Below are 129616 nucleotides of genomic sequence, written 5' to 3' on the forward strand. Positions count from 1 at the left end.
GGGGAGCCTTGAGTGGGGTGGGCAGGAGCGTGGCAGGGGCTCACGGCGGGAGGAGCATAGAGGACACGTCTTCATGTCTCCCCCAGCTGCCCGCCACCCGGGAGCCAGGACAGCTCGAGGATGGCGAGTGCCATGCCACCCCCGGTTGACCGCACACCACACTGGCAGCTGCACACCAGGCAAGGAAGCTCCTCACCACCCAGGCCCCAGAACGGCCTCTGGCCACTGCCTCTTGTCCCTCCACAGGACCCAGCCTGTGACCCCAGAGGCCCGACCAGTCTCCCCTCCCCTCAGCCCCTAAGAAGGACCTTTCTGTACCCGAGCTGTCCCCTCTCACAGAGCCCAGCCCACCCCCTGCATGGTGTGGGCCCCAGGCCAGTGGGCAGCTGTCTGTGGGGCAAAGGTGAGGAGTGTGCCAAGGCCATGCAGGGTCCCTTGGAGAAGGCAGCCAAGATCCCCAAATCAGTGCAGGTGGCCCTGGGGTGCAGGCCTGGAGGTTCAGGGGGTAGACCCATTCTCTCCCTCTCTCTCCCTACCCCCGCTCCCTCTCAGAGCCCAGCTGCCAGGTGAAATAATCCAGACCACCCCGTTGAAGAAGCCACATGGCAGGGCACCCAGCTGACGATCAGCAGGATGAGGCCAGCGCTCGTGGACGTGGACCCTCCAGTGGGGGAACCCGGCGGATACCTTGACACCAGCCCCGCGGAGGGCCCGACCAAGCGGGACCACCCGGCCGAGCAGCTGCAGGCTCCTGACCCTCAGAGACAGACAGGTCTTAGAGCCTCTGAGTTTGGGTGACGCGTCACAGAGCAGGCCCTCAGCCCGTCCTCTGCTGCTCGGACACAGCCTCCCCTGCCGCCACCTGCCGCCACCTCACGTATCCATCCAGCCCTGCTGTGTACTGATCTGATTCCAACCAAACTGACAGCAATGAAGTGTCAACTCCAATTCTCATGAGACACTACCTGGGCTTCTGAGCGGCCTGGGGCAATGTCGTCAATTCAGTGTTAATGCCCATCAAGCCTTGCTTGATCCTGCCGCTGTGGTTAGTGACTCAGTCATGTCCAACTCTTTGTGACCCCGTGGATTATAGCCTGCCAGGCTCCTCTGTCCATGGGGATTCTCCAGGCAAGAATACTGGAGTAGGTTGCCATACCCTCCTCCAGGGGATCTTCCAGACACAGGAATCGAACCAGGGTCTCCTGCATTGCAGGCGGATTCTTTACCAACTGAGCTACCAGGGAAGCAAATAACTGAAGCACAGAAAAACCCGGACACCCATCTGAGCAAGAGATGCATTCTCAAAACAAACAAAAAAAAAGCCTATTGTGGTTTTACATATTTTTCAAAAATATAATTATAATATTGCAGGTTTGTGCATTTTGTACTAAGATCAACTTAAGGGAAAATCCAGAAAAATCTAAAGGAAACTATTGAACACTGAGGGCCTGATGTTCACAGAACTCCCTAGATGTTAGTTTCAATTGGCATTTGTTGCAGAGAAGTGTGATAGGATGGCCCACAGGAGCCTTTCTCAATAAAACTATGGGACCTCGGTTCATCATAAGCATGGGCAGTGGAGCCTGCCTTCGAGAAACCGGGTCCCCGCCCCGTGCTGTCCTCTGGGTGTCGGGCAGACAAGCCTGCTCTCGGCTGTGCCTCACGCAGGCCCCGCTCTGCCAGGGCCTGGCCAGACCTGAGTTAGAGGCGGGCAGCACCTGCAGGTGAGGTTCCCGGTGCCCAGGGCGGGAGAGCAGCCCCAGGGGCATCACCTGGGTACTCGTTAGAAAGGCAAATTCTCGGGCCTCACCCAGGCTCCGGGGCCCAGTCCTGATTCAACAAGCCCTCTGGGTGGTGCTGATGCTGGGAGCAGCTGTGGGGAGGGGGAAGGAGGGGCCTGAGGCTGGAGGAGGAAGGCTGGGGCCTGAGCACCTGCAGCAGGAAGGCCGAGGAACCTCAGTGTGGGAGGCGTGGACCCGGGGCGCTGCTCGGCAGTAGGCGTCAGGGTGCCAGAACGTCGGCGGGGAGGACAGAAATGAGGCAGAGCCCTGGGTTCCCCAACGGCCACCCAGAGGCCCTGCTGGGCACTGCCTTCCCCCTAGACAGCTGCACTGTGGCAGGACCTCAAAGCCCCATGCTCCACGGAGGCAGCCAGCCCCCAGAACGGCGGCAAAGAGCGGATCCCTGGGTGCTAGCAGAGGGCGGGAAGGCGGTGACGGCTGATGGGTGCGGGGTCATCTGTGGGGTCATGGATATGTTCTGGAACTGGGCAGAGGGGGTGGCAGCATGATGATGTGAATGTGTTACATGCCGCTGGACGGTCACTTTAAAACCAGTGATTTTATGTCATGTGAATTTTATCTAAAAAGAACAAAAAACCCACTCGGGACCATAGCCTGATTCCATCTGTCTGTCTCCCACCCACCCTTTCCTGTCACTTAGGCCATGAGCTGTTCGAGGTCCTTCTCAGTCAGCATAGCTGTCCCATGCGAGTGCCCAAAGACCTTGCTGGTGAGCGGGCCGAGCGCCCGGGCCAGCCCCAGAGCCGAGCGCTGACAGCAGTGTGCTGCTGCTGGGCTGCACCTGACCCTGCGGCCCCCGGAGTGTCCTGGACACAGAGACCCTCTTAAGGCTTTGTGTGGGGTGGAGGGCTGCCTGCTCCTGGGACAGGGCACGCGTGCAGAGTCCCCATCAGGTTGCCCTGAGACCAGGGGCACTCGGCGTGCACTTAGCTTGGAAGCCTGGGCGTCGGGCGCCCTCACCCACTGAACGCTGTCACCCATGTCTCGTATCGACCACCGCCTGCCACCCTCAATGGGGAGCAGGAAAGGCAAACGCCAGTGCTCAGTTGTTAGCCAGGTTTTGGGGATCAGGGTGCCTGGGTCCCCTTCAAGTTGGGTGAACCTGGCCAGGGGTCTCCAGACACAGGACACTCACCACTGACCCAGCCGACCCCTGACTCCTCCCTGGTGGGTCCCAGGAGCCCCCACGAGAAGCATGGCCGCCCTCCCAGTCTCCACGTGATGGCCCTGCCGGCTCCATCCTGCAGGGTCCATGCTTACCTGGCTCTTCCACCAATCAGCGCCCACATGACCCTTGGGTGAAATGGTCCTGAGGTGTGGGGTCTGGGCCTTCGGAGCCTGTGTCCAGGGATAACATGGGCCGTCCAGCCCCTGCCCATGGTGTGAAACACTTGGCCACATCGTTCTAAGATGTGTGCAGTGGCCTTACAGTTAGTTATTCTCAGCACCACCAGACTGAGCAGCACACAGGTTCATACCAAGTGAATGAATCAGTGAACCGAGTCCCGGCCCCACTGATGGCTCATTGAGGTCCTGGCGGGCGCCTGGGGTGGACGGCCTACCTGCAGTGGGGGTAGGCCTCCCCTAAGCCCCAGAAGACCTGGCTGCAGCCTGCCAAACCCCTGCACCACCCCCCATCCAGGACTCAGACCCCAGACTGGAGCACTAGCCAGCCCTCACCACCTCTGAGCAGCAGAGGGCCCCCATCAGAGCTCTGACATTTCCGGCTGTGGACGCGGACACTGACTGTGCCCTCTCCACGCTCTGCACCCTACCCATCCATCAGGTGGTGAGCATCTGCTCTTGCTCACAAACCAACACAAGCGGCTGGTTTCCTGCTGCGAAGGAGTGGGTTTTGGCAGGGTTAACCCCTCCTCCTCGGGGCTGGTGTGTGTGTGCAACAGGCAGAATTAAACACCAGGCATGTGTGTGCCAGACAGTCGAGCTGCGTCCACCAAGCAGGAGGGGTGAGGGCATGGGTGAGGGGGTACAGTGCCCCTACAGAATTCAGCAGGACACACAGACCAATCACAGGCAAGCAGCACAGGCTAGAACGTCCCCTTGGAAGCCCAGCCCTTTCCGACCTCAGCCGTTTCACTCCTGGGATTTGTGCTTCCAACCTGCTATCGACCCCAGAGCTTTGGATAGGACGTGTGTGTCTCAGGGTGAATGTTTCAGAGGCCCTGGTGGTGGGCTCCTGGGGGACGGAAGTGGGTGGGGGCTCCAGGGTCACAAGACCACAGGACGTCCACACAGAGAGGACCTGTTTGCTCAGGATGTGTCTGTCCCAGGACTCTTGGTTCAGGCTCCCACCACCGAGGCACAGTCCCAGTGGCTGAAGAGTGGGTCACGGGCTCCCGGTCCCAACCATTGCACTCAGTGGAGGGAAGCAAATCCCAAAGGTAACTGGGGCGTGTGTGTGCTCAGTTGTTAAGTTGTATCTGACTCTGTGACCCCATGGATTGTAGCCCATCAGGCTCCTCTGTCCGCGGGATTCTCCAGGCAAGAACACTGGACTGGGTTGCCTTGCCCTCCTCCAGGGATGAGACCCAGAGATGGAACCTGGGTCTCCTATGTCTCCTGCATCACAGTCCAATTCTTTTCTGCTGAACAACCAGGAACTGGGGTGGGGGTATTACCAAATTAGGGGAGAAGGGCCCAGGCCCCAAACAAACATCTCTCAGTTTACACTGCCCCAGCACTCCCATCTCTTGGCCACCCGACTTCAGCCAGCGGCCTTAGTCCCTCGCCTCTGCTTCTCCTCAGACCCACAGCAAATCCCGTTGGTTCTTCTCTGAAATCAACCTCGAGTGCATCCAGTCACCATCTTCAGGGCTGCCCTCAGCACGGCTTCCAGCTGACCGGCCTCCTTATCTCCCCCCTACCTGCTCCCCACCAGTAGGAGTGGCCTGTGAAGATGCCACTCCACATGGGCGGCTCCTGGAACCTCGATGGCCCACTGCCTGCGGAGGCAGGGTCATGCTGGACACACTGCCCAGAGGGCCACATCTGGGCTGCTCCATCCAGCCTCATGAGGAAGTCTGTTCCCAGCTGTCTCTGTGCATGTCTGCATGTGTGCACATATGTATGCAATTGCCTGTGTGGGTATGTGCACACGCGTGTGTGGCCGTCTAACCAGTAGGGACAACAGCCCCACGAGATTCCGAGGTTTGTGCGTCACCTTCCGCTGCAGGTGATGCGTGCCGGGGGCAGGCCTGCGGCTTCAATAGGATCTGGGCCGACCAGGTGAGTGACTGTATCTCCAGGTGGCTGAAGGGAGGAGACTGGACAGGTTCCGAGCGGGACTGTCGCCCGCTGCCATCGCTAATGAGGGGCTGGCAACTCGTCTGGACACGTGGTGCACGTGCAGACGAGGAGGGTGAGGTTCCCGTGCAGGCGATGCTCTGTCTGCAGTAGGGGCAGCGGCAGGCGGAGGGGGACGCTGGAAGGCAACCTACTAGAAGGTGCCTGTTACTCCAGACTCCGCCCTGGAGGACCCCAGGAGGTCAGTGGCAGCAATGGTGATAAGTGACACAACAGTCACTGGTCCTGTTTACCACGAGCCCCTGAGCACCAGGCTCTAGCTCCAGTGATAGGATCCAGGCCCAAACTCAGGTCTGACTGCTCCCTCAAGTCATCAGTCGGCCCCTGGACAAGGACACGGGGCCTGACCACTGGACGAGTCCTTCTGGGCCAGTGAACCTCAGCTTCCAGCCTGGCTGAGCCCTCACATCAGATGGTGGCGCCCAGGCTCCTGAAATGAGGTGGGAGCACCCCCAGGGGCTACACTCTCTGCGAGACCTCAGTCCTGACTGCGGAAGTCCAGGAAAGTAATTCTCGTCAGAGCTGAGTGGGGGAGCCCCATCCTAGAGGGGCGGAGACATGGCTGGTGTGCAGCCTCATCCCAGTGGCTGCTGGGCACTCAGAACCCAAATCCAGGCGGTGCAGGCAGTTAGAGGAGAAAGGCAGACCCTCGCCCGGGGAAACGCTGGGCTATAGTGCCGGGAGCACTGTGAGCTAGGGCCAGGCCGGCAGAGCAGAGGTGGGGGGCCGCAGACCCTAGGAGTGAACAGCAGCGGGCTGCATTAGAACTGCGCTGGCAGGTGGGAGGTCACTGTCACCTCCTGATGCCACCACAGAGGACCGGCAGGTCCCAGCTGAGGGCTCCTGGCTCCTCCACCCCAGACCTGGACACCCTTCCAGGGAGAGTCTGCCTGGCGTGCACTCCAGCTTCCTGGACAGACGTAGAGGTGGCTGGCGCAGTCACACTTACTCGTGCATTTACAAAACTTAAAAGGTAAAAAGTGGTTTGTTTTTTTTTTAATTAAACATACAGCTGAGGGAAATCTTGGCAGGTGGGCTCCTCCCCAGGCGACATCACAGGCCCCAGGTGAGTCCTTGGGGGGAGGGAGTGGTGCCCGGTGAGGGAGGTGAGAGGGGAGACCTGACCCGAGAGCTGTGCTGGGAAGCTGTGTGGAGCTGTGCTGGGAAGCTGTGTGAACACGGCCATCCCCCAGTATGTCCAGGCCTGGGAGGCCCTGGCCTTGTCCTGAGCCCTGTGTGTGACTGCTTCTGCCAGCAGGTGGCGAGCAAGGTGACTGCATCCCAGAAGGGTGGGTGGCGGGGGTGGCCCTGGGCGGCTGCAGCCCACACATCAGATGCCTGCAGGTCACACACAGAACAACACACTCGCTGAAGACTAAAGACAGGGAGGTGACACCCACGAGGAAACCGGCCCTGCCCAGCGCAGCCTGCCCACCCAGGTCCCAGGCTCAGGACCACTACCCGGGAAGGGCTGGACCTGCAGGTAGTGAGGCTGCAGAGCTGGGCCTGGGCCCCCGTTGGATGGGAGGAAGAGACCAGGTGAGCTCATCTGTTCAGTCCTGGCTGCAGGGCAGAGCAGGCCAGCTCCCCTTCTGATGGACGGGTGGTCTCAGAGTCCTTGGGCTATGCGGGTTTGCAGCCCTTGTGGCTAGAATCCAGCCATGCGGATCCAGCGGGACCCCCTGGTGCCCCCTTCTACTCAGCACTCAGATGGTAAGCCACTCCTTCAAAGCACCGTCAGTAAGATCTAACTGCATTTCCTGAACAATTAGAGTTTCAAAAGCTTAATTTTAATAATTTTTATTTCCATGTTATACTCATTATTTTGTTTTTTGTAAATTATCAGTCATAATTTGCAATTTTACTTGTAATATATACCTTTGAGTATCTTAGAACAACACTTCTTGAAAACACAGAAAAGTATTTTGTTTGTTTCTTATACTTTAAAAAATATTTATTTATTTGTTTGGCTACATCGGGTCTTCACTGCAGCGTGTAGGATCTTCCGCGTGGTGCACGGACTCTCGCTGTGGTTCAGGCTCAGTCAGTGCAGTCACTCAGTCGCGTCCAACTCTTTGAGACCCCCTGGACTGCAGCACGCCAGGCCTCCCTGTCCATCACCAACTCCTGGAGCTGCATGTGGGCTTAGTTATTCCAAGGCACGTGGGGTCTTAATTCCCTGACCAGGGATTGGACGCGTGTCTCCGGTATTCCAAGGGGGATTCTTAATCACTGGACCACCAGGGAAGTCCCTTGTTTTTTATTTAACTTTATTTTTTGATGGAAATGTATTCACGTTTTGTAAACTTTGAATGCAATTGCAGAGCAGCACTGTTAACAGACACCAATTTAATGAAAATTGAATATGATGTAAATAGTGATTCCTTGAAATAAGGGTAAGGAATATAAATTTTACCAGATAAATGTAAAACAATGAGTGACTAACACATCTGTCCTTGTTACACGTCTGACGCCACCGGGTCATCAACATAGGCCCAGACCCAAGTGGCCACAGCTGTTTCCATACTTTGCTGTTGGGTGTGGACCCACCAGAGATATCTTCGCCGAGACGGGGACAGACCTGTCATTTCAGCTTGTTGTTGTGTCTTTGTTCTTTCCAGGTACAGAGCCCCCTCCATAACATACTGGCTCTGAGCCCCTCCCCTCCTGGAGGGGCCCCTGCAGGTGAGAAGCCCACGGCCAAGGGATGGGGACAGGGACATCGCTCGAGGAGCAGGCACACCCCTCCTGGCCGTCCTGGAGCCCCACGGCCATCTGAGCACAGCATGAGCAGCCCCCAAAGCCAGATCTGCCGACCCCACTGGCTCCCCACCAGAGGACGACCCTGGCTGGAGTGCTGGACAGAGGGGCCAGCCAGTGCCCACGGGCTGCAGGCAGGAGCCCGTCTCGATCACTGAGGCTGCCTGGGGCATGACGACGGCAGCTCTCAGGGACCTCCTTTGCCACCTATGGTTGTCAAGGTGGCAGCAGGTGGGTAATGTGGGGCGGAGGTGGGGGGCCCAAGTCCTCCGACGAGGCTGGGGCTCCTCCCCTGCAGCGGGCAGCTGTCTGCCCCGCGGTGACGATCACCTGGAGCCAGGCATGTGCAGGCTGGCAAATCACAGGTGATTCATGTGGCTAATTTATTTATGACAATCAGGCTAAATTTAGGTTAATTACTTTTTAATCATTCTCTCGAGGGTACATGAAAATACTTGAAGCCAACCCACAAGCGCAGAGCGCTGCCGGGTAGAGGCGCTATCTGATGGAGAGGATGCCAGCCGGCGGGGACTCGGAGCAGGGCGGGCCTCTGCCCTGCCATGAGGGGCCTGGGGGACCCTCGCGGGGCGTCCAGGGACTTAGACGTGAATGCGTGCTCCAGCACTGTCTGCCTGCCCAGCCGTGCGGCCCCTCCCATGATAAGCCTGGACACCATCCCCATAGTGGGGCTCCCACCCCTGCTTCTAAGTCCTGGCCCCTCATCCCACCACCCTTTTCCACTTAGCCCCACAACAGAACTTTCCAGAAGGTCAACCTAAAAAACCCTGGGGTGCTGAGCCCTGCAGTCTCCCAGCATCCCCCACAGTGGGACTCAAAGCCCCGGTTTAGAACATGCTGACGCTTCCCTCACCCCATCCAGCCCCTTCTCCTGGCTCCCTCCCTTGAGACTTCAGCCTCCCCTGACCCTCACCCCTAGCCAGAGCCCCACTCTGGGCCACCTGCTGGCTCAGCCATCACTCTGGAATTTCTGGCCCCTCCAGCTGATCAGAAGTGGGGGTGGGGCGGGAGAGGCTGCCTCCTGCTGCAGAGGAGCTGGGGGAACACAGTCAGCCAGACAGCACCAGCCTCAGCTGGCTCTTTCCACCATCAACTCAAACCCTCCAGCAGCTGAGGTGCCCCTGCTGCCCCATAGCCACCCACCTTGCTCTCCACACCCTCCTCATTGTGGCAGGAAGCCCTGTCCTGCTCCCACAGCCACAACTCCTGGGGGGCTGCCCACAGACAGCGGACACCCTCATGCCCAGAGTCTGTTGCCCACCATGCCGATGGCCCACAGGCTTGTGCACAGCACCGTGGCCTTGCCGGGCCTGGGGTTCTTGCTCTTGCTGCTCTGCGTCTTCAGATGGGCCTGACACCAAGGTCCATGCGGGGCCCCCACACAGAGTGTGGGCTACACAGAGGATGCTAAAGCCACAAATAATGTGAAATATTTAAATATTAAAATAACCTCCTGGTGTCCAGGGGAGAGAGAAGTTAGCACAGAAAAGTGATGGGAGCAAGGATGGTGGACAACCACTCCACTCAGGAAAACACTCTAACATACACACTCATAAACTGCGACACCCAACAGGCTGAAAGGGGGCCCAGGCCGGACACATCCTGGTGTGAGAAACAAAGACGGAGGGCGGAGCCTGGAAGCCATCAGGAGGAGGAGAGTTCGGGGGACAGCAATTCCAGCCTTGATGGCTCCTCACTGGACACAGAGGCAACAGGCAGTGGGACGATGCATCTAGTGTTTCCCACGTGGAGCGCGATGTCTCCAGGAACACGGGCAAAACCAACAGGCATGGATGACAGAAAAGAGGATGTAGCGCCCACAGGAAGCTCTCAAGGCAACTGTCAACAGGGGACGAGGCCCCACAGGCAGGGGAAGAAAACAAACAGTGAGCAACTCCCCAAGCATGGTATACTGCTTGCCTCCTTCAAAAGCTGGCTTAAAACTCAACGTTCAGAAAACTAAGATCAGGGCATCTGGCCCCATCACTTCATGGCAAATAGATGGAGAGACAATGCAAACAGTGACAGCTGGTATTTTGGGGGGGCTCCAAAATCACTGCAGATGGTGACTGCAGCTATGAAATTAAAAGACGCTTTTTTATCATTTTAATTTTTAATTTTTTAAACCTATTATATTTCCCCTACATTTATTCCTGTTTCCCTTTCCTACTGTTCTTTTCCCCTTGCAGTTAATCTTTAATGTATATAAATCCTCTTCATCTACCTCTATTTAACTTTCCATATCTATTCTTTCTTTTTTTCCTCTGAACATATTTGTTAGTTCTGTTTCCACTGTTTTATTCCCCCGTTGGCACCTTGCTTTAGTTTTGCTTTCCAGTTTGTGCTTTAGTTAGTTTTGTTCTTAACTGGTAAATATAATTTTTGATTTCTTTTGTTTTCCAGGTCAATCTACTGTACTTTATTTCTGTTGGACTGTTTTGACTTTGCTCATGGGTGTATATGTATATGCGTATATTCCTTTAATTATTATTTGCCTAATTTTGTAACTGTCATTTGTCTGGGGTTCACCTTTGGTTTCTCGTTTGGGGATATTTGTTTTAATCTCACTTAATGCCATAACAAACCACTTGTGGAATCTTCGTTCCTGACCAGGGATCAAGCCCTGAGCCTTTGGGGTGGGAGCACTGACTCCAAGACCCTAGACTAGCAGAGAACTAACCCTAGGGGGTATCAAATAGTGAGAACTCACACAGAGGAAGCCACTTGAATACAAGACCCGGCATCACCCAACCACCAGTAGCACCCTGTGCAGGATGCCTCATCTAAACAACAAACAAAAAAAATACAAACCCAATCATCAGCAGACAGGATCACCACCTCACTCAGCCTTGCCCATCAGAGGAGAAACAAACTAACGAACAAACAAAAACTCAGCACAGATCTCACCCTATAAGAAGCTCACACAAACCACTGGACCAACCTTAGAGGGCAGAAACCAAAAGGAAGAAAGAATTCAACCTTGAAGCCTGGGAAAAGGAGACCTCAAACACAGTAAGTTTACAAAAAATAATGAAAAGGCAGAGAAACACTATAGAAATTAAGGAACAAACTAGAAACACAGAAGTTCAAATAAATGAAGAGGAAATAGGCAAACTTGCTGAAAAAGAATTCACATAATGATAATAAAGATGATCAAAATCCTTGAGAACAAAGTGGAGAAAATGCAAGAATCAATTAACAAAGACATAGAAGAATTAAAGAATAAACATACAGAGACAAACAACACAATTACTGAAATTAAAAATACTCTAGAAGGAATCAATAGCAGAATATCTGAAGCAGAAGAAGGAATCAGTGAGCTGGAAGATGAAATGGTGGAAATAACTTCCAAAGAGTAGAATAAAGTAAAAAGAATGAAAAGAACTGAGGAGAGTCCCCGAAGAAACATACTAGACACACACTAATCAAACTAACAAAGACTAATCACAAAGAAAGAATATTAAAAGCAGCAAGGGAGAAGCAACAAGTAAGATACAAGGGAAACCCCATACACTTAACAGCTGATCTTTCAGCAGAAACTCTCCAGGCCAGAAGGGAATGGCAGGATATATTTAAAGTACTGAAAAGGAAAAATCTACAACCAAGATTATTGTACTCGGCAATGACCTCATTCAAAATTGATGGAGAAATAAAAAGCTTTTCAGAAAAGCAAAAGTTAGGAGAATTCAGTACCACCAAAACAGCTTTACAACAAATGTTAGAGGGACTTATATAGTCAAGAAATACAACAGAAGAAAAAAGATCTACAAAATCAACCCTAAACAATTAAGAAAATGGCAACAGGAACATATATATCAATAAATACTTTAAATGTAAATGGATTAAATGCTCCAACCAAAAGACACAGACTGGCTGAATGGATACAAAAATAAGAGCCATATATATGCTGTCTACAGGAAACCCACTTCAGACCTAAAGACACATATAGACTGAAAGTAAGAGGATGGAAAAATATACTCCATGCAAATGGGAGGCAAAAGAAACCCAGAATAGCAATCCTCATATCAGACAAAATAGACCTTAAAATAAAGATTGCAAGAGTTAAGGAAGGACACTACATAATGATCAAGGGATCAAGCCAAGAAGAAGATGTAACAATTGTAAATATCTATGCACCCAACACAGGAGCACCTCAATACATAAGACAAACACTAACAGACATAAAAGGAGAAATTGACAGTAACACAATAATAGTAGGAGACTTTAACACCCCTCTCACACCAATGGACAGATTATCAAAACAGAAAATTAGTAAGGAAACACAAGTCTTAAATGACACATTAGATGAGATGGATCTCATTGATATCTTCAGGACATTCCATCCAAATCCAGGAGAATACAACTTCTTCTCAAGTGCACATGGAACATTCTCCAGGGTAGACCACATCTTGGGTCACAAATCAAACCTCAGTAAATTTAAGAAAATTGAAACCATATCAAGCATCTTCTCCAACCACAAAGCTATGAGACTAGATATCAATTACAGAAAAAAACTGTAAGAAACACAAACACATGGAGATGAAACAACACGTTTCTAAATAACCAACAGGTTACTAAAGAAATCAAAAGGGAAATCAAAAAATGTCTAGAAACAAATGACAATGAAAACACAACTCAAAACCTATGGGATGCAGTGAAAGCAGTTCTAAGAGGGAAGTTTACACAACACAATCCTGCCTCAAGAAACAAGAAAAACATCGAATAGACAACCTAACTTCACGCCTAAAACAACTGGAAAACGGAGAACAAAAAAAACAAAATTAGCAGAAGGAATGAAATCATAAAGATCCAAGCAGAAATAAATGAAAAATAATAGTAAAGATTAATAAAACTAAAAGCTAGTTCTTTCAGAAGATAAACAAAATTGACAAACCTTTAGCCAGACTCCTCAAGAAAAAAAGAGAGAAGAATCAAATCAACAAAATTTGAAATGAAAAAGAGGTTACAACAGACAATGCAGAAATATAAAGGATTATAAGTGACTATTATGAGCAACTATATGACAATAAAGTGGATAACCTGGAAGAAATGGAAACATTCTCCAAAAAGTTCAATCTTCCAAGACTGAACCAGGAAGAAAGAAATTATGAACAACCCAATTACAAGCACTGAAATTGAAGCTGTGATCAAACATCTCCCAAAAAACAAAAGCCCAGGACCAGATGGCTTCACAAGAGAATTTTATCAAACATTTAGAGAAGAGCTAATATCTATCCTTCTAAAACTCTTTCAAAAAAATTGCAAAGGAAGGAACACTTCCAAACTCACTCTACAAGGCCACATCACCCTGATACCAAAACCAGACAGAGATAACACAAAAAAAGAAAACTACAGGTTAATATCACTGATGAACATAGATGCAAAATTCCTCAACAAAATTTTAGCAAACAGAATTCAGCAACACTTCAAAAAGCTCATACACCATGATCAAGTTGGGTTTATTCCAGGAATGCAAGGATTCTTCAATATATGCAAATCAATCAATGTGATATACCATATTAACAAATTGAAAGATAAAAACCATATGATAGCTCTTTTTCTTGGCGCCTTGGAGGCTGTCGGCCGCTTCAGAATGAAGCTGAACATCTCTTTCCCGGCCACTGGCTGCCAGAAGCTATTGAAGTGGACGATGAACGAAAACTGTATCTTCTACGAGAAGCGAATGGCCACAGAAGTTGCTGCTGATGCTCTGGGTGAAGAATGGAAGGGTTATGTGGTCCGAATCGATGGCGGGAATGATAAGCAGGGTTTCCCCATGAAGCAGGGTGTCTTGACCCACGGCCGAGTTTGCCTGCTACTGAGTAAGGGGCGTTCCTGTTAATGACCAAGGAGGACTGCAGAGAGAAAGCGCAAATCTGTACGGGGTTGCACTGCGGATGCCAATCTGAGTGTTCTCAATTTGGTCATCGTGAAAAAGGGGGAGAAGGATATTCCTGGACTCACCGATACTACAGTGCCTCGTCGCCTGGGTCCCAAAAGAGCTGGCAGAATCTGCAAACTTTTCAGTCTCTCTAAAGATGATGTCCGCCAATATGCTGTGCAAAAGCCCCTAAACAAAGATGGTAAGAAACCTAGGACTAAAGCACCCAAGATTCAGCATCTCGTGACTCCACGAGTTCTACAACACAAACGCTGGCATATTGCTCTGAAGAAACAGCGTACTAAGAAAAATAAAGAAGTCTGTTCTATACATCTGTGTCTCTTTTGCTGTCTTGCATACAGGGTTATCATTACCATCTTTCTAAATTCCATATATATGTGTTAGTATACTGTATTGGTGTTTTTCTTTCTGGCTTATTTCACTCTGTATAATCAGCTCCAGTTTCATCCACCTCATTAGAACTGATTCAAATGTATTCTTTTTAATGGCTGAGTAATACTCCATTGTGTATATGTACCACAGCTTTCTTATCCATTCATCTGCTGATGGACATCTAGGTTGCTTCCATGTCCTGGCTATTATAAACAGTGCTGCAATGAACACTGGGGTACACGTGTCTCTTTCAATTCTGGTTTCCTCGGTGTGTATACCTGTGGTGGATTCATGTTGATGTATGGCAAAACCAATACAATATTGTAAAGTAATTAACCTCCAATTAAAATAAATAAATTTATATTTTAAAAAAGTCTACAAACAGTAAATGCTGGAGAGGGTGTGAAGAAAAGGGAATGCTCTTGCAGTGTTGATGGGAATGTAAATTGATACAGCCACTATGAGGATGGTATGGAGATTCCTTAAAAAACTAGGAATAAAACCACCATATGACCCAGCAATCCCACTCCTAGGCGTATACCCTGAGGAAACCAAAATTTAAAAAGACACATGTATCCCATTGTTCATTGTAGCACTATTTACAATAGCTAGAACATGGAAGCAACCTAGATGTCCATCAACAGATGAATGGATAAAGAAGCTGTGGTGCATATACACAATGGAATATTACTCAGCCATAAAAAGAAACACATTTGAGTCAGTTCTGAGGTGGATGAACCTAGAACCTATTATACAGAGTAAAGTGAGTCAGAAAGAGAAACATAAATATCGTATTCTAACACATATATACAGAATCTAGAAGAATGGTACCAAAGAACTTATTTACAGGGCGGCAATGGAGAAGAAAGCCATAGAGAATAGACTTACGGACATGGGGAGAGGGGAGGAGAGGGCAAGATGTATAGAAAGAGTAACATGGAAACTTACATTACCATATGTAAAATAGATAACCAACAGGAATTTGCTGTGTAGCTCAGGAAATTCAAACAGGGGCTTTGTATCAACCTAGAGGGGTGGGATGGGGCAGGAGATGGGAGGGAGGTTCAAAAGAGAGGGGATATATGTATACCTATGGCTGGTTCGTGTTGAAGTTTGACAGAAAACAACAAAATTCTGTAAAGCAATTATCCTTCAATTTAAAAAAAAATAGAAAAAAAGAAAAGAAAAAAAAAAAGACGCTTGCTTCTTGGAAGAAAAGCTATGACCAACCTAGACAGCATATTAAAAAGCAGAGACAGTACTTTGCCAACAAAGTCCATCCAGTCAAAGCTATGGTTTTTCCTGCGGTCATGTATGGATGTTAGAATTGGACTATGAAGAAAGCTGAGCACTGAAGAATTGATGCTTTTGAACTGTGGTGTTGGAGAAGACTCTTGAGAGTCCCTCGGACTGCAAGGAGATCCAACCAGTCCATCCTAAAGGAAATCAGTCCTGAATATTCATTGGAAGGACTGATGCTGAAGCTGAAACTCCCAATACTTTGGCCACTTGATGTGAAGAACTGACTTATTGGAAAAGACCCTGATGCTGGGAAGGGGGGTTGAAGGCAGGAGAAGGGGACAACAGAGGATAAGATGGTTGGATGGCATCACCGATGGATGGAAATGTGTAAGCTCCAGGAGTTGGTGATGGACAGGGAAGCCTGGCGTACTGCAATCCATGGGGTTTGGAGACAAACCTCAGTCAGACACAACTGAGCAACTGAATTGAACTGCCTCCTTCAAAGCCTTTAAATAACTGACTCCTGAAAGCAAAAGCTAGAACATCATCTGGGTGATCCCCGTGGGCATGTTACTCAGTGACAAATGGGGGGTCTTGAACGGGTATAGGATTCTGGGTGTCCCTTAAATATTAACTTTTGTTGTTGCTGTCCAGTCACCAAGTCGAGTCCAACTCTTTGCGACCCCAAGGACTTTAGCATACCAGGCTCCCCTGTCGTTCACTATCTCCTGGAGCTTTCTTGAACTCATGTCCATTGAATCTGTGATGCCATCCAACTATCTCATCCTCCGTCATCCCCTTCTCCTCTTGTCCCCAATCTTTCCCAGCATCAGGGTCTTTCGCATCTGGTGACCAAAATATTGACACTTCAGCTTCAGCAACAGTCCTTCCAATGAAGATTCACAAAGTCAGGTATATCTATTATAATCCCTAGAGCAATCACTAAAAGATAACACAATAAATCTTTACACATATCACACAATACATATATTTCAAAAGCTAATAAACTAAATGGAATACCGGAAAAAAGTTCAAATAACCCCAAACAAGGCGGGAAAACAGAAACAAATATCCCAGCCAGAGGAGCAGACAGAAAGCAGATAAAGCTGTAGACAGGTCCAAGCACCTCAATGATTGTATTAAATGGAAATATACTAATTATTAGAAGAGAGATAATTAGAAATAATAATTAGAAGAGAGATTGTCACACTGGATAAAGACAGTAAAACCATAAAAACAAGATCCCAGGATGTGCTATCTATAAGAAATCCACTTTTCAAAAATCATTTTGCGTCAACCTTACTTTCATTTAAAAAAATTTGGTTGGGCGGGGTGCTGTGCTGGGCTTTTTGGCTGTGGCACTCAGGCTTCTCCAGTTGCCGCGCGCTGCTCCAGACTGTGTGGGCTCAGTAGTTGTAGTTGCTCTAAGGCATATGGGATCTTAGTTCCCTGACCAGGGATCAAACCTGCGTCCCCTGCACTGGAATGCAGATTCTTAACCACTGGACTGCCAGGGAAGTCCCAAGAAATCCGTTTTACATACAACACTATATATAGCTTACATGTTAAAAACAACAACAAAAAAATCCCCAAAGAAAACAGCAGGTCCAAGTAGTTTAACAGGTGAGTTCTAACCAACTTCCAAGAAACAGGTGATCCAGTAAGGAAACAGAGTGGAGATTCTTCAAACGATCCTTGAGGCCTTGACTCTGGTGCCAAAACCAAGACACTGGGAGAAGCCCGCTCCACAGCCTCATGAGCGCTGCCAGGCTGGCGGAGCAGATAATTTCAGGAGGAACTGCACCACAGGCTGACGGGATTACCCACAAACACCGGATGGTGTAATTACAGAAAATCCGGAAATGCAACTGCCTTGAGGGATTAACATGGAAACGGTGCTCGTGGGTGCAGGCAGGTGGCAGGGCGGGGCAGGCATCCTCAGAGTGAGTGAAGTCTAAGCAGCGTCCTGAAGACGACCCAGAGTGGCGGGGGGCGGGGGGGGGGGGCGGGGAGGGGCGCAACTCAGCATGGGGTCGGGGGTGGTGGTGCCAGACTCTCCCGAGATGGCCTGTCCTCCACTGACCAGAAGCCCTTGGGCTTCACAGCACAGGAGCAGCAGGACTTGGCCTGTGCTTCAAAAGGCGAGGGATCTGGGGGCAATTATTATCTCCCGGCAATGACCGGCTGGCCCCGTTTGTGTGTCCCCTCGGCCCTGGGCAGCAGTGAACACCCAGCCAGCACCTCACTTGGCTCGCCCACACGGATTCCGCGTCCACAGCGGGCAGAGCTAATGTGATGGGGTGGCCTGGCTGAAGGCAGGAAGAGGAGACAGAGGTGAGGATGTGGGTGGGAAGGCAGGCCCTCTCCCAAGTGGTTCCAAAGACCCAGGGCCCTGGTTCGAGAACGTGTCCACTCTCTTGACCACCTGCAGGCCCCAGCGCAGAAGGCTGGCCCCGAAGGCTCCCTGCGGGCCCAGTGTTGAGGGTGCTCTAAGACTGAGGCCTGGTCCACCACCTCCTCCCTCCACTATCCTGGCTCAGGCCCTGCTTTCGGGGGCATCTGTGCTCTCCAGTTTGGGGCCTGGTTTGGCCGAGGGAAGACTCAGTGTTTCCCCACAGTCTGGGGAAGAGTGGACAGAAGGGGATTCACCCCATCCTCCCCCGAAGCGGGGCTCTGGTTGGCTGGGGCTGATCCGGGCTGGCAGCGATCACAACCCGGTGATCTCAGCTCCGTGCAGTAGGCCTGGGACTCCCTCCCTCCCTTGTCCCTGCAGCCCAGGCCCAATGGTCCTTGTCAGCCCTCTGGGCGCTGGGCAGTGCCCAGGGGGTGCAGGGGGTGGGGGACGTGAAGGCCGAGCTCCATGCCCACCATGTCCCACAGGGCAGGACCTCAGGTGGTCTCCTCCTCCCTGGATACTGGAGGGTCTGGTGGGTGGGGGCTGGCGCTCACCCTCCACCAGGCCTCAAGGCTTCTTGCCCCAAGGAGCCCATGTGTGCACACGTGTGTGTAGGGGGGCACCCGCCCTGAGCAGAAAGGGCCGGGCTGGGCGAGGTGGCGCCCGGGGTCTGCAGGTGGGACTCCCTCCCATGCTGGCACCCGCAAAGCTGCCCCAGGAGAACCCCGCGAGAATCCCCGAGACTGCTCTGCCCCAAAGCTTCAAGTGTTTCATGTGGTTCCAGCTCGTCGAGTACATCACCCAGCATTTCAAAGAGCCACCAGGAAGGCAGTTCTCCGTCTCTCCTCTCCCTCCAAGCTGGTTCCAATGTCAGGTCCTCTGCCAGGAGGGTAAGCCCACACCCGCACACACACGCTCACACCAACTTGAAAGGAATGTGTCACCACCGCTCCCTGGAGCCAGCCCAAGCCACAGGGTCGTCCAGTCGCTCACACACAGCTTGGCTGAGCCCCGTGGGGTGGGGACAGGCTGTGGGCACGCACCCCTGCAGCGTGTGGGGCTCACAATCTGGTCTGGCTGCCCCAGGGCACCCCTGCCTGGCAGCTCCCGGGCTGAGGTCCCCACTCCACAGGCCCGGGTGCCCCCACTGTGCTGCTGCCAGGGCCCCACGGGAGCTGCTCCAATAGGGCCTTCCCCAGCCACAATGGCAGCAACCTGTGCAGAGGGACGGAGGTGGTCAGGTCTCACCCCTGGCCTCTGCTCCTCTCGCCAAGCTGCGGCCCCCCATCCCCACCACCCCACCCACCCCGCTCCCTGCGCCCCTTGGAGGGTGGAGCTGAGCTGCCCTGATCTGGGATCCTGATCAGAGGTGCAAGTCTTGAGACCCCTGGGGACTCACGGGAGGAGAATGTTTAAGCAGGACCAACTGAAGCTGCTCAGTCACTTTGGAGCCCCTGCAAGATCCCCCCAGCATGGGATCCACCATGATGGACGGGTGCAGGGTGCCAGCCAGGGGGGCTGCACCCCTGCCACTCTGAGGGTCACTCAGCCCAGCGCCCCTCAGTGTCACACCAGACACTCCCGTCCGGGAATCTCCCGGCTCCGTGTGTTTCACACGTTGTTCCTTCACCCAACAAGTCCATTCAACAAAGAGGTGAGGCTGAGGACACCCTGGTGTTTTGTGTCTAGAGAATGACTGCCCCAGAGGAGCTGTGTCTGTGGGCAGAGGTGGAACCTGCCTGTCCTCACCCACGGGGGCCACATTAGCCTAGCCAGCCCCTGTTCAGTTGAGGAACCCAGGGTGCCGGGGCCTGACCGGCTCGCCCAGATGCTGAGAGCTGCCTACATGCAGCGGTGAGCCCCAGGGCCCCACCCCTGCCAGGAAGGAGGGGAGAAGCCAGAGCAGGACACGGCAGGGCTCCCCGAAGCAGGGGTGGAGCGGACTGCAGTGTGGAGTCGGTGCCCCAGGAGGGAAGGTGTTGGTGGAGAGGGAGCCTGGGGGTGACGGTGGGCCCAGGTAGATGGGCTTGACGGGACAAAGGCTGGAAGGGCTGCCTCGGAAGTTGGGCTTCACTCCAGGGGAGGGTGGGGGCCCCCAGGCAAGTCCACACCCAGGAACCCTGGCTCGTGGGTGGGGAAGGCAGACTGTCCTGTCCTCTACCGGGGCAGAACCAGGGGTCTGAGCCCCCCTCTACAAAAGCTGGTCCAGCGTCCTGCTGTGCTCTGAGGCGCTGGGAAGGCACCCAGGGCCCAGGCACAGCCTCCTGACCACGTCATCTGCGGTCAGGCCTTGGGGTGGGGGGAGCAGTAGCAGGGGAGCCTGGGGTTACCAGGGTGGGTTCCGTCCTCCACCCAGGGCCCCTGACTGACACACATGAGGGGTGCAGACACCAGCACGACCTCAGAGCAACCTGACTCTATAAAACCAGACAGGAAGTAGCCATGGCCACATATGGGAGGGAGTGGGGAACGGACCCTGTGAGCTCTTTTCTTCCAGTCACCCGGGCCAGAGCCCACAGAGACGCCCTTCCCAGGACACACCCAGGACAAGGCAGCGAGTAGGCTTCCACGCCCACAGCTCTGCTCACCATCCCTGGAACCAGGCAAATAGAAGAACGAGGGTGGGCACTCACCCCAAACATCCTAACACCTGCGGAAGCCCAGCGCCGTGGGAGAGGGGCACCAAACCAACAGAACCGTTCACAGAGCAACCAAACATCCTGAAACAACCTAACTAAAAGCCCCACCAGGAAAAGCTCAGGATATGTGCACAGCAGGCCCGGGATGCCATCCTCAGGCAGGAGGGAAAGTGTGGTGAGGCGTCTCACGTGGGGGCCTCAACCGTCTGCACAACCGTGAGGTGTGCGCTGCACATCTGCTCTTGCTCGGCGACTGGGGCCTTGGTGCCAGGCAGAGGGTGCCCACGTGAGCATCCCCTGATTAACTCCCTCAGCGCTTGTCTCCCAGGAAGCCTGTGTCTGGTACCCCCTTGACTTCTCCCCAGGCCATGTTTCTGGAAGTGCTGGAGCCCCTGGGCCTTTTGCTCTAAGAGCTGGCAGCTGTGAGGCCTCCTGAGCACCCCCTGAACCCAGGGTGGCATTAGGGACCCACCTCACTATCCTGCCAGAGATGAAAATAGTACAAAGTGGGACGGAAGCCCCTCAGCAAAGGGCAGAATGAGCGCTGCTGGGAGAGGGGCCGAGCCCCAACCGTACACACGTGGAGCCGGGGAGGAGGGGGCAGAAGGACGTCACGGGGCTACACGGGAACAGTATGGCGGGTCAGCAGCTGGCCTCTGCACCAACACAGCCCGAGACCAGACTCGTGTCAGCAGCCGTGCCGAGACCCGCAGCTGTGACGGGTGTGAGATTTGAGGGCAGAACAGTAGCACCGTCTCAGCGCCTGCTGGTCTCCCCTTGCCCAATGAGGTTGGTGAAAACATCCACAGACCCTGACACGGACACCGGGAATCAGGGGAGACCAGAGGGCGGGAGGAACAGGAAGCCAGTGGAACTCGCCGAAGCTCAGGCGTCTTGGGGAGATGGGGCAGTGGGGGTCCCAGTGCCCGTGCTCCCCGGGGGGCCGCTCCGCTGTTCCCATACAATTACATTACACCACGACAAAGGAAAACACTGTCAGAATAGGGGGAAAATAGAACTTTATTTTTACCGTAGGAATTAGACTCTGTCACAGAATAAGGACACTACGGGACTCTCTCGTCTCATTTAATACAAATGAATAAAGACATTCTGCAGAGGGACCGCCTCTACGCCGTCTCTGGGCTCGCTGCCCTGTGGCCAGCGTGCCCCGCAGTGCCCCGCAGTGCCCGCCCCTCACACCCAGCCCACGGCCACTTTCTCCTCTCCACGAAGGCGCTGCAGCCCCATGCAGGTCTGTGAGCACCACCAGGTGCGACACCTCCATTCCCACCCCTTTCCCAGGACCAGTCCTCGGACTGAACTTCAACCTGTAAATGACCCCTTTCTGAGGAGGAGGACTCGGGTTCCCACAGAAGCCTCTTAGGCAGAACTACTGAGCATCAAGCATCAGTGAGCTCGCAGGAAGCAGAGCCCTGCCCACAGCACGCCGAGCAGCGCAAAGGACAGCACGATGTCGAGCGCCCTGCGAGTCTTGTAGAGTGTCCCTTATTTCAAAAATAAAACTCCTTTTTAAATTGAACCTGTTTGCAACAGGCCAGATGTGTGATTCTGCACGCAATAGATCTGTTATTGCTTGAAACGTAACCCCAGGGCTGAGCTGCCCATGCCGGGGCACGCAGACCATCTCGAAATCACGAACCACAGCTGAGCGCCCGCCCACAACAGGGATCCGGGACCCGCACCACGCTTCTCGAAGGCGCCAATCAGGTCCAGGTAAGGCACGCTCTGTGCTCTGCGCTGAGTGGAGCCCTTCCCTTCCTTCCCCTCCCAAGCTGCAAAGAATGGTTTTGTCCCAACAGTCATAGTTGCTGCCACAGCCACTGTGTACACACGCTCAGAACCTCCTGGCCTTCAGACTGGGAAAGAAAACCTCCTGCACACCCAAAAGGTGCCTAGACTACAGCCTTGGCTTCACATGCTCGCACTCCAGGAAACGGACTAGTACCCGAGACTCAAGGGTGAGCTGCAGTGAACACCAGCAGGGAAGATGCTGGGCCTTACAGCCAGCACGGGACTTTTCCATGCACCCCCTTTCCATTAACCCACAATTTAAAAAAGTATTTCTTTCCTGACAGTACTTCTAAATGTGACTATGTGTAACATACAACAAATGAAAAATATGACTAGACTGCAAAAAAAATAACCTGCTTGCGAAACAAGGTACTGAAACAAAGTCGTGTGCTCCTTGCTGGGGACAAGGGGACCAAGAGGGACCCCGGAGACATCTGGCTGTAGCCCTCCGCCTGGGCAAAAAGGCCCCAGATCCTCAGGGGGAGAGTCAGCAGCTCTAGTCACGGGGCTGGCATGCCCCCTCAGCGCTCCCACTCCAGGCAGTGTGGGGTGCACAGGTGTGCCAGCGGGAGAGGCAGTGGTGACGGCGTGCCCGGCCCCCGAGTCCCTCGTAGGGAGCCCCAGCTGCACCTGGCTGCCATCCTACGGAAGCCCGCATTTCAGAGAGAAGCCTGCCTGGGGTGGAGAAGGTACAAAAAACACAGATGCTGTGGTTCTGCAAGCTCGCCTTTTTTGGTACCAGCACAGAGTGTCCCTGTCACTGAGTGTCCCAGAGGAAACCCCGCAAACCGCCTGGCAGTGCGTCTGCATGCGGCTGTGCACGGGCACGGGAGGCTCAGAGCCCCAGCGACTTCTGCACAATCTGCTTGGCGACCTTGTAGAACTGCTCCCGGTCGTCCCGCCACATCTTGGAGGCATCTACGTTGGCACCGCTCTCATCGTTGGGCTCTGAAAGAGGGAGAATCTCCAGGTGAAAGGAGCTTGGCCAGGAAGGGCCTGGCACAACCCCCCATGTCCCATAAGGGCATTGGGCATCTCCCCACGGAGGGAACCAGGCAGACCAGAAACTGTGGGAGGCTATCAGTTCTCTGGGGGGAAGAGCCCCTCCTGAGGGGCCAGGCAGAAGAGTGGTGCAAGCCACCCCCGGGCTTCTCCACCCAGAGCGACAGCTTCACTTTAACACCAGCTGGCAGGCCGAGCAGCCGAAGGGCCCAGCCTCTCCATTCCGTGGAGGCACTGCCCCCACGACCAGGGTTGCAGGCCACTCCTCCCTTGGTTCCTCTGAGCCCCCTGTGTCCCGCCTACGGGAGTCCCTCCAAGCTGCGTCCCCTCCTGCCTCCTCCAGAGACAGCCCCGCACCTCACCTCCATGGCCAGGCCTTGGAGAGCCCCCGTCAAGGGTGGACACCCAAACTCTGCTCTTCCCCAAATCCTGCTCCCTCTCAACTCCCATCCCAAAGACAACGCCCCTCCACCCACTGTCAGGGCAGGAGTAGGAGCCCCCTCACACCAGGCACTGAGCCTCCAGGGTCTTCCCAGCCTTGCCCTCCTCTCGGCTGGGACCTTCCCCACCTGCTTCAAGCACTTGGGCTGCAAGGACGATTCTTCTTCGGCACTGCCGTATGGTCTAACAGCCCCATGAGTGTCAGGCTCCGGGAGAGCACTTGTCCACAGGGCAACTCCCCAAGCTGGGCTCCAGCCACACCCAGTCCTGGCAGGGCCACCATGAGGCTCAGCGCTCACCGCAAATGCCCCACCCCCCTCACCTTGTAACTCCTCTGTGTTCTAAGCTGACCTCAGGGAGTGGCCCAAGCGCCCCATGTCCTCACCTCAGATCGACCACTGTGCTGCACCACTGGTGGGTGTCAAAGTGCCCTAGATTGTGGGGCCTCAGGCCTGGGGTCAGTGTCGCCTGAGCTTTACACCCAGCACACGGTGTCTGTAATACAGCAGGACTCCCAGGTCAGGGCACAGCTAACCACGGCCAGTGGCATGGCAGACACACACAAGACCATCTCCACATCCCCAGTTATGAAAAGTGAGCTTACGCTTGGAGAAGAGCATGCGACTAACGCTAAATAAAAAAGCAGAGAAGAATATACATCAACTACTCAGGGAGGAGGTTCATGACACTGTACAGGAAGCAGCGATCAAACCCACCCCCCAGAAGAAGGCAAAAAGGAGGCCTTACAAATAGCTGAGAAAAGAAGAGAAGTGAAAGGCAAAGGAGAAAAGGAAAGATATACCCATCTGAATGCAGAGTTCCAAAGAGTAACAAGGAGAGATAAGAAAGCCTTTCTAAGTGAATAATGCAAAGAAGTAGAGGAAAACAACAGAATGGGAAAGACTACAGATCTCTTCAAGAAAGTCAGATACCAAGGGAACATTTCATGCAAAGATGGGCTCGATAAAGGACAGAATGGTAGGGAAGCAGAAGATATTCAGAAGAGGTGGCAAGAACACACAAAAGAACTATACAAAAAATATCTTCATGACCCAGTTATCCACGATGGTGTGATCACTCACCTAGAGCCAGACATCTTGGCGTGCAAAGTCAAGTGGACCTTAGGATCACTATGAACAAAGCTAGTGGAGGTATTGGAATGTTGCCCTCAATATGCCTACAAATATGGAAAACTCAGCAGTAGCCACGGGATTGGAAAAGATCAGTTTTCATTCCAATCCCAAAGAAGGACAAAGCCAAAGAATGTTCAAACTACTGCACAACTGCACTCATTTCACACGCTAACAAAGTAATGCTCAAAATTCTCTAAGCCAGGCTTCAACAGTACATGAACCAAGAACTTCCAGATGTTCAAGCTGGATTTAGAAAGAGTAGAGGAATTGGAGATCAAATTGCCAATATCCACTGGATCATAGAAAAGGCAAGAGAATTCTAGAAACACTTCACTGACTATGCTAAAGCCTTTGATTATATGGATCACAACAAAGTGGAAAATTCTGAAAGAGACAGGAATACCAAACCACCTTACTTGCCTCCTAAGAAACTTGTATGCAGGTCAAGAAGCAACAGTTAGGACCGGACATGAAACAACGGACTGGTTCCAAATTGGGAAAGGAGTACGTCAAGGCTATATATTGTCACCCTGCTTATTTAACTTACATGCAGAGTACATCATGCAAAATGCCAGGCTTGATGAAGCACAAGCTGGAATCAAGACTGCCATGAGAAATATCAACAACCTCAGATATGCAGATGACACCACCCTTATGGCAGAAAGTGAAGAAAAACTAAAGAGCCTCTTGATGAAAGTGTAAGAGAATGAAAAAGCTGGCTTAAAACTCAACATTCAAAAAACTAAGATCATGGCATATGGTCCCATCACTTCATGGCAAATAGATGGGGAAAAATTGGAAACAGTGACAGACTTTATTTTCTTGGGCTCCAAAATCACTGCAGATGGTGATTGCATCCACGAAATTAAAAGACACTTGCTCCTTGGATGAAAAGCTATGACAAACCTAGACAGTGTATTAAAAAGTAGAGACATTACACTGCCAACAAAGGTCCGTACAGTCAAAGCTATGGTTTTTCCAGTACTCATGAATGGATATGAGAGTTGGACCATAAAGAAGGCTGAATGCCGAAGAATTGATGCTTTTGAACTGTGGTGTTGGAGAAGACTCTTGAGAGTCCCCTGAACCGCAAGGAGATGAAACCAGTCAATCCTAAAGGAAAGCAATCCTGAATATTCATTAGAAGGATTAATGCTGAAGCTGAAGCCCTAATACTTTGGCTACCTGATGCGAAGAGTTGACACATTAGAAAAGACCCTGATGCTGGGAAAGTTTGAGGGCAGAAGAAGGGGACGACAGAGGATGAGATGGTGGGATGGCATCATAGACTCAATGGACCTGAGTTTGAGCAAGCTCCGGGACCTGGTGATGGATAGGGCAGCCTGGCGTGCTGCAGTCCATGGGGTCGGAAAAGAGTTGGACACGACTGAGCGACTGAACACCACCACTCAGGAAGGACCAGCGAGCTGCAAGACAAGGGTTAGTGAAGAAAGAGAAGCAGGCCCCAGTGTCAAGTCTCTTCTCTGGACAGGAACTGCTACCGTCTTGGGGCGGCGGGGCGGCGTTACCTGCCAGCATGCTCACCACCGACAGGAGGATCTTCTCCACGCTCTGCACGGGGCTCCAGCGCTCGGCGCTGCTCTCGTAGCCCATGGGGTCGTCGCCAGGAGCGTGCAGGATGGAGATGCAGACTCTGCCATCTGGGTAGACTGCGGGGCAGGACACACACGGTTAGCCGAGGGAACGCTGGTGACAGGTCCGACAGGGACCGGTCGGACCATGGAGAAGAGGCACGAGCAGTGGCCACTGAAGGGAGCTGTCTGCACCACGACACAACCGTGGCCTGGGCGCCACACTAACATCCACACCCCGCCCACAGGCCCAGCGGGCTCCCAGGGCTGCGCGATCACGAACACGGTACTGGGCCGGCCTGCACAGCCCTAGTCCCCGTGGGGTGGCTGCATTTTCATATGGATTTTACAGGTATTACATCCAAGGGGATGAATGAAAGGCCATCTGGTCATCAGATATTCTACCCATGTGTCTCACGTAGTTAGGATCTTCACAACACTCTCATTATGAGCTTCTCAGATACTCCTCATTCTGCCATTAAACCTCTGAACTGGACTGTGTGAAACACAGGTCCCCGTGACTAGGAAAAATGCTACAGGAATTACTTAACTGTCCAGAAAAACACAGGTACTGAGATTCCTCCTGGTAACTTATTCTAACAGAAAATGACTGCCTGAATTCTCTGGAAATCAGCTGTGCTTGAATTGAAATCCATCTTCCATCAACAGCACCACCAACTAGACCCTCGAGATGCACCTGCCATTCTCCCTTCACAGCTCTCAGATGAATCGGTACACGCTCAGACACCCAGGGATCAACTCGTCAACCTGTAAGGCTATTCAGTGGTACCAGTAACAGGCAGTTTTAAATAAACTGGCTGACTTCACCTCCACCATCTTGTGACCCTCTAGCAGAGGGAGCAGCTCTAAACAGCCTTTCCTCCACACCTCGCCCCTGGACCCCAACATCCAGCTCCAGCGGCTGCTACGCACTCACTGAAGGGTTAGAAGACCAAGTGCCATCTGTCCTGGACACTGGGATGTCTGTCCGAGGTCCACACGCACGGGACCCAGGCACCCAGGACACTTTGAACAGCTCTCCCTGCCACGGACAGAGAGGACACATCCAGTTTTCAACTCCAGCATCACTTCCTCAGAGTGCGAGGACCATGCGATGGCACTGCTGCCCCAGAAACATCGGTAAGTAGCTGTGTCCCTGCCCCAGGCCCCTGCAGCCATTAGTGTGACCTCCTAAAGCCCACCCCCTCCCCACCCCGGGCCCACGCCCACCCCCACCCCCACCCCCACCCCCACCCACAGGGCTTCGTCCCCAGCACCCCCTCCGGTGCCAGGCTGGCAGTCTCTCTCCTCCAGCCACAGCAGAGCCCCAGCCTGTGTACTCACTCTGCCCTCTGCACTGCACACCGTGGCCCTTCTGAGACCACACTGGTCATGCCGGCCTCTCCACCCGCTCACACCCTCTCCCAGCCCCCCAGTGGACCTCCATTGCATCAGAATCCTTAATGTTGACTAAGAGGCCCACCGCCTCTTAGTTGGAGGTTTGCCCCCACACCCCCAACACGGGGCCTCTGCACAGGCCAGATTCCCTCTCTGCCCCACACAGACCCTGGCCACCCCTACTGCTCCTCCCACGGGAGGGGGGCTCCACACCCACCTCGCAGGTGCCCTCGTGGCCCCCATGGGGCTTCTCATCTGTACAACCCCGTGATCAGCGCCCATCGCTGCCCTCAGATGGGAGCTCCTGCCCATCAAGCCCCCACCTCTGACTATCTGCTCACTGCAGCACCCCAGCAACCCATGGTGAATCTGCTGGGTTGCCCTCCGTGTTTATGGACTGACCAACCTTCATGATATTGTCACACAGTTCTCTCAAAAACAACTAACAAAATAAAAGTGGCACGCATACTCACTGTAAGGCTAAATTTTAAAACTGTACTGATTATCTGAACATCAAATATGTTATCAGACTACTGGCACCCCCGTAACTCAGCAACTTATTGGCCACATCTGTCTTTAAACTACATCACAGGTGTCATTTTAAAGACTGTATTTATCTTCAATGTAATCTTATTTTTAATTACGCACAATCGTCTTCACAGTTGCATTTTACTGTTAATCACCTTGAACTTGCTGACTTCTTCAGTTGCCTCTACCAACCACAGTGAATGTTTAAACATTGTATTATGGGAAATTCCAAACACACAGCAGAACCGCGCCACGCGACGCACGCCCGCCTGTACGCACCTCCAGGCGTCCCTGGAGCCAGCACGCTACTTCAGAAGCACTTACTGTTGGGGTGAAACATCTCGCAGGTAAATCTCATCTTTGGGGGACTTAATGGGTAATCAAGTGGGAAACTCAGGATGGCAGGAAACACCCCAAACTCAAAACAGGTGTCTTCTGGGCCCCTGGAAGATACAGAAAGAGAAACAGAAACAGGTAGATTTTCTTCAAAGTCTATCACATTTTAGACATAAGTACAGGATACTTCTAGTGCTTTACAAATAAATGTAGGTGAAAAGATGATCTAAATAACATGATGAACTGGCTCTGGATGGGAAGCACTGTGTCGCTGTCCCCTTCCAATCTGGCTTAAACCATGAAGGGCGGGCCAGGCAGAGTCTCACATTAGCAAGGGTGAGAGGGAGGCCACAGCACCTGCCAGAGGAGCGGGTCAGAGGAGAGAGCTGGAGCCGGCATGCGGGCGCGCAGGGTCCTGTCTGCCTGCGCAGTACAACTACACGCTACGATAAAGACACGCACCAAGGCACGTGTTAGAGCAGGCTCCACTGTGCTGAACGAACAAGCAGCCGCCAGATATTATCTCGAAGACTAGCTGTAGCTTTTGAAAGTGCCTGAGAAGTGACTCTGTAACCTCCAAGGGGCAGACCCAGAGCACACAGGGATGGCTGGCTGATGAGGCTGGAGCGCACGTGTGTGAGCCGCGAGCCCTGACCTGCAGGCCTGGGCTCGCACATCCTAGGCCGACAGTCACCCGGGTCCTCGCTGTCACCAGGCACGTGCCTGCCTGCCTGGGTTCACATCCTCCTCGTGCGGAAAATGGCAGAAACGGGCCAAACCACTTTCAAAGTCCTGTCAAATTTTAAAAACGCTATTCTGAACAACAGACAAGATGGAAGGCCAGCAGAGAGAGCGGCGAGCCACCCCGCTCACAGTGTGTCAGGGAGAAACCTTCTCCCCTCACAGATACAAACGTCTCATAAAACAGGCCCGACACCTGGACCAGCTTTCCTAAGCAAACGTTTGTAAGGAGGCAGAACTGACGAATAACAGCTACACACAGTGACACAGGGCAACACTGTGGGAAGAGCAGTCAGTCCAACAAGGAGGAGGGATCCTGTTCTCTTCACAGGAGCGGAGAGGGCCTGAGGCCAAGGGAACACGCGGGCCCCGGAGACGGCAGGGGACAGAGAGCCTGCGCTACAGCAGAGGCTCCCTGTGCAAAGACACTTGACTTCTCCTGGTGGAGGTGCCCAGCACACAGAGCTGGCACCGCGCCACTGCTGGGGGTGCAGGTAGAAATGGTCAAAACGAGATCAAGGCGACAAGGTTTGGTGGAGCCATGTTTTCTCAACGGAAGACACACACGTGGATTCTGAAAGCTGTGTCCCTGCTACTCTGGGGGAGACCAGAGGGAAAAGCTGGTCAGTGTGGTGCCTGAGTGTCCAAGACAGCAGTGTCAGAGTCTGGGACAGGATGGCCACACGGGGGGCAAGGGTGAGGGGCTCCCCGATAGCTGTCCCAAGCCTTCCCCTCTGAACGGGTCTGCACCCCGCCCCCTTCTCCAGTTGACAGCTCACAGCAGAGGATGAACACCACTGCGGGGCTCCCCACGCATCCTCCCAGGGGAGGTGCCAAGAAGGAGGGCTGTGGCCTCGGCTAGGGTCCCCCCACCTCGGGCCGGGTCCCAGATTGGGTGCCTGAGGGGGCGCGGTGCAGAGCACACCCCAGGCTGCTGACCCAGGAGCCGGCAGAGCAGGCCACGGGCATGCCAGGAAGGCTCGCAGCGCCTCACTGTCCCTGGCAGCTCCGAGCCAGAACAGAAAAGAACGTCTAGGTAGGTCGTGTTTTTGGACTGAGCCAACTAGTATTTGCTCAAGACTTTGATAACAGGTCTTTGTTTCTCATAACAGGGCTTTCTTTAAAATAAAACAAAACCCACTGTGTCGTCCACAGCTTCAGAAGCAAGATCAAACATTTCCTAAAGTGCTCCCACATCTGAAATATCAAAGCTACTTTCAAATGCTCTGGTTCGCTACTGGTTGAAATGGGGGCTTCCTCTCTTCCAGGACACCCGGCGCCTTGGCCCAGCACGCGGGTGTGCCCACATGCACAGAGGCACGCTGGCTGACTTCACGGAAAATGCTATCGAGTAAATTCCTGAGCTAAGATGGGAGACATAATTAGTGTTGTTTTTGGACAGCTTTCTTGCCACACTTTAGGACAGCTTCGCTCCTCCTCCATTAAAGAGGGCCTCACCTCAAAACCATATTTATCTGAGGCAAACACAAATTCTTCAAAGCCTACAAGTTGTTTTCTACTGTAATTGATTAAAATGATGGCCTCAATTACTGCAGAGCTCTGAGAGATGTATTTCATTTCCTTTCTGAGACCAGCATTCAGAGCAGAGCAGAACGGCCTTGGTCTCCTCCGTAAAAGCAGCAGTCCACTCTGCTCTCCCGGCTACCAGGGAGCGAGAGGCTGGGGCCAGCACCGTAAGCGCAGCACCTACGTCCCCGCCCAACCAGGCCCAGCAAGGCTTGGTCCTCTTGTAGGACGGTGGTTGCGGTCACTTGTAGAGCCAGTAAACACAGGAGACACGCGGGGTTAATCTTCCAACATCACCCTCAAGGGAAGAACTGTGCTTTGCTTCTCATCTCTAAAACTGTAACATGAGATAACACAAGAAGCCCACGGCTGCATTCCGAAGGCGATGGGGAGGCCAGGGCACTCCACCGTGGAACCTGGGTGTGTCTGGGCTCGGTGAGCCATCTGCCCGCCAGGCATGTTCCAGGACCGCAGCCTGCCCGTCACTCCAGCTGCAACAGGTGTGGAAGAAGCTGTTTTTATGCTGTTCTCTTTTTCAAGTTTGTCACAGCACACAGACAAGATGTCTCAAATGTACATACAAGGCTTGAAGTAATGGAGAGACTGTAAACCCATTCACTAGCACGCCCTTGAACTGGATCACCTAGGGACAATTACTCTCCAAAGTCAGGACCATAAAAAGCATAAAAAAGCATATCAAAGCATAAAAAATAAGGGTACACGGCTTCACTGACACTCTCAGTCAGGGGAGCACACCGCCCCTGCCCACACAAGAACCTCAGGGAGTACCCAGCTGGCGGGCAGGCGGGCAGCTCCAAGGGGTGCCAGAGCAGGGGCACCACCTCCTTCCAGTACCCTTGGCTCTGCTCTCAGTCAAAGCTTCAAGCCAAAGCCCCTGCCTCCCCTGCCCACATGGGCTGCATACACAGCCCCCAGGAGGCAGGACTCCAGCTCTGGGGTGCCCTGCTGTGCTTCAAGGGCCCCAAGTCACTGAAGGCATGCTTGCTGCATGAGGGCCACCTGGCCAGCAACGGGGCTGCAGAAGCTGCCAGGAAGGTCTTGCTGACAGGACTTACATCTGTGGGACAGACAGGACAGGCCACAGGGAGCTGTCATCCCGGGGGCCAGTGGGAGCCTGGTGGTCTTGGCTGGACTGAGTGTCTACAAGCCCCTGGGACCAGCCCTCCTCAGCACTGTCTCTGGGATGGGCCCAGACAGCCGTGTGCCTCTGCTGTGTTCTCAGCACCCCAGGTCCTGACGTAGAGAACCAGCGCTGGTCGCTCTGAGGAAGAAAAGCACCAGGCTTCCATTTCAGGAAAGCACAGCAGTAGCACATACAGCCCCCTTCCATAGAATTATCTTCATGATTAAATCTCTCTAAAGGTAAGCATACACTTATCCCCTCACTTTTCCTGTAACAGAGATTTCTGAAAACTTTACATCAAATATATTTGAACTATAGTTAAAGCTCACAAAATAAGTCCATCAGTTACAAGAACGTCATAGAGAATGCTGACATTGACAATAGCATCGACAACATAAACTCTGACTCTAGAGAAAACCGGCCTGTTAGAAAACACGCCAACACAGCAGCACATAGAATAAATGCAGGTGCTCCGCATCCTGGCCCAGCTCTGAGGCAGCCACTGCGGAGTCCTGACCCTCCAGGGTTCTCTCCACACGCGTCCACGCACACCTTCACCCACAAAGCAGGGTCACTTTTCGTTAACAAGTACCATGGCACCACCGAGAGGAGTTTTTTAAGACCTGAATAAGTGGAGAGACACTCCACGTGCACAGACTGGAGCACTCAAGGTGGTTGAACAGTCAACATGCCTCCAACGGACCTAAAGACTGAGCACAATCCTGATCAAATCCCAACGGCTTCTTCACAGAAGCTGAAAAGCTGATCCCCAGATTCCAGTGGAAACACAAGGGGCCCAGAACAGGTAAAACATCTTGAAAAAGGAGAACAGAACACTCCCCAAAGTTCCAAACATACTATCAAACTGCAGTGACGGAGAACGTGTGGCACTCACGGAGGGTTAGACACAGGTCAAGGGGACAGAATTCAGAACCTTCGCACCAAGGATCAACTCATTCTGACAAAGGTCCAAAGTGATTCAATACAGGAAAGATTTTCTTTTCAACAAATGGTGCAAGACAAAGGGACAGCCACATGCAAAAGAATGAAGGGGCCCCTACCCAATGCTATACCCCCAAATTATCCAAAACAGGCCCAAAATCTAAATTTAATAACTTTAAATATAAAACTTCTAAAGGAAAACATAAGAGAAAATCTTTGTTACCTTGGATCTATGACACCAAAAGCATAACCTATACACCGAAAAACTGCTAAACTGCACTTTCAGTTCAGTTCAGTCGCTCAGTCGTGTGCGACCCCATGAAACTGCACTTTATCAGGAATAAAACCCTTTGCGTTTCAAAAGACTCTCTTAAGAAACTGAAAAGAAGGGACTTCCCTGGTGGTCCAGTGGTTAAGACTCCCAATGCAGGGGGCACAGGTTTGGCCCCTGGTTGGGGAACTAAGATCCCAAATCCCATATGCCACACAGCATGGCCTAAAAAATTAAAAAATGGAAAGAAAATATGCAGACTGGGAAAAAATACCTGAAAATTATACATCTGATAAAGGACTTGCATCCAATATATATAAAGAATTCTTAGGACTAAATGAAAGATAACCCAATTAAAACTGGGCAAAAGTTTCTAAGTTCACCAAGAAAGACATCTGAATGGCTCTTCAGTCCATGTAAAGATGCTCAACAGCCTCGGTCACCAGGGCAATGCAGACCAAACCCACACTGAGACCCACATCACACCCACCAGGACAGCTGGCATCAGACGACACAGAGAGGGTGAAGAAGTGAAGAAGCGCACACTCAGCACTCAGGTGGGAACGTGAAACGTTGGCTCTGCAAGTCTACTCCTAGGCATTCAGCCCAGGGGACGGGACACCTGTCTGCACACTCAGACCCAAAGTTCACAGCTGCATCGTCACAAGAGCCCAAGAGGGGAGCAGCCAGACAGCTGCCAGCGGGTGAGCAGATCCCTGCACAGTGGGTAAAGCTCACAGGCCGGAGCCGCTGCCCCAGGCTGCATGGAGGAACCTCGAAGGCACCACGCCCAGAGAAGGAGCCAGAGGCCCTATCCTGTGACTCCACTTGTGGAAAAGTTCAGAAAAGGCCAGTCAACAATCAGAGAGCAGATCGATGGTGCCGGCAGCTGAGGGCGGGAATGAGGACTGCGTGCACACGAGCATGAGCACTTTTCTGGAAATGCTCTAAAAATGACTGCAAAACTCTCCTTATTTAATGTACTAAAAAATCACTGACTTGGCACACTCAATCCAGGTAAAACTCTGTGTGTAGATCCTTTCTCAATAAAGCTGCTCAATGTACTTGGCCACACCAGGGTCTCTCAACCTCAACACCACTGCCACCTCGGGCATCCGGGGCACTGTGGGGCACTCAGCACTCTCCCACCCAGGACAGGGCAAGAGCTTCCCCTGCCACCCGGGGGTGTCAGCCACGGTGTCTCCAGACATGGCCCAACACCCCACAGGAGAGGCCCTACTCAGGGACAACACTGGTCTAGACCTGCCTTCCAACATCTGCCCGATCCGGGGCCGTGCCGTCGGCATCCTGCTGACTGGACGTCCATAACTTGGGCTGGACAATGACATTTCCACTTTTTTTTTATGACTGCAGTGAATGTTGCAATGAATGTCCTCACACACAGGTCTTCATAACACCTTTTATTTTTCAGGTTTTGTTTTCGGCTACGCTGGGTCTTCGACACTGTGTGGGCTTTCTCTAGCTGCAGAGAGGGGAGGCTCCTCTCTCGATGCAGTGCACGAGCTTCTTATCGTGTTGGCTTCTCTTGTTGAGGAGCGTGGGTGCTAGGCCCGTGGGCTTCAGTAGTTGTGGCTTGAGGGCCCTACAGCACGCGGTCTCCGATGGGTGTGGTGCAAGGGCTTAGCTGTCCTGCAGCCTATGGGATCCTTCTGGATCAGGGATGGAACCCATGCCCCCTGCACTGGCAGGCAGGTTCTCACCCACTGGACCACCAGTAAGTCCTTTCTAACGCTTCTGATGAAGGACCCCAGGCAGCGAACAGCTGGGCCAGAGGACATGCAGTACAAGTCATTCCATGTGCTGTAACAGCTCAGGTCCATCTCAGCAGCCACAGCACTAACGGGAGCCAGCTTCCGGACTTGTCATGAAAGCCTGGTATAGAGGGCGGCACCATGCCAGTGGCCTTGGCACTCAGCATGGGCCAAGCACAGCTTAGGAAGGGCCTCAGTCCAGGAACCCTAGCTGCGGCCTAGGAGGGGCCTCGATCGGGGAAGCCCAGCCACAGCGGGTGTGAACCAGCTGGGACCTGAGTGTGCCGGCAGTCACAGGGATGGAGTCAGCCAAGGGCCCAGCTATTCAGGAAGGGAGGTGGGCCTGCTCGTTTCACCACAGCCTCAGGGCCCTGACCTGGAGATGGGACAGCAGCTCGATTGCGGCAGCTGCTTTTAGAAGCCTGAGATAGGACAGAAATCAGGCAGCGAGACACCAAGGACTCCACGTCTTATCCTGACACGGAAGATAAACTACCACCCTGCATGGCAGGGCTCCTCCTGTCCTGCAAAAGCACGTGTCCACTCCCCAACCACAGAAACACAGTGGCCAAGGGCCACTGAGGATGCACAGGCCAGAGACCCTGGAGCTGGACAAGGTGGACGTGAAGCCATTTGTCAACAAAGGTTTTGATCCAGAGAGGCGCAAAGCGACTGTCCAAGACCATGAAGCCACTCAGACACACACAGCCCAGGGACCCACAGGCCTCAGCAGGACTGACCAGAAGCCCCAGTCCTTTCCCCCTGGGCCACAGGCTCAAATTCTACCTTAAGCTGAGCCAAGAGTCACTGGAGTTCCTGTCTCCAGGCTGTGGCAACTTTATTACTGTTTCTTAATTTGCTGGGTTTCCCATCCTAGGCCCTTAACCTTGTTTTTTCAGGGCAGAGCTGTGGGGTTACCCGGGACAGGTCTGTATCCTCAGACGAGGCCCCCATATGACTGGCTCTCGGTATCTGCTGCTGGGACATCTGAACAGACGTTTTCCTCGCTGCACAGCTGAGGCCTTGTAGGTAAGCACTACAGCAAAGCCCAACAGTACCGGGCTCCCAGAAACAGGCACGGTGCTTTTTAGAAGCACAAGGGGATGAAGGGAACTCTGGAAACAATCAAAGAATAAAAAGAGGAAAGAGAAAACCTATCACACCAAGGAGCAAAACTCAGCCGTCTGCCAGAACAGCGGAGTGAGACAAATCAATGGGAGGACAGTTAATTCCTTAATAGATGTTTTCAGCACATTTGTAAACGGCCTCTTGTTTGTGGAAGGATCTGGAACGGGACCAAAACCCACAATCTCAGCAGATCCCGGGGCCGGGGAATTCCACACTAACGCAAAAGCCTATTCAAACACAAAAGTGCTCTACCTAAAAGTAGTTCTAATCACTTTTTAAGATAAGTTTTCAAAATATTGGTTTAATTTTACACTATTTACCTATAATTAGTAATATTTACTCTAACAGATTCATAACAGTAAATCCTTTAAAAAACACACACACACTGGAAGGCTCGGGTGTCCCAGAAGGGCTTCTTATGTTCTGTTAAGTGCGCCTCAGCCACAGCCTGGGAAAGCTGAAGGGCCATCAGGGGCTCGCTGACCCCTGTGCACCCACAGACAGGCTGCCCTGGGCGGGAGAGAAAGAACGCACGTGACCTGACAGATGGAAAGGACGTATTACAGACCAAGTTCACGGGATTCAATCTCCTGTTTCCCCAAAGATAAAAAGCTACCACTGACCCGAGTGCCTCTAACGCAGACATGCTGACCAGGAGACGCACCCTGCAGTTTGGACCTGCTTTAGGGGGCGAAAGACAGTACCTGTTAGATACAAACACAGACGGTGAGGTCATCCTCCTGCCAAAAGCACTTCCCCACAGGAAAGAGATGGGCATCACAGGCCCAAGCCACTAGCTGTAACAAACGATGAGGCAATGCTAGCTGTGACTTATTTTCTTTGGATAGTGTTTATTGATGATTTTTAAAACAATTTGCTTATCAACAAACCTCACTTTCACACCAATTTTCATGTATTAATCTAAGCTCTACAGACAACACTCAGCAGCAGTTGGTCTCTCAGACTAAACCTGATACGAGCACTGAGCAAACGCAGAGCGTCTCCTGACCCTAAGTACACTGCAGACCCAGGCGCACACCTGCCCGGGCAAACCTCACACACCTCCCGGGCTGGCCCCGCCAGAGCGCGCCTCGACCCGGCAAACCCACCTGAAGAAGACCTGCTGGCTAACTGAAAGGTCTCATTTCACTAACAAGAACACCGAAACCGATTTTAATTTCAACTTCCTATATTCTACCTACCCACATTTTGTTTAAAATACCACCTAAGAATGGTCAAGAACCACACCTAAGGTCAATAGAAAACAAGGACCTGGGTCACAGGCCAAAGAACACTCTGGAGTCAGAAGACCACTGCTCTTTCCAAGAAGCGACACTTAACAGTGACGTATGACATCCAGGCAGGACCTTACTAGAATGAAGTCAGGAACCACACTGCTCACCTTAGAACTAAGCCATGCCTCTAAGTCAAGAACAAGGGAAGGCCAGACAAGGTACACAGCAAAGAAGCAGCAGCAGGGGACTGGAAGGACTGGGAAGGCGGGGAGAAGGGGACCAGGAGAAGGGGAGGGGGAGAAGGGGACCCGGAGAAGGGGACCAGGAGAAGGGGAGGGGGAGATGAATCCAGGCTGCACCCACAGACCTGGGGCCGCGCCTGCACCCTGGGGAGCCCTCCCCACCGCCAGGGCCCCAGGCTCACAGGGACTCCTCAAAGCCTGAGCCCATTCTGTTTGAGGCTAACCCAGAGTCCAAACGTCATTATTCTGAAACTCTACAAATACAAATATTTAACTAAGCCTTTCACTGGCTTTAAGAAAACACTCATTCCCTTTGGATGAATGTTCCTGCTGTTTGTGTTTTTTCTTTTTAAACTTTTTATTTTATATTTGGGTATAACTGATTAACAATATGACAGTTTCAAGTGGACAACAAGGGGACTCAGTCATACATATACATGCATCCTTGTCTCCCAAACTCCCGTCCCGTCCAGGTTGCCACATATCATTGAGCAGAGTTCCAGTGCTACAGAGCAGATCCCTGTTGGTTATCCATTTTAAATATAGCACTGTGTACACATCCATCCCAAACTCCCTAACTATCTCTTCCCCTATCCATCCCCCCAGGCAATCATAAATTTATTCTCTGAGTCTGTGCAACAGTTTCTGTTCTGTAAATTAGTTCAAATGTTCATGCCATTTCCTGCTTTCAGATCAGCAGACAGAGAAAAACTCAACAAAAGCGGTGCACTTGGCCTTTCTCTCTCCATTGACACCTCCGAGCAGTCACACTGCTGAACGTGATGCACAGTTCTAATTTCCAGTAAAGGCTTAAAACCAAATAACACATATGATGAACTCACATGATCAATGCCTCCCATTCAAAAAAATTCTCTTCATTCATGGGGCCTGCAGAGAAAGAAGAAATTCCAGAACTTTAATTTTGTAGGAAACTTTGGCAGTGAGGAGTAAATGATAAAGACTGAACTTCACAGAACCTTACCTGCCACAATTCCTTCTGGAGGATTCAGCGTTAATTCTGTAAGATAAAAGGTAAGGCCATTATGAAAAAGAATGCATATTACCTTGCATTTTAACAAAAAACTGTAAAACATATGTAAAGCTATTCATACATGACATAGCATACATAGTAGCGAATGGAAATTTTGCTTGTCCCAAGTGAATGCCGGCTGCACTGACACTTCAGATCAAGACTGTGAGTAGTTCTTTCTGCCAGCAAAAAGGAAACTTTCAGAACTGCCAACACTTTCACTTTACAATGAACAAACAAACAAACAAACAAACTGGCTTAACTTTCCAAAATACTCCTGCTGGTTATTCTGACTTAAGCTCACAAATCAAACATGATATATTATATCCCAACTGAATGGGAATTCCTGTCATGTTAACAGTGGTCGTCAAAATGATAATGCTACACTACGGACCTGCAGTCTCCTGAGTCCTCTCTGGGAGAGGACCCCACAGGGCCCCACCACGTCCAGCACCTGCCGGTGTGGTGACCCAACCACTCTGCTCCTACAGAGGAGCCAGTGACCATGAAGCCCCAAGAAACCCTGGCACCTTGCTGAACTCTGTGGGCCACTGAAGCCGGGCAGAGTCAGGGGTGCAACTGCACGGCAGACTTGAACCACAGGGAGGAAGCGTGCTGCTGAGCTGGAAAATCCCACCAGAGAAACAGGTTTCAGAAGGATGAAAACAGTCTAGTTCTGAAACATCAAGTTAAAGATGCTTGCAAGTCATCCAAGTACAGACTGTCAACGGGGAAACTGGGCCTGTGACTAGAGCCCTGAAGAGTAGTCCAGGCTGGACACGTAAATCGGGGGTCCTGAACACAGGATGGCGCCTAAAAACAGGAATGGAGTAAAATTAAATAAAATGTAAAACATATGTGCCCACAGACTCGTACGGAAATGTTCCTGGCATAGGAACATCATAACAGCCTCACGTAGGAAACAACCCAAATGTCTATCTATGGTAAATGAACACGGTACGATCCATCTACACCAGGGACACTGCTCAGCCACAGACACGTACTCTTGCCTGGGAAATCCCATGGACAGAGGAGCCTGGTGGGCTACAGTCCATGGGGTTGCAAAAGAAGTTAGACACGACTTAGCAACTGAACAACAATAAACATGACCCAGAAAGTCATCTCCAGAGTGTAAATTCAGGTATGTGTGCCAAGAGACACGCTGAAGAATTTTTTTTTTTTAACTGTTGATGTCATGACTTCGAAGACTAGCACCAGAATCTAGGTAGCAACAAAGATGCTTCTGTGCAGAGCAACTTGTAACAAATTATAACAACCACCACTATGAACCCACTTCTAGAAAAATATGAGGAAGTAGCAGGTGAGAAGTCACTGGATGTGACTAAGCAGTTTTAGACAGTAACACACAGCATGCTCCCAAAAGGGACAGAGAATGGACCCTGATCAAGCACAGTAACTAGGAGTAAGGAGACTCTCTGGAATCATTCCTTCCAATGAATATCCAGGGTTGATTTCCTTTAGGATTGACTGGTTTGATCTCTGTGCTGTCCAAGGGACTCTCAAGAGTCTTCTCTAGCATGACAATTTGAAAGCATCAATTCTTGGGTGCTCAGCCTTCTTTATGGTCCAACTCTCACATTCGTAGGTGACTACTGGGAAAACCATAGCTTTGACTAGATGGACCTTTGCCAGCAGAGTGATGTCTCTGCTTTTTAATATGCTAAGTTTCTCAAAGCTTTCCTTCCAAGGAGCAAGTGTCTTTGACTTTCATGGCTGCAGTCACTGTCCACAGTGATTTTGGAGCTCAAGAAAATAAAATCTGTCACTGCTTCAACTGATTAGCGTAGATGAACTACAAAGAGCTAAAGAGGGGTGGGGGATATACTGTCGGTAGGAAACGGAGTGAGGTGCCTGGGCCTGGGGAGGAACTTGCACCCAAAAGAGCTGGCCTTTTTCCTCCTGCATGGAGTTCCCCTGGGAACTACCCCCCCAACCCCCTCAATGACACCCTCCCTTCAGGGAGGGGCACGGTCTAAACTCTGCAGCTGGAGAACTGCTACCTCCAGCAGCCTGCCCACCCTCATCCTTGGTCAACAGCGGCATCTACTGGTCAGCAAAGAATTACAGCAACCCTAAGAACCCACCTGCCGATGCAGGAGATGCAGGTTCAATCCCTGGGTTGGGAAGATCCCCTGAGGAGGAAATGGCTACGCACTCCAGTATTCTCTTGCCTGGGAAATCCCATGGACAGAGGAGCCCGGCAAGCTACAGGCCGCGGGACTGAAAAGAGTTGGACACGACTGGGCCACTAAACAACAAACAACGCTCTGTTTACTTGTTCTGTTGTTTTGTTTTTAAAACACACACACACAACCATGTTGTTTCATGTTTAATGATAAAAACAACTTCAAAGAGAGAAACAAAATCTTAATATCAGAGAAATTTACAATGCCCATTCTTTGCCACTGATTCCTTGAGAATGATAACTGGTTAATAAAATCATTTTAAGTAGTGACTTAAGAAATAGATACCGCACAAAATAAAATATAAACTTTGACCAGCAGTTCTACTTCTTGGAATTTATCCCCTGGACACAAGCGTAAAAATAAGAAAAGACATGTGGGTAAAGTTAGTTATTTCAAGGCTTTTTGTAATAGCAAACAAACAAACAAAAAAGTTGGCAACAACCCAAATGTCTATCAACAGGGGACCAGTCATATTATGACACCCCTACTGACGGGACACCTCTGTGTCCTCATACAGGATGAACTCCAGGATGCACAGTAAGTGGCACAAAACGGAGAAAAGTGCATAACTGGGATCTTTAAAAAAGAATTAAAATTAAATGAGGTCATGGGGGTGGGCCCTAATCCAATCTAACAGGTGTCCTTTTAAGGAGATTAGGGCACAGGCATGCAGAGGGATGGACACGTGAGGACAAGGGAGGAGACGGCTGTTTCCATGCCCAGGAGACAGGCTTCGGGGACGAGTGCTGCCGCAACTGGATGTCTGATATAAGGAAGCGGTTTCCGTGGCTTAAGCACCTCATCCTGCGGCACTTTGTTACAGAGGCCCAGGCAAACTAATGCAGCACTCAAAAACTCAGAGAGCCATTTGGAAATCATCTGCAAATAAACCTTGATCTTTATCCCATACCACACACAAAACCTTGACATGAATCACAGATTGAAATGTAAGAGGTAACAGTATAAAGAAATCACAGGAGAAACCCTTAGTGAGCTTATGTTAGGCAATGATTTTTTAAACATAACACAGGAAGCAAAAAATGGTTTAAAAGTCAATTAACTGGATATCACTGAAAATTTTAAAACCTTTGCTCTTTTAAAGGCACTGTTATGAAAATTACAAGGCAAGCCGCAGGCGCCGTCATTCAAGGGACAGAGGGAAGCCAAGCGAAGGAGCTAGAGTCCTGCCAAACAGCCAGTGCGGACAGCTCACACCGCACGGTGCGCTCCAGACGCCAGCCGGGCAGCAGCACCCGCTTCACCGCAGGCTTAAAGAGGCAAGCCAGTCCAAGCGAAAACACTTTTAATATGTCCAACAAAAGACCTGCACCAGCATCATACAAAGAACTTTTAGGGTGTAATAAGGAAACAGTAAACTCAATTAAAACCTGAGCAAAAGACTCAGGACATATTATCGATAAAGATACAGGGATGGTGTATAAAAACAGGAACCAAAACCAGAATGAGACACCACTACACGCCCAGCAGAATGACTAAAGCTTAAACCTCATCACACCAAGGGTCAGCACGCCGGCGGGCCTCCCGACACCCTGCTGGTGGGGAGGAAATGGTACTGCTTGGGAAAACAGTTTGGCTATTTCTTTAAAAATCAAACACACATCTCACATGTGACCCAGGAATTTACTCAAAAGAAATGAAGGCGTATGTCAACAGAAAGAGAGGGAGCCAAATGTTCACAGCAGGTTTACCTGTAACAGCCAAGAAAACTAGAAACAACCCAAAGGTCCGCTGACAGGTGAATGCAGTGACAAGCCATGGCGGGTCTGCCCACACAGAGGAACGTCCCTCTGCAAGGACAGGGAGCGACAACTGGCCAAAGCAGCAACCTTGAGGAACTGCAACATGACTGCACAGTGAAAGACCTCTGACAAAGAAAGTACAAACAACTAGGAGAGTGATCAACGTGGACCAAAGGTGGATTAGTCATTGCCTGGGTGCTGGAGGTGCAGGAAAGATAGGGCCCAGAGGATTACAATGAGGCAGCAGGAGACTGGGGAGGTGGGATGGCTGCACATACACCAAAGTCATCAATGAACCGTTTATACACCAACTTACTGCAGGTCAATTATACCTCAATAAAACTGTTTACAAAAGGGTGGCTAGGAAAATAGACACCACAAAGGTTGAAAGACAAAGCACAAACAGGGATAAAACTCCTGTAACACATAACCACTACTCAGCAGTGAAAATGGACACAGCTCTAATAAATGAATCTCAGAAACAGTGCTGAGCAAAAACTCAATTTGCAGAATACATACTGTGCAATCCCATCTCCACTAAGTATAAAACCAGGCAAAAGTCAGTAAAACATGTAGGAGGATATTACAGGCTTCCCGGGTAGCACTAGTGTAAAGAGCCCACCTGCACAGAAGCTGCGTCTGGGGGGATACCTTCCCAAAGAATGCACCACCCTAAAATGCGGGAGGACAGCAAGCCGGGATGCTAAGGCACAAAAGACAAGAATCACTAAGTGGAATTTTGTCATGTTCCTGGGATACAGCATCAACAAGTAAGTAAGTGAAGCCACTCAGTCGTGTCCAACTCTTTGCAACCCCGTGGACTGTAGCCTACCAGGCTTCTCCGTCCATGGGATTCTCCAGGCAAGAATACTAGAGCGGGTTACCATTTCCTTCTCCAGGGGATCTTCCCGACCCAGGGATCGAACCCGGGTCTCCCACATTGGAGGCAGACACTTTAACCTCTGAGCCACCAGGATCAACAACACCCCCCCCCCCATAATACACTGTAGTCACTTTTTACAGCTGATGTGACAATGACCACAAACTCAGTGTCTGAAAACAACATCCACCGATGACCTCACAATTTTTGTGTTAGAGGCTGGGCACGCACAGGCCAGTTGGTTCTCTGATACTCTCACAAGGTTGCCACCCAAGTTCACTAAGGGGCCTGGCAGGATCCCACTCCCGGCGGCTGCAGGACCGAAGCTCCAGGTCCTCACCGCTGCCAGCCAGGGGTCGTCCTCAGGTTCCAGAGACCACTGTGTTCCTCTGGTCCTGGCCCAGCCCTGTCAGGGGGGTCCTTTTCCTGGGTTGCCGACCTCCCCTCCTGCCTCCTCATCTGTTTGGGGGCTTCGTGTGACGACTGGGTTCCACCCTAATAACCCAGGACACACTCCCCACCTGAACGTCAGCTCCTTAGTTACCAACATCTCCAAAGTCCCTCACAGCGGTGCCCAGGTCAGTGTCTGATGGGTAACCAGGGACTGGAGTCTTTGGGAGACACCTGTAGAGCTCTGTGCTACACACACTCCAAAATGTTGTGCATTTACACATTAAAACACACAAGATACATTTCTGTGATACAGCTTTGAAAATCAACTGCTATTTACATTTTATTACTACAAACTGACAATATGGTTGAAACAGTTAATGAGACTTTTGTAAGTATGGTAAAGGGACAACATGAGAAAATACAAGCTCAATGATGCAAAGACTAGACTGAAGCAGCCACCCAAATTCCCTGTGCACGGGTTTTATAGTGTCTTCTACAAAAATAACACCTGCTGGCAGTCTACAAACAGGGCCAAACACACAAACAGACACAGCAACACACACTAGGATGGCAGGAGACGGCATGTGTCCCCAGACACCTGACTCCAGCCAGGTGTCCCATAAGGAGACAGAGGCAATGGCCCCCCACCCCCAATCTGTTCAGGGGGAACCGTATCTCCCCACTCTGCCCCCAAAAGTCTTTCCTAAATATACATTCTTACCTTAGAGAACACTGGATGGTGCACTGTTTAAACATTTAATAAGCCTCCACTTGCACCACTGGTTCCCTCCAGCCAAACACCAATACTCTCTGTGCAGGGCCACCAAGACGGTTTAGGGTGCGCACAGGTTTACCAGTTCGCTTTATGACATTCATTACTATAGTTTATCTTTCAAGTTTCTTCTGAAAGTGTCCCCAGTATAACGACAACTGTCACAGCGCACGCTCTAGACATCCAGCTGTCAGGCACCTGCCTAGGCCCCATCCTCACAGATAGGGATGGGGGAAGGTGCAGGGCGAGGGCCAGGCCAAGGTCGGACTGCTGACCGGCAGGTCTGAACCGCAACGCAGGCTGCCACTGTGTCCCAGCAAACACAAGAGCATTCGTCTCCCACTTATCACCAAGACTCCAAGGGCGCCTCCGCGGTAGAAGGCAGAAGACGGTTCTCGTTTTCCCCTTTGCCTTCAGCAAACATCAGAAAATCCTGCGGACACTAAGCACTAAGGACGCTGTGTCAACACCACCCAGAAGAAAGGTAGGTGGCACCGCTCAAAAGCCCTTCGTTAAAGCGGAGCCCCGGGTCTGACTTTTCACCTCCAGCCCATCACAATGAGCCCCCCACTACCGCCAGGACGCTTCCTGGACTTCCCAGGAGGCCGGCGAGGCGCCCCTCCCCGACCCGCGGGCGTCCGCGAGGCTGGGGCAGCGGGCCCTCCGTTACCGCAGGGCCGGCGTCTCCAGACCAGCGCCACGCCGGCCTCTCCCAGCCGGACGTCGCGGGCGGCCCCGGGCGGTCGCACGAACCCGTCCCGACGGCGCACCGACGGAGTCCACGCCCCGCACCGGACGGCAGGCAAGGTGCAGTCTCGAACTCACGTTTGTACTCGGCCATCAGCCTCTTGAGCGCCGTCCCCGCCATCGTCCAGGCAACAGCTGCGCCGTCAGTCTCGCCTCAGCTCTCTACTCTCCCGCCCGAGGCCGGGGCCACTTCCGGGTCGCCGTGAGGGCACAGGAGCGCTTCCGGGGCGCGGGGCGCATGCGCGGTGTCCGGGCCCAGAGCCACTTTGTGCGGTTAGCTCCGCCTCCGCGGATCCAGGTTCCAATAGGAAAGTCAGCAGAAGATTTCGGAGCCCCGGGCTCCAGCAGAATGTGTGTGAACCGCCTGTTCCGTCCTCGAGGCCTCCGGGGTTTCGGCGGCGGGGAGGCGGACGGAGGGTGGAGACGCCGAGGAGGGCGGATGGAAGGGCGGGTGGGCAGGGAGGGCGGATGGAAGGGCGGATGGAAGGGCGGGTGGGCAGGGAGGGCGGATGGAAGGGCGGGTGGGCAGGGAGGGCGGATGGAAGGGCGAGTGGGTAGGGCGGCCTCTCGCGGGCCGTGTGAGCGGGTGTCGTTCAGATTGTTTATGGGGTGCACCTGGGACCGTGTTGGGGCTCCTGCGACGTCACCCGCGCAGTTCAGAGGCGGTGACTTTCAGGCGCAACTGCAATTAAGGCGAGAACATCCACGCGGAGAGCGGTTGGTGCTCGATGACGACTCTCACACGGTTTTAGGTTTGAAAAAGTTGGATTAGCGATTGTGGCCGTTTTATGCTCTGTCAGTCTGGGTTCAGCTTGGCCTGGAGAGGAGCTTTGGAGACCGAGGAGGGAGCAGAGCAGCAGCCAGACACCCCCCGACCCCAGGGTGGACGGGCTTCCCGCACAACCGCAGCCCACCGCCCCACGCCCCGCACGCCCCAGGCAGCGGCCACCTCGGTCTTCCCCTAGTCCTCTGCCTCAAGAAGCCAGCATCCACTCCCGCTGCTCTGACTTCTCCACTGACTAATGTGTATCAGGTCACTAGGATGAGTCCTTTTTTCATTATTATTCATGGTGGTTCTACAGCTGATTGGCCCATTGATCTATCTGTTCCTCTATTGTACTTCTTAGAACCCCATTCCTAAAAGTTTTTATCTTCACAACACTTATTCCAACATACTGTTGTGTAGAATTTTCTACATTATGCCCTGTGGAGTTTTCTAGTATAATATATATACAACTTATTATTTGTCTTCTTTACCCAGAAACATGTCCCATGAGGGCAGGGAGTTTTTGTCTCCTGTGTTCCTGGATGTGGTAAGCATCTATTGAGTTGAATAAAACCGTGCAAATAAACCTCACAATGATGCATGTATGGCAGTAGAGGCATCAACAAAAATTCAGCCTGACACTGTCTTCTCAAATGACCATTGTGATTTATATGAAAACACTACTTTTAAACAGTTCCAAAAAGTAATGGGTTTGCAAATACTCCTGAGGTTTCCATCTCGCATTCAAGTAGTTTCCTTCTCTGTGATCCAGCTTACACCCCATCCCCCCATGCAGGTCAGGGATCAGAGGGCAACTAAACAATTCTTGAAACGGGGCAGAAGTGCAGGTGATGAAAAGTACTATGATCAACATGTGGCTCAGACAACAGCACCCATTAGATGCTGGGTGTTTTCTGAACTGCACCCACGTCTGTCACTTGCTGTCTTTGAGGTCATTCTGTTGTAGCAGTGTGTGTTCACAGTTTGTTCAGCACTGTGTACCAGGATTAGTATCAAGTGACAAAAACCCAAAATATGAGGTGCTTCCATCTAGTCAAGGCTATGGTTTTTCCTGTGGTCATGTATGGATGTGAGAGTTGGACTGTGAAGGCTGAGCGCCAAAGAATTGATGCGTTTGAACTGTGGTGCTGGAGAAGACTCTGCAGAGTCCCTTGGACTGCAAGGAGATCCAACCAGTCCATTCTGAAGCAGATCAGCCCTGGGTGTTCTTTGGAAGGAATGATGCTAAAGCTGAAACTGCAGTATTTTGGCCACCTCATGCAAAAAGGTGACTCATTGGAAAAGACTGATGCTGGGAGGGATTGGGGGCAGGAGGAGAAAAGGACGACAGAGGATGAGATGGCTGGATGGCATCACTGACTCAATGGACGGGAGTCTGAGTGAACTCCGGGAGTTGGTGATGGACAGGGAGGCCTGGCATGCTGCGATTCATGGGGTCGCAAAGAGTCGGACACAACTGAGCGACTGAACTGAACTGAACTGAACTGAACATAATGGAAGTCTCACCTTCCTGTGGCTGGTGGGTCAGGCTCACTTCAAGGATACTTACACTCCCCTCCGTGCATCCTTGCTGAGATTCAAGTTGAGACTAGGCATCCTGTGTTTTATTCGCTATATCTGGCAATGCTCAGCTCAGGTCAGCTGGTCCTGGTGTCCGAAGGGTTCCGAGCACCTGGTATGTGATACTTGCAGGCTTTCACCCACTGGACAGACCAGCAAGTTCAGAATGAACTAGTTTCTTTGGGAATTGAAGTTCTGAGGTATAAAAAGGGTCTGCTTTTTGCAGATTCTTTCCATAAAAGCTGTGTCATGGAGCCGCTGAGATTAATGGGTGCACTCCCACCTGTGCACCCCAGCCAAGCCGGCACCACCCATGTGCCTGGGGCCAAGGGGTCCTGGGGTGTGGGGTTTTGGTACTGAAACTGGGAAAGTGCCAGCTGGGACCCAGGGCACCCATAGTAGAATCAGTAAAGACGAGCCTGTCTCCTACTGAAGCATTAGTTTAACCCAGTGATTCTAGGAGCTGATTTAACGTAACAATATTTTAATATATCAGCAGATCTGTTATTCTAAATACACCATCTGCACACATTTCTAAGATAAAAAGACAAACTCCAGGACACTGCCTGCTTGTCACGCAGATGCTGGGGGTAGGACTCAGGCAGCACTGCACTAGGGCTCCCCAGAAACCGACATGTGACCCTCCCCACGAGCACAGGGCCTGCTTTCCTGGGCTCCACAACCGCCCCCCCCACACACACCTTCTCTGGGCCATGCTGTCTGCTGCTGCCGTAAGCAAGTCACGTGCTCGCTGCCCCTGAGCTTTCAGCCTGTGCTTACCTCCCCAACCACCCTGATACAGTATCACAGTGCAACACAGACGTTTCCAAAACAGTGTCAACTCACTTCCATTTCAAAACAGATGAGGGAGCAAGTTGTCAGCTGCACCGCACAAAGGAAGACAGTCTCACATTCAAACACGAAAAATATCAAGAAGCCCAGAGTCATGGTAACCCCTCCAGGAGCCCAAGAGAGGGAGGAGGGCTCTGCAGGGGAGGGGGCGGCCTCGGCAGGGATGTCACAGCCTGCAGGAGTACGGGAGATGAGCCAGCCTTCAGATGGAAGTCGGAGTGGTCTTGCTGAAGAGTCACTGCAAATACTGAACGTGACAGGATGTCCAATCTCCAAATGCAGTATAGAATAGGAGCCGAGAGACAGAATACCAAACTATATTTACTGTTGACAGTAGTAAAGGACAACAAATAATGTACAAATTGGGGAATAAACACAACAGAGCCGCAGACACCCTGCCTGTGCCCAAACAGCAAGGTACAAAGGAAGTGCAGACTTCTCCAGCAAGGTCTCAGGCGAGCAGGAGATGATGGTGGTTGTCCTGCCCAGGCGACCAAAACAGGCAGCCAGGGGCCAGCAGACAGGAGTGAGTCCACATGGAAGGGCAACAGGACAATCATTAGAGGTTAACCAAAACAGACCCCAAAATGCACAGAACTGAAATCACACGTAACGTAAGCTCCATACCAACTTGGGGAGCAGAGCACGGTGCTCGGGGAGAACCCGGGGGCATCTCTCACTTGTAGCCACACTCTGAAGCAGCTCTTTTACACAAAAACATACCAGCAAAATCAGCAATATTCTATCTTCCTTGTTTACATACAGACCATTGTTACTCATCAGAAGCAAATACTGGAGGAAATCTGAGGCCCTGGCACTGTGACCACAGCAGACGTGTGGGACTTACTTTCTTCTCTGTTAAGAAATGGGGAAAAGCCCATTTTTGTTGTGTCCAAGCAGCGTCACCGGCAGTTGGTGGCAATGGGTCCAGGGCCCCAGACCCCACCCAGGGCTGTGTTACTGACAAACTTCTTACCTTATAAGAAACATTCCAGTATTTTCCCTTCAACTTTACTATGCTCTGGCAAAGCTTACGTTTTTAATATTTAGCATTAAAAAAACCTGTGCCCGCAAGAAATAGTAAGTGAAAGTGTATCTCCCATACCAACCATGACCCCAAAACTCGCCCCACAGAAGCACCCCCAGAGTAGTGACGTTCTCTCCATGATTGGAATGAGGAGGGTCAACACCTGGGGTGAGATCCCCATCTAGACAGAAAGCAGGCATTCAGGCCACAAGCTTGGAGAAAATGTCATAGGAGGGAGAAAAAACAAAAAAGTAAAAACAAAACCCAAGTCCCTCACCATGCATTTTACCCAAACACAGGTACCAGGTGATGGGCCTAGGGAGGCTAGGGACCATCACCACGGCAGCACTCAAGTGCATCAGAGCAAAGTCCTTCTGGGGAATGTCCTCGGTGTCCGAGCCTCCCTGCTGATGGGCTTGGCCACACGTCCACTGTTCAATAGCAAACACAGCACAGTGCCACGAGGGGATGGGGGCTCTAGAGGCCGCTCCCCGAGAGGCAGCTGGCCACCCTGGAGCCCCCCGTCTGCTGCTGGAACACGTCGATGGTGTCCTCGTCTTCCATCTCCAGCTGCAGGCACAGAAGGCGTGTCAGTGTTTTCTCGTGCTGGGGGGGGGGACCCGCCCCCACGCACCTGAGCCCTCCCTCAAGTCGGCACATGAGGACAGAGACTCAGCTATGGCTTTCCAGTTAGCCCGCTTCTTCCCCAAGTTCTCCTAACAGAATCCACAACACTAGGGCCTTGACTGACAGAGAAACTAAGTCCCGTTAAAAGCAAAGTGTCTCAAGCTTTACTGAGAAGTATACAAAATCAGATTTCAGCTAGGAGTGACCAGAAGCGCTGAATCCTGGGGACCTCAGAGGTGAGGGGTGGAGTCCACACAGGTGCTGCCAAAGCCAACTCCATCCCAAAGAAAGGGGTCCCTGCTGGCCTCCCCATCCCATCGAGTAGCATCCTGCTCAGAAATCAAGAGCAGTACCCCTGAGGGGGGTGGGAGGGCAGGGGGAGGACTCCTGTTGCAGACATGACCCAGCACGCACATCAGCGCAGAGGCTGGGGGAGCCCACGGCTGCCCCCTCCCTCTGTGTAAGGGGCATGCGGCTCCCCACAGGAGCAGAGATGAAACCTCTACAGAGCAGCCCTTTCACACTGAAGCCTGGCTGATTCTCCCCACGCTCAACCCCACAGTCGTCTGGCTGACAAGTGACAGGGGTGCAGCCTGGACCCCAGGCTCTCCCTCCACGAGGAGCGACGCGCGGACCTGACAGAGCTGCACGTGGTGGCTGATGCTGGAGGAAACGGAGCACGCTGCACCCCTCTCCACTCATGCCCCTTGGCGTCAGTGCTCAGAGGGCAGGAGATGGAGGCGGGAATGTAGCTGCAGACTAACGCTGCAGGGCCAGTGTCCCGACAACACGCGGTGGTGATCATATCTGCCCAGCTCACCTGGAGTAGGGGTGGGGGTGGGGTCGGGGGTGAGGACGCTGGGCCTCGGCTGTGACCCTGGACCACCTCAGCTAGAACCCAGCCCCTATGCTCCTTCTCCCAACACAGATGAGGCTGACAAAGTACATTTTTCTCATTTGAAAACTAAACCTCAAAATTACAAAATCTAATAATCTAAGCTGTTAAGAAAATGTAAGGGGAATTCACTGGCCATCCAGTGGTTAGGATTCTGTGCTTCCACTGCAGGGGCGTTAGTTCAATCCCTAGTCAGGAACTATAAGCCATGCAGCAGGCTACGAATAAAAAAAAAGGAAAGAAAATGTACAGTGTTCCATATGAACAGCGATCAGTAACTCTCAAACGTGAGCGTGCCTGCTGGCAGCTGCCACACACAGGTCGGAGTAGCCCTTGAGTGCCGACCTGCTGGGTTCCTACCTGTGCTGGGGTGTCTGTTTCATTAATTGGTTGTCCATCAAACCTGAATCGAATCTGTCTCATTGACAAGCCCTGAAAAGAAAAGCAGTTATCACTCTGTAAGTATTTCCTGCTAACACATTAGTTCAAAAAGAATCACACATTCATCAAAACACCAGACTTGTGAATACACAGGTTTATGACCCAGTTGACTACAAAGTCTCACCAGTGGGCCTGAAGCTCTGAAGCAACTAGAAAACAACAGAGTCCCCCCCAGAAAAGGGAGCCACAAAAAACAGTAAAGAACAAGGACTTTTGAAAATCAGAAATCATGACAGACACAAGACCACCCATAAAAAGTGGGAACACAAAGTCGAGAAAACCTCCCAGAAAGGAGACCAACAGCGACAAACCCCATGCACAGCTGGAGGAAATGACCCAGATGCACACACCTGGCACAGGTGACTAAATCGGATGGAATCCCACTGGAGAGGGACACAAACTGTCTCTGACTGACAGAAGGTCCAGTTCCTGAACTGAACTGAGCTTCTAGACCAAAAGGCCGAGAACATGCCCAGAAGAGTCTAAGACAAAACTGCCTGCGTAAAAGCCCAAGAATAAAGTCCTGAAAGCTAGCAGAGATAAACCACATTACAACAAAGGACCGAGAATCAGAGCGTCACTGAACTTTTCACACAAATGGGGGAAACTAGAAGAATATGATGCAGGAACTCCAAAAGAGGAAAATGAATTTCAACTTAGAAATTTACGTGCAGTCAAATTACTCAAGTGTGACGGTTTATAAAGCAAATCACGTTCAGAGCAGCAGTATTCTTCATATGCTTTCTGAGCAAGATACTGGAAGATATGCTTTATCAAGACAGGAAGATTAGTCCAGAAAGATTAGTCCAGGACGGGGGGCCGAGGACGTGGGCAGGATTCCCGGGAGGCTCTTGGAGGACCGCAGAGAAGCAGCCCAGGAGGGGCAGGAGGGAGGGGCCCGGGTGGGAGACAGTGCAGCACAGCAGGAAATGCAGGGCATAAAGTCACGACGGGACACCCTGAAATCGACACACACAGCCACCACCAGACCAAGAACAACAGGACTCAGACAAGAGCCAGCAATAAGCACAGCCTGCTATGCGGCTGGGGTGGCTGCCTGGTCACAAAAGCAGCAGATTCCAGAGCAGGCTGGGTGCAGGGAGGGGGCTGGGTACGGGGGCAGAGGCTGGCTGTGTGGACCACGGGTCAGAGCGGAAGTCCCACCTTTCACAGATAAAAATAGCCTCCAAGATCCAAAATTTACGAAACAGAAGCACAAGTATATTTACCAAGAAAAAGTGGAAAAAAAAAAAAAAAGCTGGAAATGACAGTGACCTCCTCTGAAGAGCAAAGCCTGAAAAGAGGGGAGAAAAAGAGGAAGGCATGGAGCTTTTTTAGGTGTTTTTAATAGTAACAACAAACAGGCCAAGGCAAGGGTTATCAAAGCTAAGGATGGAAACTAAGGTCAAGGATTTCCGAATCCCCCTCAGAGGACTGGCTCCTGTGGAGAGCACCAGGGGCCCCAGGGCACAGTCTGACACACACACCCCCCACACACAAACCCCTCCACACACACACCCACACCCACACACACCCCACCCCCCCACCCCCCACACACACACCCCCACACCCCACACCCCCCCCCACGCATGCGCGCTGGGCGTCACTGTCTCTGATCACCATGGGAGGGCGCCAGTGAGGCGGCTTTGTCTTGTAAAGCAGTAAATAAAGGGAAGTGATGGATGTGAGAATTGGACAATAAAGAAAGCTGAGCACCGAAGAACGATGCTTTTGAAGTGTGGTGTTGGAGAAGACTCTTGAGAGTCCCTTGGACTGCAAGGAGATCCAACCAGTCCATCCTAAAGGAAATCAGTCCTGGGTGTTCATTGGAAGGACTGACGTTGAATCTGAAGCTCCAGTATTTTGGCCACCTGATGCAAAGAGCTGACTCATTTGAAAAGACCCTGATGCTGGATAAGATTGAAGGTAGGAGGAGAAGGGGACAGAGGATGAGATGGTTGGATGGTATCACCGACTCAATGGACATGGGTTTGGGTGGACTCCGGGAATTAGTGATGGACAGGGAGGCCTGGCGTGCTGCGGTTCATGGGGTCACAAAGAGTCAGACACGACTGAGCGACTGAACTGAACTGAACCGATTAAGTGTGTCTGGAGCAAACTGCCAGGGCAGTGTCTCCACAGACACGGAGGAGGAGGGATGGAATCCGTGAGAACCCACTGCTCAGATTCCAACAGCACCAGACAGCTGCCCCGCCTGGGGAAGCCCGGCCAGCCTGGCCACACATGAGCACACACACAGGCCCCTGCACGCACATTCCACCACCCCTCCCCACACCTGGCGCTCGCAGTAGGCCTTCATCAGCTTGCTGAGCGGTGTGTGTCTCTTGATCTTGAACTGGACCACGGAGCCGTCCTGCCCGGCCACCTTCAGGTTGATGTGGTCGTTCTCCGTCTTCACTCCCTCCTGCAAAGAGACATGCATCTGAGCCTCCATCTGTCGGCCCACAACCACCACTGCTTCCTAAACGTCCCCAGCAATTCAGTCACTGGTGTGTCTGTCGTATTCCTATACCGAACTGACTTGTAACTTCTATTTGCTGAGTCAGGCAAATGCCCTGCCAACCTCGCGTTTGTCACAAACGTCGGCTTAAGGGGAAAAAAGTCTGCGTAACACCAGAAAACAAGAGAGAGAAGACCCGGCTTTGTTGTAAGGTTGCTCTTAGAGTGGAGCACAAGTGACTTATACTCAAGTGTGAGGGTGAGTCAGACACCAGAGACGTTTCTGGCCAGAACAGCAGGCTGCGCAGTGGCTCAGGGTCCAGACTGTCCACGGCTTCCCTGCTTGCCTCCCAGGGAGGGCCACCTTCAAGTGTGTCCTGGGTCGCCAGTCCCACCTGAATGGGGTCACCGCCCTATCCCATCCTGACATGACCCATGGGACGCTCCAAGCTGCTGAGCAATCAACAAGGTCTCTGGTCCTTGGAAACTACTGGAAGTTGGTGCAAGAAGCTGGTGTTTTGAGAGCACACTGCTGGGGAAAAGAGGAGTCTCTGCTTTTTCACAAAATGATGAAGCTGACCTAAGTCAATCTGCATCGTCTGGATGGAGCCCAAAGCGGGTTTGTGTGCTGTCCCGGCCAAGTTCTCCTCTTCCTGGGGCTCTCCTTCCCCACCGCTCCCCCGTCCAAGCCCTGGGACCTGCTCCCCGCCACGTGGAGGGAAAAGGAAAGGAGGCCCCTGGAGCCAGAGTAGGGGAGCTCAGACTGGCTCTGAGAAGTGGTCCCAGTAGGCGAGACTCTAGCAACGAGCCCCCATCTGATGAAGCTGGGGGGTCCCACAATCAGCACCTCACCACTCCCCAGAAACCAAGGATGCTTTTGCTTTTTCATCTTTTCAAATAAAGGTTTTATTTTTTAAAAATCCCACATTTCCAAAAAAGTTGCCATACAGAGGCAGAGCGCTCCTACACGCCCCACTGGGTCTCCTTGGTGTTAGCATCTCACGCGCTGCAGTGTGCCTCCTACCCAAGAACGCAACGCTAGCACACCGCTAGCGACAGAACTGCAAGCTTTTTCGTATTTTACCAGTTTTTCCACTAATACTCTTTCTCTGTTTTGTATTTCACAATTTTTCTCCACTAATACCATTTTTCTGTTCCAGAATCCAATCCAGGGTACCTCCTTGCATTTACAGATATGATTTCCTATCCATTTATTCTTTTATTTCTTTGCTGCTTATTCACTGTGTTAAAATACACATAAAGTTTACCACCTCAGCCATTTTTAAGTGTACAGTTTGTAGTATAAAATACAACCACCGCCACCATCCATCTCTACAACTCTTTTCATCTTATAAAACTGAAACTCTGTCCCCATGAAGCCCTCACTCGTCCTCCCCCCAGCGACTGGCAACCACCATTCTTCCGCTTCCATGAGTCTGACTCCTCTAGGGACCTCCTCTAAGTGGAATTTCGGTATATGTCCTCTTGTGACTGCCTTACATCCATCAGCATAATAATGTCTTCCAGGGTCATCCCTGATGTAGCAAGGGTCGAGATTTCCTTCTTTTTTAAGCCTGAATAGACCAGGCCTGCCTGGTGGCTCAGGTGGTAAAGAATCTGCCTGCAATGCAGGAGACCTGGGTTTGATTCCTGGGTTGGGAAGATCCCCTGGAAATGGAAATGGCTCCCACTCCAGTTATTCTTGCCTGGAGAATTCCATGGACGAGGGGCCTGGCAGGCTATAGTCTGTGGGTCCACAGAGCTGGACATCACTGAGCCAGTAACACTTTCACCCAGCAGTAGAGCTGCTGGATCATATGGAAATTCCGCTTTTAATTCTTTGAGGAACTTCCATTCTCTCTTCCATGGCAGCTGCATCATTTGACATTCCCACCAACAATTCCAACTTCTCCGCACCCTCTCCAGCACTTGCTGCTCTCTGCTTTGGTTTTTAAAGGAGCCATCCTAATGGGCGTCAGGCAGCATCTCGCCGTAGCTGTTTGCATTCCCCTGATGATCAGTGACGTCAAGCATCATTCCATGAGCTTCTTGGCTATTCGTATGTCTTCTCTGGAGAAATGTCTATTCAGGTTTTTTTGATCATTATTTTAATGAGGTCAGTTATTTTCTTGTTGAGTTTTAGGAGTTCTCTATATAGTCTAAATATTGATCCTTTATGATATGCCATGTAGAAGGAAAATCAAAAGGGAGTCGGTGTTGCTCAGAGAGCCCCTCAGACAGAACCCAGAGACCACTGAGGACGGGACTCACGCTCATCTCAACCAGGATGGAGTTTGACCTGTGACCACATCCTATCCTGACGAAGCATCCAGGATACCTGCCCAAAACTCGAGACGCCTGTGGGACCCTGACCCTGAAACAACACGTGACAGCCACCCCTTCGGGCCTTCGGGACACACATTTCTTTTATGTCAGAGTTCAACCTTGTGGCTCTTGCCTTTGTAGGCCCCTGATTCTTTCTCTTACCCAGAAAGCTCTTTGGTTTACCCAAATCTGTGTCTCCCAAATCACAATTCCTAACACCCCAAATTACTTTATTGGCAGTCTTCTGTAGGTTTCCTTGGGTTGATAGTGGTTTGAAGATATCATCTCCCTTTTCTGTGGTTGCATTTTTACCTTGTTCTTTTATCAGTGTCTTTTGATGTATAAAATATTTAAATTTTCATAAGTCATTTTTTTTTCATGACACCTGTGTCTTTGGTGTCATAATCAAGAAATCACCACCAAGTCCAATGTCGTGGAGTTTTTGTCCTATGCTTTCACCTAAAAGTTATATTGTCTTAATTCTTACATTTAGGTCTTTGATCCATCTTGACTTAATTTTCGCATTTAGTGTTGAGAAGGGTCCAACTTCATTCTTTTGCACACAGACAGATGATGCATTTACTTTAACGAAAAAATATGGGTGTGTTTAAAACAGAGAGATGCAGGGACCAGAACACAAACAGAAAGAGGGCGGTGGCTACAAACCAGGCAGAGGAAGGCCAGACCCGGGGTGAGTCCCTAATCATCAAAACTTGGGAAAAAGGAAAGGGAAGGAAGAAACCCTGAAAACCAGAGCAGGGTTCACCCGGTCAGTCCCCTACCTGGACTCTCCAGGGGAGGGAAACTGTCTTCCCAACTGGTCCACAAGGTTTTCTTTGCACCAAGATGGCCTGGGGTGTGCCTCCTACCCCTCCCCTCCAGGCCCGAAGGAGAGAGCATATCTGAGCCAGAGCAGCCCGGCAGGAACCGAGGCCACCGAAGACAAGGGTGGGGCGTGAGGCACAACCAGCTTGCTATCTTGGAAGCAGTTAAAACAAGTTAATTCTACTGAACTAGGCCTTGGACATTGAACACGGGGGAGTGTTACACCCAAAGGATCAGTATTGGGCGTATTTCACTATCTCACTGCATTTAAACTCGGGAAGAGGAGACCACCTAGAGGGCATAAGGAAAGGCAGTTACATCTGCTCCCACCCCCACCGGAAAAGCAAAGGCAGCTCCAAGGAGGCTCCAGGGCGGAAAGGGCAGCGTCCACCGGGGCCCCACCGTGGGATCCCGTCCAGGGGCTCCGTGCAGGCGCAACCAGCCCGGCTCTGCCTCCCGTACGCACTAGGGTGCGATCTCCAAGCAACAGCAGCGGGGTAAGAGAGAGGCTGCGCGCAGAGCAAGAGTGCAGACGAAAAGCTCCAGAAACCCATTTCCAAGACTAATGTTCACGACCGCGGACCTTCGCGAGGATTGCCGGCCAGGGCACCAGACTGCAGAGCGCACACCCGGCAGCGGCGACGCGGGATGGGCGCACACCCAAGGGGCCGCAGTGGATCCAGACAAGTCAGGCCTCTCGGAGCCCCTGCCCAGCCTGCGCCCTCTCGGCGCTCCGCAGCGAGGACTGAGGAGGGGACCACGCGCACGTGGGGCAGTAGAGCCCAGGCTGGCCGGTCCCCGTGAGGGGCATAGTTAGGGAGGGTCCTGGCGAAGGAAGAGGTCCTGGGGAGGGACGGCCCCAGACAGGGTTTGGGGACGCGGGCGATGTCGGCGGATGGAAAGGCTCCAGACTAGAAGCTCCGGCTCTCCCAGACTCGGGCCAACGGGGCGGGGCTCCCCGCACGGCGGGCCGGGTTGGAGCCGAGGGGTGGAGTTCGAACAGTGGACGCAGGAGCTGGGCGGAGTCGGAACGCGAGGGCGGAGTCTGGGTAGGGGCGGGGCCTGGAAGGGGCGGGGCCTGGAAGGAGGGCGGGGCGCGAGACCGGGCGGGGGGAGGGGAACAGAGCGGGGCACGGCGGCGTGGGGGAGGGGTGAAGGGAGAAGGGGGGAGGGGAGGCCCAGCGGCGCGGCTCGGCACAGGTCCCAGCGGCCGGCGGCGGAGGGCGGCGGGGCCCGGAGCGCGGGCGCGGGGGCGGCGCGGGCGTGGGGGCTGAGTCCGGCCCGACCCCCACCCGCCGGCCCTTACCTTGGGCTTCTCCTCGGACATGGCTGCGCTCGGAGGGCAGCGGGACGGCAGGCAGCCCCAGGCGAGCGACTCACGCTCTCGGCCCGCCGCTCTCCCGCCGCAACTGCTCGCGGGGCCGCGCTTTGCCCCCAAATCCCTGCGCGCAGGTTGGCCGGCGAGGGTCACGTGGCAGTCGCGCGTGCACGAGGCGCGCTCCCGGCCGTCGGGCGCGTGCCCGGTCGGCCAGGGTTCCTGGCTGTTGGAAATGCGTCACCGGGCGGGTCCTGCGCGGTCAGGCGTCTGGCCTTCGGGGGTGCTCCGGGCAGCGAGGCCTGGGGCCGCTGGAGGAGTAGGGGCGCGCTGCGACTCGGGGAGCGCACAGAGCAGCTAGGGTCGAGGTCAGGGGCGGTGCATAGGGCAGCTGGGGTGGCGAGGGGTAAGCGGTGGGGCAGGGGGCGCTGGGACTCAGAGGTGCCCGGAGCCGCGAGGGTCCGGGGAGCCGCTGGAAGGCGCGCGGGGACCCCGAGGGGGCGCACTGGGACCCCCAAGGGTGCACAGAGATCCAAGCCATGAGGCCTGACACCCGATCTTGTAGCCTGAGAATGGCCGGTTCACCTCTTCAGTCCCCGTCTCCCAAACTGGCCACTCGCCTACCGCAGCTCCACCAGCCAAACCCCATTGCACTCACTGACTCCCGTATAGTGCGTGCCTTCCTCAGAAGGAAACAAGGAAAATAAAGCCAGCCAGGAGAACCACCTCCACAGTGGCCCCAGGAGACCTGAGTGAAAGAGCTGCTCTGGAAGGGACCCAACGCTACTAGGAAAAGCCAGCTAACCTCCACTGAGGAGCCCGAAGGTCAGGTCATGAGGAAGTGGGAGTGAGGAAGAATGCCTACCAGGCCGACCCACCTGGCAGCTCCGTCCACAAAGGACATATGGTGTGTTCATTCAGCAAGGCCACGCAGGCTCCAAAGTCCGCTGCCTCCACCCTGAGCTTCGGCTGAACAGAGGCATCAAGAGGCCTTTCTAAGAGGGCCTCGGGGTGGTGGAAAGCCTCTAGTTCCATCCACTTTGCGATCTGTGCTCCCTGAATGTGTGTGGCTCCTTCCTCTCCCCTTGTCCAGCCCCCTTCAGGGTCCTTCTGAGCCTGGCCAGTGGAAGCTGAGCACCTGGGGAGACAGTGATCTAGCCCATTGGGTTTAGCGCATTTCCTGTCAATATCGAAAGGCCATAAAGCCAAGTTTTCATGGACCTTAATCTAACCCTTTTTGACTCTTAAAAATTCACTTCTTGGGACTTCCCTGGTGGTCCAGTGGTTAAGAATCTGCCTTGCAATGCAGGCAATGCTGATTGCTGGGTTGGGGAAACTTAAGATCCTATTGGATGTGAGCCTGCATGAGGTGCCAGGAAAGCTCCCGAGTGATGCAAAGAAGATGCGCCACAACTAAGACCTGAAGCAGCCGAAATAATATTTTTTAATTATTTGAGAAAAGAGAACGCTGACAAAACACTGTCAAAATCAATGGGAGAGGGGGAAAGAGCGCCCCAGAATGGAGCTGCCACATCACAGACTAAGTCTCTCAGTTGACAGGTGTGGTCAGACCTGAGCTCCCATCTCAGCCAGGTCCAAAAGTTGGGCCCCTGTCATCCTGGAATGTGACCAGCGGTGTTCCAGAGGATCTTGGCACAGTGGCCAGCTCAAGGGGTGCTTCCTGGAGAAGGGAGTCTCTCGATCCTGCCCCTTCCAGGACAGAGGTGGACATCTGGGACCAGAATCACCCCCTGCCCCCAGACGACTGGCTGTGGTGTAGTTTCAGATAGGCAGTGTTCGGACCCATCAGTGACTCTTAAGACACCAGCAGCTATAAAATATGACATTGTATCCTTTAACACAGACACATTAAACTATGCAGGTTACAGGTTAGAATTGATGAAATACAGTATCTAAATGTGTTACAAAAGGAATTAAACTACAGTTCATTCATATAATGAACAGCTATGCCACTATTAAATGTGTAAAAAAAAGGTTGATAACAGGAAAAATATGTTTATATGTTGAGTTTTTTATGAAGCAAATTATAAAACTATTATGGTTTTGAACAACCAGAAAATGTGTATAAAAATATTTTAAAAATCTGAAGACACCAGATAGCTGCCAAAACAGAAAAGACTTTTTCTGAGGGGTGAAGATCCCCGAAAGACAGGAAGTGGTTTTCCTTTTCAGGTATTTGATGATTGGTATGATGGGGTTGCAAACAGACACGACTGAAGCAACTTAATTCGCACGCACACACAATGTATCAGCTTCCCAGGTGACGCCAGTGGTAAAGAAACACCCTGCCCATGCAGGAAACAAGTGATGGGTTGGGAAAGATGCCCTGGATTAGGAAATGGCAATGCACTCCAGTACTCTTACCTGAAAAATTCTGTGGACAGAGGAGCCCGATGGGCTCAAGTCCATGAAGTTGCAAAGGGTCGGACATGACTGAGTGACTGAGCACCGTTTATATATTCTTACTATATTACATATTCTATTCTAGTTTCTCATTTTACAGCTAGTATAATTTCCTTTGCTTTCATCCTTGCTCTGCTGCTTTTACTAACCAGGTAACCTTGGATGCAAAACTTGTGCCTCAACTTCCCTGTGAAATGGCTCAATAATGGTACCCAACCCCCTGCAGTATCCTTGCCTAGAAAATCTCATGGACAGAGGAGTCTGGTGGGCTGCAGTCCATGGGGTCGCAGAGAGTCGGACACGACTGAGCAACTAACACTCACCTCATTCCATTAATCTATATGAAGGTAGGAGAGTGCAAGTCATGTAAGTGCTACGTAAATATCTTCCATTATTTTCTACTGTTTCCTTTTACCTGTTTTAATGACTATGTTAATTGGTTCCATTTTGTTGATGTGGTGTTCTTGCAGTGGTTTGAAAGTTATTTCTCATTTTCTTGGGAAAATCCAGTCCCTCTGCTTCTATTTTCTTCTAACCTAACTTCCAGTTCAGAATCATCTCTTCCACTGTGTCTAATCTGTTGTTAAACTCATCTAGTTTCAACAATTGCATTTTTGTTTACGAATTTCTATTTTTGTATAGATTTCACTTATCGGCTGAAGATTTCCATCTCATAAACTATTTCCTTGAACATATTATTTAAAGTTATTTTTAAACCTATCTAATAATGTCAGTGGATTCATTATTAATATATAATTGGTTTTGATCATTTGATTTCTGGTTTTCTCCATGAACGTTCTATTCTGAATATTGTATATGAAGATATTTTAGGGAACTTGAGGCCTCAAGTGATGGTGTTTTGTTAACGGCTATTGACCTGCTACCTCATGTGCTGTGTGTGTGCTTGGATGCTCAGACATGTCTGACTCCTTGCGACTCCTTGGACTGTAGCCCTCCAGGCTCCTCTGTCCATGGGGATGCTCCAGGCAAGAATACTGGAGTGGGTTGCCATTTCCTACTTTAGGGGATCTTCCCCAACCCAAGGATCGAACTCACATCTCTCGTGTCTCCTGCATTGACAGACAGATTCTTTACCACTAGCACTACCTGAGAAACCCAAGAATAAATAAATACCAGTAATCACACTAGATATTAGTGGATTAAGTTGTTCAATTTAAAAGACAGTTGCTTCCCAAATGTGTCAAAAAAGTACAACTATGTTTGTAAGAGATACAACTGAAGAGTAGAAGAAAAGGTAAAAATAAAAGGCAAATTCACTATAGCTTATAACAACTTTTATATCAGATAAAATACATTTCAAACCACAAAGCATCAAATGGACAATGAGAGATACATTCGGTTCAGTTCAGTTGCTCAGTTGTGTCCAACTCTTTGTGACCCCAGGGACTGCAGCATGCCAGGCTTCCCTGTCCAACACCATCTCCCAGAGCTTGCTCAAACTCATGTCCATTGAGTTGATGATGTCATCCAACCATCTCGTCCTCTGTTGTCCGGTTCTCCTCCTGCCTTCAGTCTTTCCCAGCATCAGGGTCTTTTCCAATGAGTCAGTTCTTTGCATCAGGTGGCAAAAGTATTGGAGCTTGAACCTCAGCATCAAAGAGATACATTATCAATACATTAGTAACAGGTCCATTCCACCAAGAGGCAGGTAGGAAACTGCAAATAGGAGTCTGACTCTGTTTTTCTTTTTGTTTTTTGCTTGCTTGTTCTAGGTTATTCACTTTATTGACCAGAAGATCATCACAAAGAAAAAATTGGAATCCCTTTTTATCCATTATTATTTTTAATTTTTATTTTATATTGGAGTATAGTTGATTTACAATGTTGTATTAGTTTCAGGTATAAAGCAACTTGATTCAGTTTTACATACCCATATATCCATTCTTTTTCAATTCTTCCCCATATAGGTTATTACAGAGTGCTGAGTAGAGTTCCCTGTGCGCTGCAGTAGGCTGTTGTTGATTATCTATTTTACTATTTTTAAATTTTTATTTATTATTGAAGTGTAATTCAGTTCAGTTCAGTCGCTCAGCCATGTCCGACTCTTTGCAACCCCATGGACTAAAGCACGCCAGGCCTCCCTGTCCATCACCAGCTCCTGGAGTCCACCCTAACTCATGTCCACTGAGTCAGTGATGCCATCCAACCATCTCATCCTCTGTCGTCCCCTTCTTCTCCTGCCCTCAATCCTTCCCAGCATCAGGGTCTTTTCCAATCAGTCAGCCCTTTACATCAGATGGCCAAACTATTGGAGTTTCAGCTTCAACATCAGTCCTTCCAGTGAACACCCAGGACTGATTTCCTTTAGGATGGACTGGTTGGATCTCCATGCAGCCCAAGGGACTCTCAAGAGTCTTCTCCAACACCACAGTTCAAAAGCATCAATTCTTCAGCACTCAGCTTTCTTTATAGTCCAACTCTCACATCCAAACATGACTACTGGAAAAACCACAGCCTTGACTAGATGGACCTTTGTTGACAAAGGAATGTCTCTGCTTTTTAATATGCTATCTAGGTTGGTCATAACTTTCCTTCTAAGGAGCAAGCATCTTTTAATTTCATGGCTGCAATGACCATCTGCAGTGATTTTGGAGCCCCCCAAAATAAAATCAGCCACTGTTTCCACTGTTTCCCCATCTATTTGCCATGAAGTGATGGAACCAGATGCCATGATCTTAGTTTTCTGAATGTTGAGCTTTAAGCCAACCTTTTCACTCTCCTTTCACTTTCATCAAGAGGCTCTTTAGTTCTTCACTTTCTGCCATAAGAGTGGTGTCATCTGCATATCTGTCATTGATATATTTCTGTATTAGTTTCTGCTGTACAATGAGAGGAATCAGCTGTATGTATAAATATATCCCCTCCCTCTAGGACCTCCCTCCCACCTCCTTGCATCCCACCCCTCTAGGTAACTGCTGACATCTTTGAAGCCTCATCCCTGAGTCTTTTCTTTCTCCGCACATCTTAGCGGACAGAAAAGAAAGCCTGGAAATTGGTACAAGTGGGAAGTTCAAACCATACAGGAGACACCTACCCGTGCCGGAACCCTCATCAAGGCCCCACCCCTAACACAACAGAAGCCCAGGTGCTCCTCCTTTCCTGGCTCTCAAGTCATGTTTAGACCAGCTTGAGGGGCCTGCACTGCTCACCCCAAAAAGCCTCCTTGTGTAAGGGATAAACATTTCCATACTTTCTTAGTGTGTATGTATTGTTATCAGTCTTGACGGCTGGACCAAAATTTGTGTGAAAGTCCATCTTCTTTCTGAAAGATGTCACAATGACAAAAACTAAGTAAGCATTTAGAAGATCTGAGTAACATAACAATCTTGCGATAAGCTTGCACCTTGTATTACAACATGGTGGAGTAGAAGGACATTCGCTTATCTTCTCCTGTGAGAACTCCAAAACTGCAACTAACCGCTGAACAACCATCGACAGGAGAATGTTGGATCCCACCAAAAAAAGATACTTCACGACTCAGTGCAAAGGATAAGCCCCAACAAGACACTGGGAGGGTTGAAATTGCATTTAGAATCAAACTTCATACCAGCCAGAGATACTTGGAGGGTTCAAGCAAAATGTTGTGCACAACAGGACTCAGGGAGCCCACAAGGGACTGAGCCAGACCGGTCTTTGAGTGTTTAGGCATCTCCTGAGGAGGTATGGGTCAGCAGTAGCCTGCTTCAGGGGCAAGGGCTTTGGCTGCAGCAGATCTGAGAGGCGTGTGAGCCCCACCATAGAGCCACCAAGCTGACAACCCATACACTGGAGAACAATTATACCAAAGAAGTTCTCGCACTGTTGCAAAAGTGCTGGGGCCCACAACAGATTTCTCAACCTGGATCCGGCAAAGGGACTTAGAACTCCCAGGGAAATTGACTTTGAAGGCCAGTGGGATTTGATTACTGAACTTCCACAGCACTGGGGAAACAGACTCTTGGAGGGCACAAACAAAACCTTGTGTGCACCAGGACCCAGGAGAAAGGAGCAGTGACCCCACAAGAGATTGAGCCACACTTGTCTGTGAGTGTCCAGGAGTCTCTGGCAGAGGCATGAGTCGACAGTGGCCTGCTGTGGGGTCGGGGCACTGAATACAACAGTCTTGGCATAAGTCCTTTTGAAGGAGGTCTCTATTTCCCCTACCATAGTTTGGCCTGAGGCGCCCCAACCACTAATGCCTCAGGCCAACCAGTCCATCCTAAAGAAAATCAGTCCTGAATATTCATTGGAAAAACTGATGGTGAAGCTGAAACTCTAATACTTTGGCCACCTGGATATGAAGAACTGACTCATTGGAAAAGACCCTGATGCTGGGAAAGATTGAAGGCAGGGGAAGAAGGGGACGACAAAGGATCAGATGATTGGATGGCATCACCGACTGGATGGATGTGAATTTGAGTAAGTTCTGGGAGTTGGTGATAGATGGGAGGCCTGGTGTGCTGCAGTCCATGGGGTTGCAAAGAGTCAGACACCATTGAGTGACTGAACTGAACAGAAACTACAGGGAGGGAACACAACCCCACCTGTCAACAGAAAATTGGATTAAAGATTTACTGAGCATGGCTCCACACATCAGGGCAAGACCCAGATTCCTCCACAGCCAGTATCTCCCATCCAGGAAGCTTCCATAAGCCTCTTACCCTTATCCATCAGAGGGCAGACAAACAAGATGGAAACCACAATTACAGGAAACTAACCAAACTGATCACTTGGATCACAGCCTTGTCTAACTCAATGAAACTATGAGCCATGCCGTGTGTAGGGCCACCCAAGATGGACAGGTCATGGTGGTGAGTTCTGACAAAACATGGTGCGCTGGAGAAGGGAATGGCAAACCACTTCAGTATTCTTGCCTTGAGAGCCCCATGAACAGTATGAAAAGGCAACAAGAGAGGACACTGAAAGATGAACTCCCCAGGTTGGTAGGTGCCCAATATGCGACTGGAAATCAGTGGAGAAGTAGCTCAGAGAAGAATGAAGAGGCTGAGCCAAAGAGAAAACAGTGCCCAGTTGTGGATGTGACTGGTGATGGAAGTAAAGTCCGATGCTATAAATGACAATATTGCATAGCAACCTGGAATGTTAGGTCCATGAATCAAGGTAAATTGGAAATAGTCACACAGGAGACGGCAAGAACGAACATTGACCATTTAGGAATCAGTGAACTAAAATGAACTGGAATGAGTAAATTTAATTCAGATGACCATTTTATCTACTACTGTGGGCAAGAATCCCTTAGAAGAAATGGAGTAGCCTTCACAGTCAACAAAAGAGTCCAAAATGCAGTACTTGGGTGCAATCTCAAAAACAACAGAATGATCTCTGTTTGTTTCCAAAGCAAACGATTCAATATCACAGTAAATCCAAGTCTAGGCCCCAACCACCAATGCTGAAGAAGCTGAACGCTTCTATGAAGACCTACAAGACATTCTAGAACTAACACCAAAAAAAAAAGATGTCCTTTTCATCATAGGGGACTGGAATGCAAAAGTCGGAAGTCAAGAGAAAACTGGAGTAATGGGCAAGTTTTGCCTTGGAGTACAAAATGAAGCAGGGCAAAGGTTAACAGAGTTTTGCCAAGAGAATGCACTGGTCATAGCAAACATCCTCTTCCAACAACACAAGAGACAACTCTACACATGGACATCACCAGATGGTCAATACTGAAACCAGATTGATTACATTCTTTGGAGCCAAGGATGGAGAAACTATATAGTCAGCAAAAACAGAACTGGGAGCACTGAAGAAAGTAGGGAGAACCACTAGGCCATTCAGGTATGACCTAAATCAAATCCCTTACAATTATACAGTGACAAATAGATTCAAGGGATTAGATCTGATAGAGTGCCTAAAGAACTATGGAGAGAGGTTTGTAACATTGTACAGGAGGTGGTGATCAAAACCATCCCCAAGAAGAACTGCAAAGAGGTAAAATGATTGCCTAAGGAGGCCTTACAAATAGCTGAGAAGAGAAGAGAAGTGAAAGGCAAAGGAGAAAAGGAAAGATATACCCATCTGAATGCAGAGTTTCAAAGAATAGCAAGGAGAGATAAGAAAGCCTTCCTAAATGATCAATGCAAAGAAACAGAGGAAAACAGTAGAATGGGAAATACTAGAGATCTCTTCAAGAAAATTAGAGATACCAAGGGAACATTTCATACAAAGATAGGCACAATAAGGAACAGAAATGGTACGGACCTAACAGAAGCAGAAGATAATAAGAGGTGGCAAGAATACACAAAATAATGGTACAAAAAAAAGATCTTAATGACCCAGATACTCACAATGGTATGATCACTCACCTAGAGCCAGACATCCTGGAATGTGAAGTCAAGGGGGCCTTAGGAAGCATCACTACAACAAAGCTACTGGAGGTGATGGAATTCCAGTTGAGCTATTTCAAATCCTAAAAGATGATGCTGTGAAAGTGCTGCACTCAATATGTCAGCAAATTTGGAAAACTCAGTAGTGGCCATAGGACTGGAAAAGGTGAGTTTTCATTCCAATCCCAAAGAAAGGCAATGCCAAAGAATGCTCAAACTACCGCACAATTGCACTTATCTCACATGCTAGCAAAATAATGCTCAAAATTCTCCAAGCTAGGCTTCAATAGTATGTGAACTGAGAAGTTCCAGATGTTCAAGCTGGATTTAGAAAAGGCAGAGGAACCAGAGATCTAATTGCCAACATCCATTGGATCATAGAAAAAGCAAGAGAATTCCAGGAAAAAACATCTACTTCTGCTTCATTGACTACACTAAAGCCTTTGACTGTGTGGATCATAGCAAATATAAAAAATTCTTAAAGATATCGGAATACCAGACCACCTGACCTGCCTCCTGAGAAATCTGTATACAGGTCAAGAAGCAACAGTTAGAACTGGACATGGAACAACAGACTGGTTCAAAACTGGGAAAGGAGTTCATGAAGGCTGTATTTTGTCATCTTGCTTATTTAACTTATATGCAGAATACATCATGCGAAATGCCAGGCTGGATGAATCACAAGTTGGAATCAAGACTGTCGAGAGAAATATCAATAACCTCAGATATGCAGATGACACCACCCTTATGGCAGAAAGCAAAGAGGAATTAAAGAGTCTCTTATGAAGGTGAAAGAGGAGAGTGAAAAAGCTGGCTTAAAACTCAACATTCAAGATCATGGCATCTGGTCCCATTACTTCATGGCAAATAGATGGGAAACAATGGAAACAGTGACAGACTTTATTTTCTTGGGCTCCAAAATCACTGCAGATGGTGACTGTAGCCATGCAATGACACTTGCTTCTCGGAAAGAAAGCTATGACCAACCTAGACAGCATATTAAAAAGCAGAGACATTACTTTGCTGACAAAGGTCTGTCTAGTTAAAGCTATGGTTTTTCTAATAGTCATGTATGGATGTGAGAGCTGGACTATAAAGATAGCTGACAGCTGAAGAATTGATGCTTTTGAACTGTGGTATTGGAGAAGACTCTTGTGAGTCCCTTGGACTGCAAAGAGATCAAACCAGTCAATCCTAAAGGAAATCAGTCCTAAATATTCATTGGAAGGACTGATGCTGAAGCTTAAGCTCCAACACTTTGGCCACATGATGCAAAGAACTGACTCACTGGAAAAGTCCCCAATGCTGGGAAAGATTGAAGGCTGGAAGAGAAGGGGACTACAGAGGATGAGACGCTTGCATGTTATCACTGACTCAATAGACATGAGTTTGAGCAAGCTCCAGGAGCTGGTGATGGACAGGGAAGCCTGTAGTGCTTTAGTCCATGGGGTCGCAAAGAGTCGGACACGACTGAGTGACCGAACTGAACTGAATGCATAGAGAGAGAACTTGGAAGCCAAAGAAAGCTGTATGTACTATTTTTCATCACCTTGGAATATTTACAAAGTTTGAGCACATATTAGGTCTCTAAGAAAACTCAAGAAGCAAAATCCTGTGGAGGGTGAGTTCTGCCTAGGATGTGGAAAGCTGGGATGATCATTATCCCGGTCTACAAATGAGAAAAGTTGGACAACCTAAAAATTACAACTTTTCTTAAACCCATCAGAAAACTGGGATTTTGACTTTCCAGTGTTTAAGTTTAGGGTCCTCTCCCCAATCGGTCTGCTCTTACTTTCAGACTGAAGCTTTCAGGCTCCTCAGATAGATGCTCACTTTGTCTTGTCCACACCAGAAGTCTCTCAATATTAGAAGGACAGCTTTCTGGGTATAGAAGTCTGAGCCTAAAGTCTTTAAAGGTATCACCTCACTGTCGTTATTGTCAGAGTACATCCAGGCCCAGCCCTTTGGTGGTCTTCTGTCTCTGGAGAGGAAACAGGGTCACTAAGTCCCACCCCAAAGTGCAAGGACATGAGATCTGCATCCATGTGAACCTGCATCACGGCAACAGTGAGCCCAACCTGCCACGCCCCATTCCAGAGCAGTCAGTGCCCAGAAGCAAGCTGGAGGGTCCATCACACTGAGGGGACTGAGCCTGGAGAGAGGCCCTCCCCATGGTGCAGGTGCACAGGGCAGGCCTGGAGTTCCAGGCGGAGTGGGGACACTGAGAAAAACCTTCCAGCAAACCATCCTCCACCCTCAGCACGGGTGATGCTGAGGAATATGAGGTCAGTGGGCACTAAAGGTAACCATGGCAACCACAAAACCCAGAGCCAGTCAGCCCCGTAGCTGCCTGACCCCTGCAATAGCAGCCAAACAGAAGAAAAATGTCCATTTCCAGATATAAATACTGTTAACCGCAGTCTCTATTGCCCTCCAGACAGTATCTTTCTCTCAGTTATTACAAGACACACAAAAAAGAAGGAAAAACTCCCACAATCAAGACACAAAATCACCAGAACCAGATTCAGATGTGACTCAAATGCTGGGGTTGTCAGACCGAATTTATATTAAGCCTCTAGAGGAAAGATAACATGAAGAAAAAAGTGGAGACTTTGAGCACAGAGATGGAGACAGAAGGGGCCCATGGAAATTCTGGAAATAAAAACAGGGGAACAGAGATGAAGGATCTTCAACAGTCTCATAAGGAGACTCAGTACAGACAAGGGGAAGAACCATGAGCTTTGAGATAAGACCATGGAAATAACCCAGACTAAACAGAGAGGAAAGATGGGCCCCACCCCCAACAGAACAGAGCAAACAAAAGCCTGCAATGATTTCAAATGGCCTAACATGGCAAGCCACTCCAGTATTCTTGCCTGGAGAATTCCATGGACAGAGGAGCCTGGGGAGCCACAGTCCATGGGATCAAAAAGCGTTGGAAACAACTGAGCCACTCACACCATACAACATACAATTGGCAACAACTGGAGTCACAGAAGGAGAAGCAAGAATGGGCATGAGATATATTTGAAAAAAATAATGGTTGGGAATTTTCTATAAGTAAAGATACCATGGCACAGATTCAAATTCAGAAGGATTTAAATGTATACAGAGAAGATTAGCAGGCTGCAGTCCACAGGGTCGCACGGAGTCAGAAACGACCGAAGTGACTAAGCAGCCGCGGCATAATAAACATACAAAAGTCACACCAAGACACATCATGTTCAAAGTGATGAAAGCCAAAGATAAGGAAGACTTCTTGAAGGCAGACAGAGGGAGAAAAGACACATGACATGCAGAAGAACAAGGACCAGAAGACCACACACCTAATGCAGAGACCACGCAAGCGGGAGACCAGGAAGAGGAAGGACAGATGCCTTTATACACCTGGAGCTCAGATCTCTACCCCCGGCACACCAGCCTCCTGAAGACTAGGAGAGACTTCCGGTGTGAGCAACCTGTGAAGACTCTGCAAGGCTAGAACGAGGCAGGTTAGAGAGCAGACCCAAGAGACTCGATGCGGTGACTTTCCAAGGTGCTCTTCCTCTTTCATCTCCCAGCTCCCACCAGAGGGCGCCCCCAGTGTGGGGGTGACAAGCCAGTGCAGGCGGCAAAACCCCAAGAGAAATCCCGTCTCTCTAGCCAGAGAAAAGGGGACCGTGAGGCCCGAAGGCCATGGTGAACCCAGGTTTTGTGCTCTTTTACTCCTGGACAGATCCCAACCCTGGAGCAGCACGATGAGGGCAGCGCACCCGCCCAAACCTTCGCAGAAAACCCCTCCTCCTGGCCACAGAACCCGGGAAATACCCCCGTGGTCCAGAAAAATCGTCAGCGATCCTTCATTTTATCCCTTTTCCCTCCCTGCTGGATCCCTGGGCAGCCTCCGGTGGCCTGACTCCACCTGGCCCTTCCTGCGGAGGTGGGGCCCCTCTGCCGACCACCTCCCGACCCCAAACGAGGGTCTGGGTCCTCCCCAGCTGTCCTGGCGGGGTCTGGGGAACATCCTAGAAACAGGCCTCGCGCCTGTCAGACCTGGGAGGTGCTGCACAAGCCTGGGGCTATTGGTGCAGCCGTGAGAGCAGGCCGGGGACACAGGGCTAACAGGACGTCGGGCTTCACCGGGGTCATCCTCTTGCATCCCTGGACGGGCAGCATCCTCGCCTTCTGGGAACAGGCTGCAAGTACACAGGCTAGATCAGAGACTCTGGGGCGGGGCCCAGCCATCCGGGTTTTAAGGGCCTTCCGGGGAATTCCGGGATTCCGACGAAGCTCCAGCTTGAGAGCCCTGGTGGGCGGTGCTCAGCCGGGACACTCCAAACTGTCAGGGCATCGGAGGAACACAGGCTCTGGTTTATCAGGCCCTGCGTGGGCACTGACGCTCTCCAAGCCAATCGAGCTCCCAGGTGACGCCAGGCTACTTAACCCGGACCACATCACGCGGAGCAAGCCTCTGGGGCTGTCGTTCTAAGCCTTGCTCCGCATTAGGATCACCTGGAGACCCTGGGGGAAAACCACCTCGTGCATCCCTCCCTCCCCAAACCCAGGAGACCGGTGCGCCTGGAGGCGGGGCCAGACTCGGAAGAGGGTAGTAGACGTGCTGGAGGCGGGGCCTGGCACGGGAGAGGGTAGTGGACGCGCTGGAGGCGGGGCCTGGCACAGGGGCGGGCAATGGACGTGCCTGGAGGCGGGGCCTGGCACAGGCGAGGGCAGTGGGCTGCCAAGGTAGGTTAGTTGCTGTGGAGCAAAGGTCTGGGCTCCTGGAAACGAGGCCGTTGGTGGGCCTAGCACGTGAGCCTGCGCCCTGCCCCTCCAGCCAAATTCAGGGCACTTCCTGCACCGAGTTATGGAGAAATGCACAGGCAAAGCGCCCTCAGCGGCTGACCTCTGCAGACTGGAGAGTCTGCCATGGATCACCAAGGGGTCCTGGTGGGGTGGATGCCAGGGGTCAGCACCAGAAGCTAGAGATAGATCAGGAGCAAATAATATGTCACCTGGAAGGAAGGAGAGGAATCGGAATTTTTTTGAGCCCCAGGAGCTGTTAGGGGAGGGAATGAATGAAACTGATGCACAGCTAAGGAAAATTCTAGGTCTTTTGGTCAAAGACTTCCTGAAGTCTGGCAAAGGCTTCCCCTGTGGCTCAGCTGGTGAAGAACCTGCCTACCAATGCAGGAGATGCAAGAGAAGTGAGTCTGATCCTGGGTCTAGAAGATCCCCTGGAGAAGGAAATGGCAACCTAGTCCAGTATTCTTGCCTGGGAAATTCCATGGACAAGGGAGCCTGGTGGGCTACAGTCCATGGAGTCACAGAGTCAGACATGACTGAGTGTGCATATACATTCAGGCAAAACCCAGCTCTGATGGTAATGGAGACACCTGGCTTTTCCCCAGTGGTCTCCAGGCTGGTGAGAAAGGACCCTGTCATTCAGCCACAGGTGAGACCATGGAGTGGTTCTCAGGGCTCCCCCAGATGGACCTGTAGCTATTTTCAAGGGCCACTGTCCTGGAGCAAAGGAAATCCCTGACCCTCGGGAGTTATTACCAGTTCTGCGGGGCTTCCCCAGTGGCTCAGATGATAAAGAAGTTGCCTCCTAATGCAAGAGATGGGGATTCAATCCCTGAGTCCTCTCCCCTGGAGGAGAGAATGGCAACCCACTCCAGTATTCTTGCCTGGAGAATGGCAAGGACAGAGGAGCCAGGCAGGCTACAGCCTGGGATTCGCAGTCAGGTATGACTGAACAGCTAACATTTTCTGTGGGGACCTGGCCAGCCACCGAGGTCTGCTGGCCAGAGTGGGGCCTGTGGAGGCCAGATGAGGATGGGTCCCACTCGAGTCTAGCTCACTGTGGGTCCTTGGGAACCAAGAGGCCCAGATATGTGTCAGGGATGAGACGTCACTTGGTGCCTCCCCACTGGTGCCTGGGACTGAAGGAAGACTTGCCCTATAGATAGGCCTGGGAAGCCGTGGAAGCCACCCCTGCCGCTGAGATGGCGAGCAGAGCCCTGCACCCCAGAGCGGGTGCCCCAGGCTACTGCACCCCAAGGGTCAAATGTGGGGCTCCCTGCTTGTGAAGAGCTGGGTCGTGTCCCCCAGATTCACAAGCCAAAGCCCTAATCCTAGCACTCCGAATGTCAAGCTCTGGAGAGGGGATGGTTAATGAGGAAATGAAGTTAGAACGAAGTTGCTGGGTGAGCCCTAATCCCGTCTGTCCGGGTCCTTCCAAGGAGAAGAGAGGACAGATATACACAGGGACGGCCGCACGCTCCCACAGGAGGGGCCGCCTGAGACGCCCGGGCCCAGACTTTGAGACAGGAAATGTCTGTTGTGCCCGCCTCGAGCCATTGGTCTTGTCACAGTGGCTGGAGCGGAGGCACTCCAAGATCCTCTGAGCCCCCCTCTGGCTGTTCCAGGGCAGGTGAGCCCCGAGGACCGGCTGGGGCCACAGGCCAAACCTCAAAGGTCACAGCTGCCGGGGCCCCGTGAGCAGGCAGCAGGGAGCCCAGATGCTCAGCCAGATCCTGTGCACCCCCAGACAGTGGGGGGAAGCAGACTGATCAGGGCAGGTGGCCCGCCAGCGATCTGGGTGTTGGGAACACACTACAATGTCCCCTGGAGGCCAGTTGCTGACTTGCTGATAACGACAGTGGGCGGCACACTTGGACAGCACAGTCACAGATCATGGAGCCCACGAGGCTGTGGTCAGAAGCATGTGAAGAGGCTTCTGCTCATTCTGGTGCCTGGACCCCTGGGATTCAGTCACTGAGCAGGCAGGGTCCCTGTGGGCTGGCACAACCTCAGTCCCTCAGCCAGCACTGGTGGGCAGCGAGTGCCTGGAGCCTTCCTGGGAGGTGGGCCAGTTTCCCCAAGCAGCCACCTAGCCTGGCCCCCACCATGGTTTCCCTTCCCGAGTTGCGTCCTGAGGGGAGGCAGCAGAGCCCAGTTCCAGGTGTGAATAGGTCCAACCTCCTCTCGCAGTGCTTTGCCTTTCCATCCCTTCCAGTTGCCCTCAGCAACCCTGTAATTGAGACTAACCTCGGAGTTTGGAGCAGCGAACGTTTATCGCAGGGCTGAGCAAAGAGACACGTGGCTTGTGCTCAAAAAACCCCAACTAAGCAGCAACTCAGAAGACGGAGGGGCCGGCCTCAGGGCAGGCAATGAGGCCCCAGGGTGGGGGCGGGGGATGAGGCAAGAGGTGTCTACGCTGGCCACAGGTCTGAAGTAGGGGAGCTGCGGGAGCAATGAATGCATGGCGAGGCAGGGCCCGGGGACCACTCACCTTATGCTGTGGAGGCTCCCTACCGGCCTGGCATTAGGAGCAGGCTGCACACTCGTGCCAATGGGTCCTGAAGCCCGTCTTACACTCCAGCAGCCCTGCTGCCCTTGCTCCTCAAGCACTCATTTCCACAGCCCCCAGAAATGAAACACAAGGAACGCAAGGCATAGTCAACAAAAGCATGTATTAATCAACTGATTGGTAACTGGTTAAAGATTAAGGCACTCAGACTCGTGGTTTCCTTGAGGTTACAATCTCTGGCTGCTCTTGGTGCTGCTTCAGAACGTGAAACTGCGGAGCCGCTCCCAGGAGGGCTCTGTGCTGTGTGGGAGGTGGCACAGTGCACCAGCATCCCTGCTCTAACAACCCTTTTTATCTTCAACCCGGCTCTGCTTTCAGCTCAGCAGCCTCAAGTCAAGAAAGAGTGATTCTACATCCATACTACCTACCATGTTAATACAAAGTTCATTAAAATCTACTACAAAGTTTATGAACAAACAGCATAAAGAAAATTTGCACACTGTTGTATTTAGGAATGTTTCATAATACTTTCATTGCTATCAAATGCCCAAGAAATCAGAGAAATAAGACAAAAGACTCTGTTAAAGGTTGTTTCTGGTCTGTGAAACGTGAGGGTGGAACTGTGAGGTCAAACACAGATCCGTGTGGCTAACCAGGCACATGTGACCGTGTGACAGTATGTCCTGCGACCCCTCGATCCGCACGAACGCCCCTACCTATTGTGCATGTTCACCTTCCTTCCCAAAGCTCAATGTTTTTCTCATTTAAAACAATCTGGAAACTAGGACTATTTTCAGATATTTTTTAAGAAAGGCTGTTCACAGTGACTTCACCATCTGCCGTCCCTGCCAGGAAGTGCAAGGGCTACTGACTGCAGGCACGCATCTTGACCTGGAAGAAAGGAACCCCAAGGGCGGCACCACGCGCACCCAGTGCCCCTCTGAGAAGCCGCCTCTGCGGGAGATTCCCAGGACAGGCTGAGACAGATGACGGATAGGGAGCTAGGGTCGGTGGACAAGCGGGACAGCCGCCAGTGCCAGTGTGTGCAGATCCCATCGGTGGCCGCCTCCTCTCGAGGGAGAGCCTGTGGTCATCTGCAAGCCCTGAGTGACCACCAGACACAGTAGGGAGGGTCTGACTCAGGAGACCCTGAGGCTGACCCCCAGTGGGGCTGAAGAGAAGGCAGGCAGAGCCTCAGGAGGCCCTCCCACCCCCAGGACACAATAGCACCTGACCGACGACTGCCCGTCAGAGATTTTATAATTCAGATGAACCCTAGAAAAATATCTTGATGTACCAGTAGACACAAACTTGGAAAATCACCCCATAAGCGGTCTGAACTCTGACAACAAAAGCTTTTTGGGAGAATCTTTTGGGTGAGAGAATAAAATCCAATAATTAAAAAAAAAAGGTTTATGGCTCAATGCTACTCGGTGTGGGTGGGGTCAGACTGCATCCTGGGCCCCGAGATGCAGGGCAACGGCAGGGGTTGGGGAGGTCCCAGGACAGACTGCACCACTCTGCTTCCTGCACGTGGACCCCGCGGGCCTGGATGCAGGGCCATCTGCACTGGGCTCACAGACGAGCGGAGGCCTGAGGTGTGCCGCTTCCTCCCCAAGTGGACAACAGAACAGAGACGCCCTGACAGCCTTCGTGTCTCAAGTGATTAAATACAGAAATGAGAGAAGAGGAAACAGAAGCTCCCAGGCCTCCGCCCCAGGCAGCTTCCTTCCCCAGGGTGGGAGGCGCATGGGCGGCAGGGGTCCCTGCTGACTAGAGGCCTGGAGACTGCTCGCCGCGCCACCGAGTGCGTCTTAGTTGTTTTCGAATCTGGCATATGGATTTTCTTCTTTAAACAAACCTGAAAACAAAACAAGCCTGATTAGAAATACACTCAGCCACAGGCAACAAGAGCCAGAAAATGGCACGTGAAGGTTTCCACAGAAGCCCATATGAAGGTTTCCTGAAGCCCCTTCTGACAAAGTCACACCACTGGCGACTTTAAAACCAAAGCGAAATTTACTGGAAACAATACTTTTAAGAAAAATAGGTCCTAAGCAAAAAAGACTTGTTTGCTGATCCAGAAAGAAATAAGAAAGCCACCGTGTCATCTCTCCGTGGCTGGCTAAATTATATAGACGAAAACAAAAGCACCATACTTGAGATGCTCTATATAAATCCTGATTAATTTTCAGAATTAAGATCACAGGCAGAAGGTGACTTATCAGTTCGACAGTGAAGGAGCTAAACACCCGAAGACCAGGAGCTGCGTGTGTGAGAAGCGTACTCTCCCTCTCTTTAAACAGCTGGAGCCACTGCAAAACCCTCCTCCCCGCAGGGCTTGGGGCGTGGGGGATGATGGGGCCAGGTGCGGGCAAAGGGGGGGTGCTGTCTGTCAGGGGAAGACGGTGAGCTCAGCTGGGGAGAAACGCACGGCCGGTTTGGGGTAGGAGACTATCATGTGCCAAGGACAAGCAGTACTGTTAAAGTCCTGCTGGAAAAAAATACCCAAACCAGCTCCTGGCGCTACTTCTAGTTTAGAGGGAAAAACAGAGGGAAGCTGCCTGGTGAGAAGGAAGCCAAAGGAGAGGGGCTTTCGTCTGCACTGTGTCTCGTGTGTCAATCAGGCTCAGCCCTGACCCCGCCCCAAATTCTTCCCATGGTCGAGAGGCTTTCCTTCCACAGTCCAGGCCATTCAGGAGGCTTCACACAAAAGCGCACAAGTTAATTCCATCAGGGCAATTACAGGGCAACTGATCAGCTCCTTGAAAGGAATACAGGGAATCTCGGACTGCTCCAGAAAAGGCCTTGTGCAGGCTGGGCACAGGTCCAGGTGTGTGTGTGTGTGTGTACACACGCATGCGAGCACACACCCACCTGTCTCTTACTTACATTAATTTTAAACAGATGTCAAAAAGCTCCTTTCTACAATTTCCAATTTCGTAGGAAACCAAGTGCAGAAAACACCAATGATCCTGGTGGTTTGAGAATCAGCACAGAACCAACTAAACACAATGCTCCTAACACCAAAGAAAAAAGTCCCCCCATGGAAAACCTCGCCAAGCAAACACTGGACAGAACAAGACACAGCTCCCAGGACAAGGCCTGAGTGTGGCCACTGCCGAGAGGGTGGAAGTCAGGCCAGAAGCAACTCCGGCATGAGGGCGGGGGACGCAGGGCCCCGCAGCTCAGAAGCTCCCCCACTGGAAGGCACATCAGAGCAGAAGGGAAGGGAGGCAGCACTTCACAGGCACACAGGTGCCGGGAAGGCCGACGGAGGCACAAACACGCGGGAGGACCAGTGGTCAACAGCATGCTCCTGGAGAGCCACCCCCGACACAGCAGAGATGCCCGGCACTGAACGTGACCGGGAAGGCCGGGCCAGCCCCTGCCAACAGAAATGGGGAGCCCACTGTTCTTACCATACTTTTTTCTGATTTCATCATGTCTCAACTTCATCTCCACTCTCCTAAAACAGAGAAATCTGGTTTAGCACCAAACTACAGCGTAATTCTAACAGCTGTGCCTCTCACATCCTCTGGCCTGGAACCAGACCCGGCAGGACAGCTTGGCTGTGGCCACCCCAACCAGGACGGGCAGGTGTTAAGCACACACTTGAGGCTGCTTTAATGGCACATCATTCAACTCCTCCTTTCGATAAAACCAATTCCAGCGCCCCTTACTGTAATTTTAGAAAACACTCTTTTCACATAACAACAAATCAGCCAAGATCTTCTCCTTGGTTCTGAAGACAGTGAGGAGTACATGGGTTCTGGCCCCCAGCAGCCGCAGGCTGGCAGGTCAGCACCCTCAACCCTGGCCGCACTGCACATACTTGCCAAAGGGCTCCAGGACCAGGGACACATGTCACCAGAGCACTGGCCACACAAGAGGCCCAGTTAGGCTCAGACGGACAGGAGACCTAGTTAAATGCCTTCCTCCCGCTGAGCCTAACCCCCTAGAAGCCATGCCGGCCCAGCCCCCACACCAGCTTCCCACCCTCCACACCACCCAGAGAAAACCCTGTGGACACTCCACGTGGTCCTGCTCTTCAGACGTGGTGGAAGCCCGGGCAGCAGGAGCGCCCACCCTGCTGCCCCCAGATCAGGCTGGGCCTCACCGCTCCTCCTGCCGGACCCGGCGCTCCTCACGCTCCCGGACGGCCTTCTCCTCACTCTTGTCTGGCCGTCGGCTCTGGCTCCTCCTGCAGCAGCAGCAGCAACAGATGGCAACCCCCAGGAGAAGGGAGCCCCCGATCACCGACATGGCGATGATCAAGGCCTCGAAGTTCACTGCAAGTTCAAAGGCGCAGAGTTAGGGCCCGAGCGCTCCCGGCAGCACCCTTCCCTGTGGGGTCTCCAGAACCGGGGACGGCCCTCCTCGTGGGGTCTCCAGAACCAGGAGCGCCCCTCCTCGTGGGGTCTCCAGAACGGGGATATCCCTCCCCAAAAGGTCTTCAGAACTGGTGACGCCCCTCCTCATGGAGTCTACAGAACCAGGAGCGCCCCTCCTCATGGGGTCTCCAGAACCGGGGATGCCCCTCCCCCATGAGGCCTCCAGAACCAGGGACGCCCCTCCCCCATGAGGTCTCTAGAACCAGGGATGCCCCTCCCCCATGAGGTCTCCAGAACCAGGGGTGCCCCTCCCCCATGGGTCTCCAGAACCAGGAGTGCCCCTCCTCCATGAGGCCTCCAGAACCAGGAGTGTGGAGGCAATGCCCCACCTTCCTCCAGCCTGTTTCTGTGATTGAGTCACCAGTTTCCATCAACTTCAAGCAGCAGGTAACTTTCCTCACCACCTGATGCTGGACAGATGTTTCCAGCCTGAGAAAAGCTGACAAAACCAGGGAGACCAGCCCTGCTCTGACGGCCTGAGTCAAAGGCCAGCAGGAGGCATGTCCGCCTGTGCAGGCCAAGGGCCTGCCAGAGCCATGGCCCAGGCCAAGGGACACCCGGGGGCTGGAAAACGGCACTGCCGCCATCAGCTGACCATGGTTTCCTGTCCAGACCAAACACACTTAGGACAAGTTCCAATTCTTTCCAGCTTCTCTTGAGGGTTTACAAATTAAAACCAGCTGGTCAGTACTTTTCCACTCCATTCACACCAGAGCCTCTCACAGGACAGCCTGGCACAGGCTAGTCAGCCTGGCCCCGCCCTGTACTCTTGGACGGTGGTGGGACCCTCCCATGATAGCCTGCAGCCCTGGACTTGCCTCACGGAGCTGATAACCTTTGACCCTGCCGGTTTCTTGGCTGGGGATGGGGGAGGCAGATGCCCACTGCCCCAGTGCCCCCACCCCAGAGCCACCTCAGGCTGCCAGCGTGACAGCACTGGCCGTGAATCTTGTGGGTTTTCCTCCCCTGACCTATCCTGGAAGTGCCAGAAACACAAGAAACAGAAGTAACACAAGACCCTCGCAAGCAGAGGATGTACCTTTTGCACTAGAGAACTCCCAAACAATCAACTTTAAAAACAGTCAGACTGAGAAGACCGTGGCTCTAAGACACACCTGCCCCCACCGGAGTCTTTCTCGTCAGCAGCTAGACCGAGTTATAAAGCAGAAACAGAAACCTCACCATGATGGGGAACAGGACGTATCAGACCTGAGCAAAGAGAGACCCGGTCCTGGGCAAGGGACCAAATGATAGAGACTTCGCTGTTCTCCAACTGAATGTATACATTTAAGGTTGTCACAGTCACAAGCCCACAACGATTATGCCTAGAACGGGATAAGATGCCCCTATGGTCACCTCTAAGAACAGGAGGCACCTGAGGTGCAGGCCTGCATGAGAGCAAGGTATGTCTCCAGCAGCCCGACCGCAAGGCTCCCCTGGATGAGATCCCAGCTCCCTGCCTGCCCGAGGATGAGCCCAAGTCCAAACTGCGGGCACTCCACCCTCCTGTTACCACAAAGACTGCCCCCACCACCCCCTCACCCAGTGCAAGCCTGCATGGAGCACAGAGCCCCCTCCCCAAACTGCCCAGGGTGTCCTGTGTCCAGCCGCACTCACAGCCCCAGGGCGGGAACCTCACGTCACAGAAAAGGATCAACTGAGGCCCCACCCTGCCTGAAGCAGCGTCGACTGGGGCGGCCACTCCTGAGATACGTGTGGCCGACAGGCTAAACTGCTGGTGTGAGCCAGCAGTCCCCCTAAGGGCATGCCCAGAGCGGTGGGCGGCTGCGTTCAGCCCACACAGGAGGACATGGCAGCCCACAAACAGCCCGATGTCCACCAGCACACCACAGCAGTCACCCGTGGGGTCCCAGGGGACAGTACTCGCAGTAGCCGCCCGTGGGGTCCCAGGGGACAGCGCGCCACAGCAGCTGCCTGTGGGGTCCCAGGGGACAGGCAAGTACTGGAAGTGGTCTGTGTGTCTTGCTGAGTGGCATTACCTGCAGGCTCCTGTGACAACCCACTGAGTACACACGTGTGTGTGTCTATACACATACATGTGCGTGCATGTGTTTGTCCTCTAGAGTACGAGTGTTTGCACACACATACATGCATGTGTGTCCACTAGAATACGAGTGTCTGTACACACACGTATGTGCACACGCATGCGTGTACTCTAGAGCTCAGACTTGGAGGGGTGAGGGCTCAAGTGTGCACTGTGTTAGGCGTCACGCTTCCAACTGTTGACAGCACTTTAATAGTTCGAGCCCGAGATGCCCACGGTTCCCTGGAGCCAGAGCCGTCCCTGCAGAACAGGTGGGAGGGAAGGTCCTGGGGAGACAGACACCAGGACAACACAGATGCTGGCGAGGCCCAGGGAGCTGTTCCAGAGCGAGGGTGGCCAGGAGGGCAGCGAGCTGCATGGACATCAACAGGCACGTCTCCACGTGTACATGCACACACACACACTCACATAGACACAAACTTCTGGGTCCCCGAGGTTTCAGCAGGTGAAATCAGAAGTGAGTTGTTCAGTTGAAGGCTGACAAATTCTGGGACAGAAATCGTTTAGAAAAAGGTAACACAGAATAAATTGCAGATGAACCCAAGACGCAAACACACAAACAGGCCATCACAACTCCCTGAGAGAGCACTAGCTCCCTCAACCTGCAGCCCGGCGGGCCTCTGGAAGGCCCCGAACCTAAGCCACTAAGGAAAAGATTAATAAGCCCCGCTCATAAAAATGAGTTCCAGGTGGCAGCGCATACCACCCACCAACTCATATGGCCACTAGAAACCAGCCTGGGTCTCACTGAGCGTGTGTCTCCCCAGGAGAAGCACCGCCACCGGGACAGGGGCTGACACCACCTGCACGGCCCTGGCACGTGGGGAGGCGCCTGCAGAACTGGGGCCATGGCCGTCAAACCCGGGCCACCCTTCTCTCAGACACCAGCACTCTCACCGCCCATCCCCACTTTCGGTGTCTTCCCTTCATTGAGCACAACCAGAATGTTCAAAACGACACTGGTTTTGCAAGAAACCAAAGAAAGTGGCGACTTACCCCAGCACACGCCCCAGCGTGCGGAGCTTAGCTGGCAGAGGGAGCTGGGCGGCAGGACTTTGGTCACTGGGTAGTCCAAGCACATCTTGTTCGCGTTGCACCAAAGGCACTGGAACAGACGATGACAGTATCTCAGGCGTCAGACGGGCCAGGGTCTGCCCTGTGCCTCCCCCGCCACTGTTGTTCCCTCCTAGCCCCCTCCCCAACACAGCAGCTCAACTCCACCCACCCACCAAGGCCCTCCTCACTCAAACCTTCTCCACCAGGCACCCCCGTGCCTCGTGGCTTCCTGCAGCTCTGGCAGGAAGGCAGGCACTGTGTGCTTCCCCACATCCATCATTGGAGGGTCCGCATCCCTTGCAGGAGGGACCAAGCCAGGCAGTTGAGTGGTGTCCACCTAAGGTTATTACCCCGCAAAGACCCCACTTGACCGCTATAGCTCCACCGAGCAGTCCATTTTAAAGACGACGCAACTGAAGAGAAAGTGGAGCTAGTGATCCTGAAGGCGTGTTGCCCGTGTCCCTGGAACACATGGTGGGGACCTGGCTGGCACAGCAGGCAGGGGCCCAGAGCCGGGCATGTGTCGGCTCAGATGGGAGGTTTGAGCCACCTAACAAGCCCACTCAGGTTAGAACCGTCTGGGTATTTTTATGCTTGAAAGTAAAGATTTCACTAAGTTGTTTTTCTTACAGGTTTTAACAGGATGGAAAACAATGTTATTCTTCCATCCCAGGCTAGGGTGAGAGTCTGTTACCAAAAAAAATGTCGCAATGAAACCTGGGGTCCCAGGACTACCGAGGCAGTGTACACTCTGGTGCCTGGTGTTCAAATGACAAACAGCAGCAAGGCCCTCTTCGTTTTGGCCATTTGAGGATCCCTTCCATTTCAGTGGTTCTTTCCTGAGTTAAAAACTGGGGGGAAATCCTCCATTTTAAAACAGTCAAGTTTTAAACATCTCATCTTCCGTTCTTCCCCTGCAGTTTTACCGAGAGCCCCTGGAGCGCACTGCGCCAAGTCCTCCTCTGTGGAGGTTCCGCCACCATCTCTCCCCCGTTTTTAGATAACAAGGTACAAGCACGCGGTGAGCCACACGGGGCGCTGGCAGGCTGCAGGGGCCTATGGACCCTTCCAGCAGCTCTTGAGCTTCGAGGAGTCACACACTGAGGGCCTGGCTCTCCTCTGCACTCTTTACTCTTGGCTGCACTGGTCTTCACTGCTGCTCGGGCGTTTTCTCTAGTTGCAGCGTGTGGGCTTCGCATTGTGGTGCCTTGTCGCAGAGCATGGGCTCCAGAGCGCAGGCTCAGTACTTACAGCCAAGGGACTTAGTTGCTCCGAGGCACGAGGGATCTTCCCGGATCAGGGATCAAACCCATGTCTCCTGCACTGAGCAGGCGGATTCTTCACCACTGAGCCACCAGGGAAGCCCTCCCCTGCCTGGGTTCAGGGTGGGAGCCAGGCCTTCAGAGGACGTGTGCACCCACTGTCATCTGGGCAAACCCAACCACAGAGATGAGAAAGAACATGGGGCGCTCTGTCTCAAGGACCCCTCAGCAGGAGAGCTGACGATTAGCACTGGGTGAGAATGCGGGGCTGGGAGGACCCCAGGCACACCGGCCATGTCTCAGGGCCCATGTGTAGACCAGTCCAGCCCCTGTCCCAACAGGCCTGCAAGGTGGAATGACACCCAGGAAGCCCTGGACACAGGTCGACAGTCACAGACTAGGGGCTAAACACGCCCCCCACTTTCAAGCACCTGCGCTCACCCAACACCACACCTGCAGGCCCCAGGGCTCATATGCATTCCTGGCCGTGAGCCAGTTACACGTTTGCTCTCCGGGGCTGAAGCAGCACGTTAATAACACTCGGTGGTGTGTGCAGCTCTCCAGACAGTTTAAATCCCCCCAAAAAAGCTGTTACTGACCGCCCTGAACCCCATACCATGCACACGGCGCCTGGAGTCAGAGCTGGCCAGTGTGCTTCTGGATCATGTGCTGACCGCGTACCACTTACCGAGACGTTTTTCAGGCACTCTTCACAGGTTCTGCTTGTGTTCTGAGAACAACCTGCAGGGAAAGAATGAACATCAGTGAGAATCCTGCAGTTTCAACACCAGGAGGGCACAGCAAGTCATGCTCAGAACCTGGAGAGGGACACCCAGCCTTCAAGGTGCATGGCTGAGCCTCTGTAAGTGGAATCCTGTGGGGACACGCCAGCAGCGTGTGTGGTCCTGACCCCGGGGGTCTCCCAGGAGACGGTCGCCTGCTTCTTGCCTGGGCACCAATGACCAGGTCCTCAGCAGATGCTCTGGAGCTGAAGGCCACAGCAGCTCCAGGCCGGGCTTGAGCCAAGCCTCAGCCCCCGGCCAGTTCCCCAGGGAGGAGGGAGAAGCCGTTCCAACCCCATGGAGCACCCCGCACACCCCTGCCTCTCGGGCATCTTCACAGGACAACCACTACAGGAAGGACTCAAAGCTGAGCAGCTAACAGCTCTGGAACTCAAGTCAGTCAGGGGAGAGCTGGTGTATGAACAAAGACCCTCCAACCCACCACCAAGCAGCTGCTCTTCACCCCAGGCTGCCCCGACATGTGCACACACTCACAAGAGGCCTAAGCACAACCCTCGGCTACCAGGAAAGGCACAGGAGTCAGAGTCAGGTCCTACTTCCCACCCACCCGAACTGAGGATGTGAAACCATGGCGAGGACCAGGGGCTCTCAACATGTCAATAGGTGTGCACAACAGCTCAGCCACTTGAAAACAAACAGATGCCGTCGGGCAGCATTTAACAGGAGGATTCCTACGTGCTGCTTCTCACAAGTCCTTTGTTTCTCTTCACGCGGGGCAGCACGCTGCTCCCAGGAACGGAGGTCATTGTGTGAGACAGGCTTCAATCTCCTTTAGTAAACATTCTCTACGACAAAACTGCTTAGTCTCGATCCCCTTGCTTGAGATATGGATTGTCTCCTGAACTTGTGACCATTATTAACCCCTTGTTCCCTTGGTAACGGTTGCTGTACATTTGGTTTCCTGATCTTTATCATTGTCGAAAGAAATTTCTTGTACAACAGCCTATATACTCACAGAAAGATCATTAAAGCACCTTTGCTCCATCAGAGCTTAGGTCCCCATGTTGTTTCTGTTTCTCTCCCCGCTCTCCCCCAGGCTAATTCTCTGGAGCACAGACACCCGTCGAGCTCACTCTCCTGCCCGGGCTTCTCAGACCCCCTCGAGAAGGCGCCCTGCACCTTCATTCCCTCGAGAGGGCGCCTAGTGCCTTCGTGAGTGATGCAAGCTCGGTGTCAAGAGCTTTACTGGTTATCTGCGTAAACCAGAGAATATCAATCAGCCTCTTTCTCTCTTTCACTTTCTTATCGTCGACTCCAGACCACCAGGTTCCAGTCCATTGAAGGACCCCAACAAGATGCTCCCCCAAAACTCAGCAATTCCACTCTCAGTCTTGTGTGTCCCAGATACACCAGGACCCCCATGCACAGGAGGGCTGACAGCAAACTTTACATATGGTAACAGCCAAGAGCTGAACACGGCCAGGGGTCCAGGCACCATGCATGCCCCTCAGTGTCCCTGCAGGTCCAGAGAGCCACCAGGTGGCTCCTCCTGCCTAGTGGGAGCATGCTCCCCTTCCAGCACCACCTTCTCCTCACACGCAGTGCCTGGAGGGCAGGGGACAGAGGTGACTGGTGAGTCCTGCAGTGGGACACTCTTCAGCCCCCAAAAGAAGCACGCCTGCACACAGATGACTCTACAGACCACGAGGGCCGGGAGAGGCCCCCACAAAGGCTCACAGCACAGGCTTCAGGACAGGTGAGACTCAACTGCGGGGGGGGCAGGTCCAACTGGGTGGGGCCCCGACCACTGGAGATGCCTGTTCTGAGGCTGGAAAGAGGTCAGGGTCGCACAGGTGGAATGCACTCAACAGCACACGTAGGTCCCTGCATCTCACTGCACACAGAATGAATGGATCTAAGAAAAGAGGAACACTGAGCTCTTGGTAATGACATGTGCAGGGAGGCGCGGGGGTTGGGGGACTAGGGGTGTCTGTAATTTCAGAATGTGACAAACCCAACGGTGGGCAGAGGAGTGCTCACCACATGCGTCCCACAACTCCCTGGACTTCCTGAGATTCTCATGATAAAATGCAAGGAAAGAGAGCTTTAGGTCTAAGTCACAATCTCATTCATCATGTTTGCTGACCAGGACCTGTACTAAACTGCTATCTGAGAGGGCTGGGGAGTGCTTCTCTTCAACAGTGTAGCTCTTGTACATCCCAATTTTAAAAATAAAAGCCCATTTTTGTCACAACATACCATTCTAAGGCAATCACTATTAAACAGCACCCTTCTCAGAGCCCCCAGTGCCGTGCTGTTAGGTTTGTGCTGAAGCTAATTTTAGACTACTTTGACATTCAGCCCAGGAGGGCACAGAAAGCTAACAGCCCCCAAATGCCTCTCACAGCAGGGCCAAGAGGGCAGGGTTGCTACAGGTGTTCGGAGCCCCCCTACCCCCCGGCCTTGGATGGCAGGAGGCAGAACCCCATGGGGCTGCCATGAGGACGGCTTCACCTGAAAGCTGAATTCTGAGTTCTGTCCACCAAGGGGCCAAGGGTAGATGATACTGTCCCCACTACAAGGCACCAGGCTCCGTGCAGAACAACAGCTGACCCCACAACTGGGGCAGAGATGACACTGTCACCTCAGACAGCCTGCTGCCTCTGAGAGTGGCACAAAGGCCCAGAAGCCAGCGTGGGTAGGGGGTCCTCCTTGCCAAACTGGCACGACTTAAACATCAGAGTGATGGACTCTCACCTCCTGAATGTTTGTGATTTCACACTAGCATGGAATAAACAGAGACGGACAACCAGCCAAGAGTCTCCATCACAATGGACGCCAAGACCACTGAGCCATTTGTGGAGGGACAAGAGATTACATAGTCTCAGGGCACCCCCACCCCGTTTAACTGTACTCAGGAAGAGAAAAGGCACCCGAAGAGTGATAAACGTACTGCCACGACAACCTATGACCACAAGACCATAGGACCAGTGGCAGAAGGTGCCTGCAAGGGTGCAGGAAGGACAGTCACCCAGTGGCTGAACCCTCCCCACACACACTCGAATCAGATCAGAGGAAACTGACGGGACAGCAAAGAGGCCTCTGAGCCCAAGGACATGCTGAGGGGCTGCCCCAGGGGAAGGGAGACTAAGAGACATCACAGCCAAAAGCAACACGTGTGCCCGGGGTCAGCAGCCGGAGGATGCTACTGGGTAAGTGGTAACCCGTGTGCACGAGGTGTGTGTTAAACCAAGTGTTCAGTAGCATTCTAATGGTCACCATGCAGACCCGACTGTCACGTTCTGCTGATATCTTCCTTCTCAGGAGATACACCCTGGTGAACTTAGGGCAAATGGCCGCATCACAACTTGCTCTCATCGATATGGGTAATCCAACTTTCCCGGCAGTCCAACAGACAGGACTTCGCACTTTCACTGCTCTGGCCTGGGTTCAGTCCCTGGGTAGGGAAGCACAGTCCCACAAGCCACGTTTCACAGCCAAAATAAGCAAATAAGCCGTCCCAGGTAGACACAGACAGGAAGGCAGAGCACACGTGGCCCAGGCTGCAAGAACAGACAGGGATTCTGGAGATCACCGCATCACCTTTCCTTCAACTTTCTCTGCAGCTCTGAACTTTTTCTAATAAAGCGCTGGGCAGGGAGGCACGGCGGGGATCTATCTGCATGACGCCTAACGCATTCACTCTCGATTCCTTCTGAAAAACTGAAGAAAGCCTGAACTTCCTTGTCGTCAATCTTACAGAGACCAGGAGAGCAACAGTAATAAAGCACAGGAATTCTTCATGGAGAATTTCCAACATAGAAGTCTGTGTGACAACTGGTCCTGCAGGAACTAGCAAACCCGTCCAGCCCAGGGTCTCCAGGTCACGGGCCGACACAAGTCAACAAACAGGCCAGGAGTGGCAGGCTAAGGGTACTGCCTCGCCCTCCTGCTCCTAGCATGGCCTGGAACCACCGGGCAGGTTCTCAGTGCAGAAACACCAATGTTACACAGACCTCACGAAGTCAGCACAGAGCCCTTGAAAACACCAGGGCATAGTAAGAAACGGCAACATGTTAACTACTTACATCTGATCCAGAGACCGGGCACTCCTGGTCATTCAGGGCATTTTATCTCAACACAGAAACAGGAAATCTGGAGCTAGAAAGCCTGCCCAAGATCCCGAGCTCGAAGCGGCGATTCGCTGAGGCTGGGCTCTCCAGCTTGGACTCTGAGCCACTGACTCGAGAGCCTTAAGCCTTGTGCTCCCAGGAAAACTAAGCTGAAGAACAAGGGTTCTCAGGACACACCAGCTATGGTACATGTGAGCTCTTTCCTACAGTTTCAGGGGAGTTCTGCTTAACCATGCAAGGACACACACTACGTGTGTTAAGAGGCATGTTTTCTAACAACAAAGAAACAAGTAAGCATATTGCCTGTGGAACGTAACAGACCAGAGGGCTGCATTTAGCCATGCCGGGGGCAGTGGAAGGTCCCCAGCATCAGGCACTGTGGCCATGGCGCAGGGTGAAAGGACACGGGGGGCAGGGGGTGCTGCGGCTGCCAATTTCACAGAAGTGCAAATTCATTTAGACAGAAAGTCCTGGCTGTCTCACCACCTAGGCAGAAAAGGGGGAAGGAGAGTACAGAGCAAGGCAAAGGCTCAGACCCATGCATGCGCCCACTGCCCTGCGGCCTGCTTGGGAGTCCCCCCCCCCGCAGTTTTCAGCAGCAGGACTGCAGTGCTGCTGGACTGAAACAGTGCTAAAGGAGCCCCACCTCCACCCCCACAGCTCCTCTGGACCCGTTTAGAACATCGGACTGAGGTCCTTTCAGGGGTCGCCTTCCCTCCAGATGTGAAGATGAAACTCAGCTGGAGTCTGACCCCATACACAATTAAAGTAGGGTCCAACCACAAAACTTCTTCAGTTCAATGAATTTCTCTCCGAAGCTCTTCAACACCTTGTTGGTTCCTAATGCCTCCCCTCCACCCAAGCGCACAGCAGAGAAGACATGGCTGGTTCTGGACTGTTGTAATGGTCTTTGAGTTCACACACCTGTGGTGGTTAATATTATCTATCAATTGTCTGGGCTAAGGGATGCCGACAGAGCTGGTAAAACACCGTTTCTCTTTTCCTTTTTACGAAGACTTTTTTCTTCTTCTTGGCCATGCCTCATGGATTGCAGGATCTTAGTTTTCCGAGCAGGGATGGAACCGGGGCCCCTGGCAGTGGACGCACCAAGTCCTAACCACTTGACTGCCAGGGAATTCCCAAAACAGTTCCGGTAGTATCTGTGAAAGTGTTTCCAGAAGAGATTAGCATCTGAACCAGTGGACAGATGAAAGCACTAGCCCTCTCCAGGGAGGTGGGCATCTCCCAATCCACTAAGGCCCTGACAGAACAAAATGGCAAAGCAGCACAAATCTGCCGTGTGATCTGAGATGTCATCTCCTCTTGCCAGTGAGGCTTAGGCTGTGCCGTGACTCCCTGCCTCCCTGCTGCCTGGCCTTGAGGTGTGGACTAGACCACACACCAGCTCTCCCTGGTTGAGCAGACAGTGGCTCATGGGGCTCCTCAGCCTCACCGTCCCGTGAGCCAGTCCGTCATGTGAAGTGAAGTCCCTCAGTGGTGTCCGACTCTTTGTGACCCCATGGACTGTAGCCCACCAGGCTCCTCCATCCATGGAATTTTCTAGGCAAGAGTACTAGAGTGGGTTGCCATTTCCTTCTCCAGGGGATCTTCCAACCCCAGGGATCGAACCCGGGTTTCCTGCAATTACAGGCAGATGCTTTACCGTCTGAGCCAAATAACTCTACATATATCCTGCTGGTTATGTTTCTTTAGGGTTATTTTTCCTGACTAATATGCACAGCATCCTTGCAAGGAATGAAAAGTATCAGATGGTGTAGTCACATTCCTATGGCATGACAAGCAGTAAAATCACACAGCAAGCCCAGCCTCTGTGGGAAAGGGGCACCTCAGTGCTCAGTGTGGCTAGAAAAACGGCGGCTTTTCTCCTGAAATACTACGCCTGGTTTCATTCCCAAACTGTCACAGGACCCGCCCACTCAGCTCACAGGGGTCTCTGGCAGCTTCAGAAGTCCAGGGCCAAGCCAGCATGAAAAGCAAGCAGCCAAACACACTGGGGGCGTTTCCTGACACACCTACTCTAACAATACTAGAGCGCAGGCCCTTCAGCCACCCAGGAGAGGCTCTTGGGTGATAGCAGATTTGGCTCTCATCCGGCCTGTTTAGTAAAAAAGCACTCCCAGGTCAAAGAGACCAGCTCACAAGGCTTGGAGCCACGGTCATGGGAGCCAGGTCTTCGTAACAACTCTTTCTCTACAGCTACATATATCCTGTTGTGCTGAAAATTCATTATCTGTGCTGAAAAGTCAATTTCAACCAAAAGTTCCCTATTCTGTGCAACTCCACTGCTGCACTGAGAGATAATGTCACAAGTGTGCACACAAGCATGTTCAGGAGACTGAAGAGACTCATGCAGTGCTGCACGCAGACACCCGCTCAGGCCACACAGAGGAAAGGTGCCTTGCAGTGCTAAAGAGTTGATGCAGCTACAGCTGACCAGAGCTGAGAAACGCCCCAGCCCCTCAGGCTGGCCCAGGTGGGTGAGGTCACCAGCCAGAGGCTCTGTTTTCCACACTGGTGATTACCCCCCACCCCTCGCACGCCACACACAGCTCCATCAAATCGTCCAAGATTCCCACCCACCTGCAGACCACCCACAGGATGCTGCCTTCCAGCAGCCCCTTTTCTGAAGCTTCTGAGCTCTTAGGTCATGCACTCTCCTCACCCCTCTAACTGCTATTTCCAGGTCAGGCAGCCCAGGAACTCAGCGCCTCCATCAGCCAGTCACCATGTGGGCTCAGCACCTGGCACAGGTGGTTACTGAGAGGCGGTGGGATAAACAAGGAGGGCCACCCACCTACCCAAGTAGGGAAGGTCTGGAGAGCCTAGAGACTGCCCTGGTAGGGCAGGCCAAGTTCAACCACTGGCCCCTGTCCCTGGAGCTCCTCAGAGGGGTCTACTCTGCACAGTGGGCATCGGTGAAAGGGCTGCACACAGGTCTCCTGGAGGGGAGCAAACCCCCCAACACACCAGCGGTGCCCACACAAGGGCCAGGCCCCTGGACTCCAGCCGCTGACCTGCTGTGGGTCAGGCAAGCTCTCTAGCTCTGCTTCCGACCCCGGGTCCACACTCGACAGCTCTTTCCCAGGGTAGCGGGGCCATTAGAGGGGACACCGCGCTCTGCCAGGCCGCCCCCGCTGTCCCGCACCACCCCGAATGCTGAGCCAGGACAAAGGGCCGGCCCAGGCCACCGACGGACACTCGGGTGGCCCCCGGCCGCCCCCGCAAACCGCGCGGGACTGGAGCAGCGACCCCGGGCGGCTGCGACCCCCTGCCCTCCGCCCTCCTTGACCCCGACCCTGCTCCCCCTGTCCTCACCTCGCTTGGTCCCCTCGACCCCTTGACCATATGCCCCCCGACCGCCCTCACCCTGAGCGGCGGCCGCCGGAAGGAGCAGCAGGAACAGCGCAGCGCCGCAGAGTGTCGGTCCCCAGCGCGGCGTCGGCCCGCGGACTCCGCTGGACGCCATGGTCGCTGCAGCCTTGACGGTCGGTCGTCGTCTCCTTCGTCGTCTGGACGAGCCCCACCTCGGACCCAGGCCAGGCGCCTTCGCCCGGAAGAGCCGCACGCCGGAAGTGGGCGGGGCAACGGCCAGGCCACAGCGCAACAGGGGCCCCGCCCATCGCCCTCCAGCCTGCTCCCAGCTGTTTGCGATCCCGCCTCCCTGTGCGCGGCTCAGTGCGCCTGCGCGGCGGGAAAGCGGCAGGCCGCGGGATCCGTGCGACCCAGTGCGCCTGCGCGACAGCGAGAGCTTGTTAGGCTGCGGCTCCCCGGAGGCCTTGGCCCACAAGGGGTGCAGCAGCTCTTCAGGAGTCAGGGAGTGGCGCTGCTTCCTGGATTGGTCTCGCAGGCGGTGCAGAACCAGTGCGCTAGGCCCCCATTCCCGCCCCGACACCCAGATCCTCGCACCCCCTTTAACTCCCCGGGGCTCAGCCGCGGCTGGCCCTCTCCTGGGAGGTCTGTAGGCTGCAGCTCCGGCCCCGACGGCCTCAAGAAATGATAAAAAAAAAATATGTATTGCAAGAGTCCAGTTGCTTTCTTGTGTTTGATTGTGTTTGAAAAAGTGCAATGTGGCTTCGGGGACGGTACAGGGAAGCCAGAGACCCATCTCCTAAGCTTCCGGGGTCCCTGACTTGAGGTTTCCTGGACCAGTCTGGTAAGACCACCTCCCCTGGTAGAAGCAGTGCTGAGATCAGGGGTGGAGCTTCTGTCACGAGGTGGGGTGGGGGATGGGGTAAGGTCTCTGTGAAAGAACAAAAGGGAAAAGTCGCTCAGTCGTGTCCGATTTTTTGCCACCCCATGGACTCTAGTCCATGGAATTCTCCAGGCCTGAATACTGGAGTGGGTTCAGTTCAGTTCAGTTCAGTCGCTCAGTTGTGTCTGACTCTTTGTGACCCCATGAATCGCAGCACGCCAGGCCTCCCTGTCCATCACCAACTCCCGGAGTTCACCCAAACTCATGTCCATCGAGTCGGTGATGCCATCCAGCCATCTCATCCTCTGTCGTCCCCTTCTCCTCCTGCCCCCAATCCCTCCCAGCATCAGAGTCTTTTCCAATGAGTCAACTCTTCGCATGAGGTGGCCAAAGTATTGGAGTTTCAGCTTTAGCATCAGTCCTTCCAAAGAACACCCAGGACTGATCTCCTTTAGAATGGACTGGTTGGATCTCCTTGCAGTCCAAGGGACTCTCAAGAGTCTTCTCCAACACCACAGTTCAAAAGCATCAATTCTTCGAGTGGGTAGCTGTTCCCTTCTCCAGGGGATCTTCCCAACCCAGGGATTGAACCCAGGCCTCCCACACTGCAGGCAGATTCTTTACCAGCTGAGTCACCAGGGTAGCCCAAGAATACTGGAGTGGGTAGTCTATCCCTTCTCCAGCAGCTCTTCCCATCCCAGAGATTGAACCAAGGGTCTCCTGCATTGCAGGCAGATTCTTTACCAGCTGAGCTACCAGGGAAGCCCAGGGTCTCTGTAATCTTTGATCCAATTCAGGATCCAAGCATAGCTTACTGGGTCATGTTCCACCACTGTCCCACACTTATCTCAACCCTGACTATTGCTGTGAAATCTGGGGCAGGGGCTTTGTAGTCCAGCATGGAATCTAGCTGACACTGGGGAAATAGGTGGGATGCAGACAGATGGCCTGCTACCATTTGAAGCAGGGTATATCTGTTCCCTGCCAAAGACAGAAATGGAGCCAGAGAAGGAGGCAGCGCTGAGTCCTAGCCACCAGACTACCAGGGACAGCAACCAGTGACAAGGCCCTCGCCCAGCAGCTGTGTAAAAGGAATTTCCACATAGAAACAGAAAGTAGTGAAACAAGTCTTTATTAGAAGGAAAAAGAGTATATGTGGATGGACACACAGGCAGGCTCAGGAGATTTGTGGCCTCGAGGGAGCTTGAATCACTTTTATGAGTGTTTCTTCCTGAATTTCCTTTGGCCAATCATCTTGCTTTGCCTGCTTCCGAGTCCATATTGGGTTTATCTCAGGGTGCTCCCATGTGTGCACACCTCTTAACCAAGACGGATTCCAGCAAAGAGGCCTGGGGGTGGGTTGACATCACATGCTATGGGGTGGCACCCTCTCCCTTTTCGACCTCCAACGAACCTTTCTGTGCGTGTCTAGTGGGAGAATTCTTAACTTTGAGAATGAGGAATATGTGATCATTTATCTTGTCCTCCATCATCCTGCTGTTTTGCCAAAAGCTTCAACTTCCATTTGAGGTTCAAAGGATTTGTTAACCAAAGAAACTCGTTATACACAAATAAACAAATTAAATATTTAATAGAGAATTATCTAACTTACTTTCAATATACTGTTGACCAAAAAGATGCACAGCATGAGAGTTATGAATTAAGTTTTATTTGGGATAAAATGAGGACCGTAGCCTGGAAGACAGCACCTCAGACTGCTCCAAAGAGGTAGTTGGGGGAGTTCAGTACATAAGATTTCGGTTAAGGAGGAGTTCAATGCAATCAAGTGCTTACTTTACAAAAGGTTTTCTACTAGGCATGAGGAGCTGATGTCACCATGAAAGGATTCAGTGCTTTTCTAAATATAAAGAGAGTCAAGGACTGGGATCATGAAGTCAGTTTCTGAAAATACCTCACTATCTAAAGACCTGTTCCACCAATTTCTCTGGAGCCAGAGTGTCTCACTCTCCACTGTAATACCCTTCAGTGGGTGTTGAAGGTCAGCAGCTGCAGCAGCACAGGGTTCAATCCCTACAGAGGCAGATGGCAAATGCCCTCATTGTTATCATTGCTGCTCAGTTATGGCAAGTGATCTTGGCAAGTGCCAATTTGTAATTGACAGGGCTGTCTCATGGTCATGCTGCTACTGCTGCTAAGTCGCATCAGTCGTGTCTGACTCTGTGTGACTCCACAGACAGCAGCCCACCAGGCTCCTCTGTCCCTGGGATTCTCCAGGCAAGAACACTGGAGTGGGCTGCCATTGCCTTCTCCAATGCATGAAAGTGAAAAGTGAAAGTGAAGCCGGTCAGTCGTGCCCAACTCTTCTCGACCCCACGCACTGTAGCCCACCAGGCTCCTCCATCTATGGAATTCTCCAGGCAAGAGTACTGGAGTGGGTTGCCATGGCCTTCTCTGTCTCATGGTCATAAATTGGACCATACTTTGGGAGGTATTTCATGATCATTTCATCCCCTCGTTGCCAGGAAGGCTCATTCCTAGTTCTGGAGAAGATTTTGCCAACAGGCCACTCAGTGTGCTTTTACTGGACTAGGTCTTAATAGTCAAAGATCTCTGGACACCTGTCTTCTAGTTACAGTCCAGGAAAGTATACCTTCTCTGCATCTTCCCATATTGAGTGTTACACTATTACCATCACTGATCACATATGTGAACCATGAACTTCCAGATGTTCAAGTTGGTTTTAGAAGAGGCAGAGGAACCAGAGATCAAATTGCCAACATCTGCTGGATCATGGAAAAAGCAAGAGAGTTCCAGAAAAACATCTATTTCTGCTTTATTGACTATGCTAAAGCCTTTGACTGTGTGGATCAAAATAAACTGTGGAAAATTCTGAAAGAGATGAGAATACCAGGCCACCCGACCTGCCTCTTGAGAAACCTGTATGCAGGTCAGGAAGCAACAGTTAGAACTGGACATGGAACAACAGACTGGTTCCAAATAGGAAAAGGACTACATCAAGGCAGTATATTGTCACCCTGCTTATTTAACTTCTATGCAGAGTACATCAGGAGAAATGCTGGGCTGGAGGAAGCACAAGCTGGAATCAAGATTGCCGGGAGAAATATCAATAACCTCAGATATGCAGATGACACCACCCTTATGGCAGAAAGTGAAGAAGAACTGAAGACCCTCTTGATGAAAGTGAAAGGAGAGTGAAAAAGTTGGCTTAAAGCTCCACATTCAGAAAACTAAGATCGTGGCATCTGGTCCCATCACTTCATGGGGAAACAGTGGAAACAGTGGCTGATTTTTCTGGGCTCCAAAATCACTGTGGATGGTGATTGCAGCCATGAAATTAAAAGAGGCTTACTCCTTGGAAGGAAAGTTATGACCAACCTAGACAGAATATTAAAGCAGAGATATTACTTTGCCAACAAAGGTCCGTCTAGTCAAGGCTATGGTTTTTCCAGTAGTCATGTATGGATGTGAGAGTTGGACTGTGAAGAAAGCTGAGGACCAAAGAATTGATGCTTTTGAACTGTGGTGTTGGAGAAGACTCTTGAGAGTCCCTTGGACTGCAAGGAGATCCAACCAGTCCATTCTAAAGGAGATCAGTCCTGGGTGTTCATTGGAGGGACTGATGTTGAAGCTGAAACTCCAAAACATTAGCCACCTGATGCAGAGAGATGACTCATTTGAAAAGACTCTGATGCTGGGAAAGATTGAGGGCAGGAGGAGAAGGGGACGACAGAGGATGAGATGGTTGAATGGCATCACCAACACAATGGACATGGGTTTGGGTGGACTCTGGGAGTTGGTGATGGACAGGGAGGCCTGGTGTCCTGCGATTCATGGGGTTGCAAAGAGTCAGACACAACTGAGCGACTGAACTGGTCACATACCGAGTTACACGTTTGATCAGCGCTTCAAATCTAGTCCTCGTTATTTTCATTTGTGGCTCAGTCATACACTTGGTAATACAAGAAAAACTAATCTTGTAAAACAGGCAAAATACAAGTAATATAGCTAATAACATTAGTGGAATTATAAGTAAATATTTCAGCCATGAGTCTCCCACACCAAACCTGTCATTTTGCTAATCTTTGTGAAGCCATCAGGTAGCCCACTAAAATATGTATCCAAAAGTCCTTTCTATAAATCTTCTTGAAGAGAAAGCATTTTTGCAAAAATTGGTTACCACCGTGACAGCACTTTAAGATAGTAACTAGAATTATGACTGATAACATTTTACCAGGACCTATCCGAATTTTAGAAACTAGGACTTCCCAGATTGTGCTAGTGGTAAAGAGCCCACCTGTCAATGCAGGTAGGTGTAAGAGATGTGGGTTTCATCCTGGGTCAGGAAGATCCCCTGGAGGAGGGCATGGCAACCCACTCCAGTATTCTTGCCTGGAGAATCCCACGGACAGAGGAGCCCAGTGGGCTATAGTCCATGGGGTCGCACAGAGTCAGATACAACCAAAGCGACTGAGCAGGCACATAATTTCTAGGATATTTGTATTAATAATGTTTACCACACCTGAGGAGATTTATTGCTCATTTGACAATACTTCCCATATAATTTGACATACCAAATGAACCTAATTAGTTTAATATCTCTCTTTGGGATGTTTCAGGGGCCCTCTGAAGCATCCCAAAGTTAGCAAGAAGTCAGAAGTGTTTCATTAGTTTTTGATTTAGGAAGCGTTGTCAATAAATATCAAAAGAGTTTAGAACATTCGGTCAGATAGGATCATAGGTCATGGTGACAATAGCTATTTACTTAGCCAAAGTAACCAAGAAGGATTTCAAAGGCAAATAAAGAACAGATTATTTAAGAGGTAAAGAAACTTAAATCTGTTATCAAAGGCAGTTCAACATCTGAAGAAAGCATATCCTCTTAACGGAGAGAAGAGTCAAATTCAAGTTTTTACACCAACTTACTTTTATATTCATTTAAAAGTAAACTTAATTAAATTTATTTTAAACTTAGTCTGTCCTGACCCTGCCCAAAACTCTGTGCTCAGGGTCCACTATCCACAAACCTTCGTATCATTTTCAGCATACATTGATTGTTCTGACATCCTGAAACAGCCACTTGTAAGTCAGACATACTTCCTTTTCCCTTCATAAAACACGATCCATTCCTCATACCTTCTTTATCAAAAACACACAACCTACTTTCCTTAAGCAACCCAAAACTGACCTTAATGTTAGCATTCTATAGATTGGTGAGCATAAATGTTGTTGTTGTTCAGTTGCTCTGTCTTGTCCAACTCTTTGCAGCCCCATGGACTGCAGCACACCAGGCTTTCCTGTCCTTCACTGTCTCCAGGAGTTAGTTCAAACTCATGTCTATTGATTCAGTATTGCCATCCAACCACCTCATCCTGTGTTGCCACCTTCTCCTCCTGCCTTCAATCTTTCCCAGCATCAGGGTCTTTTATAATGAGGTGACTCTTTGTATCAGATGACCAAATTATTGGAGCTTAAGCTTCAGCATCAGTCCTTCCAATGAATATTCAGGCTTGATTTCCTTTAGGATTGACTGATTTAACCTCCTTGCTGTCCAACGGACTCTCAAGAGTCTTCTCCAGCACCACAGTTCAAAAGCATCAATTCTTCGGTGCTCAGGCTTTTTGATGGTACAACTCTCACATCCGCACATGACTACTGGAAAAACCATAGTTTGATTATACAGACCTTTGTCAGTAAAGTGATGTCTTTGCTTTTCAATACATTGTCTAGGTTTCTCATTGCTTTCCTTCCAAGGAGCAAAGGCTTTTAATTTCATGTCTGCAGTCACTGTCTGCAGTGATTTTGGAGTTCAAGAAAATAAAATCTTCCACTGTTTCCACTTTCCCCCCATCTACTTGCCATGAAATGATGGGAGCAGATGCCATGATCTTAGTTTTTTGAATGTTGAGTTTTAAGCCAGCTTTTTCACTCTCTTCTTTCACCCTCATCAAGAGGTCCTTTAGTTCCTCTTCACTTTCTCCCATTAGGGTGTTATCATCTGTATATCTGAGGTTGTTGATATTTCTCCCTGCAATCTTGATTACAGCTTGTGTTTCATACAGCCTGGCATTTTGCATGATGTACTCTGCATATAAATGAAATAAGCAGGATGACAATATACAGCCTTGGTGTACTCCTTTCCCAATTTGGAACCAGTCCTTTTTTCCATGTCCAGTTCTACCTGTGGCTTTTTGTCCTTAATACAGACTTCTTAGGAGGCAGGTACGGTGGTCTTGTATTCCTGTCTCTTTAATTTGTTGTAATCCACACAGTCAAAGATTGTAGCATAGTCAATGAAACAGCAGACTTTTTCTTTCATTCCCTTGCTTTTTCTATGATCCAACGCATGTTGGCAATTAGATCTCTGGTTCCTCTGCCTTTTCTAAATCCAGCTTGTACATCTTGAAGTTCTCAGTTCACTTACTGTTGAAGACTGTCTTGGAGAAGTTTGAGCATGACCTTGCTAACATGTGAAAAGAGTGCAGTTGTGCGGTAGTTTGAACATTCTTTGGCATTGTCCTTCTTTGGTATTGGAATGAAAACGGAACTTTTCCAGTCCTGTGGCCACTGCTGAGTTTTCCAAATTTGCTGACATATTGAGTGCAGCACTTTCACAGCATCATCTTTTAGGATTTGAAACAGATAAGCTGGAATTCTGTCACCTCCACTAGCTTTGTTTGTAGTGATGCTTCCTAAGGCCCACTTGACTTCACACTCCAGGATGTCTGGCACTAGGTGAGTGACCACAGCATCATCATTATCTCATTCATGAAGATCTTTTTTGTACAGTTATTTTGTGTATTCCTGCCACCTCTTCTTAATATCTTCTGCTTCTGTTAGGTCCATACCTTTTCTGTCCTTTATTGTGCCCATCTTTGTATGAAATGTTCCCTTAGGATCTCTATTTTCTTGAAGAGATCTCTAGTCGTTCCCATTCTACTGTTTTCCTTTATTTGTTTGCATTGATCACTGAGGAAGGCTTTCTTATCTCTCCTTGCTATTCTTTGAAGCTCTGCATTCAGATGCGTAAATATTTCCTTTTCTCTTTTTGCCTTTTGCTTCTCTTCTTTTCTCAGCTATTTGTAAGGCCTCCTCAGACAACCATTCTGCCCTTTGCATTTCTTTTTCTTGGGGTTGGTTTTGATCAACACCTCCTGTACGATGTTACAAACCTCTGTCCATAGTTCTTTCGGCACTCTCTCTGTCAGATCTAATCCCCTGAATCTATTTGTCACTTCCACTGTATAATTCTAAGGGATTTGATTGAGGTCATACCTGAATGGTCTAGTGGTTCTCCCTACTTTCTTCAATTTAAGTCTGAATTTTGCAATAAGGAGTTCATGATCTGAGCCACAGTCAGCTCCCAGTCTTGTTTTTGCTGGCTGTATAAATGCTAGCGATAATTTCTAAAAAACCTTTGCTTTCTTATAGAAGGCATCTCAGGATGGCACCAAGCATTTTTCATCAATAGCCCAAAGTTGCTTTGTAAGAGGAAATTAGTTTTCAAGAATCAGTGTTTCCGAATCTTATTTTATTTGGAAATGACCTAGGTATTCAATAAGCTTTTATCATTCACTTTAGCATAACCCTAGAAATTCAGGTTACCAAAATCTGCAGAGACCATTTTAGACAGATATTCCTAAAGTATAATTATTCTTAATAGAGTTTATCTAAAAGTTCCTATCTCGTTTACATTCTTTCCTGAGAGGTTTCTTTACTTGAGTTACTTTCCTTCTTGATAAACTTACAACAGATATAATAATATTTAACTTATATTAAACCTAGGTACAATGAAAATATTGTGCTTAAAGTTAATGACTCTTAGACATGTCTGTATTAGTTAGATCAACAAACGTTGACACCGGGTATTAACTTAATACTGAATATTTCCCAGTTCACACGGACCTGAAATTCATTTAGGTTGATTTCTCTTGTATTTAGAATTGTTTGATTTGTAAGTGCTTACTTTTCTTTCTGCCGATTAGATTATAGCTCATTTACAAACTAACCTCAGCAATCACCAATATTATCCAAAGACAAAGACACGTACAGAGACACATGTACATCCAAACAGACACAAGAGATCTCATAGCTTTGTCTTCCAAACTTAGCTATGAATCAGATATCACAATATGAAACTCACTACTTGTAAATAGCAGTTGGAATAAGAAAATTTTAAGAAGGCTTCATTTCCTTTTTTCCCCTTCAATTTCAGGAATTAGAGATAGCCTAGATAAGCGATCCAAAGAGCTCTGGTCTCAAGGCATAATTAGAGTTATTTCCTCAGGGCAAGGATTCTAAAGAGATAATTTTCCCTTCAAACTTTCTCTGGAGGCTAAAGAATATTGTGACCACACTGTCAAAAAGCATATTTATTTTTTTGTGGTCATAGTTTCAGAGCCAAATTTTAGGCCAGATAGTGCTCAAGTTGGCCCTAACTGGCTGATAAAATATCTGTCCCAGAAGGGATTGTCCCTCTGAGAGGTGGGGGTCTTAGTTAGATCAGCTCCAGGCTGTTGAATACAGGAGAAAAGTCTTTCACATAAGGGAACTTCAGTCTATTTTCCCATCCTATGGCAATAAAGATCTAATATTGTTAGGCCATTCTTCCTTGTCATTGGATCATAATGTATGGGGTGATCAGTCATTTAAAATCTTTCCCAAAAGGCTCCTAGGTGAGAGGTAGGCTTCCAGTTTTAGCTTGAGCCGTTTGTACCAGATGTCTGTGTGCTCAGACCAAACCAAACCAGAAGCTTACCAACCAGAAGTCACACTTCAAATAAAACAAAAGGCAAAGAGATACCCAAGAAGTCAATAGCCAAATGGCATAAATGTCAAATGTGACTTCCCAGTCCCATTAGACCTGTGACCTGGCAGAGTCAGTGCTAGGTGGCATTTTTTAGTTTTGATATAATTTCAAGCAATTTCATTTGATTTTCTGCAAAGAAGTTACTCTGTCGTTTCCTCTTTTAGAACCTTCTAAATACTAAAGAAAGCATTCCATTTAGTCTGTTTGATCTTATGGCCAGCATTTTCTAAGTGTGTGCAAAAATATCAATTTTGGAATATCGAAAGAACTCCAATTTGGACATTTTTGTTGAGAGGTCCTTCAGTGTAATTTCTCCGATTAACTACATCTGTTAGTTACCCAGTCATGTCCAACTCTTTGTGACCCCGTAGACTGTAGCTCTCCAGGCTCCTCTGTCCATGGAATTCTCCAGGCGAGAATACTGGAATGGGTTGCCATTCTCTTCTCCAGGGAGTCTTCCTGACCCATGGATCAAACCTGGGTCTCCTGCACTGCAGGCAGATTCTTTACCATCTGAGTCACCAGGGAAGTTCAGTTAACTAGGTATTTGCAAGTACATAAGTATATAGGTTCAGTTAACTAGATACTTGCAAGTATATAAGTCTGTATATATTGTATATAAATCTAGTTGGAATGTTAATCAGAAGTTGACTTTCTGATGCTCTTCATTTCTGTTTTTGAGATACCGTTTCCCATTTTAAGTTGAATTTGTCAGGGACAAAAATCACTAGGGAAATTGTGTGGTGGGCCTGTGTGCTGCTTGTTAGCTTAACTCCTCCAGGAGTTATCCCAAAGTTGTTTCAGCCCATCTTACTTGTCTCAGATTCTGCCTCTGGCAATCCAAGATGACTGTGGCTGCTCAGGTCACTAAATGGCCAATTGTTATTGTGACCCATGGACGAGCAAGTGTTTTAATCAATGAATGGGTTTCCCTAAGGGACCACTGCATGGTGTGAGGACTAGGCCTCCACCACTTCTGTAAATTTCTCAGTCACCTGAGAAAACTGGAACCAGCTGGGAGGAGACTGGTCCCTTTTCTTCATTCTCTTCACTTTTATCCCGACAAATTCTATAAAGGCAGCAGAACTGAGGAAAAGTGACAGGTCAGCCTCTTACCTAACCACTCAGTCCTCTGCAGCAGAGCGACGTTGGTAACTTTCAGCCAAGCCCCCAGTATTCCTGAATTTTTTTCAGTTGAGCCCCTCAACCCAGTACCTCTCCACCGGGTGGGTGTTCCGATGGTATCTTTCAACCAAGCCCCACACAGTGTCTGGACTATGAGTGGGTATTGTTCTTCTTCAGTTGCTAAGTCATATCTGACTCTGCAATCCCGTGAACCACAGCACACCAGTATTCCCTGTCCTTCACCGTCTCCCAGAGTTTGCTCAAATTCATGTCCATTGAGTTGGCAATTCCATCCAACCATCTCATCCTCTGTCGTCCCCTTCTTCTCCTGCCTTCAATCTTTCCCAGCATCAGGGTCTTTTCCAATGAGTTGGCTCTTTGCATCAGATGCCCAAAGCACTGGAGTTTCAGCTTCAGCATCAGTCTTTCCAATGAATATTCAGGGTTGATTTTCTTTAGGATTGACTGGTTTCATCTCCTTGCAGTTCAAGGGACTCTCAAGAGTCTTCTCCAGCAACCCAATTCAAAACCATCAATTTTTGGGTGTTCAGCCTTCTTAATGGTCCAGTTCTCACATCCATACATGAATACTGGAAAAACTATAGTTTTGACTATATAGACCTTTGGTAGCAAAGCGAATGTCTCTGATTTTTAATACACGGCTGGGTTTATCATAGCTTTCCTTCCAAGGAGTGAGGGTCTTTTAATTTTGTGGTGGCGGTCATTGTCCACAGTGATTTGGGGTATTAGTGGATGTGCCTCAGCATATTTCAGCTCCCCTCCCTCAGTATCTTTCAGCTGGGAGGGGGAGCAGGTAACCTGCTCCACCACCAAATGAAACTCATGGTCTCAACCCATACAGGATATCTGAGAACCAGGAGAGTTCCCATCTGCACTCCCCAAGAAGGCGGATGGGCACAAGGGTCCCAGCTGCTGCTGGGACCAAAGCTCCAATTCCTCATGAAGTTCAGGTGAAGGAGGGAAGTCGACTTAGGTCACTTCATTGGCCACCATAACTGTTGACTAAAAAGATGTACAATGTGAGCGTTGCAAGGTGAGTTTTACTGGGGATAAAATGAGGGCTGCAGCCCAGATAGCTCTGAGAGACTGCTCCAAAGGGGTAGTAGGGGATGTAGATATTTAAGATTTTGGTGAAGGAGGGATTCGTTGTAATTAAGTGCTTACTTTACAAAAGGTTCTCTGTTAGTCATGAGGAGCTGATGTTACTATGAAGGGATTTAAGGATTCTCTAGACATGAAGAGATACAAGGATTGGGATCATGAAGTCAGTTCCTGAAAATAATCTAACTATCCAAAGACCTATTACAGGCGCAGATTCTCTGGAGCACAGAGTGCCTCACTCTCCACCCTGATCTCCCTCAAGGGGTGTTGAAAGTTGGCGGCCAAAGCAGCATAGGCTTCAGTCTCCGCAGAGGTAGACGGGAAATGCCCTTGTTGTTGCTCTTCAGTTGCTGGCAAAAGCTCTTGGCAAATGCCAATTTGTGGTTGACAATACCATCATTGGAAAAGACCCTGATGCTGGGAAAGATTGAAGACAGGAGGAGAAGGGGACAACAAAGAATAAGATGGTTGGATGGCATCATCAACTTGATGGATATGAGTCTGAGCAAGCTCCAGGAGTTGGTGATGGACAGGGAAGCCTGGCGTGCTGCGGTCCACGGGGTCACAAAGAATCAGACATGACTGAGCAGCTGAACTGATATAAACATTTAAAAACAGAGAGACACCGTAGAGGAGAGTAACAGCACATATATCACCAAACTGTGCCAACCAGCATCCAGACTCAAACAGTGTAGGAAGTCCCATGTAGTAGCAATCTGGAGTCCCAATTGGGAAAGTTCTTCCACCCCACGGGTGAGACTTGAAAGTTGTAATTTAGGGGCTTCCGCTTATAATCCCAGGCCACAAACTGATCAACAGTTTGCAGGCAGAAATGTAGCTCTGGTTTCATGTTAATCTTTTTACAATGCTATTTTTCTTTTATCTTGTAAGTGATAAGATTGCTAGACCATGGGGGATTGGCCAGATTCAGGGGCTCAAGAGAATTCCAGGACTCACTCCCAATCTTATCTACAGTGCCCCTGGCTTACAGGTAACAACTGGTGCCCTCAGGAGCAGACAGATAGTCAGGGTAGTGTCCAGGCAGGCCGGCAGCAAGGTTGGAAGCCTGCTCTGCCTCCTTGCTTCTGAAGCCTGAACAAGACTACTTCCATTAAATTCCTCTAATACCTGATTTTATGGAGTTTCTGCTATTAGGGTGTTTTTAATTGTTCAGAAATTGTTCAGCCAGGGGCCCATCTATCTCTTGCCTCAGAGGCATCTCCCAAGCACCCCAGCATGCTAGGACTCAGCAGCCTGGCCTTTAAAATCTTCCACATGCTCTCCCCAAGCCAGGAGAACAGCGCATCAGGACTGTGAGCTGACATCCCAAACCCACCAGTTCCTGCCTCCATGACCTCAGCTGCCATGAGCTTTAGTGCCGCAGCTCAGCGCACTGCTGACATCACAAGGTCACAGGGTCACATACTGAAAGGACCTGAGGGCTACAGGTCAGAGCCCAGAGTTCATGTCCCTGCCCTTCCCTTTCAGGGCAGCCCCGAGCGAGCCTGGGTCCTGCTGCTGTTGCTCTGTGGTGCCAGGACGGAGCCGGCCCTCCTGCGCACAGAGACCACAGGTCTCTGAGGTCACATCAGTGTGACTGTCGAATGTTTTAACAAGACTGTCTTCAACTTTGCTCTGGCTCTTTGTAGAGGGACAAGGTTCCTTTCTGCCCGTGTCAGGCAGCAAAAGGCCCTTGACTGCAGTAAGCTGTGTCTGCCCCACCTTTTCCAGTTGTCGACTTAAAGAAGATGCACAATGTGAGAGTTACGAGTTAAGTTTTATTTGGGGCAAAATGAGGACTGCAGCCCAGGAGGCTGCCGGAGATAGTGTTGCCAAAATCTTGGCTCTCTGTGCATCAGTGCCAAACAGAAATATGGAGACAGAGTTATGGACGAGAAGGAGAGACTAGCTTTATAAATTTGCCAGGCAAAGGGGGAACAGAGTAGGCTAGTGCCTCAAGAACTATGCCCTCCTTCCTGGTGAGCAGGGAGAGGTTATGTAATCAGGCAGGAGTATGTGATAAGAATCAAGACAGTAACATGCTATTCATTCTGCAAGATTTCAGGGGCTTCCCTGGTGGCTCAGATGGTCAAGAATACGCTTGCAATGTAGGAGACCTGGGTTCAGTCCCTGGGTTGGGAAGATCCCATGGAGGAGGGAATGGCTACCCACTCCAGTATTATTGCCTGGAGAATTCCATGGACAGAGGAGCCAGGTGGGCTACAGTCCATGGGGGTCGCACAGAGTTGGATGCGACTGAGCACAGCATGGCAGAGTTTAGAAAGGGCAATGTTGCTGACAAGATGAGGGGTGTGCAGGGTCTCAGGTGGTCTGTCTCCTGATCTTGATGAATCTCTCTGGCCCTTCAGTCTGGCCTCAGGTGGTTCATTGCTGATCCTCCTTTGATTAAGAACTGCTCTGCCTCTTGGAACTGAGAGGCCATGGAGGCTCGAGTCTTACCTATAGGAAATGCAGGACAAAAAGGCCTCTGTGTCCAGGAGTCCCACAAGGCACTGCTTCGCATCAATAACTAAGAGAAACTGCTCCAAAGAGGTAGGTGGGAAGGTCAATATATGTGATTTTAGTAAAGGAGTAGTTCGGCGCAATCAAGCTCTTACTTTACAAAAGGTTTTCTGCTAGTCACAAGGAGGTGATGTCACCATGAAGGGATTTAGCACTTTTCTAAATATGAGCAACGGAATTCCAGAAAAACATTTACTGCTGCTTCATTGACTACGTTAAAGCCTTTGACTGTATGAACAAAAACAAACTGTGGAAAATCCTTAAAGAGATGGGAATACCAGACCACCTGGCCTGCCTTCTGAGAAACCTGTATGCAGGTCAAGAAGCAACACTTAGAACCAGACATGGAACTGGTTCCAAATTGGGAAGGAATGTGTCAAGGCTGTATATTGTCACCCTGCTTATTTACTTATATGCAGAGTACACCATGAGAAACGCTGGGCTGGAAGAAGCACAAGCCGGAATCAAGATTGCTGGGAGAAATATCAATGACCTCAGATATGCAGATGACACCACCCTTATGGCAGAAAGTGAAGAGGTACTAAAGGGCCTCTTGATGAAAGTGAAAGAGGAAAGGGAAAAAGCTGGCTTAAAACTCAACATTCAGAAAACTAAGATAATGGCATTCAGTTTCATACTTCATGGCAAATAGATGGCGGAAACAATGGAAACAGTGACAAAATATTTTCTTGGGCTCCAAAATCACTGCAGGTAGTGATTACAGCCATGTAATGGAAAAGCACTTGCTCCTTGGAAGAAAAGCTATGACAAACTAAGACAACATATTAAAAAGCAGAGACATCACTTTGCTGACAAAGGTCCATCTAGTCAAAGCAATGGTTTTTCCAGTAGTCATGTATGGATATGAGTTGGACCATAAAGAAAACTGAGCACTGAAGAATTGATGCCTTTAAACTGTGGTGTTAGAGAAGACTCTTGAGAGTCCCTTGGACTGCAAGAAGATCCAACCAGTCAATCCTAAAGGAAATCAATCCTGAATATTCATTGGAAGGACTGACGCTGAAGCCAAAACTCCAATAATTTGGCCACATCATGCAAAGAATGGACTCACTGGAAAAGACCCTGATGCTGGGAAATATTGAAAGCAGGAGGAGAAGAGGACAACAGAGGATGAGATGGTTGGATGGCATCACGACTCAGTGGATAAGAGTTTGAGCAGGCTCCGGGAGTTGGTGATAGACAGGGAATCCTGGCGTTCTGCAATCCATGGGGTCGAAAGAGTCAAACATTACTGAGGAAATGAACTCAGCTGAACTGATGCAGAGTATATCTTGTAAAATGCAGGACTGGATGAAGCTGAAGCTGGAATCAAGATTGCCAAGAGAAATACCAATAACCTCAGATATGCAGATGACACCAACTTTATGGCAGAGAGTGAAGAGGAACTAAAGGGCCTATTGATGAACGTGAAAGAGAAGAGTGAAAAAGCTGGCTTATAACTCAACAGTCAAAAAACTAAAGTAATGGCATCCTGTCAACATTCAAAAAACTAAGATCATGGCATCTGGTCCCATCACTTCATGGCAAATAGATGGGGGGAGGGAATGGAAACAGTGACAGACTTTATTTTCTTGTGCTCCAAAATCATTGTGGACAGTGACTGTAGCCATGAAATTAAGACACTTGCTCCTTGGAAGAAAAACATGATAAACCTAGATAGTGTATTAAGAAGCAGAGACATCACTCTGAAGCTTCAGCACTTTGGCCACCTGATGCAAAGAGCCGACTCACTGGAAAAGACCCTGATTCTGGGAAAGATTGAAGGCAGGAGGAGAAGAGGACAACAGAGGATGAGATGGTTGGATGGCATCACCAACTCAATGGACATGAATTTGAGCAAGCTCCAGGAGATGGTGAAGGCTAGTGTGCTGCAGACCATGGGGTTGCAAAGAATTGGACACAACTGAGCAACTGAACAAAATATGAGCACCTTGGCGTTCAGATGGGTATATCTTTCCTTTTCTCCTTCGTCTTTCACTTCTCTTCTTTTTGCAGCACTTCGTAAGGCCTCCCCAGACAGCCATTTTGCCTTATTGCATTTCTTTTGCTTGGGGATGGTTTTGGTCACCACTTCCTGTAGAATGTTACAAACCTCCGTCCATAGTCCTTCAGGCACTCTACCAGATCTAATCCTTTGAATCTATTTGTCACTTCCACTGTATAATCATAAGGGATTTGATTTAGGTCATACCTGAATGGCCTAGTGGTTTTCCCTACTTTCTTCAATTTAAGTCTGAATTTTGCAATAACAGTCAGCTCCAGGTCTTCCTACTGCTGACCGTATAGCGCTTCTCCATCTTTGGCTACAAAGAATATAATCAATCTGATTTCAGTATTGAGTATCTGGTGATGTCCATATGTAGAGTTGTCTCTTGTGTTGTTGGAAGAGGGTGTTTGCTATGACCAGTGTATTCTCTTGGCAGAACTCTGTTAGACTTTGCCCTACGTCATTTTGTACTCCAAGCCCAAACTTGCCTGTTACTCCAAGTCAAGTTACTCTTGACTTCTTACTTTTGCATTCCAGTCCCCTGTGATGAAAAGGACATCTTTTTTTTTTTTCCTGTTAATTCTAGAAGGTATTATAGGTCTTCATAGAGCAGGAGTAGAAGATATTAAGAAGAGGTGGCAAGAATACCCAGAACTATACAAAAAAGATCTTCATGACCCAGATAATCACGATGGTGTGATCACTCATCTAGATGCAGACATCCTGGAATGCAAAGTCAAGTGGGCCTCAGGAAGCATCATTACAAACAAAGCTAGTGGAGGTGATGGAACTCCAGTTGAGCTATTTCAAATCCTAAAAGATGGGGGGACGGTCCTAAGATGGCAGAGGAATAGGACAGGGAGACCACTTTCTCCCCTACAAATTCATCAAAAGAACATTTCAAACCTGAGTAAATTCCACAAAACAACTTCTGAATGCTGGCAGAGGACATCAGGCACCCAGAAAAGCAGCCCATTGTCTTCGAAAGGAGGTAGGAAAAAATATAAAAGACAAAAAGAGAGACAAAAGAGGTAGGGATGGAGCTCCATCCCAGGAAGGGAGTCTTAAAAAGAGAGAAGTTTCCAAACACCAGGAAACACTCTCACTGCTGAGTCTGTGGCGAGCCTTGGAAGCATAGAAGGCAACATAACTGGGAGGAAAAATATATAAATAATTAAAACCCACAGATTACGAGCCCAATGGTAACTCCTCCAGCGGAGAAACTGTGCAGATGCCTGCATCCACCACTAGCAAGCGGGGGCTGGGCAGGGAGGCGCGGGCTGCCTTGCTTTTTAAGGATCGGGCTGAATGCCCCGAGGATAACCAAAGCGAATTAACTTGGGCTAGCAAACCAGACTGTGGGATAGCTACCACACAAAAAGCTCTAACATAAGACACCGCTAGGACCGCACACAGAACAGAGGACGGAACAGAATTAGCCGGCTGCAGACCATCCCCCTCCGGTGACAGGCAGCCAGAGCTGGAAGGGCCGGAAGGGGGCAATCGCAGCCCCAGAGAGACATTAACTACCACACTGCAAACAGGCTTCTTTGCTAACTAAGACTTCATGGGGTCCTGGACAGTCATCATCTGCCTGAGAAGGTGCACCAGTTTTACACCAGAAAACTGAGCAGCAGAGATGGGAGAGGCGATAAGTCGCAGCGACCACGCTCGCCAAACACCTGAGCTACTCGGACCTGGGGAGGGCACAAAACGCAGGCCCAACTGAGTCTGTGCCTCTGAGGACTACCTGAGTGCCTGAGCCTGAGTGGCTTAGACCTGGGAGGCGCATGCAGCCCAGGGCCGGCCTCAGATGGTTCCCGGTGGAGCAACCTAGAGCCTGAGCATGAGCAGGGGCAGGCCCAGTGTGGCTGAGACACTGCGAGCACATGCCAGTGTTATTTGTTTGCATCGTCCCTCCCTCCCCACAGTGTGACTGAATAAGTGAGCCTAAAAAAAAGTGTCCACCACCGCCCCCCTTGTGTCAGGGCGGAAATCAGACACTGAAGAGACCAGCAAACAGAAGAAGCTAAACCAGAGGGAACCGCCTTGGAAGTGACAGGTGCAATAGATTAAAACCCTGTCGTTAGTACCGACTACATAGGAAGGTGCCTATAGATCTTGAGAAACATAAGCCAGACCAAGGAACTATCTGAAAATGAACTGACCCCACACTGCCCACAACACCACCAGAGAAAGTCCTAGATATATCTTTACTATTTTTATGATCATTCTTTTTTTCCTTTTCTTTTTCTTTTTTTTAACCTTTTTAAATTTTTAAGTCCTCTATTACTCCTTTAATTTTCATTTTTATAACCTACTATTACTTTTCAAAAAAAAGACCCTATTTTTAAAACAAACTTCATATATATACATTTTAAATAATTCTTGTGACTTTGTTTTTTCTTCTTCTTTTCTTTAATATTGTATTTTTGAAAATCCAACCTCTACTCTAGATTTTTAATCTTTGCTTTTTGGTATTTGTTATCAATTTTGTACCTTCAAAAACCCAATCTTCAGTACCCATTTTTACTTGAGAACGAGATTACTGGCTTGACTTCTCTCTCCTCCTTTGGACTCTCCTTTTTCTCCCCCAGATCGCCTCTGTCTCCTCCCTCCCCCTTCTCTTCTCTACCCGACTCTGTGAATCTCTGTGTGTTCCAGATGGTGGAGAACACTTAGGGAACTGATTACTGGCTGGATCTGTCTCTCTCCTTTTTATTCCCCCCTTTTATCCTCCTGGCCACCTCTGTCTCCTTCCTCCCTCTTCTCTTCTCTGTATAACTCCGTGAACATCTCTGAGTGGTCCAGACTGTGGAGCACACATAAGGAAGTCATTACTGGCTAGCTTGCTCTCTCCTCTTTTGATTCCACCTCATCTCATTCGGGTCACCTCTAACTCTCTCCTCCCTCTTCTCTTCTCCATGTAACACTGTGAACCTATCTGGGTGTCCCTCAATGTGGAGAAACTTTTCATCTTTAACCTAGATGTTTTATCAACGGTGCGGTACAGAAGGAGAAGTCTTGAGACAACTGTAAAAATAAGACTGAAAACCAGAAGCAGGAGGCTTAAGTCCAAATCCTGAGAACATCAGAGAACTCCTGACTCCAGGCAACAATAATCAATAGGAGCTCATCAAACGCCTCCATACCTACCCTGAAACCAAGCACCACCCAAGGGCCAACAACTTCCAGAGCAAGACATACCATGCAAATTCTCCAGCAACACAGGAACACACCCCTGAGCTTCAATATACAGGCTGCCCAAAGTTACTCCAAAACCATTGGCATCTCATAACTCATTACTGGCCACTTCATTGCACTCCAGAGAGAAGAAATCCAGCTCCACCCACCAGAACACCGACACAAGCTTCCCTAACCAAGAAACCTTGACAAGCCACCCGTACATCCCCACCCACAGCGAGGAAACTCCACAATAAAGAGAGCTCCACAAACTGCCAGAATACAGAAAAGCCACCCCAAACACAGCAATATAAACAAGATGAAGAGACAGAGGAATACCCAGCAGGTAAAGGAACAGGATAAATGCCCACCAAATCAAAGAAAAGAGGAAGAGATAGGGAATCTACCTGATAAAGAATTCCGAATAATGATAGTGAAAATGATCAAAAATCTTGAAATCAAAATGGAATCACAGATAAATACCATGGAGACAAGGATTGAGAAGATGCAAAAAAGGTTTAACAAGGACCTAGAATAAATAAAAAAGAGTCAATATATAATGAATAATGCAATAAATGAGATCAAAAACACTCTGGAGGCAACAAATGGTAGAATAACGGAGGCAGAAGATAGGATTAGTGAAGTAGAAGATAGAATGGTAGATATAAATGAATCAGAGAGGAAAAAAGAAAAACGAATTAAAAGAAATAAGGACAATCTCAGAGACCTCCAGGACAATATGAAATGCTCCAACATTCGAATTATAGGAGTCCCAGAAGAAGAAGACAGAAAGAAAGACCATGAGAAAATACTTGAGGAGACAATAGTTGAAAACTTCCCTAAAATGGGGGAGGAGATAATCACCCAAGTCCAAGAAACCCAGAGAGTCCCAAACAGGATAAACCCAAGGCGAAACACCCCAAGACACATATTAATCGAATTAACAAAGATCAAATACAAAGAACAAATATTAAAATCAGCAAGGGAAAAACAACAAATAACACACAAGAGGACTCCCATAAGGATAACAGCTGATCTTTCAATAGAAACTCTTCAGGCAAGGAGGGAATGGGAAGACATACTTAAAGTGATGAAAGAAAATAACCTATAGCCCAGATTACTGTACCCAGCAAGGATCTCATTCAAACATGAAGGAGAAATCAAAAGCTTTACAGACAAGCAAAAGCTGAGAGAATTCAGCACCACCAAACCAGCTCTCCAACAAATGCTAAAGGATATTCTCTAGACAGGAAACACAAAAAGGGTGTATAAACCAGATCACAAAACAATAAAGTAAATGGCAGGGGGATCATACTTATCAATAATTACCTTAAACGTAAATGGGTTGAGTGCCCCAACCAAAAGACAAAGACTGGCTGAATGGATACAAAAACAAGACCCCTATATATGTTGTCTACAAGAGACCCACCTCAAAACAAGGGACACATACAGACTGAAAGTGAAGGGCTGGAAAATGATATTCCATGGAAATAGAGACCAAAAGAAAGCGGGAGTAACAATACTCATATCCGATAAAATAGACTTTAAAACAAAGGCTGTGAAAAGAGACAAAGAAGGACACTACATAGTGATCAAAGGATCAATCCAAGAAGAAGCTATAACAAGTATAAATATATATGCACCCAACATAGGAGCACCACAATATGTAAGACAAATGCTAACAAGTATGAAAGGGGAAATGAACAATAACACAGTAATAGTGGGAGACTTTAATACCCAACTTACACCTATGGATAGATCAACTAAACAGAAAATTAACAAAGAAACAAACTTTTAATGATACAATAGACCAGTTAGACCTAATTGATATCTATAGGACATTTCACCCCAAAACAATGAATTTCACCTTTTTCTCAAGTGCTCACGGAACCTTCTCCAGGATAGATCACATCCTGGGCCATAAACCTAGCCTTGGTAAATTCAAAAAACTTGATTCATTCCAAGCATCTTTTCTGACCACAATGCAGTAAGATTAGATCTCAATTACAGGAGAAAAACTATTAAAAATTCCAACTTATGGAGGCTGAATAACACGCTTCTGAATAACCAACAAATCACAGAAGAAATCAAAAAAGAAATCAAAATATGCATAGAAATGAATGAAAACACAACAACCCAAAACCTGTGGGACACTATAAAAGCAGTGCTAAGGGGAAAGTTCATAGCAATACAGGCATACGTCAAGAAACAAGAAAAAGTCAATAAATAGCCTAACTCTACACCTAAAGCTGGAGAAGGAAATGGCAGCCCACTCCAGTGTTCTTGCCTGTAGAGTCCCAGGGAAGGGGGAGCCTGGTGGGCTGCCGTCTATGGGGTTGCACAGAGTCAGACATGACTGAAGCGACTTAGCAGCAGCAGCAGCAGCAGCACACCTAAAGCAACTAGAAAAGGAAGAAATGGAGAACCTCAGGGTTAGTAGAAGGAAAGAAATCTTAAAAATTAGGGCAGAAATAAATGCAAAAGAAACAAAAGAGACCATAGCAAAAATCAACAAAGCCAAAAGCTGGTTCTTTGAAAGGATAAATAAAATTGACAAACCATTAGCCAGACTCATCAAGAAACAAAGGGAGAAAAATCAAATCAATAAAATTAGAAATGAAAATGGAGAGATCACAACAGACAACAGAAATACAAAGGATCATAAGAGACTGCTATCAGCAATCATATGCCAACAAAATGGACAACGTGGAAGAAATGGACAAATTCTTAGAAAAGTTCAACTTTCCAAAACTGAACCAGGAAGAAATAGAAAATCTCAACAGACCCATCACAAGCACGGAAATTGAAACTGTAATCAGAAATCTTCCAGGAAACAAAAGCTCAGGTTCACAGCTGAATTCTACCAAAAATTTAGAGAAGAGCTAACACCTATCCTACTCAAACTCTTCCAGAAAATTGCAGAGGAAGGTAAACTTCCAAACTCATTCTATGAGGCCACCATCACCCTAATGCCAAAACCTGACAAAGATGCCACACAAAAAAAGAAAACTACAGGCCAATATCACTGATGAACATAGATGCAAAAATCCTTAACAAAATTCTAGCAATCAGAATCCAACAACACACTAAAAAGATCATACACCATGACCAAGTGGGCTTTATCCCAGGGATGCAAGGATTCTTCAATATCCACAAATCAATCAATGTAATTCACCACAGTAACAAATTGAAAAATAAAAGCCATATGATTATCTCAATAGATGCAGAGAAAGCCTTTGACAAAATTCAACATCCATTTATGATAAAAACTCTCCAGAAAGCAGGAATAGAAGGAACATACCTCAATATAATAAAAGCTACATATGACAAACACACAGCAAACATTATCCTCAATGGTGAAAAATTGAAAGCATTTCCCCTAAAGTCAGGAACAAGAAAAGGGTGCCCACTCTCACCACTACTATTCAACATAGTTCTGGAAGTTTTGGCCACAGCAATCAGAGCAGAAAAGAAATAAAGGGAATCCAAATTAGAAAAGAAGAAGTAAAACTCTCACTGTTTGCAGATGACATGATCCTCTACATAGAAAACCCTAAAGACTCCACCAGAAAAGTACTAGAGCTAATCAATGAATATAGTAAAGTTGCAGGATATAAAATCAACACACAGAAATCCCTTGCATTCCTATACACTAATAATGAGAAAGTAGAAAAAGAAATTAAGGAAACAACTCCATTCACCATTGCAATGAAAAGAATAAAATACTTAGGAATATATCTACCTAAAGAAACTAAAGACCTATATATAGAAAACTATAAAACACTGGTGAAAAAAATCAAAGAGGACACTAATAGATGGAGAAATATACCATGTTCATGGATCAGAAGAATCAATATAGTGAAAATGAATATACTACCCAAAGCAATCTACAGATTCAGTGCAATCCCTATCAAGCTACCAGTGGTATTTTTCACAGAGCTAGAACAAATAATTTCACAATTTGTATGAAAATACAAAAAACCTCGAATAGCCAAAGCAATCTTGAGAAGGAAGAATGAAACTGGAGGAATCAACCTGCCTGACTTCAGGCTCTACTACAAAGCCACAGTCATCAAGACAGTATGGTACTGACACAAAGACAGAAATATAGATCAATGGAACAAAATAGAAAGCCCAGCGATAAATCCACACACCTATGGACACCTTATCTTCGATAAAGGAGGCAAGAATATACAATGGATTAAAGACAAGCTCTGAACTCCCTGATGTTCAAGCTGGTTTTAGAAAAGGCAGAGGAACCAGAGATCAAATTGCCAACATCCACTAGATCATGGAAAAAGCAAGAGAGTTCCAGAAAAACATCTATTTCTGCTTTATTAACTATGCCAAAGACTTTGACTGTGTGGATCAAAATAAAATTCTGAAAGAGATGGGAATACCAGATGACCTAACCTGCCTCTTGAGAAACCTGTATGCAGGTCAGGAAGCAACAGTTAGAACTGGACATGGAACAACAGACTGGTTCCAAATAGGAAAAGGAGTACATCAAGGCTGTATATTGTCACCTTGCTTATTTAACTTCTATGCAGAGTACATCATAAGAAACGCTGGACTGGAAGAAACACAAGCTGGAATCAAGATTGCCGGGAGAAATATCAATAACCTCAGATATGCAGATGACACCACCCTTATGGCAGAAAGTGAAAAGGAGCTAAAAAGCCTCTTGATGAAAGTGAAAGAGGAGAGTGAAAAAGTTGGCTTAAAGCTCAACATTCAGAAAACGAAGATCATGGCATCCAGTCCCATCACTTCATGGGAAATAGATGGGGAAACAGTGGAAACAGTGGCTGACTTCATTTTTCTGGGCTCCAAAATCACTGCAGATGGTGACTGCAGCCATGAAATTAAAAGACGCTTACTCCTTGGAAGAAAAGTTATGAGCAACCTAGATAGTATATTGAAAAACAGAGACATTACTTTGCCGACTGAAGTCTGTCTAGTCAAGGCTATGGTTTTTCCTGTGGTCATGTATGGACGTGAGAGTTGGACTGTGAAGAAGGCTGAGTGCCGAAGAATTGATGTTTTTGAGCTGTGGTGTTGGAGAAGACTCTTGAGAGTCCCTTGGACTGCAAGGAGATCCAACCTGTCCATTCTGAAGGAGATCAGCCCTGGGATTTCTTTGGAAGGACTGATCCTAAAGCTGAAGCTCCAGTACTTTGGCCACCTCATGTGAAGAGTTGACTCATTGGAAAAGACTCTGATGCTGGGAGGGATTGGGGGCAGGAGGAGAAGGGGATGACCCAGGATGAGATGGCTGGATAGCATCACGGACTTGATGGACGTGAGTCTGAGTGAACTCCGGGAGATGGTGATGGACAGGGAGGCCTGGCGTGCTGTGATTCATGGGGTCACAAAGAGTCGGACACGACTGAGCGACTGAACTGAACTTTAACAAGTGGTGCTGAGAAAACTTGTCAACCACTTGTAAAAGAATAAAACTAGAAGACTTTCTCAGAGAAGGCAATGGCACCCCACTCCAGTACTCTTGCCTGGAAAATCCCATGGATGGAGGAGCCTGATGGGCTGCAGTCCATGGGGTCACTAAGAGTCAGACAGGACTGAGCGACGTCACTTTCACTTTTCACTTTCATGCATTGGAGAAGGAAATGGCAACCCACTCCCGTGTTCTTGCCTGGAGAATCCCAGGGACAGGGGAGCCTGGTGGGCTGCCGTCTATGGGGTTTCACAGACTTGGACATGACTGAAGTGACTTAGCAGCAGAACACTTTCTAACACCATATTCAAAAGTAAACTCAAAATGGATTAAAGATCTAAACGTAAGACCAGAAACTATAAAACTCCTAGAGGAGAACATAGGCAAAACACTCTCCAACATAAATCACAGCAGGATCCTCTATGACTCACCTCCCAGAATACTGGAAATAAAAGCAAAAATAAACAAATGGGATCTAATTAAAATTAAAAGCTTCTGCACAACAAAGGAAACTATAAGCAAGGTGAAAAGACAGCCTTCAGAATGGGAGAAAATAATAGCAAATGAAGCAACTGACAAACAACTAATCTCAAAAATATACAAGCAACTCCTGCAGCTCAATTCCAGAAAAATAAATGACCCAATCAAAAAATGGGCCAAAGAACTAAATAGACATTTCTCCAAAGAAGACATAGAGATGGCTAACAAACACATGAAAAGATGCTCAACATCACTCATTATCAGAGAAATGCAAATCAAAACCACTATGAGGTACCATTTCACACCAGTCAGAATGGCTGTGATCCAAAAGTCTACAAGCAATAAATGCTGGAGAGGGTGTGGAGAAAAGGGAACCCTCTTACACTGTTGGTGGGAATGCAAACTAGTACAGCCACTATGGAGAACAGTGTGGATATTCCTTAAAAAACTGCAAATAGAACTGCCTTATGACCCAGCAATCCCAGTGCTGGGCATACACACCGAGGAAACCAGAATTGAAAGAGACACGTGTACCCCAATGTTCATTGCAGCACTGTTTATAATAGCCAGGACATGGAAGCAACCTAGATGTCCATCAGCAGATGAATGGACTGTGTACATATACACAATGGAGTATTACTCAGCCATTAAAAAGAATACATTTAAATCAGTTCTAATGAGGTGGATGAAACTGGAGCTTATTATACAGAGTGAAGTAAGCCAGAAAGAAAAACACCAATACAGTATACTAACACATATATATGGAATTTAGAAAGATGGTAATGATAACCCTGCATGCGAGACAGCAAAAGAGACACAGATGTATAGAACAGTCTTTTGGACTCTGTGGGAGAGGGCAAGGGTGGGATGATTTGGGAGAATGGCATTGAAACATGTATAATATCATATAAGAAATGAATCGCCAGTCTAGGTTCGATGCAGGATACAGGATGCTTGGGGCTGGTGCACTGGGATGACCCAGAGATATGGTATGGGGAGGGAAGTTGAAGAGGGGTTCAGGATTGGGAACACGTGTACACCCGTGGTGGATTCATGTTGATGTATGGCAAAACCAATACAGCATTGTAAAGTAAAATAAAGTAAAATTAAATTTAAAAAAAAAACCAAATCCTAAAAGATGATGCTGTGAAAATGCTGCATCAATATGCCAGCAAATTTGGAAAACTCAGCAGTGGCCACAGGACTGGAAAAGATAAATTTTCATTTCACTCCCAACAAAAGGCAATGCCAAAGAATGCTCAAACTACTGTACAATTGCAGTCATCTCACACACTGGTAAAGTAATGCTCAAAATTCTCCAAGCCAGGCTTCAACAGTATGTGAACTGTGAACTTTGAGATGTTCAAGCTGGATTCAGAAAAGACAGAGGAACCAGAGATCAAATTGCCAACATCCGCTGGATCATTGAAAAAGCCAGAGAGTTCCAGAAAGACATCTATTTCTGCTTTATTGACTATGCCAAAGACTTTGACCATGTGGATCACAACAAACTGTGGAAAATTCTTCAAAAGATTGGAATACCAGACCACCACCTTACCTGCCTCCTGAGAAATCTGTATTGCTCAATCTGTATTGCTCTAACTGTTGCTCAAGAAGCAACAGTTAGAACCTGGAACAAGGGACTGGTTCCAAAGTGGGAAAGAAGTATATCAAGGCTGTATACTGTCATCCTACTTATCTAACTTATATGCAGAGTACATCATGCGAAATGCCAGGGTAAATGAGGCACAAGCCAGAATCAAGATTCTCAGGAGAAATATCAATAACCTCAGGTTTGCAGATGACAAGACCTTTATGGCAGAAAGTGAAGAGGAATCAAAGAATCTGTTGCTGAAGGTGAAAGACAAGAGTGAAAAAGCTGGCTTAAAACTCAACATTCAGAAAACTAAGATCATGGCATCTGGTCCTATTACTTCATGACAAATAGATGGGGAAACAGTGGAAAAAGTCACAGACTTTATTTTCTTGGGCTTCAAAATCACTGCAGATGGTGACTGTGGCCATGAAATGAAAAGATGCTTGCTCCTTGGAAGAAAAACTATGACAAACCAAGACAGCATATTAAAAAGCAGGACATTAGTTTACTGACAAAGTTGCTTTACTGTCTAGTTAAAAGTATGGTTTTTCTAGTAGTCATGTATGGATGTGAGAGCTGAACCATCAAGAAGTCTGAGCACCGAAGAACTGATGCTTTTGAAATGTGGTGTTGGAGAAGACCCTTGAGAGTCCCTTGGACTGCAAGGAGATCCAACCAGCCAATCCTAAAGGAAATCAATGCTGAATATTCATTGGAAGGACTGATGCTGAAGCTGAAGCTCCAATATTTTGGCCACCTGATGCAAAGAACTGACTCACTGGAAAAGACTCTGATGCTGGGAAACATTGAAGGCAGGAGGAGAAGGGAACAACAGAGGATGAGATGGTTGAATGGCATCACCAACTCAATGAACCTGAGTTTGAACAGGCTCAGTGAGTTGGTGGTGGACAGGGAAGCCTGGTGTGCTCCAATCCATGGGATTGCAAAGAGTTTGACATGACTGAGCAACTGAACTGAACTAACTTCCAGTAAAAAATTTTAAAAAGCCACAATTGCATTCTTAGTAGAGTAAATACCATCCTTGGCTTAGAACTATGTCCCCAGATAGCAACATTTTTTAAAAAATTTATTTTATATTTTTGGCTGCACTGGGTGTTCATTGTGTCAGCAATAGATTGCCAGCGCTTGCCAAGGGCACTTAGCATCTGCCTCTGTGGTTTACTGAACCCTGTGCTACTGAAGCTGCTGATACCCTCTGAAGGGAGTTTGGGGTCGAGTGAGGCACTCTGTGCTTCGGAAACTGGTGGAATGCGTCTTTAGATAGTTAGATATTTTCAGGAACTGATTTCATGATCCCAATCCTTGCACCTCTTCATATCCAGAAAAGCACTAAATCCCTTTGTGATGACGTCAGCTCCTCATGACTAGCAGAGAACCTTTTGTAAGATAAGTGCTTGATTGCGTGTACTCCCTCTTCACCAAAATCACACATATTGGCCTCTCCCCTCCTACCTCTTTGGAGCAGTCTCTCATCTTTTTGTCTGAGGTGCTGTCTCCTGGGCTGCAGTCCTCATCTTTTTAAGTCGACAGTTGCTGCACGTGGGTTTTCTCTAGTTGCGTTGAGCAGGGCCTCTCTCTAGTTGCGGTGCTCAGGCTTCCTCTTGTGCTAATTTCTCTTGTTGTGGAGCCTGGGCTCTAGACTCCTGGGTTCAGTAATTGTGGCACACGGGCTTAGTTGCTCCTTGGCATGTGGGATCTTCCTGGACCAAGGATCAAACTGGTGTCCTCTACACTGGCAGGTGGATTCTTAGCCACTGGACCACCAGGGAAGTCCAGAAGGCAACATTTTTTTCATCCTAACAACTACAGGACAACCATGTGCTGGCTCTTGAAGGACACTGCGTTATTTGTCACGTTAACCAAGGCAAAGTGTTCATGGCTGCATCTCAAACGCTGCCCTCAGCAAAGGCATTTAAAATCCAACTGAGGTTCTGGGATAATTAGATAAAGAGGAAGTTTGAAAATGAGTAACTAGAGCCCACGTCCCCATTGGAAAAGGCGGAGGTGGGGACAGCATTATTAAACTTGACCCATTCAATTGTCAGAGAGCTTCAAGCTAATGAGAAATGTGAAATACAGCACTTTCTGGAGAAACTGATTGTTGTTTGCAATGTGGAATTTGTTTTTGCAAGAACAATGGTTAAGGAATTATACTGACACAATCACAGTGGAGTCATCTTGGGAGAAATAATTGCAGCACCCCAGCAAGATGGAGCAGGCTGTCCACAGACAGAGCAGACCAGTCCCAGTGGGCTGCGGCCTAAGCCCTGATGGCTCTGGAGCTCCAAGGCCCCCTCCCCAGGAGGTGCATGTGGGAGTCACACAAGTTAGGCATTTTCACCTGAATTTGTTGCAGGAAAGGGGACCCTTCAGGGCCTGCGAGTGGGCAACACTCGGACATGAATTGTCCAAGCAAACAGTTGCTACTGACAAAGCAAGAGACTGCGTTGAGAAGGGGCGCTCGGGCAGAGAGCAGCAGGGTAAGGGAACCCAGGAGGACCGCTCTGCCATGTGGCTCAGAGTCTCAGGTTTAATGGTGATGGGATTAGCTTCCAGCTTGTCTCTGGCCAATCATTTTGATTCAGGGTCCTTCCTGGCGGTGCACACTCACTCAGCCAAGACGGTACCAGCGAGGAGGATTCTGGGAGATAGGTAGGACATGTGGGCTTGTGTGTCCTCTCTCCTTTTGACCTTTCCTGAATCCTTCCAGTTGGTGGTAGCTTGTTGGTTCCGAGTTCCTTATCAGGAGCTCCTGTTGTAATACAAGTCACGCAAGTGGTTACTATCAGGCCTGGTCAGGACAGGCGACTTCCATCAGCGGTTCCCGTAACATGTTGTTTTTATTAGGTGGTCGAGCGTGCCATTTGACTTTCTCATCATTGTTAGTATATTCTATAGAAAGTTAAAGAATGACTTCCAGAAAGGCTGTGTGAAAAGATGGAAGCTTCTACCCAGACAGGTCACATTTTAACCCCTGGGATTATTTTCAGTTCAGCTGAGGACAAGGGAACCCTTGGGCACTGGGAGGGATCTGGGAAGGTCTGTGGGGCTCTTAGATAGGCAGGGGTCATTGGGAGGGATGGACAGAGGCAGAAGACTGTGCTGAGTGTCCGGAGCCCATTTTCCACGGTTGGATTGAGAGACGGTATGGGCCATGCATGCACCCCCAGGTATGAGGATGGCTCCAAGGAGGGCTGCAAGCAGGAAGGCTCCTCAGGCCCTGGCAGGTCGGGCCTCCCAGCGCCCCAGGATTTGTCTTGGACCAAAGCAGGGATACTCTGCCACCCATCTCTTCCCACGTGGACAGTCGTGATCCTTAAAGCACTTCCTCTCAGGGACAGGGAGGGGGCGCTATGGACCCCTCCACCAGTACCTCTTTCTTTTTTAATTGAAAAAAAAATAGAGGGCCACGCCATGCGGCCTGCACACGGAACTTCTCTGGCCAGGGATGGAACCCAAGCCCCTGCACTGGAAGTGTGGAGTCTTAACCCCTGGACCGCCAGTCCTCCACCTGCACTTTGACAAGGCTGAAAACAACTTTTATCCAGGTCATGCCACGGGAGGCAGGTTGGGCCTGAACCTCAGGGTTCACCCCGGGGGTCCACTCTCCTTCCTGGGGTCTCCATTCCTACCAGGAGAAGGTGGAAACATTTCAAAAGGATTATTTGGAAACTAGCCGGAATAAGTCACAAAAAGAGGAAATGGACTGAGTGCAGCTGAGTCTACTGTTCATATTCCTTCAGGCTCCTGATCCCAGCCAGTAGACCAGTGGTCAGTGACCAGGGCCCTGGCCCTTTAGCTTTGCTGAGAAGAATTCCCATAGAGATGGAAAGAGGCGAAGTAAGTATTTACTAAGAGGAAAAAGAGTGCAGTACGGGGGTAGACACATAGGAGTTCTGTACGTGTGGGTGGACACACAGGAGTGTGATATGTGTGGACAGACACACAAGATACAGTTCAGGTGGACAGACACACAGGCCGACTCAGAGGGAGAGCCCTTGAGATGCAGGCTTGCACCCTCGTGGCAGATTGGATTGCTTTTATGAGGCATTTCTTCTGGGTTTCCTCTGACCAGTCATTCTGGTTTCCTTAGTTCAGTTTTTTTCTGGTATATCTCAGGGCCCTCCCATGTGTGCACACATCTCTCAGCCAAGATGGATTCTATCACAAAAGCATATGGGTAGAACATCCCATGACATCACTCCCCTTTGACCTCCAAGGAGCCTTTCTGAGTGCGTGTGGTCAGGGAGGTCTCCTGACTTCAGGAGTAAGAGATTTGTGGTCTGGGCAGGGCCCAGCCTCCTCTTTTAATTGTCCTGCTATTCTCATCCTGAAGTTTCAGTCTACAGGGAAAGAATGTTCAATGGCTTCACCTGGTAGGGGGTGGCGCCATCTACCTCCTGCCTCAAAGGCATCCACAATTCTAGTTCCTCACCTGCCCAGGTCCCAGGTCTCAAAAGTAAGAGGCCCTCAGCAGTTAGAGTTTATAAAATAAAAGTAGGTGAGTCAATGGACCTGAGTTTGAGCAAACTCAGGGAGATGGTGAAGGACAGGGAAGCCTGGCGTGCTTCTTGGGTTTGCAAAGACTTGAACACGACTTTGCAACTGAGCAAAAGAGACCGAAAACCAATTGCCCTCTACAGGTGTCCCTTTGCAGGTGTGCTTGGGACCCCGAGGATTCTGTGATACTGTGATATAATAAGAAATATATGTTTGTTCAAGGCACAGAGCTCCTAGAACTCTTGGAATTTCCTAAGTGATGAGTGATAAAATGTGTGTCTTGGTTATTCACAACAATCCCCTTTCAACCGCATCAGAGTTTGTTCATGCTGTGACCTTTGGAAAGTAGCTGTGGATGAGGGCCGGTTGCCAGGAGAATTTCCAGTCCCCTTGGCAGTCCGACCTCCAGGGAGGGGAGAAGGGCCAGAGTGGTATGACCAACCATGCCTAGGCCTATGTAATGGAAATATTATGGGAATCACCAATCAAAACTGCCTGCCCTGGCCAGACCTGAGAGTGTGAGTTATCTTACAACACTATCTTACAACGGGAGGTCCTAGTAAGGAATGCAGAACTAACATGCGACCACCAATCAGAAGAATTTAGGAAGATCAAAAGAAGAGAGGAGTCACTAGCCCACATGCCCTACCAATTCCCAGAATTTTCCTCGCTGGTACCATCTTGGCTGAGCCATGTGTGGGCCACCAAGAAGGACCCTGAGTCAGAATGACTGGTCAGAGACAACCCGGAAACTAGTCCCATCACCATAAAACCTGAGACTTCAAGCCACATGGCAGAGCAGTCCTCCTGGTTTCCCTTCACCTGCTGCTCTCCGGCTGGGTGTCCTTTCTCAATAAAGGCTCTTGCTTTTTCAGCACGTGCGTCTCCTCAGACAATTCATTTCTGAGGGTTACACAAGCAGGCCCCTCTTCCTGCAACAGAACCTCCAAAGAAACCCAAAAGGATAGGGTTCGGGGGGCTTGCAGGGCGAGGAGAGTGGGCTCAGAGAGCGCAGAAACCCTGCGGCCCTTTTGGCTGTTCATTCATTACAAAAATAAACTGGTAATCTAGTGAGTAAATTGTTTTCCAGTTCTGTGAGCCCCTCTGGCAAGGTAACCAGATCTCTGAGCGATAGCTGGTCCATCCGAAGCACAGGTGACCTGGGACGGGCAATGACGGGGGCGGTCTGGTGGCACCGATCTCTTATATCTGTGAGATCTCTAGGCAGATGGAATCAGAATTGAGTAAAATTTGTGGGACGCTGGTCAGTGTCCTCAGGGAACTGAGTTAATTGCTTGGTTGTGTGGGAAAGTGCAGATAGCAGAAGTAGCCCATTGTCCAAACTTGCCCAGACTGCAGGATTTCCCAGGATAAGGAAAACTGAAGGTTAAACCGGGACATCCCTTGGGACTTCCCTGGCGGTTCAGTGGTTGGGACCCCGTACTTCCACTCCAGGGCACTCAGGTTCATCCCTGGTTGGGGAACTAATAACCCACATGCCATGTGGCTCAGCCAAAAAGAGAAAAACCCGGGGCATTCCAGGCCACAGTGAATAGTTGGTCACTGGGCCTGGCTATGAACCATGCTCCCACATCATTCTGATACCCTCCCTCCCCCCTTTCCTCCTCCCCCCCCCCCACCCCGTGTGTGCCACCTGCCGAGGGTCACGACCTGCCTGTATGGGAACCCAGTCCTGAATTCTCCATGTGGGCTGTGTGCTTGCTCTGCCATGGTTCAGAGCTTTTCATAGCACAACCCCCTGGTGGGGGCAGGGGGGCAGAGGTTGAGGGAGGGCCCCCCTGACCTGTGGCCCTAGCAGCATCTAGCTCCTTCCCAGGTGGTATCGGTGCTGAGATGGACCGGGCTAAGGAGACAGGATGGTGCATGATGGAGGCGTCGTTGTTAAAGGATAAAACAAACCCACAAAATTAGCTTGTTGAAATGCACCCACAGTCTAGAAACAAACATCTGAAAGGTTGTTGCTGAATGAAATGACGGCCAGGATTATTGGCCTCCAGAGGAGAAGAATTCAATCCAGGGCCAGAGATGAGGCTTGATCGCTCAGAGCTTTGTGTAATAAAGTTTTATTAAATTATAAAGGAGATAGAGAAAGCTTCTGACATAGGCATCAGAAGGGGGCAAAAAGAGTAACCCCCTGCTAGTCTTCAGCAGTCTGTTAATGAAAGAAAAAGTGAAAGTGAAGTTGCTCAGTCGTATCCGACTCTTTGTGATCCCATGGACTATAGTCCACCAGGCTCCTCTGTCCATAGGATTTTCTGGGCAAGAATACTGGAGTGGGTTGCCATTTCCTTCTCCAGGAGATCTTCCTGACTCAGGGATTGAACCCAGGTCTCCAGCATCGTAGGCAGACACTTTATCATCTGAGCCACCAGGGAAGATAGGAATGTCTTAAAACTCAGAATGGCACCAGGCCCCTCACCCATAAGATGCATTTTGGGAAAATCTTGGCACCAAATGGTTTATCCTGGGCCATAAAACGATTAACTTGAAACTTGTAGAAGGACAGATTACCATACAAATAGTTTCGTTTACATAGATTAGGGGAACAATATCAGTATAACACACTGGTTTGTCAAGTAGGTTCTAAGCCATTAGGTGGAAACGACTTGAAGACAGAGTTTGGAGTAAATGCATAGAACATTAACATAGCTTAATATAAACATTTCCATAAGAAAAATGCATTGGTTATCTCAAGGTTTGAGAATAGTTAACTTCAAGTGATCAGTTAACTCCAAAATCACTGCAGATGGTGACTGCAGCCATGAAATTAAAAGACGCTTACTCCTTGGAAGGAAAGTTATGACCAACCTAGATAGCATATTGAAAAGCAGAGACATTACTTGGCCAGCAAAGGTCCGTCTAGTCAAGGCTATGGTTTTTCCAGTAGTCACGTGTGGATGTGAGAGTTGGACTATGAAGAAAGCTGAGCGCCGAAGAATTGATGCTTTTGAACTGTGGTGTTGGAGAAGACTCTTGAGAGTCCCTTGGACTGCAAGGAGATCCAACCAGTCCATTCTGAAGGAGATCAGCCCTGGGATTTCTTTGGAGGGAATGATGCTAAAGCTGAAACTCCAGTACTTTGGCCACCTCATGCGAAAAGTTGACTCATTGGCAAAGACTCTGATGCTGGGAGGGATTGGAGGCAGGAGGAGAAGGGGACAACCAAGGATGAGATGGCTGGATGGCATCACTGACTCGATGGATGTGAGTCTGACTGAACTCTGGGAGTTGGTGATGGACAGGGAGGCCTGGTGTGCTGCGATGCATGGGGTCACAAAGAGTCGGATACGACTCAGCAACTGAACTGAACTCCAAGTGAAACCAGGTGTCATTATGGCAACACAGTATTTTAAGAGAAACCTCCTTTTAAATTTGTATAGAGAAGAAAAAAATATTGCTGGTTTGTTTCCTCCTGCCGCTTAAAAGAGATAAAAATGTCTGACACTTGCAGGCTATTTCCTCCCTTTGGAGACCCCTGGCCTTCCTGCCTGTTACCCTCTCACATTCGGAGAGTTGCCTGTATAAGCGTGGTGGGATTGTGACACTATCTGAGTCTCTAACCCTCTGCTTAAAGCAGAGGGTGAAGGAGAACACTACAGGATCTGGAGGATGAGGCTCCAGCTGTTTTTTTCTGGTGCACAGGCTTGTGCTGCCAGAAGGAGGAGGTTTAGCAGGAGGTTTGGGGACCAAGGGGTCAGGGCGTGCAGAGAGGACTGCACCTTGTTGGGAGACAGGGAATAAGATCACGACTGCCTGTCTGTGTAGATGCCAACGCGCAGCAAGGTCAGGTGGACCTCACCCAGGGGCCGCACCGAGGGGGCCCCAAAGGAAGGAGCCACTTGGGGGAGATGCCAGACGTCCTTGGACTTGCCTGTCTGACACTGGGGGTGGGGGTGGGGGTGTCTGCAGGGCCTCGGGCCCCCTCAGTATGCAGACCAGGTGTGAGGAGGGCCTCGTCTGCCAGGGTGGCAGGGAGGGTAAGGTCAAGACCAGGCACAGGCAGAGCCACCCACATAAACCAGGTGGGGAGCCTGGATGACCTGCAGCCCAGCGTTGTCTGGAAGAGAGTCCATGTTTGCCGGGAGCCACCATGGGAGATCCCACCCATGACAAGGTCATGTGGAAGAGAACTGTTAAGCAAGGCTTCAGAACTCAACGGGCTCCCTAGGCTTTCTCGAGCATCTACCCCAAAACCAAAATCTGTCTGTTTTACTATTTCATGACTTTCACCAACTCCTCTGACATTAACGGGGGCTAACTCTGACCACCTTTCTCTGGAAAAAATTAACTATAGCTAATAAGTCTCCTGGACATGAGAAGAATATTTCCAATCAAAACCCCTCTGTTAGCATTTTAGCTTGCTTGGCAGATATATTCAGACTCTTGCAGCTACACATGTGATTATTCACAGCCTCCCAACTGTGAGAGGCACGGAAAGCCTAAAACATAGTCTTTCAAAGAGTTAAAAGTTATTAGACTAGTGCTAATGTAGGATTTCATTATTGGGCCAATGCTTGTTGCTAAGTTCCCATATCTCTTATCCACTGTGCACCTGGGAGTGCATTAGTTAACATAGCTGGAAAGTAAGAAAAACAAGTGTAGCCTTGAAATTAACCACATCAGACTTTTGAGCTAATTGGTTCTTTCTTGTAACTCACTGCACCTTTGCTTCGTGAGAATGTAACTCTGTTTAATACTTTTTGAGGCTGACATAGATTAGAAATATAAGAAAAAACATTTCAAGGGAAAATAAGTTTTTTGGTTAAACAGCCTTTATCAAAAGAGGGTCATAAAATGTTCACAGGCCTCCAAGGCCAGAAGATAATGTACACAACATTGTTTATGGGAAAGGCTTGCAGAAAAAATCCTGGTCTTGATAAAGACAAAACAGATGTAATGTTTGGGCTGACTCTGTATGACTTTGCATCTTTCATTTCCCTCTATGTACAAGTAAAGGTATAAAAGACCCTTTTGAAAATAAAAACAATGGGCCTCGCTTGAAGAAGCTTGGTCACCTCGTGTTTTTCTTTTTTCTCTTTTTTTCTCTCTTACTTTCTTTTCCAGGCTGATCCCTTGGAGCATAGAGGCTCCCTGCGTTCACTTATCTGCCTGGGTTTCTAAGACCTGAACGGGAAGACCTTCTGCGTCTTCACTCCCTTGGGAGACCAGGAAGGCACCTGTGGCCTCCGTGAACAGGGCAAACTTCTTGTCTCGAAGTTTTATTGGCTTTCTATGTAAACCAAGGAATATCAGCCTCTTTCCTCTATTTTCTTATCTACAATATGCTTTCCTTATCTCTCTCTAAATCATCCGCCGACGCTGTTTTTCCTTCAGGTTCCCCTGGATCCTGGGGGGGCTGGACCCCAGCACATGTTGTTCAATTGGGTTTTAACATTTTGGAAAACCACAGCCCGGTTCTCCTGGGCGCGGAAGGACGCTGCACCACGAAGGTGGTAGATGGTTGACCTTGGGCTGCTCTGTGTCAAGCCCGCGTACTTATGAACAGGGCAGGAGGGAGAGAAGGGCGCTGGAGAGAAGGCTTCTGAGGCTGAAGCGCGCCTGGGCCGGCGGCCACGTTCTGTGATTGGCGGCCGGATGGCGAGGCGGCAGAGGCCCTAGGTTGGGGGGAGCTCCCCCTGCAGGAGAACAGGCGGCAGTGCAGGTTACTAGCGGCAGAAGCCTAGTGGGCGAGGTGTGCGTGTGTACTCAGTCGCGTGCAACTCTGTGCAACCTCATGGACTGTAGCCCGCCAGTTTCCTCCATCCAAGGGATTCTCCAGGCGAGAATATTGGAGTGGGTTGCCCTTTCCTCCTGCAGGGGATCTTCCGGACGCAGGGATCGAATCCGCGTCTACTGAGGCGCCTGCACAGGCAACCTCCCTCTAGTGCCACCTGGTGGGCGACGTGGGTTCTTTAAATCTTGCTCATTAGACAAGATCCTGATGCTGGGAAAGATTGAAGGCAGGAGAGGGGGACGACAGAGGACGGGACGGTTGGATGGCATCACCGACTCAACGGACAGTGAGTTTAAGCAAGCTCTGAGAGATGGTGAAGGACAGGAAAGACTGGCGTGCTGTAGACCATGGGGTTGCGAAGAGCTGACCGAGTGAGTGACTGAACTCAGTTCTGGACCGTGTGCCCTTCCGTCTCAGCGTGCATCCTTTTTCATCTCATACCGGCAGGGAGGCCACCCTGCGTGTACCTCCGTGAAGGCAGTGAGCGTCTCTCCTTTGCCCAATCTTCTCTGCAGTGACTGGCAAAGACAGAA

The 129616-nt window shown here is 49.9% G+C and overlaps 3 protein-coding genes and 1 pseudogene across 4 annotated transcripts; 1 reads left to right on the top strand and 3 right to left on the bottom strand.

Moving 5' to 3' along the window:
- Positions 1 to 13464: 13464 nt before the first annotated feature.
- On the top strand, positions 13465 to 17902 carry LOC128053301 (40S ribosomal protein S6-like; annotated as a pseudogene).
- Positions 17903 to 22974: 5072 nt separating this feature from the next.
- UBE2G2 (ubiquitin conjugating enzyme E2 G2) lies at positions 22975 to 45677 on the bottom strand. 2 transcript variants are annotated; one of them, XM_052642417.1, is made up of 6 exons: positions 45566 to 45677; positions 38681 to 38716; positions 38541 to 38586; positions 28685 to 28803; positions 26388 to 26512; positions 22975 to 23214 (listed from the first exon to the last, which is right to left on the bottom strand). In XM_052642417.1, exons 1-6 carry the CDS (start codon positions 45606 to 45608, stop codon positions 23185 to 23187), a joined length of 399 nt encoding a protein of 132 aa, XP_052498377.1. In that variant the 5' UTR covers positions 45609 to 45677; the 3' UTR covers positions 22975 to 23184. The 2 variants fall into 2 exon arrangements, with proteins under 2 accessions (XP_052498377.1, XP_052498369.1); XM_052642409.1 differs by having other exon boundaries at positions 26372 to 26512.
- Positions 45678 to 48987: 3310 nt separating this feature from the next.
- On the bottom strand, positions 48988 to 58714 carry SUMO3 (small ubiquitin like modifier 3). Its single transcript, XM_052635799.1, has 4 exons — positions 58593 to 58714; positions 53973 to 54101; positions 51596 to 51667; positions 48988 to 50283 (listed from the first exon to the last, which is right to left on the bottom strand). Exons 1-4 carry the CDS (start codon positions 58611 to 58613, stop codon positions 50191 to 50193), a joined length of 315 nt encoding a protein of 104 aa, XP_052491759.1. The 5' UTR covers positions 58614 to 58714; the 3' UTR covers positions 48988 to 50190.
- Positions 58715 to 76339: 17625 nt separating this feature from the next.
- PTTG1IP (PTTG1 interacting protein) lies at positions 76340 to 91888 on the bottom strand. The gene is made up of 6 exons (XM_052635847.1): positions 91701 to 91888; positions 84126 to 84178; positions 82116 to 82224; positions 78781 to 78952; positions 78083 to 78129; positions 76340 to 76521 (listed from the first exon to the last, which is right to left on the bottom strand). Exons 1-6 carry the CDS (start codon positions 91798 to 91800, stop codon positions 76475 to 76477), a joined length of 528 nt encoding a protein of 175 aa, XP_052491807.1. The 5' UTR covers positions 91801 to 91888; the 3' UTR covers positions 76340 to 76474.
- Between the last annotated feature and the right edge of the window lie 37728 nt (positions 91889 to 129616).

Source organism: Budorcas taxicolor, chromosome 1 (genome assembly GCF_023091745.1).
Source record: "Budorcas taxicolor isolate Tak-1 chromosome 1, Takin1.1, whole genome shotgun sequence".
NCBI lineage: Eukaryota > Metazoa > Chordata > Mammalia > Artiodactyla > Bovidae > Budorcas > Budorcas taxicolor.

Bases quoted from the DNA above. Each gene is read 5' to 3' on its own strand.
- UBE2G2 (XM_052642409.1), bottom strand. From the start codon at position 45,608: ATGGCGGGGACGGCGCTCAAGAGGCTGATGGCCGAGTACAAAC. The intron at 38,717-45,565 runs GTGAGTTCGAGA...TTTATCTTACAG, and splicing joins GCTGATGGCCGAGTACAAAC to AATTAACGCTGAATCCTCCA. The intron at 28,804-38,540 runs GTGAGTTCATCA...TGTATCTTCCAG, and splicing joins GAATGGGAGGCATTGATCAT to GGGCCCAGAAGACACCTGTT.
- SUMO3 (XM_052635799.1), bottom strand. From the start codon at position 58,613: ATGTCCGAGGAGAAGCCCAAG. The intron at 51,668-53,972 runs GTGTGGGGAGGG...TTTTCTTTTCAG, and splicing joins AGGCCTACTGCGAGCGCCAG to GGCTTGTCAATGAGACAGAT. The intron at 50,284-51,595 runs GTAGGAACCCAG...CTGTGCCTGCAG, and splicing joins AAACAGACACCCCAGCACAG to CTGGAGATGGAAGACGAGGA.
- PTTG1IP (XM_052635847.1), bottom strand. From the start codon at position 91,800: ATGGCGTCCAGCGGAGTCCGCGGGCCGACGCCGCGCTGGGGACCGACA. The intron at 78,953-82,115 runs GTAAGTCGCCAC...TTGAACTTGCAG, and splicing joins ACGCTGGGGCGTGTGCTGGG to TGAACTTCGAGGCCTTGATC. The intron at 76,522-78,082 runs GTAAGAACAGTG...TTTTGTTTTCAG, and splicing joins TGAAATCAGAAAAAAGTATG to GTTTGTTTAAAGAAGAAAAT.